Below are 144,179 nucleotides of genomic sequence, written 5' to 3'. Positions count from 1 at the left end.
ATTAACATTCCTCACTATAGTCATAACATTTGGGGGACCCTCCACCCCCATGCTTGACTGATTTCCACTTATCCCCTGATCCTCCTCCAATGTCAGTGTGGAAGCTTCCCTAATGGATATAGGAGGAACCCAATCGTGATGAAGTCAATCATTTGAGTCTAAATCACTCAAAGCTTGAAAACGATTAGATGTAACAACACCGTGAAAAAACTGTCCTTCAGGGCTAAATGCTCTGCCCTTCAAAGGGTCGCTAATGGGTAGATTTGTGTGTTGCCTATAAAAGTATCCCAGTGGTCGGAGGGTAATACCCTGATCGGTGTGAGGAAGCAAGGTAGCTTTTAATAGGGCGTTATTAACTAGAGAAGGATTACTAAAGTTTATTATAACGCAATCCCCCTTTATGTTCTTACGAGAATGCCCTATCCAAGAAACTCTTCTGGTTGTCAGTATCTGATTTGATAATTGCACAGGAAACCCACACTGTTTGTTTAACCACGAAACGGATTTATTCTTAAGAGATTCGTGGGATTCTAGTTTATTTTTCTGGTCACCATCCATCAAGGGTGGGACATTTGTCAACACTGCCACCAAAGGGGCACACTCAGGGGGTAAGTCCGGTTGTGCTCCTCCTGTGTGCGTAAGCCTGGATTCCTTCTTACTCTTTGGGCAACTATCTAAAGATATGGTTTTATTCACATCTATCATAGATACGACATCTGAGGGTTCAACACAATTTGAGGTGTCCTTAATGGGTTTATGTGGCTCAACAGTTCCGCGTGCACCCCCAGCTGCGCTACTAGCTTTCACAGGTGGATTACTGCGAGGGCCTACGAGATTTCGTAGACTTTCAATCTCTGCCGATAGTTCACCAATTTTAGTTACTAAAGGTTCAACTATCTTTAGAATTTTAGCCTCCAAAATGCCTACCAGACAATCCAGTTGATCAGAATCAATCTTTGTTGTTAGATTATTGGACGAGACTTACCTCAGAGAGTCCCCAGTTAGGGACACGAAACCGGTTTTTTTATAGCTACTTCGTGCACCTCCCCGTTTGGGTTGGGTGTGTTTGCGGGGTCTCGGGACTCTCTGTATTATCGGGTCCGGGGATTCCTCTAATGGAGCCTCATTTATATTTTTTGGAGCATCCCCATTAACTTCAGGCAATTCTTTTTCAAAGGAAATAGGAACTAGATCACCCAAGGTTACCAGATCATGGTTTTCATTGCCACAATTCACACCGTGAAATGGCGGGGATAACATACTGGGTGTGCTAATCAATAGAGGGGAGATAGTAGTCGGGGTGGAGCCCTGACCTAGTGATTTGCGTCTTTCACTATTTATTTTAGTAACTACTTTTACTAGATAGTTATCAAGTGTTGTAGCAGTGGAAGATTTGTTTCCCAATGTGGATTTCGACATGTTCATAGGATTCAATAAAAATTAAATTAAACAATAGCAGGCTATAATATCGTCTGCACAAAAGTAAGAGTTAGCCAAGAAGAATCAATTAACAACATCAAGCACTTTCTTATCCTGCACAAAAACGCCTCAGTTCATGGGACTATACAGTTCACCAAGTCCAGCTAATCTCAGATGAGTACCTGAAAGCTTGATAACGTGGCCCGTCCCGGCCTCACTCGGTCCTCTGAGGGCCACAGAGGGCCCGCCCTTTGCCCGGGCTTAGCCCGGCGCCACCCGCGCGCGTCCCGCGACGCGGAGGGAGCCTCTCGATTTTAAGCGCCTCCGGGCGCGCTGGTAGGCGGGAGCAGGAAGTGCCGCTAAGGACTCTGGGGGCTGTAGTCCCCCCCACAGCGGCCAGCAGAGGTGATGGCGGCGGGGGAGACCACAGCGTCACCGACCCAGGAAGGATGCCGAGGAGTTGAGCAGAGCGTCAGGGCGTCTGGTGAGTACCACAGGTTCTGCAAAATGCCCCCGCTCCACCGAGGGAGCCTCTCGATTTTAAGCGCCTCCGGGCGCGCTGGTAGGCGGGAGCAGGAAGTGCCGCTAAGGACTCTGGGGGCTGTAGTCCCCCCCCACAGCGGCCAGCAAAGGTGATGGCGGCGGGGGAGACCACAGCGTCACCGACCCAGGAAGGATGCCAAGGAGTTGAGCAGAGCGTCAGGGCATCTGGTGAGTACCACAGGTTCTGCAAAATGCCCCCGCTCCACCGAGGGAGCCTCTCGATTTTAAGCGCCTCCGGGCGCGCTGGTAGGCGGGAGCAGGAAGTGCCGCTAAGGACTCTGGGGGCGGTAGTCCCCCCCACAGCGGCCAGCAAAGGCGATGGCGGCGGGGGAGACCACAGCGTCACCGACCCAGGAAGGATGCCAAGGAGTTGAGCAGAGCGTCAGGGCGTCCGGTGAGTACCACAGGTTCTGCAAAATGCCCCCCCTCCACCGAGGGAGCCTCTCGATTTTAAGCGCCTCCGGGCGTGCTGGTAGGCGGGAGCAGGAAGTGCCGCTAAGGACTCTGGGGGCTGTAGTCCCCCCCCACAGCGGCCAGCAAAGGCGATGGCGGCGGGGGAGACCACAGCATCACCGACCCAGGAAGGATGCCAAGGAGTTGAGCAGAGCGTCAGGGCATCTGGTGAGTACCACAGGTTCTGCAAAATGCCCCCGCTCCACCGAGGGAGCCTCTCGATTTTAAGCGCCTCCGGGCGCGCTGGTAGGCGGGAGCAGGAAGTGCCGCTAAGGACTCTGGGGGCTGTAGTCCCCCCCCACAGCGGCCAGCAAAGGTGATGGCGGCGGGGGAGACCACAGCGTCACCGACCCAGGAAGGATGCCAAGGAGTTGAGCAGAGCGTCAGGGCGTCTGGTGAGTACCACAGGTTCTGCAAAATGCCCCCGCTCCACCGAGGGAGCCTCTCGATTTTAAGCGCCTCCGGGCGCGCTGGTAGGCGGGAGCAGGAAGTGCCGCTAAGGACTCTGGGGGCTGTAGTCCCCCCCCCCACAGTGGCCAGCAAAGGTAATGGCGGCGGGGGAGACCACAGCATCACCGACCCAGGAAGGATGCCAAGGAGTTGAGCAGAGCGTCAGGGCGTCTGGTGAGTACCACAGGTTCTGCAAAATACCTCACCCATTGCAGGAGTGGAAGGAAAATCTACCCTGTTGTTTTCAAATGTGTTACCATTTGCCTCTCATCTGTGAGATAGTGATTTGTGCTGAATGCTAACCATCACAGTTGGTTATGTTGAATGTGTTAGCGTTGCACACTTCTATCTGAAATACCACACAGTGCTGAATAGTAAGCATGGGAATGCAGGAGAAGCAGCTGCCTGTGTGCTAAGAGTGTGTTTCTGGAGACTGTGTATTGTCAGGTGCAAGAGAGATCTGCATGGACGCTTGCCCAACTGCATGAAGACTGCAGAGATGTATGTAAGATCACCTGTGGTAAGGGTTAATTGGAGTTTTGAACATGTAGGAACTACCTCACCCATTGCAGGAGTGGAAGGAAAATGTACCCTGTTGTTTTCAAATGTGTTACCATTTGCCTCTCATCTGTGAGATAGTGATTTGTGCTGAATGCTAACCATCACAGTTCAAGAAAACAAGCTGCCCCTTTCCTACGAGTGCAAGTCTTACAGAACAAGAGCAACACGAATTAAATCTCTGACAACAATTCCTGTGTGCACACAGACTCATGGTGTGATTCTAGGCAGAAAGCGATATTTGATTGGCAATTGCAAAGCACATTTACTACTGTGGTAGAGCAAGTGATAATTACTGTAACAGCCTGACACATTTTCCTTATAGTTTAGAGAGGAAGAAAAGAGCATGTCCTAACAGCTACTTGAGACCATGAGCATGTGGAACCTGGGTTAGTGAGTAGACTAGAGCAAAGGAAATGAGCCTTGGTGATGTTGAATGTGTTAGCGTTACACACTGCTATCTGAAATACCACACAGTGCTGAATAGTAAGCATGGGAGTGCAGGAGAAACAGCTGCCTGTGTGCTAAGAGTGTGTTTCTGGAGACTGTGTATTGTCAGGTGCAAGAGAGATCTGCATGGACGCTTGCACAACTGCATGAAGACTGCAGAGATGTATGTAAGATCACCTGTGGTAAGGGTTAATTGGAGTTTTGAACATGTGGGAACTACCTCACCCATTGCAGGAGTGGAAGGAAAATCTACCCTGCTGTTTTCAAATGTGTTACCATTTGCCTCTCATCTGTGAGATAGTGATTTGTGCTGAATGCTAACCATCACAGTTCAAGAAAACAAGCTGCCCCTTTCCTACGAGTGCAAGTCTTACAGAAAAAGAGCAACACAAATTAAATCTCTGACAACAATTCCTGTGTGCACACAGACTCATGGTGTGATGATTCTAGGCAGAAAACGATATTTGATTGGCAATTTCAAAGCACATTTACCACTGTGGTAGAGCAAGTGATAATTACTGTAACAGCCTGACACATTTTCCTTATAGTTTAGAGAGGCAGAAAAGAGCACATGTCCTAACAGCTACTTGAGACCATGAGCATGTGGAACCTGGGTGAGTGATTAGCCTAGAGCAAAGGAAATGAGCCTTGGTGATGTTGAATGTGTTAGCGTTACACACTGCTATCTGAAATACCACACAGTGCTGAATAGTAAGCATGGGAATGCAGGAGAAGCAGCTGCCTGTGTGCTAAGAGTGTGTTTCTGGAGACTGTGTATTGTCAGGTGCGAGAGAGATCTGCATGGGCGCTTGCACAACTGCATGAAGACTGCAGAGATGTATGTAAGATCACCTGTGGTAAGGGTTAATTGGAGTTTTGAACATGTAGGAACTACCTCACCCATTGCAGGAGTGGAAGGAAAATGTACCCTGTTGTTTTCACATGTGTTACCATTTGCCTCTCATCTGTGAGATAGTGTTTTGTGCTGAATGCTAACCATCACAGTTCAAGAAAACAAGCTGCCCCTTTCCTACGAGTGCAAGTCTTACAGAACAAGAGCAACACAAATTAAATCTCTGACAACAATTCCTGTGTGCACACAGACTCATGGTGTGATTTTAGGCAGAACACGATATTTGATTGGCAATTGCAAAGCACATTTACTACTGTGGTAGAGCAAGTGATAATTACTGTAACAGTCTGACACATTTTCCTTATAGTTTAGAGAGGCAGAAAAGAGCACATGTCCTAACAGCTACTTGAGACCATGAGCATGTGGAACCTGGGTGAGTGATTAGACTAGAGCAAAGGAAATGAGCCTTGGTGATGTTGAATGTGTTAGCGTTACACACTGCTATCTGAAATACCACACAGTGCTGAATAGTAAGCATGGGAGTGCAGGAGAAACAGCTGCCTGTGTGCTAAGAGTGTGTTTCTGGAGACTGTGTATTGTAAGGTGCAAGAGAGATCTGCATGGACGCTTACACAACTGCATGAAGACTGCAGAGATGTATGTAAGATCACCTGTGGTAAGGGTTAATTGGAGTTTTGAACATGTAGGAACTACCTCACCCATTGCAGGAGTGGAAGGAAAATCTACCCTGTTGTTTTCAAATGTGTTACCATTTGCCTCTCATCTGTGAGATAGTGATTTGTGCTGAATGCTAACCATCACAGTTCAAGAAAACAAGCTGCCCCTTTCCTACGAGTGCAAGTCTTACAGAACAAGAGCAACAAAAATTAAATCTCTGACAACAATTCCTGTGTGCACACAGACTCATGGTGTGATTCTAGCCAGAAAACGATATTTGATTGGCAATTTCAAAGCACATGTACTACTGTGGTAGAGCAAGTGATAATTACTGTAACAGCCTGACACATTTTCCTTATAGTTTAGAGAGGCAGAAAAGAGCACATGTCCTAAGAGCTACTTGAGACCATGAGCATATGGAACCTGGGTGAGTGATTAGACTAGAGCAAAGGAAATGAGCCGTGGTGATGTTGAATATGTTAGCGTTACACACTGCTATCTGAAATACCACACAGTGCTGAATAGTAAGCATGGGAGTGCAGGAGAAACAGCTGCCTGTGTGCTAAGAGTGTGTTTCTGGAGACTGTGTATTGTCAGGTACAAGAGAGAGCTGCATGGACGCTTGCACAACTGCATGAAGACTGCAGAGATGTATGTAAGATCACCTGTGGTAAGGGTTAATTGGAGTTTTGAACATGTAGGAACTACCTCACCCATTGCAGGAGTGGAAGGAAAATCTACCCTGTTGTTTTCAAATGTGTTAGCATTTGCCTCTCATGTGTGAGATAGTGATTTCTGCTGAATGCTAACAATCACAGTTCAAGAAAACAAGCTTCCCCTTTCCTACGAGTGCAAGTCTTACAGAACAAGAGAAACACGAATTAAATCTCTGACAACAATTCCTGTGTGCACACAGACTCATGGTGTGATTCTAGCCAGAAAACGATATTTGATTGGCAATTTCAAAGCACATGTACTACTGTGGTAGAGCAAGTGATAATTACTGTAACAGCCTGACACATTTTCCTTATAGTTTAGAGAGGCAGAAAAGAGCACATGTCCTAAGAGCTACTTGAGACCATGAGCATATGGAACCTGGGTGAGTGATTAGACTAGAGCAAAGGAAATGAGCCGTGGTGATGTTGAATATGTTAGCGTTACACACTGCTATCTGAAATACCACACAGTGCTGAATAGTAAGCATGGGAGTGCAGGAGAAACAGCTGCCTGTGTGCTAAGAGTGTGTTTCTGGAGACTGTGTATTGTCAGGTACAAGAGAGAGCTGCATGGACGCTTGCACAACTGCATGAAGACTGCAGAGATGTATGTAAGATCACCTGTGGTAAGGGTTAATTGGAGTTTTGAACATGTAGGAACTACCTCACCCATTGCAGGAGTGGAAGGAAAATCTACCCTGTTGTTTTCAAATGTGTTAGCATTTGCCTCTCATGTGTGAGATAGTGATTTCTGCTGAATGCTAACAATCACAGTTCAAGAAAACAAGCTTCCCCTTTCCTATGAGTGCAAGTCTTACAGAACAAGAGAAACACGAATTAAATCTCTGACAACAATTCCTGTGTGCACACAGACTCATGATGTGATTCTAGGCACAAAACAGTATTCCTGGGTAATACCAGTACACCTTAACATATGTTGAAGACATACTCCATAATATCTTAAAAGTTCAAGGCAGTTAAATATCTTCCAAAACATAAAATGTAAAACACAACTTTAAAAGAAGAAACAAATTTCTATTATTTATATCAAAATACACCACATACATCCCCTCTGAAATTCATAACTCACCATTAAAAGTAGTTAGTTGAGAAAGAAATGTGCCACTCACACAGCAGATTATCAGAGCCAGAATCTCTGAGCTGTACTCCTCTCACCAGAACCACTAAATGGCAAAATGTCCCTCTCTTTTTTCACACATATACATGTTAACTTCAAATCACATTGCTTCCCACATGTATTTTAAATGGAAACACACATTTCTATTGGTTGCAAATTTCAACCCTTTCCAAATGATTCCTACCCCCAACATGTCTTCTGCCTGCTACCATAGCAACAGATCATGGAACACTGGTGTGAGCAGAGAGGTCAGAAGTTCAGCACACAATGTTTCTAATCCAAAGAGTAAGAGTGCTTGACTTTTCAAACCTAACAGCATATCCAAAGTAATCTTCTGTGGGAGCACATTAGTGTGAACCAATACAAAACATGCTTTTAAAAATGTAAACATACAGCCTAGTTTTTAGTGTTGAATGGTCTGAAACAGCCAATGAGTTCTTTTTATTAAAAAAAAGTATGTAAGCCTCCATTTTACAGCTATCTTTCTTTTCATATTGCCATTCTACTGAAAGACACCTTCTGAGTGCATCCAGATCTCCTTGTTCACAGTGTGGATTGTAGGTCATAGCTATGTCTACTAGAGTGAAAATTATGCAGAAAAAAGAGGCATTGTGAAAGACCTTGCTTGGCCAAATGTAGACATTAAATGGATTGGTCAGAGAGGGTTAAAGTGGCACCAATTAATGCCTTTGGTGAAATCCTTTCTACATCTCCCACAGCCTGACCTTATAATTGTGCACTGTGGTGGAAATGACCTAGGCACTTTAACTGGGGTAGGTCTGGAAATGGTTGTTAAGGACACCTTTGTGCAATTGATGTCACTTTTTCCACAAACTACATTTGTATATTCTAATATATGCCAAAGGCAAAAGTGGAACTGGTCCAACCAATATTGTCCGCAGTTTGAGAAAGCAAAAAAGCACGTCAATAAGTCTGTTTCTGCTTTCCTCCCAGACTATGGTATGGTATGGGTTCTATATACCACAACAACTTGCGTTACAACATGCAAGGCAAGACGGTGTTCATTTCACAGATGAAGGGAACAGAGTCTTCCTCTTGAACTTTAGACTCTGCATCGGTACTTACTTGTAGGTACAAAAAAAACACTCAATGAACACAACGGCTCTTTTTAGAGCCAACCAACATCAAAACACTTAAACTTGATTTTTGAATCCTTTTTTTTTTATGAATTTTTTGCCGCCGTGCACGCACCGTGCGCGCACCGCGCAATATTTATAATTTTTTTTTTTTTATTTGGGACCTTAGGGGTCTTTCATGGTCCCCCTGAGAATGCCTAGGGGGTCAGGGACTCTCTACCCTGCCTCCTTTTCATGTTCTCCACTTGCGTTTTTAGCTCTCTTCTGCCTCTAAAACTCAAAATGGCGGCTGGGGGGTGCGCGCACCTTGTGCGCACCACGTGATTTTTTGAAAAAAAATAAAATGTTTTTTTCACCCTTCGGGGTCCTTCAGGGACCCCCTGACAAAGGCTAGGGGGTCAGGAACTCTCTACCCTGCCCCCTTTTCACGTTCTCCACCGTTCTTTTTCACTGCCACACACAAAATGGCGTCCGACACTTCCTGATTTCAACCGATTCGAATGTTGACTGACATCTAACCACCAATCAGAATTACGCTCGCGCACATTTGGTGCGCGCACCGTGCGCGCACGGTGCGCGCATATAGATATTTATGTACTTTTAACTGCAATTTTCTCAGGAACTACTGAACAGATTGACACCATATATGCAAAAGGCACATGCCTGACCTGAGGACTACCTCTTTGCCAAATTACAAGTAATTCTGTTCAGCCGTTCGGGCTGTACCTTCGACTAAAAGTCCAATGGGAAAATGCATAGGGAAAACGCGTTTTGGGACCCCCTCTTTTTTCTCAGCCCCCGCTTGACGAATCACCCCGAGACTTTCAGGGTAGGAGCTGAGCAGAGCGCCCCATTAGTTTTGAAAATTTCATGAAGATAAGTCAACCGGCGCCAAAGTTATTCAAAATAGAATTTTCTGATTTCCTATGGGAACTCGGTCCTAACTATAACTATCTACTGGCGACCGCCAGTAGATAATATATATATATATATATATATTCACTGAAAAAACCATAGGTTTCAGGCACATTATAGTTAGAAATTAGCATTTAAAAAACCTTAGAAATTCACTGAAAAAACCATAGGTTTCAGGAGCGTTATAGTTAGTTGGACATTTCACTCGTACAAAACCCGTGAAATTCCCCCGTTCTAGTTAGTTCAGCTAACTATAACTCGCGCCTCCGCAATGCACTGCTGATGATGTCACATATTACATCACTCATGACATGTCAGTGACATCACTCATGACATCTCAAATGACATCACTGATGACATCATCCAGTGACTGTGTCTTTCTGTAAAGTTTAAATATGTTTAATATATTATAGGGAAAGGCATATTGAAGAATGCATGGGTGTATAAGTGTCTGAATAGATGATTTAGTAGGTTTGTGAGTGACTCTATAAGTGAGTGATTAAACGTATCTTACTGAATGCATGGGTTAGTGACTAAAGTGTGTGAATGTCTGTATCCGTCTGTCTGCTGGTGTGTAAGCGGCTGCATCGGTTTGTGAATAACTACATGAGTGTATGTATGAGTTATTGATTGGTTGTCTGAGTATGTGTATGGATGCCTGAGTGTTTGTGTGGGTGGGGTGTTTGTGACTCTGTGCATAGATGTGTGAGGGGGTGATTCACTGGGTCATGGTTTCAAGACTGCATCTGTGATGGACTGTATGGGTGGGTGAGTGTGTGTATGGGTGTGTTAGTGAGTGAATGTATATCTCAATGGTACATGTGTGAGTAACTGCATATGTGAAAGGTAGTATATATGTGTGTTAGAGTATTTAAATGGCTATAAGTGAGAGTGTGTGATAGTGAGAGTGACTGTATCGATGAGTGTGTGCTTGTACCAGTGATTGTATAAGAGCGTTAGAATGTGCTAGTATTTGTATGAGTAAGTGAGCTGGTGTGTGTATAACTGTATAGGTGAGTAAATGGGAGTGTGTGTACTGCATTGCATTTGCCATTTTCACGTGCTAAACTGCATGTTGACCTCAATTCCATGTGATGCTCTGATCCTCCATTTTGTTGTACTGCATTTCCATTTTGTGCTGCTTTGACCTGTAGTTACACTTCAGCAGTAACATAAACATGTTTTTCACATAAACCAGTACGAGCTGGTGCAAGACATACCTCGTGAGGTTATTTTGTACCTTGAGCTTGTTTTTGTGCATTCTATGCTTATCTCTAGGACAGAGGGAGGATGCGCTGTGTAAGGCTCTCCAAGGTCGGAGACAGGGAAAGGAATGTCTTTTGCCTCGGCGCACCCAAGCAGAATCTGGCCAGGTCTGTATGGGTGGATCTGACGCAGAGATGCAGCCAGCACCTATGATGGATAGATGGTCGAGAACGCCTGCTAGAGGGTTCTCGAACGTGTTGATTTAACTATAAAAAGCGGTGTCTGTGGGGTGGAGCTCAGGAACTCAGTCTTGGAGTGGACGCACTCGTGGGACGACTTTGGTGCCCGGAGAGATTACTTCCTGTGCCCCAGTCTCTACAGGGTTCCCGACTTGGTGTTTTCGGTGCTTGGCCAGGGATGTTGAAGACTCCGGTGCAGACGCATCTGGTGAGGTGCTTTGTACATTAACTGTTTATATATCTATATTCAAGATCTCATATTTGTATATATATGGTGTTTGTTTCACTTGGTGCCTAAGAACTTACTAGCTTCAGTGACTTATTGCCCTTGTCTACGATACTGATAAAGCTCATTTTACCTCCAGAGGAGTGTTGGAGTTTCTGTGTAAGTAAGTGGTGTGCGTAAGTTTAGATTACGCAAGTGGGCAAAGCAATACATTTTGGCGTAGTCGGGCAGGATACGTAAATAACGCGGGTAGGAACATGTTTAAAATGACGAAAGGTGGTTTTGGTTCCTTGGCACCAAGTGAAATTCCTTTTGCCCCCATGCAAATTCCTGGATGGGAGGCGACGCCATACTCCGCGCTGGCGCGTGAGTATTCTAAACGCACAGGATTAAGTGAGAGCTGGTTTGACTGTTTGGGCGAAGCAACGCCAGAAGATGTTTTAAATTGTTTACAGAAGGTTCCTGTGGAAAAAGGTAAAGAATTATATACAGTGAGCCGCCGAGGTTGGGCTCTGTTGCATGCCTACCGTAAAGTTTTTGAGAAATGCTTATCTCTGCAGCTGGAACAGTTGAGCTTAGAAAAACAACTCCTGTGAGAATAAGCTATTACAAGACAAATTAGAAACATATCAGACTATAGCAGAACGGGCTGCAGTCCGTGTCGCTGAATACAGATACTGGAAAAGGAGGGGTAGAGTGAGTAAGCGGAAAGTCCATTTAGCGATTGCCAAAGCAGGCTTAGATTTTGATCCATCCACCTGGGACTCTAACATCTGGGAATCATCAGAGTTCTCCTCAGAAGGAGAGCAGCCTTTTCAGAGAGAAAGACAGGAGGAGGAGGTAAAGAATAGCAAGAGAGTGGAAGTGCCGCCTATTCTAAGACAGAAACTCCAGACCAGTCCACATAACCCGAATGGGGTTATGATGAATAGTCTGGAGGATTTTACTCAGCAGGAGATCAGTGATGTTTTAGAAAGATTCAGACAGAAGTTTGGCGAGGCACTATTAACTTGGATGGTGTGCCTCTATGATCAAGGCGCTTCTGGAGTAATGTTACACAGTGGAGATGCTGCCAAATTTTGCACTCTTAGTACTGATCCCACTGTGCAGGGACATTTCCGGAATTACAATGGTAATGACCAAATTACCCTGTTGCAGGTAGCAGCTCAGGGATGTAGCTACAGGTATCCCACAGAGTCAGACTGGCCCGGGAATGAAAAACCATGGTTCACCCTGAGAGATGCCATGCAGAGAATTAAGGAGGAGGGAATGAAGCTGGCAATCATTATAGGTGAGGCGCATGATTTGGTGGGTCAGAGAATAACTGTGTCAATACGGAATAAAATCATTCGTTTGGCACCCCACTTATACAAGACGGTGATAATGACTTTGTTGATTAACCAAACTGGTAATACCATAGGAGAAGTAGTTGAGGCGATCCGTGAGTTGGGAGAGCTTGGGTAGTGGAACAAGCCAGACAGGGCTTCGCGCTCAGAGTCCCGCACTGACAACAACCGAGTAACCCGACGTGATATGTTTTTGGCGCTGTTAAAGGATGGGGTGTCAAGGAGTGAGATTGATGGTATTGAGACCAAAAGTATGTGGGAAATGTACCGTAAGCGAGTACTGGATAATAAGGAGGGGAGTAGGCATGTGAATAGAAAAGATAACAGGAAAGTAAGTCGTAGGGAAGCAGAGTCTGAGGAGAAGCACGACAAAGCAAGTCAGGAGAGAGAGAGAGAGGGAATCTCATGTGAAAGTGACAAAAGAGAAAGGTTGGGACCGAGATTGCACAGATTCAGATGGGGACCGGGAAGAGGAGGAGTTGTTACCTAAGGATTACCCGACATTGTATTCAGATCTGCGCCGGGACCTGCGCCGGGCAGATACAGAGCTGGGCAGGAGAAAATTAGATTAGGAAATGGGCCAAGCTCCGGTGCAGGGATGGGCTCGCAAAGATAATACACCGCATGTGAGGGTTGAGATCTATTGGAAAAATAGAAACGTTCAGGAGGTGCGGGCTTTAGTAGACACCGGAGCGGAGGCCACGTTGATACATGGCAATCCACGAAAATTTAAAGGACAGTATTTTACTATCACGGGTTTGGGTGGACAGGAGACACCAGCAGTGCAAACGGTAATTCAGATGAAAATAGGCAGACTTCCCAAGAGAGCATACACTGTCTTGATTGTGCCCATTCCCGAGTACATCATTGGTATTGACATTCTGAAAGGTATGACCCTATATTTAGATGACGGATGCTATCAGTTTGGGTCAAAGCAGTACCTCTCGGTGGCTGCTGTGAGGGTGGGGCGCTTGAAGATTCCCCCAGTGAAGGTGCCCCAAGCAACAAAAGTGGTTCACATGAAGCAGTACAAGATCCCAGGGGGACAAGATGAGATTACCGCAACCATACGGGACTTGGTGGAGGCGGGGGTGGTGAGACCAGTTACCACGGCGTGGAATAACCCTGTGTGGCCCGTGCGCAAACCGGATGGAAGCTGGCGCATGACTGTTGATTACCGCGAGCTGAATAAGCATACGCCCCCGTTGACGGCCGCGGTCCCAGACACCATTACTATGATTGAGAAAATTCAGAAACACAATGGGACATGGTATGCGGCACTTGATATTGCCAATGCTTTTTTCATGATTCTGAAGAACCGAGACCTTATGGGCCTGGCGGCGCAGGGTACGCCTTAATCTCCTGAGTTCACCTGCTTTGTCGAACAGAGACACGGGACACTCCGTTAGGCGTAGAAGGTTTGGTTTATTAGCTGCAGCTAAGTACAGTTGTCCCAGAAGTACACTCGGTATGTTCTTAGGAGACTGCCACTTTACTTCGTGGCGCACAATCTTTTATAACACACATATTCACAAAGAACACTCCCAATGCATACAGGGTTAACCAATGAGAAGAATGTGAAAACAAGATAAATAAGCCTCTCTTCCAACTGTGTTTGTCACCCTTCCCCACAAGTTAATCAGTGGTAGTGTTTATAATTCGACTTGCAGGTGGCAGGACACATTTCTATGCCCCGGAGGACAGTTGTGAAATGAGAGAATACGAGTAAAGAATAGCGAAGGCCAGAGGATAAGATAAAGTCAGGAAAGAATGGTGCGAACCAACAGATAGTCGAAACAGGGATCAGTCAAACCAGACGAGGATTAGTGGAGTCGGCCAGACCCTGACACCAGCTTTAAACAGAGGCAGGAGGTTATGTGACACTTTGCAGTAGGAAGAGGGAAAACAACACCTCATTCACCGTGCTGCCTGAGTGAGGGCAACACAAAATGGCGGTGGAACACAAAATGGTAGCTAAATACGAACGGGATCGGAAAACTGAATTACCTCAGACCCTCCTTTTGCCATTACTCAGGCAAGACGCACAGACTCATTTAATCTGAGTCGACGTCAATGGCCATGAGGTCATCAAGCTGTTGCTGCAACATCATTTTAATGCTCTCCGTCTTCCGTGACACAGGCCTTGGGACACACATAGTGGCACAAAGACCACAGATGGCGGGGCCACACTGCATACAGAGACAACAGGAAAAAATGATGGCCAAATCCACTCCAAGGAATGTTAATACCTTCCATCCCCATTTGGACAGTAATCCCCAAAACCATTCCAATAAAGACCAATCTCCTTCGTCCTGATGAATCGACTCGGAGATCACATGTAATTTGGAGATGGCTTGGTATACCGTAGGGGCATCGTCAGGTATATAAATGCAACAGCTAGATCCGATCAATTTACAAACTCCACCACGATCCGCAAGAATAACATCCAGAGCAATGTCATGAGACGATCCGCCTGAAGTTCAGCTGTGAGATTACTCAAGGCTCCCGCAGTGACACTATGGTAGTCTCAACAACACAAACCAATTGTCTCATGTTTCTACTGTTGGCCATTGGGCCCCAAAAAGGGAGATATCCTTTAAGGAAATCACCTCCCTCTTGTCCTGCCGTGTCTTTAGAATCAATAATCCCTCTGCCATATCTGTTTCTGTGATGTCCCGAAGGAGCAGTGTATGTAGGAGGGAGAAGAAAGGCTATATAGCACATTCCTGAAAAATCTGTCGGTAGCCACGTGTAGGCTCTATCGTGGCAGACAAAATACGTGCCCTGGGATGGCACTAACGGTGGTGAATTCTGAGATGTGTAAATGTATGTATGGGAACAAAAACTCTTTCCTTGTCCAGTGTCAGTAGTCAGGCCATTCATTTGTAAACAAAAGTTACCTCGATGAGGCACAGTCCAAATTGGTGGAGATTTTCCCTGTTTAACTCTATCTGTAAGGCTAGTAACGTAACGAGTCACGTTCCAACCATCGTATGCCCGTTTCTCATCAACAGGAACCCTACTATTCTCCACAATTCTAGCCATAGCCACTATTCCTTTTATCAGAGAACTATGACTAAAATCTTGCCCACTACCATATGAGCCAACTGGACGTCTAAATCGGTTCTGATAAGCATTGGAAAACATCACAAAATAGGCCCAAGCAGAACCTTCATAAGAAAATGGAAGGGCTAAATATGGCATCGCTTTGTCTGTGGTATGAGGCATAAGTCCACACACCCAACAGTCGGTTGTGTTGACTACCAATTGGTGTTGATGCAACAACTGGACAAATGAATTGTTAAAATATTCTGTTCTCCTGATTAGTTCATGTTGGGGAAGCGTATGTAATTGATGTGGGGAGATAGTAGAATGAAGAGGCAAGGAAATAGAAGTAGGGACAGATTTGTGCTGCATAGCATGAACAATCCAACCTACACAAGCCAATAAGGTACTAAAAAAACATAAGAACACACAATGTTATGCCACATTGACTGTACACTAATTTACAATATTTCTTTCTCATCTCTTCCTTCTTATTATTCTTTCCCACTTTGACATCCATCCTCTAAAATTGTTGCTCACGGCAATCTTCCTTACTCACTTGGCTGTGATTATTAGCAGTCCTATGACACTGCAAGTCCTGGGGGCCTAGCCACTATACAGGTCACGAACCAAGACTTCTACCGTGACCCTGCAACCTGGACAGATGATACATGTCACGAAAGAGATGAAAATCTCAGGTGTCCTTGACCAGTCTAGGCCTTAAATTATATCGCGTTCTGTTCAGTACAGTTTGGTCCTGAAATAGTGTCTGTGGATCTGTAGTGTTCAATCGGAGATGTGGCGGTACGGCTTCTTGTAAAATGTCGTCATCTTCTTTCTCTGACCGAGTTCCATCTAGGTCTGCACTACTGAAAGGTACAAACCGGGGGACCCTTTCGCCTTCAAAATCACCTACACCCTTACGGACCCACTGGTCAAAAGGCAAGGGCAAGGGCACCTTTTTGCAGTGCACGCCATGGATCCAGTTCTTTTTCCCTTCGACTTTCACTGCTGTACGTGTCACCAGAAGAACTTGTCGAGGCGCCTTCCAACGAGGTTCCAAATTCCTTGTCCTCTGAAAATTTTTCACACAGACCCAGTCTCCCGGTTGGATAGAATGACCTGGGTCTGTGGAGGCCTCTGGTAAAGTGTTTTGAACCTGTTGGTGGATAACACGTAATTTAGTGGTGAGGTCATGTAAGTAGTCAATCAGCATTGGATACTGTATGTCAGAATACTTTTTAGGGAGAGGGACTCCCCAAACATTAGCCGGGCGCCCAAAAACAACCTCGTATGGGCTGAGTCCCAAACGAGAATGTACAGCTGTTCTAGTGGATAGGAGAGCCAAAGGTAAAGCATCGGGCCAGGCAAGTCCCGTGCTAGCCTGTACCTTTGCAAGCTTAAGTTTGAGAGTGCCGTTATAGCACTCTACCAAACCTGCTGATTGGGGATGGTTCGCCGCATAGAATTTCTGCCTGATACCAAGACCGGCACACACCTTTTTCATAATTTGGCCCACAAATTCACTTCCATTGTCACTCCAGACAATGCGTGGCAAACCAAACCTAGGGAAGAACTCTTTCAGAAGAACTTTGGCAGTGGACAAAGCAGTGTTGTCTTTCAGGGGGTAGGCCTCTATCCATCTGGAGAAGGCACACACCACCACCAAAACATATTTGAGATTGTTGCATCGTTCCATGTGAATATAATCAATTTGCAACACCTCAAAAGGATATGTTAGGGGAGCAAAATGACCTGCTGGAGTTGGGGTTCCCTTTCCTGGATTATGCATCAAGCAAACGATACAATGCTTCACTAAATTATCTGCACATTTTGGAATCCCTTCGTTCAGCCACACTGGAGCCAGAAGCTTACATATTCCTTTCGCACTGATGTGGGCTGGACCATGTGCCATAGCAACTACAGGCAGTACATAGGCATCTGGTAACAGCCAACACTGATGTTCTGACAATTCTATCCAACATCCCATCGCGTCTAACATTCCTGTACTCTCTTTCCACTTACTCAACTCTTTCTCTGTAGCCTCTCCTTGAATCAGTCTCACACTTTCTATTGTATCCTCACACATTCCTTTTTCCTTGACCCAATTTGCAGGGCCCGCAACATACATGCGACTTATAGCATCTCTGGCTGTTTCTTTCGCTACCTCATCCGCAAAAGCATTCCCACGACCAACATCATCAGTAATCCTCTTATGCACACTACACTTTATGATTGCTATCTGGGTAGGCAAAGCAAGCGACTCAAGAAGATCAGTTACCAACTGACCATGCTGTATTTTAGTACCGTGGGAGGTAACGAATCCTCTTTCCTTCCACAAACAACCAAAACTATGTGCCACACCAAACGCATACTGGCTGTCGGTATATACATTCACTCTCTTCCCCTTAGATAACACACACGCTCTGGTCAAAGCTATCAGTTCAGCCGCCTGAGCTGAATTATGTCTGATGCGTGCTGTCTCCACGATTGTATGCAAGGTGGTAACAGCATAAGCTGAAGTTGTTTCACCATTAGGGAGTTTAAAGCAAGAACCATCCACCCATAGGATCCCATCCGGGTCCATTAGTGGTATATCTTTCAAATCAATCCTACCTTTTGTCTCCTCCGCAGTACGGAGAAAACAATCATGTTGTTCCTGAATACCTTTCTCCTCTGGAAGAGGTAACAAAGTGGCTGGATTTAAAGTGTTACATCGTTTGATGTGCACATGACTAGCCAAGAGCGTCAGCTCATACCCAGACAAGCGAGCACTTGTAAGATGCTGTGTTTTCGTCCTATTTATCAAGGTATCCACTGCATGTGGTACCATAACAATAAGAGTGTTATCTAGCACCACTCCAGCAGACTGACAAATAGAAATTGCTGCTGCTGCTGTAGCTTTAAGACAACTAGGCAATGCCTTGGCTACTGGATCTAATGTAGCCGAAAAGTAGGCACATGGCCGCTGCTTGTCTCCAAATCGTTGTATTAAGACTGACAACGCACAACTCTCTCTTTCATGGACATAGAGCGTGAAGGGCTTACTGTAAATCGGAGTACCCAACACAGGATCAGAGCACAGAGCAGCACGTAAATCAGAAAAACTCTTCTGACATTTGTCAGTCCAAGGAAGGGGTTGGGGTGTGTCTTGCAAAGTGAGTGCCAACAAAGGTTTAGCCAACAAAGAAAATTTGGAATCCACTGTCTACAATAAGAGGTAATGCCTAGAAAGGCACGCACTTCTCTTTGTGTGGGTGGCACAGACATTTGTGCAATTGCTTGAATACGTTCTGGGGTCAGTCGCCTTCCCTCCTTCGACAAGAGATGACCTAAATAGGTAACCTCTTGGCGGGCATATTGTAATTTAGAAGGTGAAACCTTATGGTGAAGGTCAGACAAGTGACGCAATAGTGCAATAGTCACGTTCTTGCAAATATCCTCTGAATCAGCAGTAATCAATAAATCATCCACATACTGAATAAGGGTAGCACCTGGCGGTAAAGGAAAAGCATCAAGCTGGCACTTCAGAGCTTGGCTATATATGGAGGGACTTTCACAATAGCCTTGGGGTGCGCGCTTGAACCGAAAACTTCGGCCTCCTAAAGAGAAGCCAAAAATACCCCTACTCTCTTCAGCAATGGGGATGCTGAAGAAAGCATTTTTCAGATCAATAACAGAAAACCAAGCTGCCGAGGAAGGTATCATAGTTAACAGGGCAGTGAGATCTGGAACAACAGGAAACTGCGGCACAACAATTTTATTAACCTCCCGGAGATCAATAACAAAGCGATAAACAGGAGGCTGAGAAGGATCAGTGCGTTTAAGAACTGGGAGAACAGGACTATTGCATACATTTCCCCTCGTCTCCTCAACCACACCCTTATGAACCAAATCATAAATAATAGCAAAAAGCGCTCTTTCACCATCATTTGGAATTTTGTATTGAGGGATGCGTGGCAATTTAGCATTGGGCTTGAGGGTAACGACATAGGGTGGGATCTCAAGACAACCAACATCATTTGGACCCGTAGCCCAAAGTGTTGCAGGGAGAGAGAGCAATTCAGGTGGAAATTGATCTTTAGACAAATACATTGGAGAAGTCAGTTTCTGCCCCAAAGCGAGATGTACACCAGAAGGAGAACAATATATCGTTGCATGCAATCTTTTCAATAAATCCAAACCCAACAGATTTTTGCCGCAACCACTCGTTAAAAGAAGCGGAGCTTCCAAATCACAAGAACCAATTGAAATAGGCAGAGGACAAGAGACCGGGCTATGAACTGGGGCGCCAGAAAATCCTACGGATACGTTTGTTAAGCCAGACAAAGGTGCCCCAGGGAGTTTGGAGTGAATAATAGAACTTCTCATCGCACCAGTATCTAAAAGAAATGGCTCTGAAAAACCCATTGTAGTGACATTAACATAAGGCCCATTCTGATCTACTGGAATCGATACAACTCCCTCACTTTGTCTATGGCTGTCCTAGTTAGCGTGAAGACCGTCATTCTCACCTTCAACATAGTAATCATCATTGTAATACTGTGTAGACTGAGTATTTTGCTGATCAAAGTAGTTCATAGAATGTGGAGGTGGAAGGGAACGCTGTGTCTGGGGCGACATACCTCGACCTCTACCCCTGGGCACTAACTGGGAACCACCACGACCTCGCGGAGTAGATAGTCCTCCATTACGCTGTAATAAAACCGCGCAGCCATTCTTAAAATGACCTTCCTCCCTACAATAGGCGCATTGGTTAGGACCTAACAAAGGCGCGGAATATAGGGCTCAGGGTTTTGAAACACCCTCTGAAACTGGGGAGGCTGTTGAAACTGGCACTGAGCAGAGCGAGGAGGATAAGCTTGTTGCAGAAGAACCTTAGTTTTTAATTCTTTAGTCTTTTTCTCTTGTTTGTCTTTTTCCTCTTTGTCCCTGTTTTCGTAATATTGAGCAGTAGCCAATATCTGAGCAGAAGAAGAAACAGCACATGAACTTTCAGAGTCTTTTAATTTATGTGACAACTCGGGGAGCAATACAAATTTATCTACAAATAATCGCTGTCCACCCTCCGTAGTCATATCCTGACCACTATGATCAATAAACGTCTCCTCAAAACGAGTGAAGAAATTGGAGACACTCTCATCTTTCTTCTGTCTACACGCAGCTAATTTATCCCAATTAACTCGTAAGGCGGGCATCATTGTTTTCATTAAAGTAATAATCCTACCAGGGAGTTCTGTGATCAAAACTTCAGGCTTAGCACCACCCACTTGTGCTTTATCCGAGGCAGTTATAGCAGCCCATGTACCACCCAATTCTTGAATGTGATCCTCTCTACGAATCCGAGCCCATAACGCTTGTGGGACAATATTTCCCATCAGCATGTCAATATCGGCTAAATTCATAATACAGGCATCAACAGTCTGGGACAATTCTTTATAGAAACCAGCAGGGTTTTTACGGGGATCCGGTAAAGATTGTTTGAGGGCCAAAACATCAGATCTCTTCCATGGCACATGTACCCATATACGCTGGAAGTGAGCGGGAATAGCTGGATTATTACCTGCTTGCGCAACCTCTTCCCTCCATTTCGGAGGAACCTCTCTCATTGGGTAATGTTTCAATGTCTGCCGAACAGCAGGATCAGAATCAAGAAAAGTTTGTGAAGAAAATAAGGACCTAAAAGTAACAAGTGTCCTTACGGCGTCCTCAACCTTAGAACCCACAATGAGTCCTTTATCGAAATTAGCCTGAACATCCAACAGACCCTGGGGAAGTAAACCCAAATCCATATCCTCCCATCCTTTAGCAAGAGTGTCACACATAACATTAAGTACATATCTCTGCGTGGGCGCATCCCACTGATGAAAGGTGATCATGATATCTTTCACACTATACTGGGGACCCTTCTCGATCCATTTGCGAGCGAGAGAGTCCAACACCACCCGTTCGTCGGAACCTGGAAGTTGACTACGAGACTGTCTTCGAGAAAAAGCCGGAGACATGTTCAGAGTCCCAAAGAAAGGGGACAAAAAACCAGAGACAGTATCTGTTATTCGTTTGCGCACAGTAGGAGAATTAGACATAAGGACAGGGGACAAGGTATTAGGCGATACAGGAGAGGAACTGGCAGTTATAAGGGGAGCCGAAGGCAAAGAAGATTGATGTTCAGGAGATGGAGACAAAGGAATCAGTGGCACGAGAGGTGGGAGTGGCAATACCGGAAGGGGCAAATGTGGAAGAACCGGAACAGGTGGGGGGACAACAGGCAACTGAACAGGTTGTAACAACGGAGGTGCATTAGCACCTTGTACATAGGCTGGAGGCAATCTCAATAGGTGAGACATCAAAGGGTCTTCCTCCAGATCCTTGCTTTTATCAGAAGGGGAATTAGGCAACACCGGATAGCATCTACCTATTGCCATACGATGCTGTCTCTCGGAAATTTCCATTGCATTATCAATCTCATTATCTTTAAACTGCTGGGCAGCCTGTATAATCGTCATATTTTGTGCTTTCTTATCTCGTTTTGCCTGCTTAATTTCTTTCTGTTTGAATCCTTACGCCAGAGGCGGAAAGAGTCAAACATTGCCGGCCGGGCTTGTCTTTTGAACAATATCGCTTCCAAATTGTCTAATATGTCAGGCTCAAAACTACCATTTTGTGGCCACTGTAGAATGCCATCGTTCTTCGTTTATTGGATCCATGCCTTATTAAAGGCAATGGGGCCGACACCATGTTTTGAATAAAGCTCATAGGTGGGAGTTCCAACCGGAGGAATCAGACAAGAGTCCTCCAGCCGGGAATCCCTATTACAACCAAGGCAACAGAACTTCCTAAACTTACTCAGACCAGGCATTGTTATTTCACTGGACTGCTCACAAACATCAAGGGGTTAAATCAAATAATACAGCACAAACGTACTCACCCCTCGGCTTCGGCTTTTGCAATAGCCGAATCAAAGACCCAAATCAAAACAAAATAGTGGGAGCTACCTACCAATACTTAACTAAGTGTCTTCTTACGCCAACAGAGGCCCGTCTATTGTCTCGCGATACCAAACATCATCAAAGGGACCAAAGCAGGGCGGCAGTCAGGGCAGCAGTCGTCAGCAGCCGTCAAGGGGAAACCGCGCTGCAAAAGACCTTCGGACCACTTCGACATACAGGGGTCGCTTGACGTGGATCGCGATTCCTCCAGAATATTCTTGCGGGGCTCCTCACGATCCTCGGGCAGAACTGCTACCTCTGAAGCCGGCCCACGTTCGGGCGCCAAATTGAAGAACCGAGACCTTATGGGCCTGGCGGCGCAGGGTACGCCTTAATCTGCTGAGTTCACCTGCTTTGTCGAACAGAGACACGGGACACTCCGTTAGGCGTAGAAGGTTTGGTTTATTAGCTGCAGCTAAGTACAGTTGTCCCAGAAGTACACTCGGTATGTTCTTAGGAGACTGCCACTTTACTTCATGGCGCACAAACGTTTATAACTCACATATTCACAAAGAACACTCCCAATGCATACAGGGTTAACCAATGAGAAGAATGTGAAAACAAGATAAATAAGCCTCTCATCCAACTGTGTTTGTCACCCTTCCCCACAAGTTAATCAGTGGTAGTGTTTATAATTCGACTTGCAGGTGGCAGGACACATTTGTATGCCCCGGAGGACAGTTGTGAAATGAGATAATACGAGTAAAGAATAGCGAAGACCAGAGGATAAGATAAAGTCAGGAAAGAATGGTGCGAACCAACAGATAGTCGAAACAGGGATCAGTCAAACCAGACGAGGATTAGTGGAGTCGGCCAGACCCTGACACCAGCTTTAAACAGAGGCAGGAGGTTATGTGACACTTTGCAGTAGGAAGAGGGAAAACAACACCTCGTTCACCGTGCTGCCTGAGTGAGGGCAACACAAAATGGCGGCGGAACACAAAATGGTGGCTAAATACGAACGGGATCGGAAAACTGAATTACCTCAGACCCTCCTTTTGCCATTACTCAGGCAAGACGCACAGACTCATTTTAATCTGAGTCGACGTCAATGGCCATGAGGTCATCAAGCTGTTGCTGCAACATCATTTTAATGCTCTCCGTCTTCCGTGACACAGGCCTTGGGACACACATAGTGGCACAAAGACCACAGATGGCGGGGCCACACTGCATACAGAGACAACAGGAAAAAATTATGGCCAAAACCACTCCAAGGAATGTTAATACCTTCCATCCCCATTTGGACAGTAATCCCCAAAACCATTCCAATAAAGACCAATCTCCTTCGTCCTGATGAATCGACTCGGAGATCACATGTAATTTGGAGATGGCTTGGTATACCGTAGGGGCATCGTCAGGTATATAAATGCAACAGCTAGATCCGATCAATTTACAAACTCCACCACGATCCGCAAGAATAACATCCAGAGCAATCCGGTTCTGCAATGTCATGAGACGATCCGCCTGAAGTTCAGCTGTGAGATTACTCAAGGCTCCCGCAGTGACACTATGGTAGTCTCAACAACACAAACCAATTGTCTCATGTTTCTACTGTTGGCCATTGGGCCCCAAAAAGGGAGATATCCTTTAAGGAAATCACCTCCCTCTTGTCCTGCTGTGTCTTTAGAATCAATAATCCCTCTGCCATATCTGTTTCTGTGATGTCCCGAAGGAGCAGTGTATGTAGGAGGGAGAAGAAAGGCTATATAGCACATTCCTGAAAAATCTGTCGGTAGCCATGTGTAGGCTCTATCGTGGCAGACAAAATACATGCCCTGGGATGGCACTAACGGTGGTGAATTCTGAGATGTGTAAATGTATGTATGGGAACAAAAACTCTTTCCTTGTCCAGTGTCAGTAGTCTGGCCATTCATTTGTAAACAAAAGTTACCTCGATGAGGCACAGTCCAAATTGGTGGAGATTTTCCCTGTTTAACTCTATCTGTAAGGCTAGTAACGTAACGAGTCACGTTCCAACCATCGTATGCCCGTTTCTCATCAACAGGAACCCTACTATTCTCCACAATTCTAGCCATAGCCACTATTCCTTTTATCAGAGAACTATGACTAAAATCTTGCCCACTACCATATGAACCAACTGGACGTCTAAATCGGTTCTGATAAGCATTTGAAAACATCACAAAATAGGCCCAAGCAGAACCTTCATAAGAAAATGGAAGGGCTAAATATGGCATCGCTTTGTCTGTGGTATGAGGCATAAGTCCACACACCCAACAGTCGGTTGTGTTGACTACCAATTGGTGTTGATGCAACAACTGGACAAATGAATTGTTAAAATATTCTGTTCTCCTGATTAGTTCATGTTGGGGAAGCGTATGTAATTGATGTCGGGAGATAGTAGAATGAAGAGGCAAGGAAATAGAAGAAGGGACAGATTTGTGCTGCATAGCATGAACAATCCAACCTACACAAGCCAATAAGGTACTAAAAAAACATAAGAACACACAATGTTATGCCACATTGACTGTACACTAATTTACAATATTTCTTTCTCATCTCTTCCTTCTTATTATTCTTTCCCACTTTGACATCCATCCTCTAAAATTGTTGCTCACGGCAATCTTCCTTACTCACTTGGCTGTGATTATTAGCCGTCCTATGACACTGCAAGTCCTGGGGGCCTAGCCACTATACAGGTCACGAACCAAGACTCCTACCGTGACCCTGCAACCTGGACAGATGATATATGTCACGAAAGAGATGAAAATCTCAGGTGTCCTTGACCAGTCTAGGCCTTAAATTATATCGAGTTCTGTTCAGTACAGTTTGGTCCTGAAATAGTGTCTGTGGATCTGTAGTGTTCAATCGGAGATGTGGCGGTACGGCTTCTTGTAAAATGTCGTCATCTTCTTTCTCTGACCGAGTTCCATCTAGGTCTGCACTACTGAAAGGTACAAACCGGGGGACCCTTTCGCCTTCAAAATCACCTACACCCTTACGGACCCACTGGTCAAAAGGCAAGGGCAAGGGCACCTTTTTGCAGTGCACGCCATGGATCCAGTTCTTTTTCCCTTCGACTTTCACTGCTGTACGTGTCACCAGAAGAACTTGTCGAGGCGCCTTCCAACAAGGTTCCAAATTCCTTGTCCTCTGAAAATTTTTCACACAGACCCAGTCTCCCGGTTGGATAGAATGATCTGGGTCTGTGGAGGCCTCTGGTAAAGTGTTTTGAACCTGTTGGTGGATAACACGTAATTTAGTGGTGAGGTCATGTAAGTAGTCAATCAGCATTGGATACTGTATGTCAGAATACTTTTTAGGGCGAGGGACTCCCCAAACATTAGCCGGGCGCCCAAAAACAACCTCGTATGGGCTGAGTCCCAAACGAGAATGTACAGCTGTTCTAGTGGATAGGAGAGCCAAAGGTAAAGCATCAGGCCAGGCAAGTCCCGTGCTAGCCTGTACCTTTGCAAGCTTAAGTTTGAGAGTGCCGTTATAGCACTCTACCAAACCTGCTGATTGGGATGGTTCGCCGCATGGAATTTCTGCCTGATACCAAGACCGGCACACACCTTTTTCATAATTTGGCCCACAAATTCACTTCCATTGTCACTCCAGACAATGCGTGGCAAACCAAACCTAGGGAAGAACTCTTTCAGAAGAACTTTGGCAGTGGACAAAGCAGTGTTGTCTTTCAGGGGGTAGGCCTCTATCCATCTGGAGAAGGCACACACCACCACCAAAACATATTTGAGATTGTTGCATCGTTCCATGTGAATATAATCAATTTGCAACACCTCAAAAGGATATGTTGGGAGAGCAAAATGACCTGCTGGAGTTGGGGTTCCCTTTCCTGGATTATGCATCAAGCAAAGGATACAATGCTTCACTAAATTATCTGCACATTTTGGAATCCCTTCGTTCAGCCACACTGGAGCCAGAAGCTTACATATTCCTTTCGCACTGATGTGGGCTGGACCATGTGCCATAGCAACTACAGGCAGTACATAGGCATCTGGTAACAGCCAACGCTGATGTTCTGACAATTCTATCCAACATCCCATCGCGTCTAACATTCCTGTACTCTCTTTCCACTTACTCAACTCTTTCTCTGTAGCCTCTCCTTGAATCAGTCTCACACTTTCTATTGTATCCTCACACATTCCTTTTTCCTTGACCCAATTTGCAGGGCCCGCAACATACATGCGACTTATAGCATCTCTGGCTGTTTCTTTCGCTACCTCATCCGCAAAAGCATTCCCGCGACCAACATCATCAGTAATCCTCTTATGCACACTACACTTTATGATTGCTATCTGGGTAGGCAAAGCAAGTGACTCAAGAAGATCAGTTACCAACTGACCATGCTGTATTTTAGTACCGTGGGAGGTAACAAATCCTCTTTCCTTCCACAAACGACCAAAACTATGTGCCACACCAAACGCATACTGGCTGTCGGTATATACATTCACTCTCTTCCCCTTAGATAACACACACGCTCTGGTCAAAGCTATCAGTTCAGCCGCCTGAGCTGAATTATGTCTGATGCGTGCTGTCTCCACGATTGTATGCAAGGTGGTAACAGCGTAAGCTGAAGTTGTTTCACCATTAGGGAGTTTAAAACAAGAACCATCCACCCATAGGATCCCATCCGGGTCCATTAGTGGTATATCTTTCAAATCAATCCTACCTTTTGTCTCCTCCTCAGTACGGAGAAAACAATCATGTTGTTCCTGAATACCTTTCTCCTCTGGAAGAGGTAACAATGTGGCTGGATTTAAAGTGTTACATCATTTGATGTGCACATGACTAGCCAAGAGCGTCAGCTCATACCCAGACAAGCGAGCACTTGTAAGATGCTGTGTTTTCGTCCTATTTAGCAAGGTATCCACTGCATGTGGTACCATAACAATAAGAGTGTTATCTAGCACCACTCCAGCAGACTGAAGAATAGAAATTGCTGCTGCTGCTGTAGCTTTAAGACAACTAGGCAATGCCTTGGCTACTGGATCTAATGTAGCCGAAAAGTAGGCACATGGCCGCTGCTTGTCTCCAAATCGTTGTATTAAGACTGACAACGCACAACTCTCTCTTTCATGGACATAGAGCGTGAAGGGCTTACTGTAAATCGGAGTAACCAACACAGGAGCAGAGCACAGAGCAGCACGTAAATCAGAAAAACTCTTCTGACATTTGTCAGTCCAAGGAAGGGGTTGGAGTGTGTCTTGCAAAGTGAGTGCCAACAAAGGTTTAGCCAACAAAGAAAATTTGGAATCCACTGTCTACAATAAGAGGTAACGCCTAGAAAGGCACGCACTTCTCTTTGTGTGGGTGGCACAGACATTTGTGCAATTGCTTGAATACGTTCTGGGGTCAGTCGCCTTCCCTCCTTCGACAAGAGATGACCTAAATAGGTAACCTCTTGGCGGGCATATTGTAATTTAGAAGGTGAAACCTTATGGTGAAGGTCAGACAAGTGACGCAATAGTGCAATAGTCACGTTCTTGCAAATATCCTCTGAATCAGCAGCAATCAATAAATCATCCACATACTGAATAAGGGTAGCACCTGGCGGTAAAGGAAAAGCATCAAGCTGGCACTTCAGAGCTTGGCTATAGATGGAGGGACTTTCACAATAGCCTTGGGGTGCGCGCTTGAACCGAAAACTTCGGCCTCCTAAAGAGAAGCCAAAAATACCCCTACTCTCTTCAGCAATGGGGATGCTGAAGAAAGCATTTTTCAGATCAATAACAGAAAACCAAGCTGCCGAGGCAGGTATCATAGTTAACAGGGCAGTGATATCTGGAACAACAGGAAACTGCGGCACAACAATTTTATTAACCTCCCGGAGATCAATAACAAAGCGATAAACAGGAGGCTGAGAAGGATCAGTGCGTTTAAGAACTGGGAGAACAGGACTATTGCATACATTTCCCCTCGTCTCCTCAACCACACCCTTCTGAACCAAATCATAAATAATAGCAAAAAGCGCTCTTTCACCATCATTGGGAATTTTGTATTGAGGGATGCGTGGCAATTTAGCATTGGGCTTGAGGGTAACGACATAGGGTGGGATCTCAAGACAACCAACATCATTTGGACCCGTAGCCCAAAGTGTTGCAGGGAGAGAGAGCAATTCAGGTGGAAATTGATCTTTAGACAAATACATTGGAGAAGTCAGTTTCTGCCCCAAAGCGAGATGTACACCAGAAGGAGAACAATATATCGTTGCATGCAATCTTTTCAATAAATCCAAACCCAACAGATTTTTGCCGCAACCACTCGTTAAAAGAAGCGGAGCTTCCAAATCACAAGAACCAATTGAAATAGGCAGAGGACAAGAGACCGGGCTATGAACTGGGGCACCAGAAAATCCTACGGATACGTTTGTTAAGCCAGACAAAGGTGCCCCAGGGAGTTTGGAGTGAATAATAGAACTTCTCATCGCACCGGTATCTAAAAGAAATGGCTCTGAAAAACCCATTGTAGAGACATTAACATAAGGCCCATTCTGATCTACTGGAATCGATACAACTCCCTCACTTTGTCTATGGCTGTCCTAGTTAGCGTGAAGACCGTCATTCTCACCTTCAACATAGTAATCATCATTGTAATACTGTGTAGACTGAGTATTTTGCTGATCAAAGTAGTTCATAGAATGTGGAGGTGGAAGGGAACGCTGTGTCTGGGGCGACATACCTCGACCTCTACCCCTGGGCGCTAACTGGGAACCACCACGACCTCGTGGAGTAGATAGTCCTCCATTACGCTGTAATAAAACCGCGCAGCCATTCTTAAAATGACCTTCCTCCCTACAATAGGCGCATTGGTTAGGACCTAACAAAGGCGCGGAATATAGGGCTCAGGGTTTTGAAACACCCTCTGAAACTGGGGAGGCTGTTCAAACTGGCGCTGAGCAGAGCGAGGAGGATAAGCTTGTTGCAGAAGAACCTTAGTTTTTAATTCTTTAGTCTTTTTCTCTTGTTTGTCTTTTTCCTCTTTGTCCCTGTTTTCGTAATATTGAGCAGTAGCCAATATCTGAGCAGAAGAAGAAACAGCACATGAACTTTCAGAGTCTTTTAATTTATGTGACAACTCGGGGAGCAATACGAATTTATCTACAAATAATCGCTGTCCACCCTCCGTAGTCATATCCTGACCACTATGATCAATAAACGTCTCCTCAAAACGAGTGAAGAAATTGGAGACACTCTCATCTTTCTTCTGTCTACACGCAGCTAATTTATCCCAATTAACTCGTAAGGCGGGCATCATTGTTTTCATTAAAGTAATAATCCTACCAGGGAGTTCTGTGATCAAAACTTCAGGCTTAGCACCACCCACTTGTGCTTTATCCGAGGCAGTTATAGCAGCCCATGTACCACCCAATTCTTGAATGTGATCCTCTCTACGAATCCGAGCCCATAACGCTTGTGGGACCACATTTCCCATCAGCATGTCAATATCGGCTAAATTCATAATACAGGCATCAACAGTCTGGGACAATTCTTTATAGTAACCAGCAGGGTTTTTACGGGGATCCGGTAAAGATTGTTTGAGGGCCAAAACATCAGATCTCTTCCAGGGCACATGTACCCATATACGCTGGAAGTGAGCGGGAATAGCTGGATTATTACCTGCTTGCGCAACCTCTTCCCTCCATTTCGGAGGAACCTCTCTCATTGGGTAATGTTTCAATGTCTGCCGAACAGCAGGATCAGAATCAAGAAAAGTTTGTGAAGAAAATAAGGACCTAAAAGTAACAAGTGTCCTTACGGCGTCCTCAACCTTAGAACCCACAATGAGTCCTTTATCGAAATTAGCCTGAACATCCAACAGACCCTGGGGAAGTAAACCCAAATCCATATCCTCCCATCCTTTAGCAAGAGTGTCACACATAACATTAAGTACATATCTCTGCGTGGGCGCATCCCACTGATGAAAGGTGATCATGATATCTTTCACACTATACTGGGGACCCTTCTCGATCCATTTGCGAGCGAGAGAGTCCAACACCACCCGTTCGTCGGAACCTGGAAGTTGACTACGAGACTGTCTTCGAGAAAAAGCCGGAGACATGTTCAGAGTCCCAAAGAAAGGGGACAAAAAACCAGAGACAGTATCTGTTATTAGTTTGCGCACAGTAGGAGAATTAGACATAAGGACAGGGGACAAGGTATTAGGTGTTATAGGAGAGGAACTGGCAGTTATAAGGGGAGCCGAAGGCAAAGAAGATTGATGTTCAGGAGATGGAGACAAAGGAATCAGTGGCACGAGAGGTGGGAGTGGCAATACCGGAAGGGGCAAATGTGGAAGAACCGGAACAGGTGGGGGGACAACAGGCAACTGAACAGGTTGTAACAACGGAGGTGCATTAGCACCTTGTACATAGGCTGGAGGCAATCTCAATAGGTGAGACATCAAAGGGTCTTCCTCCAGATCCTTACTTTTATCAGAAGGGGAATTAGGCAACACCGGATAGCATTTATCTATTGCCATACGATGCTGTCTCTCGGAAATTTCCATTGCATTATCAATCTCATTATCTTTAAACTGCTGGGCAGCCTGTATAATCGTCATCTTTTGTGCTTTCTTATCTCGTTTTGCCTGCTTAATTTCTTTCTGTTTGAATCCTTACGCCAGAGGCGGAAAGAGTCAAACATTGCCGGCCGGGCTTGTCTTTTGAACAATACCGCTTCCAAATTGTCTAATATGTCAGGCTCAAAACTACCATTTTGTGGCCACTGTAGAACGCCATCGTTCTTCGTGTATCGGATCCATGCCTTATTAAAGGCAATGGGGCAGACACCATGTTTTGAATAAAGCTCATAGGTGGGAGTTCCAACCGGAGGAATCGGACAAGAGTCCTCCAGCCGAGAATCCCTATTACAACCAAGGCAACAGAACTTCCTAAACTTACTCAGACCAGGCATCGTTATTTCACTGGACTGCTCACAAACATCAAGGGGTTAAATCAAATAATACAGCACAAACGTACTCACCCCTCGGCTTCGGCTTTTGCAATAGCCAAATCAAAACAAAATAGTGGGAGCTACCCACCAATACTTAACTAAGTGTCTTCTTACGCCAACAGAGGCCCGTCTAATGTCTCGCGATACCAAACATCATCAAAGGGACCAAAGCAGAGCGGCAGTCAGGGCAGCAGTCGTCAGCAGCCGTCAAGGGGAAACCGCGCTGCAAAAGACCTTCGGACCACTTCGACATACAGGGGTCGCTTGACGTGGATCGCGATTCCTCCAGAATTTTCTTGCGGGGCTCCTCACGATCCTCGGGCAGAACTGCTACCTCTGAAGCCGGCCCACGTTCGGGCGCCAAATTGAAGAACCGAGACCTTATGGGCCTGGCGGCTCAGGGTACGCCTTAATCTCCTGAGTTCACCTGCTTTGTCGAACAGAGACATGGGACACTCCGTTAGGAGTAGAAGGTTTGGTTTATTAGCTGCAGCTAAGTACAGTTGTCCCAGAAGTACACTCAGTATGTTCTTAGGAGACTGCCACTTTACTTCGTGGCGCACAATCTTTTATAACTCACATATTCACAAAGAACACTCCCAATGCATACAGGGTTAACCAATGAGAAGAATGTGAAAACAAGATAAATAAGCCTCTCTTCCAACTGTGTTTGTCACCCTTCCCCACAAGTTAATCAGTGGTAGTGTTTATAATTCGACTTGCAGGTGGCAGGACACATTTGTATGCCCCGGAGGACAGTTGTGAAATGAGAGAATACGAGTAAAGAATAGCGAAGACCAGAGGATAAGATAAAGTCAGGAAAGAATGGTGCGAACCAACAGATAGTCGAAACAGGGATCAGTCAAACCAGACGAGGATTAGTGGAGTCGGCCAGACCCTGACACCAGCTTTAAACAGAGGCAGGAGGTTATGTGACACTTTGCAGTAGGAAGAGGGAAAACAACACCTCGTTCACTATGCTGCCTGAGTGAGGGCAACACAAAATGGCGGCGGAACACAAAATGGCGGCTAAATACGAACGGGATCGGAAAACTGAATTACCTCAATTCCAATTGCACCCGAGTCCCAGGAACAATTCTCCTTCTTGTGGAATGGTAGGCAGTTCACATTCCAATCTTTGCCACAGGGGTATTTACATAGGCCTACAATCTGTCACCGGTTGGTGGCAGAGCATTTAGATGAGGTGTCAGTTATTCCTGGGGTACAACTTTGTCATTACATTGATGATGTGTTGATTCAAGGAGAGACACAAGAACAGGTGCAGGCTCAGCTAGACAGAATCGTAGAGCATTTGCAAAGCAAAGGGTGGGTGATTAACCCAGAGAAGGTGCAGGGACCCTCCCAGAGTGTAAAGTTTTTAGGTATTCAGTGGCATCAGGGGCATAGAGAGGTGCTGCCACAAGTAAGGCAAAAGATCAAGGAGTTTGCAGTGCCGCGAAACAGGAAGGAGGCGCAGCGTTTCATTGGATTGTTTGGTTTTTGGAGACAACACATTCCCCATTTGAGTCAGATCTTGGCCCCTCTGTACAAGGTTACACGGAAGAAGCATGAATTTGAGTGGGGGAAGGCCCAGCAACAGGCATTTGAGTCAACGAAGGAGGACATACAGCGTGCCCTGGATCTATGGCCCATACGAGAGGGAAGCATTGATTTGAATGTAACGGTCCAGGATCAGTATGCGACCTGGAGCTTGTGGCAAAAACAGGGGAGACAGAAAGTGCCCCTAGGGTTTTGGACAAAGAAATTACCTGATGCTGGAGAACGGTACGCTCCTTTTGAAAAGCAGAAAATGTGTTTTTGAGACCTGAAATTCCTATCATGCAATGGGTGATGAGCTCATCCAAGACCCACAGGATTGGGCATGCACAGGAGGCTAGCGTCATAAAGTGGAAGTGGTACATACAAGACAGAGCACAAGTGGGTCCTAAAGGTACCGCAGTGCTGCATGAGCAAGTGGCGCAGACTCCAGTAGCAGATGCAGAAATGTTGCAAGATGTACCCAGAGTACGAGAGTCCCCAGTGAAATGGGGCGGGCCATTCTCAGAGTTGTCCGCGGAGGACAAAAAGCATGTGTGGTTTACAGATGGCTCAGCCAGATATGTAGGGACCGAGAGACATTGGAATGCGGTGTCATACAATCCTGTGACCAAAAAGTTGCTGTCGACTACTGGAGAGGGAAGAAGTAGTTCGCAGAATTGTGCGCGGTTTACCAGTCTTTAAAGCAAGAGCTCCCTGGTACATGTCACATTTATACTGATTCATGGTCTACAGCCAATGGGTTAGCCACTTGGCTTCCCACATGGCATGCTCACAATTGGATGATTCACAATAGGGAGGTTTGGGGAAAGGAGTTGTGGCAGGAGATTTGGAAATTGTTGTCCCAGAGTACAGTCACAGTTTATCATGTTGATGCTCATTGCCCGACTGACTCACTAGAATGTTGGTGCAATTCCTTTGCAGACCAAGAAGCGAAAATTCGTGAAGCTGAGGTGGCGACACAGGATTCTGACTTGGTGGGCATGGTTAAATGGGTGCATCAGAAAAGCGGACATTTGGGCGAGCGAGCCACTAGCAGGTGGGCAGAAAGTAGAGGGATGTATATTCCCCTAGATTTGATTAAAACTGCGATCATTCACTGTCCCGTTTGTCAGCATACCCAACACAGACCAGTTCCACAGGTAGTGAGAGGCCAGCTAGGCAGAGGGAAGTTGCCAGGCCAAATATGGCAAATTAATTTCATCGGGCCAATGCCAATGAGTCGAGGAAGTCAGTATGCATGCACGGTGGTGGATACCTATTCTGGCTATCTCATCGCCTTTCCATGCAAGAGAGCAACCCAGTCTAACACTCTGAAAACTTTGAATTTGTTGATTTTGTATTACGGAATTCCTTTGCAGGTCCAAAGTGACAATGGGTCACACTTTAAAGGAAAGATGGTACAAGATTTTTGTGTGCAGCATAACATTGAGTGGATCTATCACATACCCTACTACCCACAGGCAGCAGGTTTGATTGAGAGAATGAATGGTTTGTTGAAAGAGCAGTTGAAAAAGTTGTCTGATGGGTCATTGAAGGGGTGGAGGGATCACTTGGCTGATGCATTGCAAATTTTGAACAACCGACCCCTTGCCAATGCAGAGACTCCTTTGATGCGCATGTTGACCCCGGCTTTGCAGATCAAGCCACATGTGGCCACAAACACGATTCTGTATTGGGAGACAGCTCCCGGAGCTTTAGCTCCATATCGTGCCACACCAGAGGCTGCTGGTCTTGATTTGCATGCCCTGAAACTCTATCGACTGCAACCACGAGACATTATCTTGATTGAGACAGGAATTGGAGTTCAAATTCCCCCAGAGCATTTCGGACTGATCGCTCCTCGATCTGGGCTTGCCCTTAAAGGCATCCAGGTTTTGGGAGGGGTGGTCGATGTCGATTACCAGGGGGAGATCAAAGTTATTCCATTGAACAGTGGAGACAATGATCTGATTGTGCAACCCGGTGACCGAGTTGCCCAAATGGTCATCATGCCGGTTTATGGAGGAAATGTCATGAAGGGGACGGCCCCAGCTCTTCTAACTGTGCGAGGAAAGGGCCGGTTCGGATCTACTGATAAGAACCCAGGGGCAAAAGTATGGGTAGAGTCCCCAAACAAAACTCCTGAACCTGCAGAATTAATCACAAAGGGAAAGGATAATATCCTTGTCATCATGAGACCCGGACAGGAAAAGTGGGAAAATTTACCTGCTGAAAAATGTTATTTACGAGTGTGATTATTCCAGTTTCTTTTCAATTTCTAGATCACAGCATGGCTTGACGCTGCGATGCTTGCGCTGTGTGGTCTGTGTTTGGGCGTGTCCGGAGGGGTCCGGGAGGGCCCGGGGATGCCGAAGGGGATCAACCGCCCGAGTCGGATGACAGCATTGTTGCAGCAACCGGATAACATCTGGACCTACTTGGCCGGGAATGTGCTGAATACTTCCCACTTCTGTATGAGAAATCTTCAGAGTACAGCTGATATGATATCCACTTGTCTTGTTGCCGTACCTACCCCTGCACATGTGCTTCTGCACATCTTCAACCAAACTAACTTTGATGGGGTAGTGGAGGAAACTGATGTCCAAACACATCTGAGTCTTTATGAGTACTGTTGTTTTTGCCCAGAGGTTACAGATAAACTCTGGAGGAACATGATGAGTATTGTTACCTACAATATCACTACTGGAGACGTTTGCTATCAACTAACTTGTGACCCTGCCAAAATTGGCAAGTGTGGCCAATTGAAACTAGAGAAAAGCACACAATTGACCACTGATCAATAAACATTATGTCACTCACGACATGACAGTTCTTGCAGTAATGTTACCAATTATATGGTCTGTAATCATACAGTATTAACCGCTAGCCATGTTAACCATGTGAAATTATCTTAGGGATGGCTGTTTTCGTGCGGCAATATTTCATACACTTACATACCAGCTAATATAACTGGAGGACCTTGTGCCTTATCACGTTTAAGTCTTATGCTATTTCCCATGCATTCTATCACACACATTCGCTCTTCTAGAGCCGCTGTTCATTTACCTGAGGATTGTGACTCCAATATTGATTTGCTTTCTAGAGCAGAGTATACTAGTTTGGCTATTTCCATTGTAGGAGTGCCAGGACTGTCCGTTTATAATGCAAGAACTATTGCTAAGCTTGCCTGTTTACTTGTGAAGAATCTCAATCATACTTCTGCGGCTTTAGCTGATTTGTTATTAGATGTTCAAGGAACGAAAAAAGCTGTTTTGCAGAATAGGGCAGCTGTGGACTATTTGTTGTTAAAACCCAACCACGGTTGCGAGGACTTTGATGGACTCTGTTGTTTCAATTTATCTGATCATTCTACATCTATCCATGCGCATATTAATGCTTTAAAAGATTTAGTGAAAGGGGTTACCCAAAACGTTGATCAAGGATGGCGGGATTGGTTGTTTGGGTGGCTACCTAATTTTGGACAGCTTCGTTATATCTTGGGTGTTATTGTAGTGATTATTTGCATTTCTATCTCACTATGTTGTTGTATTCAATGCATTCCTAATCTTCTCTCCCTTCTTCGTCCCAGATCCATGGTATTTAGGCCAATGGGGTATGATGGGTGAATTGAGTGTCAAGGGGTGGAATGTACTGCATTTGCCATTTTCACGTGCTAAACTGCATGTTGACCTCGATTCCATGTGATGCTCTGATCCTCCATTTTGTTGTACTGCATTTCCATTTTGTGCTGCTTTGACCTGTAGTTACACTTCAGCAGTAACATAAACATGTTATTCACGTAAACCAGTACGAGCTGGTGCAAGACATACCTCGTGAGGTTATTTTGTACCTTGAGCTTGTTTTTGTGCATTCTATGCTTATCTCTAGGACAGAGGGAGGATGCGCTGACCCCCCTGTGACCCACAGGCGGTCGCTCCTATCCCCTGCTGCTGCCTACGCCTGCTGCTGCCTACGCCTGCCGCTGCCTACGCCTGCCGCTGCCTTTCACCCACTGCAACCCCCGTTGGCGCCACTTACCTCCTTCCGCCGCTCTCAGGTACCGGCCTCCGCTCGCTGCCTGCTTGTTTTTCTTCTTTTTCGCCGTTTCCGCCGCCACTGCCCCGGTCACTCTTTCCCCTCCTCCCGCTTCCCTGTTCCGGTCCCCGCAGTCCCGCCTCCCCTCACTGCCCATTGGCTACCCAGCCTCCCGCCTCCCTGCTGACCCTCCCTCCGGGCTCCTACTTAGGGATCCTCACCGCGCTGGTCAGTGTGACCCCCCTGTGACCCACAGGCGGTCGCTCCTATCCCCTGCTGCTGCCTACGCCTGCTGCTGCCTACGCCTGCCGCTGCCTACGCCTGCCGCTGCCTTTCACCCACTGCAACCCCCGTTGGCGCCACTTACCTCCTTCCGCCGCTCTCAGGTACCGGCCTCCGCTCGCTGCCTGCTTGTTTTTCTTCTTTTTCGCCGTTTCCGCCGCCACTGCCCCGGTCACTCTTTCCCCTCCTCCCGCTTCCCTGTTCCGGTCCCCGCAGTCCCGCCTCCCCTCACTGCCCATTGGCTACCCAGCCTCCCGCCTCCCTGCTGACCCTCCCTCCGGGCTCCTACTTATGACGCCCCTTCCGCGACCGCGCAGCGGACGCGCGCAGCGGGAGCGCCGATTGAGCGCCGAAGGTGCGCCAAAGGTAAGCCCGTCTGCGCCCGTCCGCGCCTGGACCGCGCCCAGCGCCAGACTCCCTGGTCCCCGCGCCCGCCAGCCCCCCCGCAGGATCTACGACTTCGCTACGCTCATCGCACTCAAAACCGCCCGAGCCCCCGGATGCTACCGAGCGTCCCCGCGACGCACCCATGGACCCTTCACCTGCCGATCCTGCAACTTCTCTTGCCTCCAAACAAGCACCACGCCCACCAAGACGGACAACAGCAACCACCTCAAGTGCATCCTGCTCAACACCCGCTCCGTCCACAGACACGCCGTGGAACTCTGGAACCTCCTCGACACCGCATCTCCGGACGTCGCCTTCCTCACGGAAACCTGGATGAACGACTCTTCAGCCCCCGACATCGCCATAGCCATCCCGGACGGCTACAAGATCATCAGGAAGGATCGCGTCAACCAGACCGGAGGAGGCATCGCCATCGTACACAAGAGCACCATTCGCATCTCGACTGACTCCATCGACGTATTCAACGCCGCCGAATACCTGCACTTCCAGATCCACACCGACCCCAAGACTACCCTCAGAGGCACCCTCATCTACAGACCCCCGGGACCACGCGCACAGTTCTGCGAAGACATCGCCGACTTCATCAGCCCTCACGCCCTCCCCTCCGCCGACTACATCCTCCTCGGGGACCTCAACTTCCACCTGGAGAACAACAATGACCACAACACCACCGCCCTGCTGGATAACCTCGCCAACCTCGGACTTCAGCAACTGGTCAACACCCCCACCCACTTCGCCGGCCACACGCTCGACCCACTCTTCTCGTCCAGCAAGCACGTCACCTTTAGCCACTCCACCGGACTTCACTGGACCGACCACAGCTGCGTCCATTTCAGCTTCAGAAAGAACACGGTCCACAATCACCCGAAGCAGGCTCCCCACAGAAACTGGAGCAAGATCACCGCCGACCAGCTCGCCACCTCCCTCAGCCAGAGCCCACCTGCCAGGACCACGGACCCTAACACAGCTGCCCTCGACCTCACGCAGTGGCTGACCTCCTGTGCCGACGACCTCGCCCCACTGAAGAACCCCCCCTCCAGACCCAGAAGCAAGAAGGCCCCCTGGTTCACCGACGAACTCAAGGACTCCAAGAAGGCCTGCCGCACCCTCGAGAAGGCCTGGCTCCTCAACAAGACCGCCGACAACAGAACAGCACTCAAACTCGCCACTCGCAGACATCACCAGCTCATCCGCACCACCAAGAAGAAATCTCTGCGGGAACGACTGGACAAGAACGCCCATGACAGCAAGGAGCTCTTCAACATCGTCAAGGAGTTCTCCAACCCCAGCACCGGCAACAACGACATCACTCCCTCACAGGACCTCTGCGACTCCCTCGCCTCGTACTTCCACCGCAAGATCGCCGACATCCACAACAGCTTCGACATTTCACCCCCGCACCCATCGGTTGTACCTTCGCGCCCCGCCGCCACCCTCCAGACATGGACCGAGGTGACCCCCGAAGACACGTCACGCATGATGAACACCATCCACTCCGGATCTCCGACCGACCCGTGCCCCCATCATGTCTTCAACAAGGCAGCCTCTACCATCGCACCCCACCTCCGAGACATCATCAACACCTCCTTCAACACAGCAACCTTCCCGGAGAGCTGGAAGCACGCCGAACTCAGCGCTCTGCTGAAGAAACCAACAGCGGACCCGACCGACCTCAAGAACTACCGCCCCATCTCGCTCCTTCCTTTCCCGGCCAAAGTCATCGAGAAGGTCGTCAACAAGCAACTGGCAGCCTTCCTCGAGACGAACGGATCCCTCGACCCATCACAGTCCGGATTCAGAGCCAACCACAGCACCGAGACAGCCCTCATCGCAGCCACCGACGACATCCGAGCCCTGCTCGACAACGGCGAAACAGCGGCACTCATCCTCCTAGACCTCTCCGCAGCATTTGACACTGTCTGCCACCGCACACTAGTCCAACGCCTCAACGACACCGGCATCCAAGGGAAGGCTCTGGAATGGATCATCTCATACCTCTCCGGCAGAACACAGAGAGTACGCCTCCCTCCGTTCCGCTCCGAGGCCACCGAAGTCATCTGCGGCGTCCCGCAAGGATCGTCGCTCAGCCCTACTCTCTTCAACATCTACATGAAACCCCTCGCTGCCATCGCACGCCAACACAACCTCAACATCATTTCCTACGCCGATGACACCCAGCTGATTCTCTCCCTCTCCAGAGACCCCGACACCGCCAAAGCCAGCCTGCACGAAGGGATGACAGACGTCGCTGAATGGATGAACATCAGCCGCCTGAAACTGAACACGGACAAGACAGAAGTCCTCATTCTGGGACCATCACCCTCCGCATGGGACGACTCCTGGTGGCCCCCGGCACTAGGCACCGCACCTGAACCGACGGACCACGCACGCAACTTGGGCGTCATACTGGATTCCTCCCTATCGATGACCAGACAAGTCAACGCCGTCTCCTCAGCTTGCTTCCACAACCTCCGCTTGCTCCGAAAGATCTTCCGATGGATCCCGACCGAGACCAGGAAGACGGTCACCCACGCTCTCGTCACCAGCAGACTAGACTACGGAAACACCCTCTACGCCGGTACTACAGCCAAGCTTCAGAAAAGACTTCAGCGTATCCAGAACGCCTCCGCCCGACTCATCCTGGACGTCCCCCGACGCAGCCACATCTCGTGCCACCTGAGAGACCTGCACTGGCTCCCTGTCAACAAGAGGATCACGTTCAGACTCCTCACCCACGCACACAAGTCCCTCCACGACCTAGGTCCAGGGTACCTCAACAGCCGCCTCACCTTCTACACGCCCACCCGCCGGCTACGTTCCGCTAACCTCGCCCTCGCCCCTCGCATCCAGAGAGCCACCGCTGGAGGAAGGTCATTCTCCTACCTGGCAGCTAAGACTTGGAACTCCCTACCCGTCCACCTGCGGATGACCCAGGACCACCTGGCCTTCAGGAAACAGCTCAAGACCTGGCTGTTCGAGCAGTAGCAGACCCCCTTCCCCAAGCGCCTTGAGACCCTTACGGGTGAGTAGTGCGCGATATAAGTTCCATGATTGATTGATTGATTGATTGATTGCAAGGCTCTCCAAGGTTGGAGACAGGGAAAGGAATGTCTTTTGCCTCGGCGCACCAAAGCAGAATCTGGCCAGGTCTGTATGGGTGGATCTGAAGCAGAGATGCGGCCAGCACCTATGATGGATAGATGGGCGAGAACGCCTGCTAGAGGGTTCTCGAACGTGTTGATTTAACTATAAAAAGCAGTGTCTGTGGGGTGGAGCTCAGGAACTCAGTCTTGGAGTGGACGCACTCGCGGGACGACTTTGGTGCCCGGAGAGAATACTTCCTGTGCCCCAGTCTCTACAGGGTTCCCGACTTGGTGTTTTCGGTGCTTGGCCAGGGATGTTGAAGACTCCGGTGCAGACGCATCTGGTGAGGTGCTTTGTACATTAACTGTTTATATATCTATATTCAAGATCTCATATTTGTATATATATATAGTGTGGGGTATTCATTGTTCCACTTGGTGCCTAAGAACTTACTAGCTTCAGTAACTTATTGCCCTTCTCTACGATACTAATAAAGCTCATTTTACCTCCAGAGGAGTGTTGGAGTTTCTGTGTAAGTAAGTGGTGTGCGTAAGTTTAGATTACGCAAGTGGGCAAGGCAATACAGTGTGATGAATTATTTTCATGAGTGATTAGGTGTGTGAGTACCTCTGTCGATGAGTGGCGGTATGTGAGTGACTATAAAGGTGTATGAGTGCATATGATAGTCCTGTACTGAGTGACCGTAAGTATGAGTGACTGTACGGGTGAGTGAGTGGATGTGTGTGTAGACCTAAGAATCAGTGAGCGGGTATGTAGTTATTAATGTTGGAGTGTCTATGGTTTTGAGAAAGGCAGTCTGTAATTTAGAGTGGGTGTATCAAAAGTTATATTAGGGTGTGATAAGATGCATGAAATTATCACATGGATGATGTCATCAGTGATGTCACTGACCATGTTATGAGTGATGTAATATGTGACATCATCAGCAGTGCATTGCGGGGGCGCGAGTTCTAGTTAGCTGAACTAACTATAAAGGGAATTTCACGGGTTTTGTATGAGTGAAATGTCCAACTAACTATAACACCCCTGAAACCTATGTTTTTTTCAGTGAATTTCAAAGGTTCTTTAAATGCTAGTTTCTAACTATAACGTGCCTGAAACCTATGGTTTTTTTCAGTGAATTTCTAAGGTTTTTTAAATGCTAGTTTCTGACAATGCCTACAGAAGTGTGACATGTGAAGAAAGAAGAAAAAACGCACAGAAAGAAGCAAAAGAAAAGTAGAAAAAAACAACAGAAGTCCACAAAGACAAAGAAAAATGCAGGAAGAAGCAAGACATGTGCAGAAATAACCAACAGAGGAGCAGAAAGAGGCCTTGTTGCAAAATCATCCTGTGCCCACAACTTTTTCAGACGGGTACTGGTAGTAACTGACTCTGACTAACCAGGCCTAGAGCCAGTGCTATGCTATAAGACACTTAGAATACAGTGCAAACACCTACATACACTAGTCGACACTATGCTTTGGGGTACCCCTGTGATTAGCATGACCTACTCTGTAAGTCCCTAGTACATAATAGTGCAGGGGGATTAAAACTACCTCTTAAAACGCGCCATGGGGCGCGTTTGCACAGTGGTGAATGGAGGGGTGGTATGAGGTGACATGTGCAAACACGCCCTGTTGCCGTTTTAAGTTGGGAGATTAAGTCCCCTTGAATCCTGAGGGTCCCTGGGCTCCAACTAGCCCACCACATACCTCCAGTAAGCACCACAAAGCTGCGTTGCAGAGAGGTAGTCCAAGGCCATGCCCCATTTTACACCTCTCTGCAATGCAACTCTATGGCACTTACTGGACATACCTGGTGGGTTAGTTGGTCCCCAGGGACCCTCAGGATTCAAGGGGACTTAATTCCCCAACTTAAAACGTTCCACGGGGTGCGTTTTCACACTTGTGACATCAGGCCACGCCCCCTCCCTGCACCCCTGCGCAAACGCACCCCCTGGTGCATTGTAAATTGGGGGATTAAGTCCCCTTGAGTCCTGAGGGTCCCTGGGGGCCAACTAGCCCACCACTTACCTCCAGCAAGCGCCACAGAGCTACGTTGCAGAGTGGTGTAAAAAGGGGCATGGCCTGGGCCACCTCTCTGCAACGCATTTGCATACTGGAGGTACCTGGTAAGCTAGTTGGCCCCCATGGACCCTCAGTATTCAAGGGGAATTAATTCCCCAACTTACAACTCACTAGGGGGCGCATTTGCACAGTGGTGAAGGAAGGGGGTGAGGCCTGAGGTGACGTGTGCAAACACGCCCTGTGGGCGTTTTAAGTTGGGAAATTAATTCCTCTTCAATCCTGAGGGTCCCTGGGGGCCAACTAGCCCACCAGGTACCTCCAGTAAGCACCAGGGAGCTGCGTTGCAGAGAGGTGCTCAGAGGCCACGCCCCTTTTTACACCTCTTTGCAACGCAGCCTTAGAGGCCCCCCTACACATTTAAAAATTTGCCCCGGGGAGTGGCGGTCCCTGGAGCTGGGGGAGGCTGCGTGCCCCCCATCACCTCTTTGATCAAGCCCCGGGGAGATGGCGGTCCAAGGGGCAGTGGGGGGGATTGGGGCCCCCACACACAAATTTTTTAACTGCTCCCGGGACCTCGCCCACCCGGGAGCTTAATTAAACGAAGCGCGGGAGCGCGCGCTTCATTTTTTTTCCCGGTTTTCCGGACGAAATTCGCGCTGGGTGCCCGAATCTCGACGATTTAAAAAAAAAAAAAAAAAATGCTGTTTTTGCCTCTGGGGGTCCTTGTGGGAACCCCTGAGCAGGCCTAGGGGGTCAAGGTATTTCTACCCTGCCCCCTTTTCTTGTTTTTCGCATTTCTTTTTCTGTTTTCTTGTGCCTCGGTTGTACCGAGGCACAAGATGGCTGCCAACACTTCCTGGTTTGGAGTGTTGACAGCCAATTACAATGTAGCTCGAGATCAGCCATAGATATCACTATCTTTATTTCCTAATTTCTCAAAAACTACTGAACGGATTAACACCATTTTGAACAAGCATTAAAAATGCAATAGGTCTCGCCTTTCATTAAGTTAAAGCCATTTGCTTTGCTATACAATACCATTAGCAAAGCAAATGGCTATAACTTATTCAAAGGCGAGACCTATTGCATTTTCAATGCTTATTTGTATATTTAATAGAATGTATAATACGTTCTTCACAGAATCCGCTCCCCTCCAACCTCATCCTCCTCCCACCCCTCGGTTGCTGTGACAACAGCAGCACTGCGCCATTCCCGGCAGTGGTGGCTTCGGGAGCTTCAGACGCAGCTCTGAAAGCAGCGGATCAACTGTAGCCACGGAAAGGGACCACAGAGCAGCCTCCTCTGCCTTCCGGGGTAGAGCATGGGCAGTGGATCTACCTGCAGGGCTCCGAAGAGAGGAGCGTTCATCGGCCTCAGCGTGAAGAGTACCCCTGAGCCCAGGAGCAGACCGCAGGCACTGCACACCGGATCGGCTACAGGTCCACACTGGGGCAGCAGGCGAATCCCCATTCTGCTTCCGTAATAGAGCAGGATCGGAGAGCCACCGACAGTGACAACACTGGAAGCAGGGAGCAGAGGCTCCCGCAGGAGGGCAGCGGATCATTTCAGAGCCTGAGGGGAGTGGACAATCTTCGGCCGGATGGGTTTACACACCCTGCCCTGCAGCGTGAGAACCTGCGCCCCGGCTGCAGTCAGGCAGCCCAGCACAGGCAGCTGAAGCCGGAACTTGAAAGGCATCGCCGGTGAGTACCGGTGGAGGCTGCGCGGCCCCTATCACCGAGGTGTGGGTGGTGAAGGGTGGGGCTTCATAGGAGGACTATCAACAGGACATGTCCATAGCCTTGGCCACTCGCGGCTCAGGCAGCACCATGCGAGACGTGCTGCGCATAGGCCTCGGCTGTGTGCCGCGAGGGGGGGTGGTGGAGGTGGGTCCAGTGACAATGCAAAATGGCGCTCACATGCAAATATTTTTGAGCCTCCCGCCTCTAAAATGCCACATGCCTTACAGATGCACAGAACTGTGAAGAACGGTCCCTGCGTTACGGCTCTAGGCACATACGGGTTCCAAGCTATGGGTATAGGGCTTTGCATTGAAGCGCCATGGAGGGCATGTCTTGAGCCCTTGTGGCTCTGGTGTCAGTGGGCACGCTCTATCACCACAGCAGCATGCAGAGCAAGTGATCAACGTTGCCCCCCAAAAAGCTCTATCTGGAACAAACGGGCTGTAAGCCTCGGATCAACAGCCCTGGGCACCCCTCAACCTGACCCCGCTCCTTCATCCGGGTCTCTGGCCTTCGCCTCACCAGGCATCAACCACTACTGCCGGCTGCGCCTCTGTAAACAACAGAAACAAGCACGCTCCGTTTTCACTTTGCGTTCGTCGCGAAAGCTTTCTTGTCCTTATGGGGCCATGTGTTTGAAACACATGGCCCCATAAAGATAATAAACCTTTTGCGACGAACACAAAGCAGGCGAGGCCGTCCAAATGGGACGGACGACAAAGCAGAGCGAATACGTCACAAGGAGCTCTTTTCCAATGGCTGACCACCGTTTAGCATAAACGGTGACGCCAGCCAATGGAAAAGAGGGGTGGGGCTTAATGCCCCTTACAGAAAATACCCCATATCATTAAATCTCGCCAGCGAGACTGCGCATGCGCGCAGCCTACACCAGGCGAGACCTAAAAAGGACGCTTTCTGAGCCAAGCAGTACCTTTTTGCCAAATTTGGTGTAATTCCGTTCAGCAGTTTTTGCTATAACTGTGTCTAAACTTTCCTATGGGAAATTGATTTTTTGACCTCTATTTTTTGATTTTCTCAGGAACTACTGAACGGATTTACACCATTTAAGAAAACGTCTCTTTCTGAGCCAAGGGCTACCTTTTTGCAAAATTTGGTGTAATTACGTTCAGCAGTTCGGGTTGTAGCCTGTTCCAAAATTTCCTATGGGAAATAACATGGAGAAAGCATGTTTTGGGACCCCCCTTTTTTCTCGGCCCCCGTTTGATGAATCACCCCCAAACTTTCAGGATAGGAGCTGACCGGAGTCCCCCACCAGTTTTTAAATGTTCGCGAAGATTCTTCATCCGGCGCCAAAGTTATTGGGAAAAGAATGTTACGAATTTCCTATGGATAGTAGGTCCTAACAATAACTACCTACTGGCAACCGCCAGTAGGTAATATATATAAATATAAATATATAAATATATATATATATATATATATATATATATATATATATATATATATATATATATATATATATATATATATGTATATAGTCACTGAAAAAACCATAGGTTTCAGGGGCGTTAAAGTTAGCTGGACTTTTCACTCGTACAAAACCATTGAAATTCCCCCGTTATAGTTAGTTGAGCTAACTATAACTCGCGCGCCCGCAATGCACTGCTGATGACGTCACATATTACATCACTCATGACATGGTCAGTGACATCACTCATGACATCTCAAATGACATCACTAATGACATCACTGATTACATCATCCAGTGAACGTGTGTTTTTCTGAAAATTACATATGTTTTATATATATATATCTCAAGGTCGATGGAAGAATAAATGGGTATATAAGTGTCTAAATGGATGATTTGTTTTTGAAAAATTGATTGTATAACTGACTGATTAAGTGTATCTTAGTGAATACATGGCTTAGTGAGTAATGTTTAAATATGTAAATATATGTATCAGTCTCTCACTTTGTGTATAAGTGGCTGCATGGGTTGGTGAGTAGCTACATGAGTGTCTATATAGGTTATTAGTTGGTTTTTTGAGTATCAGTATGAGTGTCTGTATGGTTCGGTGGGGAGTATTACATAGTGCATAGGTGCATGAATGAGTGACTCACTGTTTATATGTGTTGAAGACAGCATGTGTGCATGACTGTATGGGTGGATGAGTGTGTGCATGGGTGTGTTAGTGAGTGAATGACTGTCTCAATAGTGTCTTTATGAGTAACTACATATGTTTAAACTAGTATATGTGACTATTGTTGTATATAAGTGAGTATATGTGAGAGTGAGAGATTGGAAGAGTTCCTGTATGAATAAGTATGTGTTTCTATAAGTGATTGTTTAAAAGACAAAGTATGTGTAAGTTTCTGTAGAAGTAAGTGTGGTGGTGTGTGTATAACTGTATATTCAAGTCAATGGATGTTTGATTCTTTATTAGCATGAGTGACTATGTGTGTGAGTAACTCTATGGATGAGTGGCGTTGTGTAACAGGATGTATAGGTGTATCAGTACATATGATGAGTGAGTACATGAATGAGTGACTGTATAGGACTGTTGGTGAATGAGTGGATGTGTATGTGGATCTTAGAATTACTGAATAGGTTGTTGTAACTGGTATTGGTATGTCCATTGTTTTGAAAATTTTAGTTTCTATTTTTGAATGTGTGTATCAAAGGTTATATTAGGGGGAGAGGAGGTCTGCCACTCTATCACAAGGATGATGTCATGAGTGATGTCATTTGAGATGTCATCAGTGATGTCATGAGTGATGTCACTGACCATGTCATGAGTGATGTAATATGTGACATCATCAGCAGTGCATTGCGGGCGCGCGAGTTATAGTTAGCTGAACTAACTATAACGGGGGAATTTCAATGGTTTTGTACGAGTGAAAAGTCCAGCTAACTATAACGCCCCTGAAACCTATGTTTTTTTCAGTGAATTTTTAAGGTTTTTTAAATGCTAATTCCGAACTATAACGTGCCTGAAACCAATGGTTTTTTCAGTGAATTTCAAAGGTTTTTTAAATGCTAATTTCTAACTATGCCTACAGAGATAGGACATGTGAAGAAAGAAGAAAAAACGCACAGAAAGAAAAAAAAGAAATGCAGAAAGAAGCAACAGAAGTCCTCAAAGACGAAGAAAAGTGCAGGAAGAAGGATAACGTGCAGAAAGAACAAACAGAAGAGCAGAAAGAAGCCTTGTTGAAAAATCATCCTGTACCCTCAACTTTTTCTGACGGATGCTGGTGGTAACTGAGTCTGACTAACCAGTCCTAGAGCCAGTGCTATGTTAAAAGACACTCAGAATACAGTGAAAACACCTACATACACTAGGGAACACTATGCGTTGGGGTCCCCCTGTGATTAGCATGACCTCCTCTGTAAGCCCCTAGTATATAATATGGCAGGGGATTAAAACTACCTCTTAAAACGCGCCACAGCGCGTGTTTGCACACGTCACCTCAGGCCCCGTCCCCTCCCTTCCCCACTGTGTAAACACGCCCTGTGGCCGTTTTAAGTTGGGAGATTAAGTCCCCTTGAATCCTGAGGGTCCCTAGTGTCCAACTAGACCACTAGGTACCTCCAGTAAGCGCCACAGAGCTGCGTTGCAGAGAGATGCACAAAGGGGCACGGCCTAGATCACCTCTTTGCAATGCAGCGCAGTGGCGCTTACTGGAAGCACCTGGTGGGCTAGTTGGCCCCCAGGGTCCCTCAGGATTGAAGGGGAATTATTTCCCCAACATAAAACGCGCCACAGGGCGTGTTTGCACACGTTAACTCAGGCCCCGTCCCCTCCCTTCACCACTGTGTAAACACGCCCTGTGGCCGTTTTTAGTTGGGAGATTAAGTTCATTTGAATCCTGAGGGTCCCTAGGGTCCAACTAGCCCACTAGGTACCTCAAGTAAGAGCCAGAGAGCTGTGTTGTAGAGAGGTGTAAAAAGTGGCACGGCCTGGACCACCTCTCTGCAACGCAGAGCAGTGGCGCTTACTGGAAGCACCTGGTAGGCTAGTTGGCCCCCAGGGTCCCTCAGGATTGAAAGGGAATTATTTCCCCAACTTAAAACGCGCCACAGGGCGTGTTTGCACACGTCACCTCAGGTCCCGTCCCCTCCCTTCACCACTGTGTAAACGCGCCCTGTGGCCATTCTAAGTTGAGAGATTAAGTCCCCTTGAATCCTAAGGGTCCCTAGGGTCAAACTAGCCCACTAGGTACCTCCAGTAAGCGCCACAGAGCTGCGTTGCATAGAGGTGTAAACAGGGGCGTGGCCTCAGAACACCTGTCTGTAACGCAGCTCCCTGGCGCATACTGGAGATACCTGTTGGGCTAGTTGGCCCTCAGGGACCCTCAGTATTGAAGGGGAATTAATTCCCCAACCTACAACTGGCCAGGGGGTGCGTTTGCAGAGTGCTGCAAGGAGGGGGCATGGCCTCCGGCGCGATGCCGGTCTTTTATTTATTTTATTTTTTTAAGAAGGAGGGCTGTGTGGCCCCCCTTCTTTTTCTAATTTATTGGCCCTGGGGACCCCATCCCGCAGGGCCTGCACCCTAATTTTTTTTGTTGAAAAAAATTAATTTGGAAGGGGGCCGCGTGGCCCCCCTCCCAAGGCCTTAATCGGCCCCGGGGACTCCAACCCCCGGGTCATGGCCTTTTTTTTTTTATTCTTTAGTAGGGATGCTACGTTGCCCCCCTCTTCAGGCCACTTATGGCCCCAGGGACCCCATCCCCCAGGGCCGACCTTTGTTTTTTAATACTTTAAAAAAATATATATTTATAGAAACACCTAGGACATGCTGGACAAACCGTATGTACCTATCACCATGACGATTTGCGTGATATTCATTAAAAGGCAACTATGCATACAATGAATCCACGTGGAATGTATTTACACCGCTAGTGAAGCTCTGACGTGTCTGACACCCTACAGTGCCTAATCCCGGCGGCCCCGCAGGTGGGTACTATCCAAGTAGATTTCCTTGTCGTTTATTTATACAGACATGGGTAGCTATTGACAGGCACATTTAATACACACGCACACCAAGCCATTCAAAGGGGATTGGACAAAAATTCGACCAAACTATGCAAGAAACCCCCCTCACAGTTAATAAAACACACATCCACAGCCGGATGTGTAATACGTTTTATTTTACTCTCTGGAAAGGAGACAAACCTCACTTGAGAGTCACAGCGTGCTCCTGGCTGAGCCCAATGCTGTGTTACACCCACCAGTGCCCGCCGAGTGCCACACACCTCTGTGTTGTATTCCACCAGCTAGTGCGTATGCTATGACACTCTGTAGCCCATGTGCACTGTAACACCACCCAGTGAATATGTCATGCCACACTTACCTTCGCACGGGTTATATTGCCCCATCTAACGTGCCTTCCTCGATGCCTATGTTATAACGCACAGCGCTATGCAATACATATTACAATCTGGGATCCATATCTTTGTCACAGTGCATATGAAACGTTACACTCCCCAGCACATATTTTATATTACAACTTTAGAGACTAGTTAGGTTACACAACACTTCCCTGTGCATATTACACTCCAAGGCGCATATCGCATAGCACGGGCTAGTGCGTGTGCTATCTCGCGCTCTCCAATGCAGGAGGTATCTGAAATGGCCGAAAATTGTCTGTGATGCTCAAAAACTGAATGCTATAAAAAATGTCCTGCTGGCTAAAACCAAGGAACTGCACACAGTATGTAGCGTCGTGGGTGGTCCCCCTAATATTGGGAATATCTATCTGGAGACAGTTGAGTCAATGGGTTCTTTTTTTGTGGCATCACCAACCTCTAGTAACTTCAATGAGTCCCTTAAAGTCTCATGTTTATGGTATAACTCGGCGTGATAGCTGCTGTTAAAAAACGAGATTGCCACTTGGTCCAGAGCGCTAGGAAGGACTATAAAAAGACAGTTTTAAGAGCTAAGCGGGCCTGGGAAGAATCCTTTTGGTTAGATTTAAAGGCTGCTAGTCTGCCAAAGATGGGAATGCCTTTTGGAAATTGTTCAGGAAGACCAAAGGCCAGGACTCCGATATAATTTCCAATCATATTACGAACCAGGAGTGGTACGACCATTTTAAAAAACTTTATTCTGGGGATGTCGCTCATAGCTCAGGAGTCTTCTCTGGTTCTTTTATCTCATCCTCTCTTATGGAGGCATTTGATCCTTTTGTGGAATCTGAAGTTTTGCCTGCTATTAATAAATTAGCTTTAGCCAAGGCTTCCGGACCAGATGGCCTTCCTGGTGATCTGTTTCGAGCTGATCCCCAAGAGTGGGCCAGGTATTTTACCATCTTGCTTAACGCCCTTCTTAAAGGATCCCCCGACCCAGAATCATGGAAGGGGGCGGAGGTGATCCCAATATTTAAGAAGGGAATTAGGGGAGACCCTGCCAACTACCGTTCCATCAGTCTTATTGATGTTGGCCAGAAGATAGTTGGCAGGGTCTTGTTAGAGAGAATCCTGTCATGGGCCAGCGATAATAATATTCTATCAGACTACCAAGCGGGTTTTAGAGCAAATACGGGTACTACTGACCAGGTTTTTAGGCTTCTTCTTCTATATTGGAAGGTGGTCTTGCTTGGCAAGGGCAGTCTTTATTTGGCATTCATAGATTTAAAGACCGCCTTTGACCTAGTCCCCCGCGATCGCCTGTGGCAGGTCTTGAATGAAATGGGTCTTCCGCTGCCTATCCTAGATCTTTTGATCCGTCTTCATGTGGGCAATTATGCCCGGGTGAGGTGGGGTTCTCAAGAACAGAAAACGGATAAAATCCCCGTCAATAGGGGAGTCCGCCAGGGCTGTGTTATGGCCCCCACCCTATTCTCTTTGTATGTGAATGGGGTGATAAGCTTCCTGCGGGAAACTCCAGCTGAGGCCCCGACCCTGGCGGGTGATAAAGTTCCTGCATTACTTTTTGCCGACGACACCCTGTTAATTTCTAAAATACCGGCAGGGTTGCAAAAACTTTTGGATAGGTTTAAGTTGTTCTGTAGTTTGAGAGGCTTGACCATTAATACTTCGAAAACGAAACTTCTCTTGTTTAACCCCCGTAGATCCCTTAAAATAACTTCTACGCTGGATGGTGTTCCGCTAGAGCTTGTCAATACTTTTGATTATCTAGGAATTAGAATTTCAGATAGACTAAGTTGGAGACCCCACATTGACAAAATGCTTCTTAATCATAAGCGGGTCACGGGAGCAATTGGGAAGGAACATCGCTCTTCGCAGAGCAGGCCCATTGCTCCTGCCCTTGTGATTTATGCTGCCAAAGCTGTTAGTGCGGCACTTTAGGGTGCTGAACTTTGGGGCTTCGACAATGTCAATGAAATTTCTAGATCTGAAAATAAATTCCTCAGGGACTTGGTCTCGCTCCCAAGGGGTACTCCCCTTAAGCCCCTAATGAGCGATATGGGCAGGCGCTCATTTAGGGATCTTGCTAGACTACGTCCCTTGCTCTTTTGGGCCCGTTTATGCCGTACCCCTGAGCTATCTAAATATGTTGATGGCCTAAAAGAAGTGATAAGCTCATATAGGATTGGGTGGTTGTCCAATACTAAAAAAGCTTTCTGCTCAATGGGTCTAAGAGAAGTTTGGGAGCTTGAAAAACATTTGAGCAAGGTCGATCTTAAGAAGGCCTATTGGACTTGGATTGACAACCTGGAGTATAGTACTCCCAATTTAGGTAGCTTGACTGGGGACTTCTATTTACATAAACAGGTGGTTAGGCTGGAGCACTATTTTGATTTCATCCAGAAACCTAGAGATAGGACACTCTATACCCAGTTTAGGTTTGGTACACTCCCTACTCGCGAGTTTTCCAGCAAATGGAAACCCCCCCATCAAACTATTGCAAACTGCCCATGTTGCAATGGGGAGGTTGAAACTATAGCGCACCTTTTGTTCGAGTGCCCTGCCTACAAAAACCCTCGTGCAAGATGGCTCAGTCCCGTCTGTAGGCAGCTAGGCACTACGAACTATCGTGTTGCACTTAGAATTTTACAGTCAGATACCAGTCAACTGCTGGCATGTGGCGTAGCCAAATTTCTTGGCTGGTCATGGATTATTAGATTTAGGTCTCTACGCTTGCTGATATAATATTTCTTCTTTTTAAAATTTATTTATTCATGACTGTTTTTTAGACTGTCGTTTGTCTTTTTGGGGGGTAGTAATGTTTGGTGTAGCAATGTATCCCTCGTTTTATGATTGCTCCCTTTGTAATTATATTCCTTTTATCTTCTTTCCTTTTTAATTCCAGTTACTTTATTTTTTATAACAAATTTGTATGCTTTTACGATATGTTTTTTATCGAAATAAAGCTTTGAGGATGGCATATTATATTTCACGCCCCGGTTCATCTTATATCACACTTTTTGGTGCATAGTTTACACCATATACTGTATCTAGTTTTCATTTTCAATCGTGCTCTCAGGACTATGTTCTATATAACACTGCGTCCACCTACCCTTTTCACGGGCATTACATTTTGCGATGGGGGTGGAGGGTCAGGGGGTGTTTCTGCCAAGTGAGCCCAGAGTCACAGTCACAAACGTCCTCTTCTTCCTGAATGAAAGTGAGATTATGCTGCATACTTGTTCATAGTTCGCACAGACACACATTTTAAAAACAATAAAGTTCCTAATACCCACCTTCTCTGAACAGTTAGCTTGCTGCCCCATCCACCTCCTCCCTATCCTCTGTTATCTGAATCCATGGACTAGCCTCCTCCCTCCTGCCATGCATGGTCTGATGTGCTGCCACTGCCCTCCATTTAGCATGATGTACCAGTCCACTCCTCCTGCCCTCCATTGCCCTATTCTATGGCCCATCATTGACCTCCTGCTTAGCCTCTGTGCTTAGCTTGCTGCCCCTATTCTCCTTCCCCCTGCTCTCCGATGTCTTTGTGCAAGCCCCTGCTCCATCCTTTTTGCCCACCATGTTCCATGGACCTGCCACTCCTATCTACTCTGAGTGTTCTGCTGAGCTGCCACTCCCCTCCAACCTGCCTAGCATTGTCAGATGACTGTAACCTGTCCTGCCACCTCCACCCTGCCTGTCCACATGCCATGCTCCTATCCCCTTCCTCCTGTCCTCCATGGTCCATTTTACTGCCACACCCTTCTGCCCTCCCTGGTCTGTTGTGCTGCAACTGCTCCTCCTACCTGCCCCGCGTGGTCTGTTGTGAGGCCCCTTCCCCTGAACTCTCTTGTCTCTGCCTAGGTCCTGACCCTCCCTTCTATCCTCCATGGTACTTTGTGCATGCCCCTGCACCCTCCTTCTTGCCCATCTTAGCCATTGTGCTGCCACTAACCCTCCCGCTTGCCATGCATGGTCTTCTGTGCTGCCATGGCCCCTCCCACCTTCCCTGTGTTGTCAGCTAACTGCCCCTGACGCCCTCCCACCTTCCCTCCATGGTCTGTGTGTATGCCATCATAGTCTCACTGTTGCTCTCCATGGTGTGTCTTGTTTCTAGTGCCCATCCTGCCTGACCTCCATGGTCATCTTGCTGCTCCTGCCCTGCCCCCTTGCCCCAGGCCCTCTGTTTCCAAGTGCAGACCCCTATTCCCTCCCTCCTGGCTTGTCTGTTCCATTGTAATGCCCCTGATCCATCCCTCCTGCCATTTATGGTCTGTTATGCTGCAGCTTTCTCTCCTGTTTGTCCATTATGGTCAGCTAGCTACCATTGCCTCTTTCCCTTCTGTTCTCTGTTGTCCATGTGCATGGTCCTGTCCCCTCCCTATTGCTTTCTATGGATTGTTGTGCTGCACTCCCGTCCCGCATGCCCTGTGTGGTGTATTGTGCTGCTGCAAACCCTGATGCCTGCCCTGTAGGGTCAGTTTGGTGCACCTCTCCATGTCCCTCCTGTCCTCTGTTATCCGAGTCCATGACCTTACCCCAATTCCTCCTGCCTACCATGATCCAATGTACCATACTTGCAAACATTTTGAACTTGGTAAAATGGAGATTTTGAAAAAAAAAACGGGGTATTGATTTTCCCCTTTGAGTTACATTGAAAAAGAGGAGATTGTAGACAGGAGACAGATCAAATAAAGCCCATTTGAGCTTAATAACATTGGACGTTTCCTGGCTGAAACGGGTCTGTTGGCATGTATGGTTGTACTACCACTGCCTCTTCCTTTTGCCCACAATGGTCTATTATATTGCCACAGCCACTCTTGCCAGTCCTGTATTGTTGGTTTGTTGCCCCTGCCCCCCTTTCCACTGCCCTCCATAGTCTGCTGTGCTGCCACTGCCCTTCCTGCCTGCCCAGTGTGGTCAAATTGTTGCCTCTGCACTCTCCTACCTGCCTTCAATTTTCAGAGTCCGTGCCCCTGGCCTCTGCCTCTCAACAGTATCCCAATGAACAACTAGATTGCTAACATTCTATATTTATTACAAAAGTGTGGAACGCCTGACGTCATCTTGATGTAATCAAAACTGTAATACCTAGAGCATTTCCTTTAGAAATTACATATATGAGAGGGTCTTATTTGCATCAAAATTATGGTTAGTGCTCTAAAAAACTAAAATGAGGACATATTTTCTGAGTTTTCAAATAGCGACAAAGAACTTTTAAATTATTTGTAATCTTTATGTTTTTTTATCCAGTTAACCACTTGATTAAATATTGCACTTAGGGGAGAGGATGTGGTGTTACTTCCAGAGCTGCAAACTTTGCAACTGGGGAACCAGGTTGGAGTTTCTGCTTCAGCTCAACATTCTGTGATTCTGGTCAAATCACTTAATCACCCCATGTCAACAACCAAAATGAATTTGATCTTGTGTGATGTAACCAATGCTCATGTAAAGCACTCCAATATCTGACAAGTCTGCACTATATAAAACTGCAAATACACAACAAATAAGTGTTTTGCACACTTCTGTCATTGGGCTACATGTGGGCTACATCTGGGTGATATTTGTGCTGCATTTGGGCTCTTTTGTCTCTGGTGGCCATCTTGGGAGATTTATTTGTTAGGAAGTTTCCTAATTTCCTCATTTACTGCAGTCTCCTCAGTAGGAAATGCTTTCAGTTTTTTACTCTGATTCCATCATGAAGGTATTCAGATATGTCATACATTTGCCATAAATTCTGAATGTTAGCACTGTAGTTGCTCATTAGATCACTGTAGTAAAGCTACTGTTTACCATGGAAGTCTGCTGCTGGTATTAAAAGTGCATGTTTCAGTCTGCATATCAGAATTTTTTAATGAAATAGAAGAGGATTTGAGAAGTCACACAAAATGTGCCCTAATTTTTCTTTCTTCAGCAATAATCATAATTTCTATGGCAAAATGAACCCCCTTATTTTGTTCCTTTGTAATTTAAATGTTTTAAGTGTTACCACTTTATTCCAATCAAGATGGCTTCAGGTGTGCCATACTTTTGTCATAAGTAAGACTGTTAGCGCTCTAGTTGTTCGTTAGAACACTCTGGGACATTCTGTCATTGGGCTATACTTGGGCTACATCTGTGTGATATTTGGGCTACATTTGGGCTCTTTTGTTTCTGGTGGCCATCTTGGGAGATTTATTTGTTATGAAGTTTCCTAATTTCCTCATTTACTGCAGTCTCCTCAGTAGGAAATACTTTCAGTTTTTTACTTTGGTTCCATCAAGAAGGCATTCAGATGTGTCACACATTTGCTATAAATTCTGAATGTTAGCACTCTAGTTGCTCATTAGATCACTGTACTAAAGCTACTGCTCACCAGGGAAGTCTGCTGCTGGTATTCAAAGTGCATGTTTCAGTCTGCATGTCAGAATTTTTTTATGAAATAGACGAGGATTTGAGAAGTAAAAATGTGCCCTAATTTTTCTTTCTGCAGCACTAATCATAATTTCTATGGCAAAATGAACCCCCTCATTGTGTTCCTTTGTAAATTAAATGTTTTAAGTGTTACCACTTTATTCCAATCAAGATGGCTTCAGGTGTGCCATACTTTTGTCATAAATAAGACTGTTAGCGCTCTAGTTGTTCGTTAGAACACTCTGGGACATTCTGTCATTGGGCTATACTTGGGCTACATCTGTGTGATATTTGGGCTACATTTGGGCTCTTTTGTCTCTGGTGGCCATCTTGGGAGATTTATTTGTTATGAAGTTTCCTAATTTCCTAATTTACTGCAGTCTCCTCAGTAGGAAATACTTTCAGTTTTTTACTTTGGTTCCATCAAGAAGACATTCAGATGTGTCACACATTTGCCATAAATTCTGAATGTTAGCACTCTAGTTGCTTATTAGATCACTGTAGTAAAGCTACTGCTCACCAGGGAAGTCTGCTGATGGTATTCAAAGTGCATGTTTCAGTCTGCATGTCAGAATGTTTTTTATGAAATAGAAGAGGATTTGAGAAGTCAAAATGTGCCCTAATTTTTCTTTCTGCAGCACTAATCATAATTTCTATTGCGAAATTAACCCCCTCATTTTTTTCCTTTGCAAATTAAATGTTTTAAGTGTTACCACTTTATTCCAATCAAGATGGCTTCAGGTGTGCCATACTTTTGCCATAAGTAAGACTGTTAGCGCTCTAGTTGTTCGTTAGAACACTCTGGGACATTCTGTCAATGGGCTATACTTGGGCTATATCTGTGTGATATTTGTGGTACATTTGGGCTCTTTTGTCTCTGGTGGCCATTTTGGGAGACTTATTTGTTATGAAGTTTCCTAATTTTCTCATTCACTACAGTCTCCTCAGTAAGAAATACTTTCAGTTTTTTACTTTGTTTCCATCAAGAAGGCATTCAGATGTGTCACACATTTGCCATAAATTCAGAATGTTAGCACTCTAGTTGCTTATTAGATCACTGTAGTAAAGCTACGGCTCACCAGGGAAATCTGCTGCTGGTATTGAAAGTGCATGTTTCAGTCTGCATGTCAGAATTTTTTTATGAAATAGAAGAGGATTTGAAAAGGCACTCAAAATGTGCCCTAATTTTTCTTTCTGCAGCACTAATCATACTTTCTATGGCAAAATGAACCCCCTCATTTGGTTCCTTTTTAAATTAAATGTTTTAAAAGTTACCACTTTATTTCAATCAAGATGGCTTCAGGTGTGGAATACGTTTGTCATAAGTAGGACTGTTAGCGCTCTAGTTGTTCTTTAGAACACTCTGGGAAGCTGCAGTAGAACACAAAGGAATCAACTGACAGTCTCTGCCCTTGTTGGATGTACATGTTTTACTGAGAATGTCAGACTTCATTCTCACATGTCTGAGAAAGATAATGTGAATTTACAGAAAATATGCTCTCAGTTTAGCTTATAGATCACCTTCCAAACCTCTGTGGGAAAAGCATGAAAAAATAGTTTTCTCTCAAACGTGATTCATGATATCACAGCAGAAGGCTTTTTCACATGGTAAAATCACCTTAGAACATACCACAATTCCTAAAATGAGTATGGTACCATCAACAAATGATTTATAATGTAACTAAAGTCTTAAAACCTTCTATTAACTGCAATGCTTTTTTTTTTTTTTTTCTTTTTTTTCCAAAAACCTTTATTCTTTTAAATCAGTGACACAGCTATTCAGCCGACAACCCGGAGGCACGGCAGCTTTAGAAACACAACACATGTGAGCGTCCACATTTCACTGACAGGAGAATCAAAGGTTCTGTTTTAAATAAACACAAACCCAAACCTAAACACAAGCAAGGCGATAAGTACTGAAAGCACAAAAAGGGTTCCCATCAGGGGGAGCGAGCCCCATTTCGTCCATCAGACACAGGTCTATAGGAAGGGAAAGGAGGGGAAGTCAGAGACTCAAGAAGACAAACACATACCAGCAAGGAGTACAAAGCCGGAAAGAAAGGTAAGGGGAGAGCTGCTCCTCAGGCGGGTCCGGGTCTGGGGGCAGGCATATGCCCCCTCTGTACTGGTTCCATCGCGCCCATACAGAGTGCCATTTCCGAGGGCGCCCTCGAGCACAATACACTGTCTTCTCCCTGAACATGCTCCAGTCCATGTTTTCCATCCACGCTGTCAATGTAGGAGGCCTAGTAGAGCCCCACAGGCGAGCGATGTCGCGCTTAGCTACCATGTTCCCTAGGGTCACCCACTGAGTCTGTGCCGCGTCGTGGTCAGTAGGACCCCAAACATTCAGGAGACAACACCGCGCCTCCGGCTGCATGACGATGCCTGTCACCTCCCCCATCACATCGTGGATTCGCTTCCAAAACTCCATAATCGCACCGCATTCCCAAATAATATGTAGGAAGGTGCCCACCATACCACAGCCTCTCTTACATAAGCCCTCCTCAGAGAAACCCATATGAACCAGCCTGGGCCCCGTCACGTAGACCCTATGGAGTATTTTAAGCTGCACCAGCCGCAGGCGCGCGGGGATCGCGACCTCTTTGGGAGAAGAAACTGCATACTGCCAATCCTCATCATCTAGTTCGAGGCCATCCCTGGTCCATTGATCGCGCAACCCTAGAAGAAGATCTGCCCGAACATTAATTAGTTTCTTATAAATGAGCGAGATTGTACTCTCTGGCATATGGCCATCCAGGATCCGTCCTCTAACGGAGAGGACTCAGGCACCTTCTCCCCCTCTACAAGGACTGACCGCAAGGCGTGGCACACTTGAGCGTATCGGAAGAACTCCGTGCTCCCTAGCTCATATTCCTTCTGCAGCTCCTCGAATGACTTTACCCTACCCTTAACCAAAAGGTCTCCAACCCTGGATATACCGATCAGGTCCCATTTCTCAAACCCTTTTGTATGCCAGAGCTTTCCCAGAATATCGGAGTCAAACAGAGGGGTGGCAAGGGTAAGCTTACACTTCCAGCCCAGTGAATCCGTCGCCACCTTCCATACATGCACGGCCACCCTGGTGGGCCCCGTAAGGGTTAAGTCCGACGACTTCGAGTACAACGCTCTGTGGTAATTACCCCCACGCAGCAACCATCGGTCCATGGCGTAGCCGGGGCTCAGCGCCGGACCATATACACCATGGTTAATCGCGTTCAACTGAGTGGCCCAATAATAACGTTGAATGTCTGGAAGCGCGATACCCCCGTCATACCACGGAAGCGTCAACTTAGCAATCGCTATGCGCGGGCGCCCTTCCCACAATAGCGCGCGCTGGTGGCTTTCGACCTCACGGAAATAACTGGCCGGGACCAAGTCAAGGGTATTCTGCAGGGCATAGAGGAAACGGGGAAGAGACATCATTTTAAACAGGGCGGCACGGCCAAGGAGGGAAAGCGGGAACCGCCGCCAGCCCGCCACGTCCCGTCGCAGGCGTGCCAAGGGAGGGAGCAAGTTCTTCTCGTATCTTAAAATGGGGTCGGTGGAAATATAGATCCCCAAATACAAAAAGCCCTGCCGGGCTATCTGGATCGAGCAGTTGCGCGGGACAGGCGGGACATCCCCACACAGGACATACAAGTATGACTTCCCCCAATTAATGACAAGACCAGAGTTCCTACCGAAAGAAGTCAAGACGTCGCAAACCACTATCAGAGATTTCTTAGGCGAGGTGAGGTATAGCAGAATATCGTCGGCGTAAAGTGAAATACGGTCTTCGTGGTCAGGCGACCAACGAATCCCACGTATATCCGGGTGCCATCGTATCCACCCCGCCAGCGGCTCAAGAGCAAGGGCGAACAACAACGGCGACAGGGGACAGCCCTGCCGGGTGCCTCTCCCGAGCTCGAACGGTGTCGACGCCCGCCCGTTCACCATGACGCTAGCAAGAGGCCCCTCATAGAGCAACCTCACCCAGCCTACAAATCCAGGCCCAAAGCCGAACTTGGCTAGCACAGCCCACAGGTATGCCCACTCCACCGTGTCGAAGGCCATCGTGGCATCGAGGGACGCCACAATAGCCGGCTCTCGCATCGTGCCCATCCTAGCGATCACTCCATGAAGGCGTCTAAGATTCAGTGCAGTGGTACGGTGCGGGATGAAGCCCGACTGATCCGGGTGGATCAAGTCGCCAAGCACCCGGACCAGGCGGTTAGCAAGGATCTTAGCAAGGATTGTGGCTCCTATCGGCCGATAGGAGCCACACTTGTCCCGGGGCTTACCGTCTTTATGTATTACCACAATCGTCGCCAGCCGTTGATCGAGAGGAAGAAACCCACGAACATGGCGCGCAGGTGAGGAGCCAACTTATCCGGACGAAGCTTATACAGCTCAATCGGCAAACCATTTGGGCCCGAGGCCTTACCGGAGCCCAACGCACGGATAGCACACGCCACTTCGTCTACAGTTATATCTCCATCGAGGTCATCCCTATCAATGGCAGAAAGGCAGGGCAGAGCGATATCACGCAGAAGTCTGTAAATGTCCATCTTGCTGTGATTTCATTGGGTCACTGTTAAAAACTAGTTATGTACACGTAGACAAATACATTGATTATTAACCTCATGCATCTGATAAAGGGATATTTCATCATGTTCATTGAGTCTATGTTTCGCAGTCCTAATTCATTCTATATATATATTATATTGCCTTACATCGCGCCAGTCTTTATTCAATTTATCCCCCTCTAAAAAGTCTGGGGTGATTACAGTTAACCCAGTCCACGCTATTTTGTTTTCATTGTTTTGGGTTTCTGTGTCATGTGCAACCAAGAGTGGCCCTGTTTTGCATCCGCAGATTTCTTTATGTGGACGGCTGGCTGATCAAGAGCGCAAGCGAACAACAGTGCTTCGCACATACCCAGACCACCATAGACCTCTTGGGCGGGAGGGTTCACCTTCAACAAAGTAAAGTCCCACTTTCCGCCCCTTTAGGTACAGCCTTTTCTTAGGAGCAGTTCTCAACTCAGTCACTGGGAAATCTTACCCCAACCAAGGCCGGATCAAAGCTTTCTGATTGTTACTGCCTCTTTCAGGCAGCACACCACTTAACGATCAGGAAGGTCCTGTGGCTCCTTGGCATGATGGCCTCCTGTATTGCCATAGCTTCCCATGCCCGATTACACATGTTTTCGCTACAAGACTGCTTAGCAGCACAATGGTCACAATCAGAGGGTCACTAGGAAGATCTAGTGATGAGTTGGGCCATCACCCATCGCTCTCTGCAGTGGTGGAACAGCAGCAATCTATTGCAGGGCCAGCCTTTTCTCGACCCAGTTCCACAAGTGACCATCTTGACGGATTGTAGAGGGCACATTTACAGGACTTGACCGTTCAGGGAATGTGGACACCCCACCAGATGGGTTTCCACATCAACTACCTGGAGCTACTGACCGTCTGGTTGGATTTAGAAGCCTTCTTTAACCACATACAACACAAGGTAGTATTCATCAGGACAAACAACATGACAGCAATGTATTACGTTGAGAAACAAGGCGGCACACACTCACAACAGCTGTCAGCATTAGCACAGATTATTTGGCGGTCACTGCTTCATATCTAAAGCCATCTACTGGAGGAGTACCTACCAGGAGTAGACAGCGACTTTGCTGACCTGCTCAGCAGGATGCGGCCGCAAGTCTTTGAGTGGTAACTCCACACACAAGTCTTGCTCCCATACTACAGTTGTTGGGGGTTTCCTGGGGTAGATCTCTTCACCACCATCCAAAACGCCAAATGACCAAGCTACACCTTCAAGTTTCCACACCCACAGCCCATCTGCGGTGCACTGTGGATGAACTGTTCAGAAATATTTGCCTATGCTTTTCCTCCTTTCGCACTACTTCCTTACGTGGTCCAGAAGATTCGGCAAACATCCCTCACTCTCATCCTTATAGCTGCCATGTGGGCCATGCAACCCTGGTTCACCAACCTTCCTGACCTGTCCCCTGTGCCCCACGATAAGCTGCCTGACTAGCCAGAACTTCTCACACCAGAACCTTGGCACAGTAAGCTATCTAAACCACAAGTAGCTCATTTTTGAGATTTGACTCCTAAAGTTTTAGAATTTGGATACCTCGATCTGCCTCCCAAGTCTATATCCATCCTTAAGCAGGCCCGCAGACCCATCATGCGGGTCTGCTATGCAGAAAATATTTGTCCATTACTGCCTTCCTAAACGCATTGACCCATTGAAAGCAGCAGTCCAAGACCTAGTTTGCTACCGTCTTCATTTGCAGACATTAGGTCTCACCTATACATCTAGCTGTCTCTACTTAGCTGCGGCTTTTCTTCAGAATAGGGAGTATTCTTCCCTGTTCAGGGTCCCAGTCATCAAAGCTTTTATGGAGGGACTTAATGGATTATTCCACCTAGGGTACCCACAGCCTCTGTCTGGAACCTCAATGTCAGCCTCACTCGACTCTTGGGCCCTCCTTTCGCCCCCTTTATTCATGCTCTCTACAGTTTCTGGCTGGGAAGGTGACCTTCCTAGTTGCTATTACATCTCTCAGGTGAGAAAGTGTTCTTCAAGCTTTAAAACTCAAAGAACCCTTCTTTCAGGTTCACATTGACAGTCGTCCTTAAAATGAATCTTAACATTTCTGCAGAGGATGGTATCTACCTTCCACTTTAACCAAACTATTAAACTCCCGGTGTTCTTTCCACACCCAGACTCTGTGGCAGAGAGGGTTTTTCACACACTTGTTGTTGAAAGAGCTCTCATGTACTATGTTGATCGAACAAAGCACTTTCCCAAGACACAACAACTCTTTGTCATATTCACAAAATCACACAAAAACCGTACTCTCTCCAAAGCAGGCATAGCGAGTTGGCTATCTAAATTCATTCAGACTAGCTATGCTAAGGCCAAACGGTAACTGCCTACACCAGCCAGGGCCCATTCTACATGCAAAAAGGGGGCCTCCATGGATTTCCTTCATAACATTCCAGTAGCTGATATATGTAAACGTGCTGCTTGGTCAACCCCACAGACAGTCACTAAGCATTACTGTGTGGATGTTTTAGCACACAAACAACTAATGTTGTCCAAGGGGTATTATGTACATTTTCCCAGTCCTCTGCATTATCCTCCGGCTAGCCACCTACAGCTGCACATGCCATAAACTGAAAATGTTGCTTACCTTGTAGATATCTGTTTGTGGTATGTAGGTAGTCCTGGAGATTCCTATTCACCCACCCTCCTTCTCGGAAGCCTCAGGTTGCTGCAGATGCCTTTTTTTCTTGTTCTTTCTATTGTCATCCTTAGCTTTTCTAGTCTTCATTTTCATCCGTAAAAAACAATCTAACAATGGAGCTGATGCCCATGCTCATTACCAGTCATAGGAGGAGTTACTATACCACGAGACTCTGAAGACTTCTTTGAAGAAAAACTTGTTGCGCACGTCTAAGCCCAACACTAGATGGCAGAAGAATGGCAAGCATGTGAATCTACAGTACTACATGCCACAAACAGATGCTCACAAGGTAAGTACCATTTTCCTTAGTAAACAGTACGCAATAGTACACACTACCAATAATGGAAACAATTTAGTGCCTCTGTGGATGTTATTTGGCTGGAGTCCCCGCACAACCACCCCCCAACCCCCTATCTTTTTCTATGTTAATACCCATAGTTCTGTGAATGCAGCTTAAGTGCCGATTGACTTATCCTCGAATGGTATGTGTGCTCAGTCTTGGTCAGTCTCTGACCACTTTTGAGTAGAATCAGTTCCTAACGGTTGCTTGCCCGGGCTCTTACCAGTTGAATAGTGGCACACTGGCCATCAATTCCTCGTTTTCCCCATCTCAGCGCACCTGGGTGCTGGCACCGCATATGGCAGTGAGCTCACTCAGAGTCCTTTGGCAGGCAGGAGCAGAAGTTGGAAGTCTTGGTGCGGCATGATCCTGAACAGACTGACAATGTGCCCTTGATCTCGAGGTCTTCATGACCGGGTTGGCAGGACCTCATCAGATGCATGAGTAGTTGCAGTGATGCACGGGCAGAGATCAGCTTTGGCAGATGTGATCATGTATAGGCCAGTTACAACACACAGTCACTAGGCCTCAGCGATATCAGTCTTTGTTCGTTGCACCTTCTTCCTTCCTGGACAGTCTTTACTACTGCGTGGTTGGCAGGCTCCTTCTCTTTCTAGGAGGCAGGCAGGGCGGCTATGTGCATGGGTATACAGCTCCTCCAGGAAGAAATCTAGTCCTTGGGTGATGTCCCCACACCTCTGGGAGACTGACTCTCAGGTAGGCTCAAATCCTGGTTTTACAGCAGTCCTGTGGGTACTATGTGGAGCACTCCCTAACCTGACCCGGGAGGGCTTGGAACAGCAAGTGACATAATAAGACCACCATTTATACCCAACTGTCATACAGGAGATTTGTGTCCACTGTCTGCAACTGGAGAACCTCTTTAGGGTGCTTTACCTTTCAAATGGCATTTCCAGGCTGTTCTCCGAACACAGCATTTATGTACAGTGAAGCTTCTCACAGCAAGGTAGTCTCAAGCTTGAAGATTTTATGAAGAAGTGAGGCTGCATCCTGCTGATATTGATGGGGCACGGGGGGAGATTCATAAGTGTGAGCAATACGCTTCCACTGTCTCAGTACACAGCGCTCCGTTCCTTGTTCCGTGCCAGGCATATCCAGAATGAATCCCACTGCCCACCATCACATCAATGCACATACCCACACCAGACATCGCACACGTCAAAATGCATTACACCCACTCTGGATGTTAGTGCAATGGACTAGGTAAGCTTGTAGAAGTAGGACTTTGCTCCAGATAGAAAAGTCTGATCCCACTAGGGATTCTCAGAACACTATATTGTGAAGCTACCACTGTATGTCCAGACCCATGTTCGGGACACTAGTCCACTGATAGTAGATGAGGGCGCATCGCCTGGTCTCAGGACAAGTCCGGGATCTACTCGTTGGAGCCAAGCCATTGCCAAAAGTCAGCATGCCAGTTACATGCATTGAGACACTCAAGGCAGGCGAACACACTTACTCACCATGCAGGGGACTTTACCCATCCTCCCGTCTCCAGTGCTGGTGCAGATCTGGTCAAACTGGTGTAGCTCATGTGGCCCAGGCACCAGGGGGTCTCTCAACCAGAGTTACCAGTTCTGAACTAGTTCAGACTGCTCCATGCATCTTCATTAAGGATTGATGTTTCCTTGGATACAGACCTTAGGCCTTTTTGCTTCAGAAGGTCACCTGATGGGATCTGGACACCAGTACTAAAGGTCATGTAGATGCTAATCAATCACTCAGCATTTGTAAAGCTCAACACTGTCACCCCTAGGAGTAACTGGTTGCCGGGGTACAGTGTCTCCGTCGAAAAGGCAGGTCTTGAGTTTCTTTCTGAAGTCTGACAAGGAGGGTGCTATTTGGAGGTAGAGGGGCAGGTTGTTCTAGGGTTTAGCTGCAACGTAGGAGAAGGAGCAGCCTCGGCTGTGGAGGATGGGCAATCCAGACCAATACTCTGGAAGAAATAAGTTACTTACCTGTAACTGCGGTTATCCAGTATTAGTAGCTTTCATAGATTCACATGCTTGAATCATTCCCTGTCTTCGAGATGGGAGTCCCACGGTAAAATAATCAAGCAGTGCTTTAAAAGCTTCATAGGCTATAATGGTCTTAAGCCAAACAAATAGTAACCTACCATTGTCCTTTTTAAAAAAACAAAGGACCAAATGTTGGAACCTAGCCAATCAGCTGCCAGCACTCTCTAGCACACTCTCAGCAGAGGCAAGTTCTCTCAGATTTTCTAAGCACAAGTGGGAAGTAAGAATCCCCAAAATTAAAGAGAACTACCTCTATGGGGAGGAGAGTGGGTTGCATGTATATCTATGAAAGATGGCAATACGGATAACCGCAGTTACAGGTAAGTAACTTATTTCTTATCCAGTATTGGGGTATCTTTCATAGATTCACATGCATGAATCAGAATAGCAGTACCTAAAATGTTACTGTCATTAGAGGAAGGAGGGAGACATGTAAATCATAACTCCCCCTCCCCCAAGTTACTGAAATATAACAGTGACATTTGTAACTGTGTATATACTCTTTCAAATTCTGGACAGCTGTCAAAAAGATGCCTAGAACAAAACATGCAGCCTTAACATACTAATACTCAAGATGTATCTAATGAAGTGCTGTAGTAGAATAAAATACTTGAACAATTAAGATACTGTTTAACTTCCAGAGTTATACAAAAAATCTACATTGACAACAGAAAGAAAGTAAAGTTGTACATTTTAAGTCAAATATAGAATTCCTCTTTTATCAAACAAAGAGCCGACCTTAATTGAAAAGATGATGCAGTACCACTTGGCCCACAGCTGCATCCTCCCATTGTCTAGATTGGAGACAGTAATGCCGCATAAAAGTGTTGACACTTTTCCAAGTCGCAGCAAAGCAAATTCTTTCCAATGTTACTCCAGCGAACAGAGCTGCAGACGTAGAAACTGCTCTGGTGGAGTGTGCTTTAGTTCTTGTTGCTAAAGGCTTGTTAGCCTTGACTTGGCAGAATTGGAATACAGGAGAGATCCACCTGGCAACTGTGGCCTGAGTTACTGCTGTTCCTTCTCTGCCTTGTCTGTAACCCACCAGCAGCTGATCTGTCTTTCTTATGTCTTTTGTTTTATGCAGGTAGAACACCTCCTAGCATCCAACGTGTGCAAAGCCCGTTCTGCTGGACTAGATGGTTTTGGAAAAAAGGATTGAAGTATCACTGGTTCGTTGAGGTGAAACTGTGTTGGGACTTTTGGGATAAAAGTTGGATTTGTTTGGAGAGCTACATAGTTATCAGTGAAATGCAGAAAAGGTCCCTTGATTGATTGATTGAAAAACTTTATTCGGTAAGAAAATTACATACCATAAAAGTGTTTGCACATAAAAATACATTGATAATAATACACATATCATTTTTACAGAATTAATTTGTTTGGCCGAGCAAATGGAAATAAATTCTATAGGAGTTTGGACAGTTAAAAAGGGTTTTGTAACGTTGGTTAAAAATCGTAAAAAAGGATTAAGAAAAGTTAGGGCGATGCAAGACGGAAGAAAAACAAACCCCCCGCTGACAATTTTAGGATGCATGGGGGGGCTAATCCCAGTTCATCGTAGGGTATGTTTATGTAGTTCGTAGAAAACGTCTGTAAGTATGGTATTTATAAGGGAATCTCCATTTAGAGGTTGGTTCTGTGTCGTACACAGAATTTTAAAAACATTGCCATATTTTTGGCCAGTGGTTCTGTTTCTAGCAGTTGAAGAGCCATAAAAGCTGGGCGACAGTGAGTTAACCCCAAATGTTTCAGGAAGGGGATCAAGTATAGCTTTCTTGGCTCGGCATAAAATTTGCAGAACATTATTGTATGAATAGTTGTTTGGGGAGAGAGGTCGTCACAGGGGCACAGCATCAATTGGGTACTCCAGTCCTTTGGCCCGAGGAAGGTGATTAAACGATGAAATATGTTCAGTCGCATTCTAGTGAGTAAAAATTTCTCATAGTTACTTAGGTTGGAATTCAAGTATGGCTCGATTTGGTCTGTTGTCTGTATTAGGAAAGACAGTTGTGCAGAGTTTTTGTTTAGTTCGAGAGCCAGGCGTAGATCAATTAAATGGGTTAAACAAATATCTCGCATTCTTTTTCTGGGAATTAGGGAGGTATTTTGAGGGTTTGAAAAGAAATGCTCCAGTCCTAAGTCCGTTAGAAACTTTTTGACATAAGCGAGCCAGGTGATTGATGATCCGTGCTCCAGTTTCTTGCAATCATTAATGAGTTCCTGGGTAAATTTTAGTTCTGGAGTGGTCCAGATACGGTGCCATAAGAGAATAGGCTGCATGCGTATCACATCCGTGATATATGGAAGCCCCAGTTCGCTGTGAATATTAAAAGTTGACGTGGACGATGGGACTCCCAGCAGGAATTTCAGAAAGGAATTCTCAGTCTTTTGAAGTGAAGTGACGCGTGCATTTCCCCAGATCCCAGCCCCGTAGATAGCTGTGCTAAGGCATTTTGAGTTGTAGATATCTAGCATTTCCCTTGATGCTCTTTTTCCCAACCTCCGGGCAAACACTTTCAGGGCCGTTGTTGCTTTTAAAAACTGCAAGTTTCTGTTTTCTATTGCACTTTTCCAAGTAGTTTTATTGTCTATCACTACTCCTAGGTAGGGATAGGTGGTGGTGTCCTCTATTTTGGTGTCATATAGATAGATATTTTTCTTTTTTCGCGGGTGTTTCCCTGATGCCATCACAAAGGTTTTTTTGGTGTTAATGTTTAGGTCCAGTTGTTTCATGAAGTCTGTGTATCTCACCAAGGCCCGTTGTAGCTCAAGGGGGGTGCGGGCGAGTATAACTGCGTCGTCCGCATATAAGAGTGCGGGGATTGGGCGTTGTATGATGTGTGGCTGGTCCTGGCTGCCTTTTAGGAGAGCTACTTCTAGACCATTCGTGTAAATGTTAAAAAGAAAAGGAGCCAGGACACAGCCTTGCCTTACTCCCCGCTCAATAGCAAAAGGTGATGTTAGCTGCCCCCCGATGCCATATCTTACTCTAGTGGTGGTGTTCGAGTAGATTTCCCTTATGTAGTTGACCAGGTTGGTGTCGATGCCCAGTTGGGTCATTACGGACCAGAGCTTGGTGTGATCTACGCAGTCGAAAGCTGCGGATAAGTCAACGTATGCCATGTAAAGACTGCCACCCTTTGCATGGACATACTTCCCTCTCAGAAGTGTGAGGTTAAGGACCTGCTCTATGGTGCCTCTGCCTTCCCTGAACCCAAACTGGAGGTCGGATAGAATATTGTTTGACTCAGCCCAGTTTTGTAGGCGTGCTAAGAGGATTCTACCTACTACTTTGCCGAAAGAGTCCAAAAGGGAAATAGGTCTGTAGCACGTAGGGTTGTTCCTATTTCCCTTTTTAAATATGGGCACTAGAATCGAATCGGACCAGGAGGTTGGTAGTCCTACATAACCCAGGGCCTCTAGGACATTTAATAACAGGGGGGCCCAAAGGTCGGTGTTTGATTTGTATAGGTCCATGGGGACCGCGTCGGGACCCGGGGCCTTTCCTGACCTGCTAGCATTCAAGGCCTGCTCTACCTCTACGAGCTCAAAGTTCATAATTAGCGGGGGTAATTATGGGAGTAGGTACATAGTGAGTGTGTGTTGGGTTTCCAGCCGGCTTTGAGAACATTTTTGAGAAGTGGGTGACCCACTCTTGTTCTGTGATGGTGGTCTCAAGTGTGCCACTTTCTTTCGGTCCTGACAAGAAAGAGGAGTTTACAATCTCCCAGAAGGTTACCGAATCTTTATTTTGGCAGCTGCTGTGTAAAGCAATCCAGTGTTCTTCTTTGAGCTCTCTTTTCCTGGATGCTACTGCCTTGTTGTAGTTTTGCCTAGCTATTGAGATTTCGGGAATGTTTCTTGGGGATTTTTTAAGAGCAGTCTTGAGGGTTTTGTGGGCTCTAGATCATGCTGAGTTAAACCACCTGAACTTCGGTTTGTCCTTGTTTATTTTCTGTACCCAGGATTGGACTGTTAGGGCGTTCTTAACCTGTAGTGTTATTAGTTCGTAGTTGGCCACGATTTCTTCAGGATTCGATGTCTCTGTTAGGCAGGCTTCGAAGGCTGGGCGGGCAGCGTTAATTATAGTTTCAAGGAAATCAGTGGGATTGATTTTAGACCATTTCAGTGCGTAACCATTTGGACGAGGCATGGAGATGAGACCTGCGTGAAGTAATGTTTCGGCGGTTTTTTTTGGAGCAGTGGTTTGAATAGTGACTGTCAGTGGAAAATGATCGCTGAATGCGTTGTCATGAGTATGGACGTCGGTAATCAAATTGGGGAAGATATTCCCCACTAAAATGAAATCAATACAAGAGGATAAACCTCTACCAGTGAAAGTTGGGACAAAAGGGGTAGTGGGAGTGGTAAATTCATTTGCAAAGGCCAATTGTAAATGGATCATGTTCTCGTTAAGAACGGCCCCATTTTGAGAGTGTAAAAAACTGGTGAATGTTGTTTTGTGTTTGATCTAGGTAACCGCAGTTGCCGTTTGATGCACTCTTGCATAATGCTAAATTAAAATCTCCCCCCCAAATTATTATTGGGTCCTTACCTTTACTGGAGGTTAGTTGTTTCTGTAAGGAAACACGAATTTCTTTTATAACCCCTTCAAATCTATCTTCCGGGAGGTTATTATACAAATTAACGATAAAAATAGGAGGCATTCTACTTATGGTCGTACATATAATCTGGTATTGTGGTTCAGCTTTGAGAATATGTGCCTCCATGGTTGGTATTAGATTTGAGACATATATTGTTAGTCCGCCCTTTGCTCTGCCGGATGTTGAAGGGAGTGCTGGGCTGAAAAAGGTCTTAAAGCCATTTATATGTAGGGGGGTTGTTAACCATGTCTCCTGGAGAGCAATGATTTCGAATTCTTTAATGAATTTTATCCATTCTTCATTTTGGGTCTTTAAACGAAGGCCTGATATGTTCCAAAAGGTTATTTTTAAGAGTGAGTTTATTTTCTTACAGTTAGAGTTAATTCTGCAGATGTTTTGCTTTGGTGCGATAGGAACCACACTAGTGCTGGTGTCACCCTCCCTGTATGATCTGGCTATCGAGGGGGAAATAGTTTCGGGGATGCTGATATGTTCAGCGTTGGGTACTGTCCCTTGTTGATTTGTAGATGTTAGGTGAGTTGAGGAAGGTAGGATCTGTTTTTTCCTTAAGTATGGCTCAAATTGGGCAGTTGGTGAAATTGGAAAAGGGGTAGTAGTCAAAGATTCAGGGTTAACCATTGGGGTTAGCTGTCAGTCCAGCTCTTCTAGTGTACTGAGATGTTCGAATCTATTTTGGGTAAGGATGCACCCATTCCCATTGTTGGTGTTTGTTTGATCGTTGTGGTAGAAGTAGTCCAGTGACACCATGTTAATGTGGTTGGAATCGCGTGTTATTGTCCTATTGATTCTAAGTAAAGAACGGACTAAACCTGGTGATCTAAAATTTACGACTATGCAGTCTCCAAAACATTTTTTAGTAGAGTCGCCAATCCATCCCACTCTCCTCACCATCAATATCTGGTTTGTGTGTCTTGGGTGGAAGTAGGTGTTTTTTGTGAGCCAGTAGGTGACCTTATTCCTTAACGAGAGCCATGTTTCAATGGAATCTTTTTGTAAAAAAGGGACATTTGTCAGGACCAGAACGTATGGCCGGGCAGCTGGTGGTAAGTTTAAGTAGTCTTTGTTAGGGATGGTGGTACAATCTGCCCTGTTATTGTGGCTTGGAGCTGCGTTAGAACTCGGGGATGGATCTGGTTCAGCATTTGGTTTTAGATTTCCCTTTGTTACTTGAATCGTCTTTAGTCTGGTTGCAGGATGAAGAATGGGGGTATTTACACTGGGGTTATTAAGATGGTTAATTAAGAGTGATGGGTTCCGGTTAGATTGTGGATTTGGGTAACTAGTTGCTAGCGAAGTATTGGTCGGGTTTAATTTGGTTATGCCTTCGAGAACAGTTTTAGTGAGTTGGACAAATTTATCCTCAAATACCGAGGAAAGTAGAGAGATCATTTCCCCAAGTTTGATTTCAATGTCCTGACTAACAGCTAACTGTAATGTCTTTACATTGCTTTCCACTGCTAACTTAATTGTCTCACCAAAAGTAAGTAATTGGTCGTGGGGAGATGAATTGGTTTCCTCTGTTTGTATGCCTATATCGCAGGTGGGTGGAGTTGGTGAGGACTTTTCCCCTTTGCAAGGCTGGCCTTTTTTATATGACCCCTTCCCAGTACTTGTGTTAGTTTTGCCTTTCCCTCGTGTTAAGGGGCCCTTAGGTTGTAGTGCGTCGTCATTCGGCCGAAGTCTAGGGCGGTCAGGTAAAATAGAGAGGTGATTGGGAGAGGGTTCAATGGTGATTGTCGAGGTAGGTGATTTGGGCAGTGGGGATGAGTTTGAAGCCTCAGCGATTCTGTTGCATCTTTCCGGGGGTTCTAGAGAGAGCCTTCTTTCTGTTGATTGTATTTCCTGCATTATCAGGGATTCTGCCCTCAACAGGTAAGCGTCCAATGTGCCCACTGTACTTTTACGTGTTTCCATTTTTTAAAGGGCGGAGTGATTACAATCAGGTGGGAAGTTATGAATAACGCTGTTCAGATAACACTGTAGCGAAGATGCTATTTGAAAATTTTGACAGTACCTTGAGGAGCGGTGGGGGGACAGTTATCTTCAGACCGTTGATGTGCCGTTGCAATGATGTCCCGACGGGCACAGCGAAAGGGGGTAGCCCAGCCCTGCCTCCTCCTGCCCCTGACGGCCACAGACGGCCCGCCCTCTGCCCGGGCTCAGCCCGGCGCCGCCCGCGCGCGTCCGCGATGCGGAGGGGGCTGTCCTCTTTTGAACGCCTCCAGGCGCGGGAACCAGGCAGTGGGCGGCGTCGCTGTGCAGGCTGGGTAGTGTAGTCTGCCCCACTCCGCGGCCGTGCGGTGTCAGAAGCGCGGCGGCGGGGGCGACTACAGCAACTGGGCTCCTGGACTGCTCCGGGTCAGTGTCAGCAGGATGGCGGATGAACTATGGCTGTGCAGCCTCCTCCGGCGCTGCCTCCCGGTAGAAAAATGCTCCTCCTTGATTGTAAAAGCTTGCATCTCGCTTACCCTCCTTGCAGAAGTGAGAGCCAGTAGGAGGGCCACCTTCCAGGTGAGAAACTTTAGCTGTGCTTTGTGAATTGGTTCAAACGGCTGCCTCTTTAACTGTGGAAGAACTAAGTTGAGCTTCCATTCAGGAGGAGGCTTGCGCACCAGGGTAAATGCATGGAAGTGGCACCTCAGGAATTGTTTTTTAAGACTAGAGACACAGAGAGAAGGAACTTGAGGAGACTTCCTGTAACGGGAAATTGAAGCCAGATGAACATTTACTGAAGAGAAAGTGAGACTTCGCCAAAGAGAGAAGATATCTGTTTGGGAGGCGCTTCAAGCGGGTGAAGGTTATTACGTTGGCACCACAAACAGAAACACTTCCACTTTAGGCGGTACGTCTTGTTAGTGCTATCCGCTCTGGATTTGGCAATAACTTGCCTGCACTCCTGCCAGATATCCAAGTCCCTGAATTCTTGGAACTCAGAAGCCATGCATGCAAATGAAGAGATTGCGGTTCTGGATGATTTACTTGGCCTTTTTTTCTCGTCAGTAGAGATGGGAATGGCTGCAGGCATATGGGCCTCACCTCCGACAGCAAGTGTAGCTCTGAGAACCAGTACTGCCTGGGCCATCATGCTGCTATCGGGATCAGATGACAGCCTTCTGTCTTCATCTTGGTCAATACACTGGGAATTATATCCAAAACGTTTGTCTGCACCTCAGGCCTAAAGGTGGTCGCATTCAGCCATCCTTGTCGTCTGAGCACAGCAGCTACCGCCAGTTGTCTAAAACCAAAATTGACTACATCAAGGGCACAGTCAATGGTTTCTGAAGCTGCACGTTCCTGCCATGTCTGACCACATTTGGCAGTTTGTAGCGGCCTATAATGGTTAACGCATTCCCTGCTCGAATTGTCACTGCTGCCATAGAAGAGAAACGTCCATCCTACGCCCTTCCTTATCAGGAGGAGTGGTAATCGGGGTAGCGGGGTTTTTGGAACGCCTTTATGCCACCCGAGAAATGACAGAGTCCGGCTCGGGGTGTCCAATGAGGCAAGGTGGAGAGTCCGCTGGCGCACTATACTTCTTCCCAATACGGGGTAGCACCGGTGGTACAGATGGTGGTCATTATTTTGATGCCTTCCTTCCATATGTAATCTATAATTGGTATGGAGCGTACCAATTTCCTCGTGTCTTCCTTGACGTCCTATAAAAAGCCTTCGGTCTGTTTGACCGTAATAGGCAGATGAAACCTATTGGCTGCACTCTGCATTGAATTATGAAACCCTCCAATATCCTCCAGATGAGAATCTGATGGGAGATGCGGAGGACGAGAGGGAGTTGGAATAAAATATTCGTCCCAAGGATCAGGAGCAGAGGTTGGATCCGGAAGTTCACCTTTATCTCTATCTTCATCCGAAGTGGAGGCATCCAGTGCTTCAGGGTTGGTTGGCCTGTAGTTAGGAACAGTCTCAGGTGTGCTTGGCGGTTGAGCGGCTGGCATAGCTGGAGGATCTATTTGAGGAACCAGTCTGGCTGATCCTGTTGTGGCAGACACCGCTGCTGGTAGTCCGCCAACATAGCCTGTATATCCTGTATCAGTGATGGTGGCAGATGGGCCATGCCCCTGGGGCGCGGCTCTGGCTGTAAACCATAGGAATGGTAACGGTGACGCAGAGCCATATACCCCTACTGGTAGTATTGCGACTCGTCATGGTAGTCCTCATCCTCCTCATCATCCTGACGCTTTACGTGACGCTCAGACGGGCTATAAGCCACACCATAAAGAACATCATCATCATCATCTTCGTCATCCTCTACATAGCCCTCCAGCAGATGCGATGGGATTAAGGGAGTAAGGGCGAAACCTTACTAAATTCTTGCCGGAGGAAAGTCTTGGTTACTCTAGTAACTTGAGTAATCTTCATCGACGGTGGCGTCAACGGTGCAGACACAACAGGAAAAGAAAATTCCATCGTCATAGGTGTAGTCAACGGTACCATCATCGATGGTGTTGTCATCAACAGAAGAGCAGTCATCGACTGGGCTCTTCGCTGATGGTAACTTAGTCGACGAGGGAGCGTCAACAGTCCTCAACGACAATGGCCTCGCCGTCGATGTGGAGATTCTAATAGACGGTATTGGAGCCTGGATTGTAGTCTGTAAGGAGACGCGGGATTCCAACATGGTGGGCAGCTTGGGCCGCATCCCACCTGCACAGCATGTTCCAGCTCTCGCTGAGCCAGACTTGAAAGGGCCGCTCCTCCCCTGTAGGACCCTTACAGCAGACGTCAGGACCAGGAAGTGGAGAAGGATGACGGGAGCGAGACGGCAAGCAACGGCACATCGGTGGAGGCGGACAGCGGAACACCAGAGGGTAAGACGCGAAATCCAAGGACGACAGAGCGGAGGAGAACAGAGACGGACAACTGTGTCTATCCGGACACAGCCTTGAGACGTCAGCGGAGGAGACGAGCACCCCTACAGCCCACGCCACGACCGAGGAGACGGGTCGTGGTTCAAGGCAAGTACCGAAAACCTCCTGGGGCTTCTGGCTGAGCTGGTGGGGCACCGGGCAGTAGCGGCACTCGTAGAGGTGTATTGGTGGAGGATTGCACACACAGAAACACATGTGGTAGCAAAGGGTGAAAATAAAGACAAAACCCTCACGACCAGTGTGATAGCCACTGCCTCCCACACTGCACAGACACCCCTCTTTGCCTGGTGAAGGTGGCACTCTTTTAAGAAAGCGTGATAGAGCGACCCGTTTTCTAAAACCCTGTTTCTTTGGTTCTTTATCCTTTTATTTATTTTTTCAACCCGAGACCCCTGGGACATCCTGGAAGAAGGGGCACTTCCTGAAGAAAAGGGAGACCGGTCACCTACAGCCAAGTCCATGGAGAGACTTAATGGACCTGATTGCCTTTATTCTTTATTTCTTTCCCTTGTATTATATCCAATAAACCACCTAACCCAACCCACTTCAGTGTGTCCTGTTGGTCCCTCCACTACTACAGTGGTGTCAGAAGTGGGATCAAGGCCTATTGTGTTGCACCATGACACAACCTCTGCCCATAGAGGGAATCATTTCCCAGTTAGCGGAGGGACAGAGACACCTACAGTTAATTATGGAACAACAAGTGCGGACTACCCAAAGAGATAGAGAAGCCCTACAAGAGGCTATAAAAGGACAAGCCAAGCTCATTTCCATTAACCAACAGATGCAGGATACCGCCATCTTGAGACTAACCGACGCCATAGTTAGCTCAAAGGTCAGGTCCAATGTCCCAGGAACCGTCCTTCAAAAATATCAGGAAGGCGACGATCTCGACTACTTTTTTATTAACTTTGAGCGGGTGGCCACTACAGCTGCCTGGCCCAAGGAGAGATGGGGGTAATATATAGCCCCGTTATTGTCAGGGGAACTACAGGCCGCTTATCAGGCCGCAAATCCAGGTGGGACCACTGCCTACGAGGATATAAAAAAAAGCGATATTAGAGAAGTTAAGGTGTGACCCAGAATACAATCGGGCTAAATTTAGGAAGGAGAGGTGGGTTAGGAGATAATCCCAGGGCTCTCTATTATAGGATCCGAGACCTAGGGAGTAGATGGTAACAGAGAAGATCTACTTAGAGCAGTTTCTTGAGGCCTTACCAGTGAGCACGCGCTCTTGGGTCAAACAACATCTCAATCTAACACCCACAACAGCGGTTGAGCTTGCTTGTGCTTTCCATTGTTCCCCCAACTTTAGGGCCACTCCTACACGCCCTGCTCTAAATCCCCCAAGAGGACCTATTCGTGCAGAGAAACCACAGACAACCTCCAATCCTTTCCCGTCTAGGCCCCCGCCTGTACCCAATAACCAAGGCCCACAATGGTATCATTGTTTCGAGTGGGGACATATAGCCAGACACTGCCCACTCAAAACACCAGCAGCCGATTCCATAGAGGTGGGGTATACTAGCAGACACACATACACCACAGGACTATCCACAGGTCAATATAGAAGACAGGTGTATGTCAATGGAAAGAGACAACCGGCTCTGCTAGACACAGGATGTCGATTCTCTGTTATAAACCGGTCTCTGATCACTGTCTCTCAAATAAAGGAGGGCGAGCATGTATGTGTAACTTGTGTACATGGGGAGTCAAAAGTCTACCCGGTAGCTGAGATCCTCCTAGATGTAGACAATGACCCCCACCTAAGGAAGGTAGGAGTGGTACCGTCCTTGCCAGAAGCACTGATCCTTGGCACCGATCATCCTCACTTTGAACGAAATTTAGAGGGCACCAAAGGTACCACTATAGCTTGGTTGCAAGAGGCCCCCTTCAACAGAAGTGAGTTAGACAAAACGGAAAGAGACAGTAAACAGAAAAAAACACAGACGGGAGAAAAGACAAGAGAAAAAGGCCTTCACCCACTTGCAGTCAACTCATCCTGCTTTTGTGCTTTGTACCCCTGAAGGAGGCCAGAGACCTGCTCAGAAAAGCTTTCAGGCCGCTCAAAGAGAGGATAATACCCTCCGGTACCCCTGGGAGGCGGTACAGGACCAAGAACCCGATCGGTTAGGCCCCTATTTTCTTGTTAAGAGGGGTTTGTTGTACCGTGCAACAAAGGGAGGAATAGGTCAGAGCATGCAGTTATTGGTACCCATGGATTCAACCCAGATCTGTGACTGGCTGTGAGTGTCTGAAAAGTTTCAGCGCTCCGTACATCATCACCTTGTGTCTGCTTTCCAAGCAAATTATCAAGTCATTGATACTTTGCTTAGTGAATTATAAAATAGAGTACACTATCTACCAGTTACTGGAGATCTCCAGCAGTGTGGCGAATCCCCCATCCCCGAACCCCCCCCCCCCCCCCCCAACGAAGGATTGACACTAGTATCAACTGACCTCTTGAGAAGGCCCCGAGTTAGATGGAAATGGACACTTTTCACAGATGACAAATCCATCTATGGTGGGCCTCTCCCACACCCAGATTTTCCGTAGAAACAAAATATGATATTGACTAATAACTTTAAAACATTTTTAAAGATGGATTAAACATAGTTTTATATCCTTTAATAATCCAAACTAGGATCTTTGTGAGTGTGAGATGCCCATACACTGATGAGTTGTTTTCCTATTAATTGTAATCTTTTGAAGAGCTGGCGTGCTTTAATGTAGTTTGGTTTTATGGGGCAAGGTTAACTGATCACAATCCAAAAAATCACTATGAAATGATGTTGAAATATTTTGATCAAAACTATCTCTATTTTCTTGGTAATTCTTTCTTGTCTTCCATTAATACATTTTTGATAAATGGGATAGATCAATTTGTGTTGCAGTCAGCGACTAGTTTTTTTGGAGAAAGGGAAAAATATCAGGTCAAGCATTTATATTAGCACATTCAGAGAATGTAGGGTCTCACGGTGCTCTATACCATGAGTCGAGTCATTAAATCTGCTCTTCTCTCCACAACTGCAGCACTCGCTAATTTAGATTGAATTTGAACTTCAGTTACTTCACACCCTTTAATCAGGCTAAATCCCATCGAATACATATCTAAGAAACTTTATCAATGCAGTAATACTTCTGAAAGCTGTTGATAGTTTACATCAGTTAAATGGGTGACGTTTTGACTTTCTTTTTCCCAACTACTGAAGTTTAAAATACAGAACATTAAGGGTTTTCCATTCAGAGGGATGTCTAGCATTAGAGTTATTACTTGTTGCATTTTTTTGCCTCAAGGACACTATTTACACATCCTACATTGTTCTTGTACTTTGGAACTTAGTAGATTTTCATAAATTTGAGGGACGAGATAGACCTGATATTACAAGCCAAGTCTTGCATCTTACCACTAGTAGGTACAGATTCGCCAAAGGTCACAGCTCGAGAAGTAGCAGATGAACATAAGGATTTTGAAAACGTTTTACTTGTTATTACAGTTGTTACTGTTCCCTGCTCTCTCTATCAGATGGTGAGGCTGAATCTAGACAAGATCCTATTCTTGCAATACCTCTCACCAAGCCTGGAAACGAACCGTGGGACTCGAAAAATGTAGGTGCTACTAATCTCATTAGCATGCACTAGTATTGCATCCCCAATAAGGTTAGACCCCCAGGGGCGGCCTTAGGCACGTGCAAGCTGTGCACCTGCACAGGGCCACCAAACCCCAGGGGCCACCACGAGGAATCGGATACAATACATATTCGTGGCAGCCCCTGGCAGGGATTTGGCGCATGAACGACTGAGGCGTGCTAAATCTAATGTGATGCACGCTGAATGGTTGTTCTTATACTCTTTTCCTTTCTAACCCAGTCTCGTCTTTGTGTGGGGTCGGCCTTGTTTCGGGCTCTTCTGGTAGGTCTTGTGCTTGTTTAGAACTTTTTTTCCAGGAGAATCGAGCTTGTTTTAATAGTCCAGATCTGGCACCTCCGGAGGCTCGCATGCGCCTGCATGCGCAGTGCCCGCGAGTCCTGCAGCGAAGGGGTTACAGAAGCACCATGCATCACTGGCGGCAGGAGGGGTGGCAGCACCCGTGCCCGGCGTGCAATGAGCAGCACTGAGACCGGCCGAGGCCATGCACCGGCACGCCTAGAGACCCTGGGCAAGAAAGGCCGCCTTGCAGAGGATAGCATGCCAGTGTGCAACCTTTGGTGCCAGCTGCGAGGTGAGCAGCCCGAGGGTCAGGGCATGGGGAGGGGGAGTGAGGAGGTCAGCGTGTGCCACTGCAGAGTGAACCCGAGGGAAGGTGAGCCATTGGACGAGGGTGTGGGGAGCCCTGGGGAGGAGGGCAGATCAGGCATAGGAATGTATCCCAGCCCGTGGGGGTGAGGAGCTGGGGGCGTGGGGAAGGTTGGGTGAGGATGTTATTGTAGATGGTGTGTGCTTTGGGTCTGGGTGGAGGTAAGCCATGTGAGGTGGCTAGCTGGAGGTATTCTGGTGGTCATGGGAAGGGAGGGCATGATGAATCGTGAGAGAGAGCCTCTCTCTCACGATTCATCTCTGAGAGGGCGCGTGTCGGAGAGGTGGTCACTGTGCGCCAGGGGTAGGGAGTGGTACAGATCGGCGCTGTATGTTGAGGGAAATGTGAGTCAGGAGTGCAGGGGCGGTGTTTACTTGTGGCTGAGGGGAGGCATGGTGACTTTTGGAGGTGTAACTTGGGAGGCACGGTCGTATTGGGGGGAAGAGGAGAGCAGGGTACGAGGTGTTAGACGTAATGTTAAGGATTCATTAAAATGATTACAATTACTTATCAACAATCATGAAAACAGAGTATGAAGCTGATACTTGTGATCTAATGAGTGGATCTGCCTGCACAAATCTTTTAAAACATCGAGTGTTCGAATGTACTTGGCATTTGGATATGTCTGTTTATATGGTGTTGAGGCAGACATGAAATGCAAGCACCTATGGATGGACGCCTGGAATAGGATGGCAGTGCCTACCCATGTTAACTCAATCTAATGACCTTTTGCAGAGACCTTGGTAGGAGACTGGCTGCTTGATCATTTCTTTAATTACATTCCAGTGCTTGTCATGTGACTAGCAGAGAAAACTAGTTTAACTAGTCCTCAGTTTGCAATTGGTGAAGCAGCCTTCTCTGTCCATACTAGGGGCATAGTTACCATTGGTTCAGCAAGTACAGTGGTACTGAGACCCAAAACCCTCAGGGGCCCATTGAACCCTGATAATTGCTATATTCTACTTCCTGAGCAGCAGCCAAAGGGGCCATTTTCCTTGCTTAGGCCACGGCCCATGGGGTCGTTGGTACGCTGTGCTAGTGATTCGTACATCTGCTTGAAAGTTGTCTCCTGACTGGATGTTCCTTGCACATTAATTTTGCTTCAGTGAACCTCTAGTGCCTTTTCATAGCCTTAGGACTCACTGTAATTAATCCTTGTTTAATAGGTGCTCTGTAAAGCGAGCAGAACTGGTTGCTGGAATATGGCACTATACAAGAAACCTTAATTAAATATATTGTATTTTGTCTTTTGACAATGTGGTAAAGTGGACGAGTCTTTGGTTACCTGTAGGCTGTCTTCAGGATCAGTTAGTGACGTACTGAGACAGGTCTCTGTGTGCCATGATTTCAAGATAGCTTACTCTCTTCCTGCTAAGGTCACTTCCCAAATAGATCATGAACTATTCTCCAGGCTCTACTGTTCTCAGTGGACTGAGAAAACAGACCTTGTATGCCAAGTCACATGATCTACCCTATAGTTTTATAACACTCTTCAAATAAACCTTCCATATGTGGCTAGTCCTCATAATGTGTCATACATGTAGTGGGAAAGGTAATTACTATCAATCAGTCAGGGTTTGTAAAGCTCAGCTGCTTCACACATAAGGGTCTCGAGGCGGTGTGGGATTCATGCTGCTGGATCATGCTGCTTGTTGGTTGAACAGCGAGGTCTTGTGGTCCTTCCTGAACTGCTGGAGCGATGGTGAGGCTCTGAGGTGCAGGGGGAGGGTTTTCAGGTCTTCACTGCCAGGTGGGAGAAGTAGCGGCCTCCACTGTTTTATCAGCGGCTGCATTGGGTGGCTGCTAGGGAGATGGTTCTGGAACATATTTTCCTGGTAGGTTGGTGGAAATTCACCCGTTCATTAAGGTATGCTGGTCCTTCATTGTGTAGTCCAGGGAAGACATGGCTTGGCAGTTCGGGCTGGACTGTTCCCATGAGGCACAGGGTCAAGGCTGATTTGCATATGGCCATGTCTGAACTGGGGTGGTGTGGTGAGCAAAAAAACGATGGATTTAGGCCCAGATGTCTGTACTGGTGTGAATGTATGACATTGTTCTGCATTCTGTCCATCAACTGTTGTTTTTGCAAGAAAATAAAAATGACACATCAAAATCTTTCAGCAGCCGCCACTGCTGATTGTCTTCTTTTTTCCCTACCCACGGCTAGCCTCGCCCGCTGCATTGCAAGCAAAATGAAGAGAATTCGAGTACACAAATCTGGTTATTCGAAACGAAAGAGAAAGGTGGCTCAGCAGGCTTTCGTAGTGTCACAGGATGGAGCAATCCTGAACTTTATCACCCAAGGGAAACCTAAAGATGGAGAATCCTCTGGCCAGAGTACTGCTGATGCACTAGGTAAAACAGGCGCTGACGACCATAAAGAAGAACAAAAAAATGATGATATCCATGAGCAGAATGATACTCATGAGCAGACCAATGAAAATGAACAAGGTGACTCTGAAATTGATACAAACATGCAGCAATTACCAACTCAGGATGAGGATTATTACAAAAGACCCTCAGACAGAGAAACTGAAACATCATTCATCGGTCCATCAACATCTGGCATTCTGAAGGAGGTTCAGAGTTTACAGACGGATGATGCTGGTATTGAAAAGGAAGCCAAAGAGCAAGACCATGTTACAGACCCGTGTTCTGAATATGATTTATGTGATTGGAGGAATCCTACTTTGTGGCCGAACTCTCTTACGGATGCGCAACGTGTTTTTCTTGTTGAAAGGGGTCCCTCCAGAGACCCAGATTCTAAAACAAAGTATCCAAGTGATGAGCACTCAAAAAGTAAACGTCGTTTTTCTGTTACCATGTTACTGGTCATTGTAGGAACCTGGGGTCACCAGGCCCTATGGGTGGTAACGTGGCGCGAGCCGGTCGGGCAACCAGAGGGCTATGTGTTAAGCAACCATACACCACACACTCCTCATGGACTAGGGACACACACAATAAGTGACGCCACACCGTTTAAATTATGCAAATACTTCAAGTTTATCCAAGTATAGCTGGTCAGTTGCAGTTCAGGAAGTAACAAGGCGATACATGCATCATAATACCATCCATCAGTAAATACGGCAATCTTGGCGATATTTATGCTGTGCCTAACCTCATTCAGATACCCACGGCAGTTGGCTAAGTGCGGGTGATTATAGCGCTGTGCGCACTAAGTGAGGCCTTTCCCTGAACAAGCCGTCTAACAGAGCACGATACTCGTAATGGGTGACATCGGGTACATTAACATGGAGCCTGTAGAACTGAGCGCTCCTCGTAATCGATGGCCCCTAATCCTGTGAAGCAAAGCATATAACCAAGCGCTACGCGCAATCATTTACCTGTGAATACATTTGAGCAGGGCATATACCACCACGCGCTACTCGCGATCATTAGCATATAAATACTTTCGAGCAGAGCATATAACATACCACGCTACTCGTGATCCTTAGCATGTAAGTACTTTCAAGCAGAGCATATAACATAACACGCTACTCGTGATCATCGGCAGGTAAATACTTTCGAGCAGAGCATATAACATAACACGCTACTCGTGATCATCGGCATGTAAATACTTTCGAGCAGAGCATATAACATAACACGCTACTCGTGATCATCGCCATGTAAATACTTTCGAGCAGAGCATATAACATAACACGCTACTCGTGATCATCGGCAGGTAAATACTTTCGAGCAGAGCATATAACATAACACGCTACTCGTGATCATCGGCAGGTAAATACTTTCGAGCAGAGCATATAACATAACACGCTACTCGCAGTCCCGGTCTCTCCGGTTGGGGAAGCGGAGTCGGTGGTGTGAAGCGCCACACGAGGGTAATGTCAGTCCGTACTTGGGACGGCTTCCAGCGGGGAGGGTTACCGGACTTGAGGAGCGGGTCCTTATGCTCCGGTGCAGTTCACAGAGCACCGCGCTCAGTATCGTGGAAGGGGGGCACGGACAGGATCCCTCGGCGGGGTCTCTCCGTCGCGCAGGCAGGGTAGGGGACTCCCACGGAGGGGACAACCCGGGCCAAGTGCGGTGTGGTTCCCAGACCAGCAGGGGGCGCACCAGGGGGGATCTCGGCCTCCGGGCTTACCTCCGTCTCGGCGTCAGCAGGCGTCCGTCCTCACGACGATGGGGGAACTCGGCCCCGACCTTGCGCACCTCCTCACACGGCTGCGACGGCAGCGACGGAGCCCCGGGCTTCTCCTGGGCCTCGCGACACAGCAGGGCACTTCTCCAGGCCTCCAGGCCGCGGCGGTGAGTGCGCTGGCTTCGTCGTCGCAGGGGGGGGCTCAAGTTAAGGATGGGGATATGGTGCTCAGCGGAGCACGCTGCCGGGGGTCCCAGACCAGGGCAGGGAGCGCGGGGGTCACAGCGCTAGTACCTGGTTGATCCCCGGTGGCTTGGCAATCGGCTTAGCATTTAGTTTGATGGGTCAGCTTGGACACGCAGTCTCAGCTCTGGCATTCAAGGCTTACAGCTCGCTCTTGTCATGCAGTCTCAGTTCTTACAGTTAGGTTTCAGTTCCCAGTGGACAGATGAAGTCTTGTGGCGCAGATGTATCTGGCGCCCTTAAGGGGTTCTGTTACAGGGGGTAGGAATGGAGAGGGCGACTAGATCCTTCCTAGTCAGGCTGGCAGAGTGTCTGGGCCCTCCTACTACTGGGCAAGATCAGTGGGATTCACAGGGCACCTCACTCACTTAAGAGGCAGTACCTAAATCCTGTCACTCTCAGAGGCATAAGTCCCTGGCTAGGCCCTACCGCCTACACTCCTGGTGGATTCTTCCAGCTCTGCTTCACCCCAATGGCCAACTCACCACAAAAGTTTCCCTCCCACTCTTAAGTAGCCCTAGGTCAGGTGACCTCTACCAAGGCGGCAAAAGTAAAACCCCACCTCCCTTCTAGAAGGTTCCAGCATCTTCCAGGAGCTTCCCCACTCTACCTATGGGACAAAAAGGCGGGCTGGTGTCGCAACATTGTTGTGGGTCCCAGCCAGCTCCTGGCAGCTAGGGTGCTACTATGAAAAACGACCACCCTGCAGTAGCAGGGGTCGGTGGCAGCCATCTTGGGAGAAGGGAGCACCTGCACCTTAACACTGATTGGCAATGAAAAGGCGCCCGGAGACCTAGTCCAACATAAAAATGAGGGTGGAAAAAATGAGGCACGATACAAAAATAGAAGGGGAGACCACCCTAGGGCTGACAGGTCCAACAGTCATCTAACGCCTTTTCTGGACGTTTTATTAAAACACCTTCCTGAGCTCCGCCCCGCCCGGACCCCCTCTTCCGGGGCCCCCTACCTGCGCTCCCTGCACAGGGCCACCATGAGCCTAGAGCCGCCCCTGAGACCCCATTGAGGAAACATTTGAGTATTCTCTTGATTTTAAATCTAGAGATCTCTTCATTCTTTCTAAAAAAATATCTGCTTGGCTTGTTTGGTATTATCTAGAACTAACGCTTTTAACTTGCCTTGAAATGTAGTTTGCCTCATAAAGACCGTAAATTCAACATAGACCGTTCCCTTTGCTGAGTTAAAGTAAGAGCCAAAGTGTAGCAACTTCAAAGATGCAGAATCCTGCATCCCAGGGTAGTTAAAAGATTTGAAAAGTTACAACTTTCATCTTCAATCAAAGGCTGGGTAGCATGAACTTCAACCTTTGGAGAATAAAAGGCAAGGTACCCTATCCCCCTGTTACCTACATTGATCACAAACCCTGAATCCTTATCTTTACATGTATACTCGGCGTACTTGAAAATTACATCACTTGTCTGATTACAGCCAATCTCAGATGGTTCAACATAATCAGTAGGTTAAAGTATAAGTGATTTTGAGTCAACACTATTTAGAGCCCTAAACAAAGGTTCAGTCAGACCCGCTGGGGACTCTGATAAGCCCAACTGGGATGGCATGTCCAACGTTGCTGTGTAGGAGATACACTACATTTATTTCATTATCTTCCAGTTCCATGCTGTCACTAGAATTCACGATAGGGCTTTCTGGAACTTTAAATTGTTTAGTAACAATGTTCCGTAGGGAGATCGCTAATGGCTGACTGTTACCTTTCTCCTGAGAGTCGAACAGCTGTTCTAAAGCTTGAGATAAAAATCCATCTGCTCCAGTTACTGCAACCTCCGCACCAACCTCAAGGCCCATCACGGATCCTTAGTCGCACATTCTTTTTCCATAGGTCTGAGATGTTTGGGGCCCTAATAACCCCACTCCCCTCCCCCTAGGTCTGTTTTTGGTAGGCATCTCCTTGAACTCTTTGGTCATCTGACTTGAGGAAATACAGCCTGTGGTAAACAAAGAAGGAGAACGCAGTCCACAACTATATCAGAAGATTGAGATAAGGCTGTTCTGGCTATGGGCTGCTGGAGGCTGTGGGCTGTAGGAGGCAAACTGTGCATACTTCTGAAGTTGTAGATTTTATTATTCAGTTATGAATTATAAACATCTAGTTACTAATGAAATTTACAAAGTCCAATGCAGCAACGCTACTTTCTCTTCCACCGTCCATCTTCCTAAAAGTAAGCCTCTCAGTCTGCTTTCTACTTGAGCCAGAAATTAGAAATGTGACACCGTTTCTCCTTGGTCGCTCCTAATGGCCATAAAATGTCCACTGGCCCCACACATTGTGCGTCTCTCAATGACTATCCTTCTTCCTTCTCTTTACCTGCTGTCTGCACCATCTTGCCCTGTTAGAAACTGTCAGGCACTGTCATGCCTCCCAGATAGAGGATAAAATTATCTCTGGATTGGGGCTGGCAGTATAGGACACAGTCCACACAAACGCTGTCCGGTCCTGCTGCAAACCCTGATGCCTCTACCACCATTAGAGCACCCCCCTCTCTGACCCACCGCACCATTCACATTGAATAATATTGAACCTATGTAAGATATAGACTAGTGGTTATCGGTTAGGAAAGGTTAATATATATATTCTAATTCTTAATGTTTGAGGCATGTGTGCTGTAGATACACGTGCTTTTGCATACTCCTGCCATCTAGTGTTGGGTGTGCAAGTTGTTTTTCTGCGAAGAAGTCTTTCCCAGTCACGAGGTAAAGTGACTCCTCCTTTTGGGGATAGTGCGCATGGGCTTCAACTCCATTGTTCGATTGTTTTCATTCCGCCATCGGGTTCTGACGTGTATTACTGCGCTCTGGTTCGAAACCGTCCTTCAGGTTCCCCTCGGTGCGCAAATCACTGTACCCTCTACGGTATTGTTATTGTACGCGTTTCCCTCTCTCCGATCGATTCGATCGGGTAACTTTCCATCTTCGGTCGAAAACATTGTGGGCGGCCTGCGGGCCTATCCACGTCGGTCTAGCCTTGTGCCGATGGAACGGACTCCGTGTCAGTTCTGTCCTCGGTGCCACTCGAGGTACCCTTGCACTGACCTACACCAAGTCTGCAACTTGTGCCTCTCACCGGAGCACAAGGAAAAAGATTGTGAGGCTTGTCAGTCGTTCCAGTCGAAAAAGACTCTTCGAGATCGTCGGGCTCAACGACGAGAAATGGAGCACCAAAGCCCTCAACATACTCTGGATATCTTTGGAGAAGAATTCAAACAGGCAGAAGCAAATTGAAATCTGAGTACTTTCCAGCGGGACAGGGTGTCATGAGTACTAAAGCCTCCTTACCACATAAACTCTCTTCCACTAAACATAATGCTTTGGCTCCAACTCTCCCTTCGGGCCTTGGTCAAACAAAGACGATGTTTCCGACGCCCCGGCCTCGGGCCCGGCACAAAACAAGTCAAGCCTTATCTCTCAGGATTGAGTCGAGACAGATAGTCTTCGGATCTGAAACATTCCACTCCGAAAGACAAATCTGGTTTGGAGCCATAATATTCCGCTTCAGTTCGGGGTCGAAACCTTCCGCTTCAAAGGATAAAAGTGACTAGTCAGGTTCAGCACCGAAACCTTCGGCGCCGAAATCAACAGAAGATCTCCCAGATCCCCGGAACCAATCTTAGATGTCATGAAGGACAGATTGGACCTGACTAGAAAAAGCTATACATCAACCCAGATACGCTAGGCTCAGGCAAACACCCCTCACACTGATTCTGGTGGTTCCCACTTGGGCCTGTCAACCGTGGTTCACCACACTTTTGGAACTGTCAGTGGTTCCACATCAAAGGCTGCATCTCAATTCCAGCCTTCTCACTTAAAACCATGGAGAAGTCAGACACCCAAACCCCAAGGAGTTCAATCTAGCGATTTGGCCCCTGAAGTCATAGAGTTTGGTTATCTAAACTTGCCACCAGAGTGTATGACTATTCTTAAGTAAGCAAGAAAGCCTACTACCAGAGCATGTTATGCATTAAAATGGAAAAGATTTGTTATATATTGTACCAAAAACAATATTGATCCACTAGATGCCTCTATTCAAAATATCATTTGTTACCTTTTGCATATACAGCGTGCTGGTCTAGCTTACACTTCCATTTGATTGCATCCTGTGGCAGTAGCCGCATACTTGCAAAACCGGCAACATCTATCTTTGTTCAAAGTTCCAGTAATTAAAGCTTTTATGGAGGGCCTTAAAAGAGTAATACCACCCAAGGTACCGCCTGCACCAGTTTGGAATCTAAACATTGTGCTTACACAGCTCATGGGTCCACCTTTTGAGCCATTACACAACTGTCCCTTACATTTTTTTTCATGGAAAGTTGCCTTCCTCATTGCGATCACTTCATTGAGGAGAGTTGGTGAGCTACAAGCATTAACCTTAGAAGAACCATTCTTTCAACTTCCTAAAGATAGAGTAGTTCTTCGCACCAACCCAAAATTCCTTCCCAAATTGGTTTCTGCTTTTCATATCAATCAGTCAGTTGAGTTACCTGTGTTCTTTCCTCAGCCTGATTCGGAAGCAGAAAGAGCTCTTCATACTCTTGATGTAAGAAGAGCGTTATTGTATTATATTGAAAGGACAAAGGATTTTCGTAAGATAAAACAACTGTTTGTTGCATTTGCTACGCCTCACAAAGGCAATCCTATCCCTAAATCTGGTATTGCAAGATGGATTGTTAAATGCATTCAAACCTGCTACGCTAAAGCTAAAAGAACTTTATCTATACCTCGTAGAGCACATTCCACTCGTAAAATAGGAGAGTCTATGGCCTTGTTAGGTAACTTCTCGATAGCTAACATTTATAAAGCAGCAACATGGTCCACGCCACACACATTTACCAAACAATGCTGTGTGGATGTGTTAACACGTCAACAAGCCAATGAAGGGCAAGCAGTGCTAAAGACACTTTTTCAAACTGCTGCAAAATCTACCGGTTAGCCACCTTTTTGGGAGAATACTGCTATATAGTCCATGCAAAGCATGTGTATCTGCAGCACACATGCTTCGAACAGCTTATGCTGATTACCCATTAAGCATCTGTTCTTGGCATGTAGAGCTGTAGATTCACATGTGCCCTCCCACCTCCCCGGGTACCTGTAGTTGTTGTAGTTTTCATTATTTACATTACATACGCATGGACTTCTCTGTACTACACTCACTTACTCCATTCTCACCCTCTTGCAGGAAAATAATCTAACAATGGAGTCGATGCACATGAGCACTATCACCGAAAGGAGGAGTCACTTTACCTCGTGACTGGGAAAGACTTCTTTGAAGAAAAACAACTCACAAACATCCGGACCCAACACTAGATGGCAGGAGTATGCAATGCAAAGCGTCGAAGAGGTATGGCGCAGCGGCCAGGGTGCCTGACTCCGGACTACAGGGTTCATGGTTCGATCCCCGGCGCCGGCGGCAGGTTAGCTCAGCACCATGTGACTCTGGGCAATAGCTCGCTTAATCTTCCCGAGGGCCCCCAGTGCCGGGACACCACTTCGGAGGTAGCTGGGCGCTTTAAAAATACTGGTATTTCATTTCATTTCATGTGAATCTACAGCTCTACATGGGAAGAACAGATGCTTACTGGATAAGTAGCATAAGCCTATAAGCAAATCCATCGTTATTTTGCTCACCATGCCACCCCAGTTTAGACCCAGCCATATGCAAATCAGTCTAGACCCTGTGCCTCATGGAAAAAGTCCAGACCGATGGATTTAACCCAGATCTCTTGACTGGGGGTGAATGTATGATTTATTCTGCATTCTGTCCATCATTTGTTTGCGTAGCACTTTTCACCCTATGTGGGATGGGTATGCCCAGACGTGGTTCTCTTGCTCACTGTGCCACTGGATTCAAGCTAGCCTGGCTGATGAATGGTAATACCCAGGGAGGACCTGGCTTGGCAGTTTGGTCTGGACTGTTCCCATGAGGCACAGGGTCAAGACTGATTTGCATATGGCTGGATCTGAATTGGGGTGGCATGGTGAGCAAAAGAACAATGGATTTAACCCAGATCTCTTGACTGGGGGTGAATGTATGATTTATTCAGCATTCCGTCCATCATTTGTTTGCGTAGCACACATCATCACGCAAGCGCACACCAGCAATACCGCTAGCAGCTGCTGCATTAGCATGCCTTTTTTCTGCACAGCATCAGCAAAAAGAATTGGCAAAGGCAATAGGTTAGCAAAGTGAGACCTATTGATTTATTCCAATGCGTGTTTCCATTTATTAACATGTTATGGCTCTAAGAAACATTCCAGCCTTTTTGCAGTGCATGCTAAGGCGAATATCTGCAGGTAATGTGCACTGGGCCCTGGATACATTTTAGCAAAATTTATGATTGTGTTTTTTAAACCAATAAGTAGGGTTCTTAAACATACAGCTACCCCATCACACTGAGGGACCTGTTTAATCACAATCTAGTGGAGCTTCCAAGCCATTGGCTGAGGCATATTTAAAAGTGCTTTTGACATGCCCACCATGTGTTAGGATGTTCTTCTTAATTGTATTTTTTGTTGTATTTTTGTATTTGTTTTGGGTGCGGAGTTGTGGAGACAAAAGCGGTTGCACTGTAGTTATTTTTGGGGGTGGGCTAATTTCAGAGGGACAGCCCTAGAGAGCACTTGAACATTGTGCTTTTATAAGTACTTTTATATAAGTGCTAGTTCTTTGAGCAGCAAACTCTTACACCAAGAGGAAATTGTGTGTTGTAGAAATGTGGGGAGAAAGAGTTACTGTCCAAACAATATATAACGGCGACAGCAGCTAGTGATGTGCCACTAGGCACTTCCCGTATGCCGGGGCTAGTTTTTTTTGTTTTTATCCATATCACCATGTTTAAGGTTTGCCCCATTGCAAGACTGAGGTGGTCACTGCAAAGCCTGGCATGTATGCACAGTCATCTAGGCAGCTCATTTTAACAGGAAAGTTCAGCTAAGAATCCAGGCAGACCGTTTCCAAATATGTTTCTGGTTCAACAGGTTTGAAGCAAGCTTTTTTGTGTATTCAAACAATACCTACGATGGAGAGCTAGTATGTATAAGTATGATAAGTATGTGTGTTTTCAGTCTCCATCATCATAACTTTCTTGACAATTCTAAACAATGGAATAGCAAGCGTATGCCCCTATTAGGGGAATAAGCAGTGTAGAAGGTTAGAATACAGTCATGCAAACAAGTGGTGCAGGGAGACCTGACTACTACTAATATGATAGTTTTAGTACTAAATCCATTTTTATTGGCAGAGCACGAAGAAAGGTAAAACAGAACACTAGCGCCTACAACTCAACGGGACGGCTAAAGGCTGAGCATATTATGGCAACAAGACAAAGAACAAGAGCAGACCAACTAGTCGATAACACAGCATGTTGCCTACAACCCAAAGAGGGCCGGCCGCGTGGTGAAAAGGAGAGGAGGAGAGGGCGGCGACATCCGTGTACGGGTATCCATATGGTCCAGAGTGCTGTCAGTCGTGCAAGTAGTGATAGCTGGTGGCCTGAGACAGGACACAGCTGCATAGCGGTGCTGCTTTCCACAAAAGGCAATAAAAACAAAACAAGAAACCCATCAACTCCCTTCCCACCCCACCCTCCCCAGTGAGCAGGAAACAAAGGAAAAAGAGAGGGTTCAGCCTGTAGACGTCATGGGGAGCGTAACCATCGTTAGTCTGAGAGGTCCATGAGTCCCACGAGGAGCCACCATGTTAGGTGGGGGGCAAGTCCCCAGGGATTAATTTCAGGAGCCGGAGATAGCTGGGGCAAGTCAGTTCCCTAAATTCAGCGGAAAGGATAGTTATGAATGGGGCCCAAATCTTGGCATAATCTGCGTAGTTCCCTAGGGTAGCCATCGAGAGTCTTTCCATACCCAAAAGACACCAGAGTTGGTGCAACCATTGCGTGAGGTCCGGGATTCTATCTGTTTTCCACCCAGCCAGAATCACTCGGTATGCGGTGTTCAGCGCAAGCGCCATCTGTCTCCCTCTAATAGAGCGCAGGGGGAAGGTCAGTGCGTTGGGGAGGCCTAGTAGGGTGTAAGCCTGGAGCCTGGGAATAGTAGTGCGGAAGGCCTTATCGATGTCATCTAGTATCCTCTCCCAGTATTGCGTAAGCTTTGGGCAGTGCCATAACAGGTGGAGGAGGGTACCAGGTCTACAGCACCCCCGCCTGCAAAGGCCGTCACAATTAGAGTGCCATTTAGCGAGTCGGGTGTAGTACCAATAGGACGTAATCTTAAAGGCAGTTTCCGCATGACCCATGGAGTGTGTTGTGATCTATAGAAAATATCTTCCCATTCCTTATCAGATAGTGTACGCCCCAGTTCTGCCTCCCAGCGTCTCTGTCCTGCCAAGCGAGTGATTCGGATACCTGACATGAGAAAGGAGTATATTTCAGATATAAGCCCACGATCGTCCTTTTTGCGGGTGAGCCACTTCTCGAACGGTCGCATCGGACAGTGTGCCAAGGGGCGCGTCTTGGCTTCCGAGATCCAGGGCATCATCTGGGAGTGGAGGAAGATATCAGAGCCACGTAAACCATAGCTCTCCTGCAGGTCCTTAAAAGGAATGAGGCCCTGAATGTCGAACAGATGCCCAAGGCGTTTGCAGCCGCCCTCTAACCAGCGCGTTGTTACCTTTTGGTCCATGCCAGGTGGAAAGGCAGGGTTGGAAAAGATTGGGGTCATTGGCGAGGGGAACGTAGTTAGGTCAGCCCGGAGAGAGACCCTATCCCAAACCAACAGTGTGGGGCGGTGACTGGTGAGGAATAAAGCCCCTAGGCGCGAGCGGGGCATGGCAGCCAGGCGTCTCGCCAGATGTGGTGGCCTGCCACCGTCTGGTCCATGAAGACCCAATATTTCTCAGTCATCGGGCGGTTCCACTCCACCAGGTACCGTAGTAGAGAAGCCTGATGGTAGCGGATGATGTTAGGGAAGGCGAGACCGCCCTCTTTCTTAGGACGTTGTAGCAAGGTCCTCTGCAAGCGCTGAGAGATCGGACCCCATATGAAATGTTCGATCGCGGTCTGAATTTGGCGGAGTGACTGCGGTGGAGGCTCCAAAGGGAGGGTTTGAAACAAATACAGGGCCAGCGGAAGTACATTCATTTTGACAGCAGACAGCCTACTGAACCATGACAAAGGCAGGCGCCACCAGCGGGCCAGGTCTGCTCGGATGCGAGTTAGAAGGGCTGTGTAGTTCACCTCTGCCGTTTTTGCGAGACTCTTGTGGAAGACCAGTCCGAGATATGCGATGCCATCCGTCACCCAGTCAAAGGCAAAGTTGGCCCGTAGGGCATCAACCGTTGGCTGGGCAGTGATGAGGTTGAGTACCTGAGATTTCCGCATATTAATTTTGAAGCCAGAAACCTGGTTGAAGGTCTGTAGTTCCTCCACAATCGCCGGCAGGGAGGTCTCGGGATACGCCGGGGAGAAGATGACCTCATTGGCGTATAGGCTGATATGGTGGTGGTCTTAAACCGAACAGGAGGCCTCGCGCCTTAGGGTTGTCCCGGAGTCATTGGGCGAAGTGCTCCATATAAAGAGCGAAGAGTAGAGGAGAGAGGGTGTGCCTTGCCGCGTTCCCCTTCCCACCGCAAAGCTATCGGAAAGCAAAGCGTTGACCCGCACCGCTGCTGTCGGAGTGCTGTAGATGCTCGCTATCCACCGGCGGAACCTGGGACCCAAGCCGAACCACTCCAGAGTGGCAAATAATTAACGCCAGTGCACATGGTCAAAAGCCTTTTCCGGGTCGACCGCTAGTAGTAAGGCTTCTTCTTTGGACCGTTGTACTTTGTCGATCAGGTGGCAGAGTCGCTTGGTGTTGTCCCCACATTGCCTACCGGGGATGAAGCCTGATGGGTCCGGGTCGACCAGACCTGGCATGTGAGTGTTCAACCGGGAGGCCAGAATGCCAGAGAACAGTTTCGCATCAATATTCATCAGCGAGATCGGGCGGTAGGAGCTGCAGAGCTCCGGGTCTTTCCCCGGTTTAAAGATGACCGAGATAGAGGCCTGCAACATTGAGGGTGGGAGGAACCCCGTATCTGCGAAGGAGTTGAATAAGCGGGTAAGCAGCTGGGCAAGTTCGGCACAGAAAGTTTTATTAAAAAAGAGCACTAAAGCCATCGGGGCCCGGTGCCTTCATGATCTTTAGTCGATCAATAGCGGAGATCACCTCCTCAATACGAATGGGGGCCTCCAGGGCCTCCGCCTCATTCGTGGGAAGAGGAGTGATGGCCGCTCCTTGCAGGATCGGACAGCAGAGAGTGATCAGCAGTATATAGATTTTTATAAAAAGAGCGGAAGGCCGACAGTATCCCGTTGTTATCTATGAACTCCGAACCGCCCTCTCCCCGTATCACTATTATGGTTTGTGCCGCTTGCTGACTACGCAGGCATTGCGCCAGCATTCGTTCCCCCCTATTGGAGCCCACATACTATTTGTGTTTGAGTCAAGTGACGGCGTGCTTCGCTCTGTCAAGGTCTAACCGCCTAAGCTGAAGGCGCTCTTTTTCCAACTGCCGCCAAATTCTGGGAGTGCCAGTGCGTTTGTGAATAGCTTCCAGTTCCCTGACTTTAGCTTCAAGGTCTGCACATTTTTTTCATAAGCAGTCTTGGCGATTAGCGCCCCTCTCGCAACAAGTTTAGGCGCTTCACATACCGAGGAGAGTGTCGAAAGTCCTACGCTGTTAATTGCTAAATAGTCAGTCAGGCAACGCCTAATGTCGTCCACCATCGCCGGAGATCGGAGCAGCGAGTCTCGCAGGCGCCAGTGGGAGGTTGGTGGGGATCTTACAGAGGGAAGGCGCATGGTCAAGGTGATGTGTGCATGGTCAGACAGGGAGCGAGCTTCAATGGTGGAATCTGTAATGCAGGACCAAGCAGCTGGGGTAACAAGGAAGTGGTCAAGGCGGGCATAGGTCTTGTGCGCCGCCGAGTAGTATGAAAAGTCTCGCTCGTCTGGGTGGAGGCATCGCCAAGCGTCTCGGATCTCAGCGTCACGCAGCCAGTCACCACCTCCCGTCCACAGGGCCCCACTCCACTGGTTTATGAGCCTGAACAGTCCATCTCCGTGTCCATCACCAAGTCGAGATCGCCCCCCACTACCACTATTGGGTTGGGCGTATGTAGGACGTCAGCGAAGGGATCTATTAGGAATTTCTCCAGTCGCTCATTCGGGGAGTAAATAGAGGCTACTGTGAAGTGAAAATGCCCTATACTAAGGCGCAGCGCAAGGAGGTGTCCTTTGATCTCTGCGACAGGACCCCACCCCACTGTGCCCCTAAAGTGCTTGGAAATTAGGACCGCAACCCCACCCCACTTACTATTCTGGGCACCGGACAGTCAACCTCCGCCACCAAGCACTCGGCACCTGGCCGGCGATCAGTTTGCACACTCCTCTGCCGGCCTCAGCTTCGCGGCGGGGTGGAAGCCGGTGACCCACACACTCTGGATGAGAAAATCAGTCCGTAGGTGCTGCACAGCCAGCCGGAGCCATCTGGTCCCGGAAGAATGTCATCAGGCACCGGGAATAGGCGATAGTGCAACGCTTTATTGTGGCGGGCCAGAGGGGCACTACTTCGCGTCCTACCTTGCCGCCATCTTGGCCACGCCCCAATATGATACTTTTAAAGTAGTAATCATGCAAGAATGTTTTGCAGTGGTGTGGCCTGCCTTATTGGGACTTCTATGTGAATGTTGGAAATTTGACATTTCCTAAGTGTGCAGTCATATTTCTAGTGGAATAGACTTGGCTTCCCTGAAGGGTTTTGTTTGCCTTTGTCTAGCTCGCAACAATGCAGGGTACTGTCCTAGCACCCAGATTTTGGTATCTTCAATTTTATTCATTTAGGGTTTCTTCAGGAATGCTTGGCCATCTGATCAACTCTTGAGAACGTTTCACCAAAGCACAAGTCTTTTTTTGTGCTGCATAGATTGTTAATTCAGTTACTAGTGCAACATTTTGTTACTCTAACTTACATGCACTATTTGGCTTCTTCTGGCCTCCAACACTTTCCAGTTGGGGGTTCATTTGGCTACAATTTCCAGATACACGAAGCACCTGAACAAGACACCCTGTGAATATCGGCCATCTCCAGACTGGTTTTAAGAGACTCTCTCAGCCCATTCAGGATTTGGTTATTGTAATACATCACATGAAAGGCTGCTTCTATGGTTACTGTCAATTCGGCAAGTGAAATGCAAGCCTTATCCTTACATGAGCCTTTCATGAGGTGACAGTGAGATAGTGGGCAGTAGGTTGACCTTGTACACTCGAGGCTTCACCAAAACTGGCATCCAAGTATTCTACAGGTGCACTATGTTTGTTGCGAAGTTCTCCAGCATGACTACGTTCCCGGGTGTTAAACCTTCACTCACCTGAAAAGCAGGCTGTTCAACTTGAGAGATGTGTAGCTTGTTCTCGACTTCCCCCAAGAACTTCCCCTGGGCTCAACTGATTGTTTAAGACAGTTTACCCAAAAGAAACTCTTAAGGGAAGGGGGAAGAGGGACAAAATAATAAACAGAGAAAACACTGCCACTCTCTACTAGCTTCTATTTGTTAATCTGCTTTATCTGCTTTCTTCGGAAAGATCTCTAATAATAATAAATAAACAACAAAGACAAACATTAGCGTAGAAATATAGAAAGAGCGACAGTTAGTATATACACTGGGTTGGATCATAGACTGTATACCTTGGTTACACTCTGGTTTTGCAGCAACCTGATTATTGGTTATAATGGTAAAGTAATTCTGTAAGAGGAAAAGAACAGCTGTTTACTTGTCTGCTGTTACAAATGTATGGGCACACTGTTGATTTGCAAAACTGTTTTTTCTTTTTCAAACTGATTGTCACTTACAATGATATGTCTTTTCCTTTTTTCCTTAGTGCCTTAACTGCAGAGATTGCGACGCAAAATAAAAGGAGATTTTCCAGAAATCAGATAAGTACAAAGTTTTATGTTCATAAACTCCTGGTTTGGTGATTTAACACATTGTCCTGCAAATCTGGCCAAACGTCTGTTTAAATGCGCTGATAACGTGATTAAATACAAGATTGTATCAGGGACTTACTGTTTTTCTCTTCTTGAAGTCTGCCGATTACTCACTGTTATTTAAATGACTTTCATTTTCCTTTTTTTGTTGCAGTATGCAGCGAGGGAAGGTCTTTCTCGCTGCTCCGGAAGATGCTTTGTTTTCGTTTCCAGGACTACGGGGAAGACTGTGTAGACCGGACCGGATGCGCTGAATCACTCGGGAGCTGCTGGATCAAGAAGACGTCGGGTTCCTGCTTTCAGGTAGGTGTAGGATGAAACGAGCGCAAGCGCTTAGTAGAGGGAGCCTGGGGTTTAAATAGAAAATGTCTCAAGGGTGGGGTCGACACAGGGGAAAGGCAGGAGTTACACGTGCCAGAAAGCCTGCTCATCAACGTGAGCTGCAACTGCTGGTTTTTCAGAAACGTGGTTCTCACGTGCACCGGAACGAACAGAGCGAGCACATTCTATAAGCATAATAATGAGTCTAGGAATGGCAAATCAGTACAAGACCATGATTGCTAATACAAACAAGCATTGGTTAACAACTTGAGGAAAAGAATGTTATACAAAAGCATATTTTCATGTTTTTACACTATACTTTCAAACAAACATTGGCTAACGCTTTTGTGAACAGAATATATACAAAAGCATGGTTAAACAATAATCTTATATTAAAGGTCTTCTAAATGAGTCTGTGCACGATTCTGAACATGATTGTTACTACAAACTGTAACAGTCGCTCCCCTCAAAGGCCGCCCCACTGGCCGAGGCTTGAGAGGGAATCGTAGGTAAAATTGTCTCAACAGTCTTGGAGCATGAACAAATGACGCGGGTTCCCATGAGTTCTCAGTTGCGTCAAAACCTTTCCATGCTATCAAATAAAACAGTTTACCTCGTATTCTTTTTGCATCCAGAATCTTTTGCACTTCATACTCCAAATGTCCATCAACAAGAAGGGGCGGGGGAGGAGGTTCTGGCCTAGTGTGTGGATCATAGGGTTTCAATAAAGATACATGAAAGGCAGGATGCACAGGATATTCTGGGGGCAAGTCCAACTTTACAGTTACAGGGTTAATGACCTTATTTACAATAAAGGGTCCTATGAACGTTGGTAACAATTTTCTGGTTCCTATTAACTTCAAATTTTTTGTTGAAAGCCATACTTTATCTCCTACATGATATTGTGGAGCATCCAGTCTACGTTTATCTACTTGTCTTTTCATGGAGTCTTTGTACATATTTAAATGTTTCTTCGCCTTTTCTTGTATATTCAATAGTGTAGAAAGTCTCTCCGTAACTCCTGGAGTTGAAGAGGGGAGTACTGACATGGGTAATGCTTGTGGATGATAGCCTTGTAAAAAATAAAAAGGAGTACACTTCGTTGCAGAATGCACATTATTATTATAAATAAATTCTGCAATTGGTAATACCTTATCCCAATCAGTGGTAAATTCTGCCATTAAACAACGTAAAGTTTGTAATAAAGTTTGATTAACCCTTTCAGTCTGACCATCGGTTTCTGGATGAAAGGCCGTAGAAAGAGCTATTTCCATCTTTAGACTTTTTCCTAAATTGGTCCAAAATTTAGAGGTAAATTGACTCCCCCTGTCCGAAAGGATCTTAGCGGGAAACCATGTAACCTCACAATTTCTTTAATAAAGATATCTGTCAGTTCTGCAGCAGTAGGAAGTTTCACCAAAGGAATGAAGTGTGCCATTTTTGACAAATAATCTACCACTACTAAAATAGTTGTGTAAGCGTTTGCCTTAGGTAGATTGACTATGAAATCCAAACTAATGGTGTGCCAAGGACTTGGAGGAGTGGGCAAAGGTTGTAATAAGCCCATAGGAGCCTTATGTACAGATTTATTTCTTGCACAAATTGGACAGGACTTGACATATTCCTTAATGTCAGAAATCATTGAAGGCCACCAGAAATGCTTTTTACAATTTTCCAATGTTTTTTGTGAACCTGGATGACCTGCTAAAATTGAATCATGATGCCATGTCAAGAGTTTTTCTTGTAAACACTTAGTTGGAACATATAACAAAGAATCATGATATAATAGACCATCTTGTACAGTATTGTGGGGATTTTTTAACCACTCTTGTGTCTTTACTTTCAAATGTTCTTCCCTGACTTGACTTAAAAAGCCTTGTTGTAGGATTGGCGCAGCTATTTTCTGCGGAGGAATTATGGGCGGACCTGTTTCTTTCCTTAAATCTGTAGTGTGCCCATATCTAGACAAAACATCCGACTGAATTTGCTGAGCTCCAGGTCGATAAGTTATAACAAAATCAAAGCCACTAAAAAAATTTAGCCAGCGCATCTGTCTAGGTGTTAGAGCTCTTACAGAACTAAAAAACTGCAAATTTTTGTGATCACTAAATATAGTGACTGGAAATTTTGTGCCCATTAAATGATGTCTCCATTCAGTAAAAGCCAATTTTATGGCCAAGAGTTCCCTCTCTGCCACTGTATAATTTTGTTCTGCTGGTAACAGTTTATTAGAATAAAAGGCTACGGGATGTAACTGTCCATCCTGAATATCTCTTTGAGAGAGCACAGCTCCCACCGCCACTTGAGAAGCGTCTGCCTCTACAAAGAAAGGAATATCTGGGTCTGGGTGTTTTAACAAAGGTGCTGAGGTAAACTTTTCTTTAAGTGACTCAAAGGCCTGAGCTGTCTGTCCTGACCATATAAACTTCTGTCCCTTATGTAGCAATTTGGTGAGCGGTACAACTGTTTCAGCAAAATGAGGAATAAAACGGCTATAAAAATTGGCAAAACCCAAAACATTTTGTACTTCTTTAACTGTGGAGGGTTCTGGCCAATTTTTAATGGCTTGTACCTTTTTAACATCCATCATTATTCCTGTTGGAGCTAAACAATACCCCAGGAAATCTACAGTGTTAGTGTTGAAGATACATTTTTCAAGCTTAGCGAACAGATGGTTGATCAACAATTTCTGTAGCACTGCTCTTACTTGCTGTACATGTTCTTCCTTGGTTTTAGAGTAAATCAGTATATCATCAATATATACAATTACACATACATCCAGAAACTCATGCAACACTTCATTGATAAAAAATTGAAATGCTGCAGGTGCATTACATAAACCAAATGGCATTACTGTATATTCAAACAACCCAAACTTGGTTTTAAAAGCTGTTTTCCATTCATCATTCTCTTTAACTCTAACAAGATGATATGCACCTCGTAAATCAAGCTTTGTATAAATGGTGGAATGCCTTAATTGATCTAGAAGAACAGGTATCAGAGGCAATGGGTATTTATTTTTAATTGTGGCCTTATTTAAACTGCGGTAGTCTATGCAAGCACGAAGACTGCCATCTGGTTTAGGAATGAAAAATAGAGGCGAGGATACTGGAGAGGTAGAATGCCTTATAAATCCTGATGCCAGTAAATCATCAAGGTATGTTCTTAAGTACTTTGTTTCTTCTTCTGTGAGGGCATAAACTCTAGAGTTAGGCAAAGTAGCTCCAGGTATTAAATCAATGCGACAATCATATGACCTGTGTGGTGGCAAAGAGCCAGCCTTTACAGGGTCAAACACATCTTTGAATTCTCGATACTCAAGAGGTAAACTAGTCACTTGTGTGTGTGTAGTGGCACAGTGTAAAATTGTCATAGATTCACTGAGAGCTTCTTGGTAACAAGATTCTCGACAGAATGTGGAATCTAAAGTTACTGTTCTTTGGGTCCAATTAATTCTAGGATTATGTTATGTTAACCATGGTACTCCTAAAATTAAACCAAATGTAGGTGTATCAATTAAATCAAAACCGATCTTTTCAGTATGACCATTCTGGCATACCATCACCAATGGAGTAGTTTTCTTGGTAATCATACCTGAGGACAAAGCTGTCCCATCAACAGCGTAAACCGCCTCAGGTTGGGTCTTCCACTCAGTGGGAATCTGTAACTGCTCTGCCATTTTAATGTCCATAAAATTCCCTGTAGCTCCGCAATCTAACAAGACTGGAACGGAGTGTTGCACATGGACGCTGATAATAAGAACTACCTGTATTACAAAATGTCTAGGTATTCTTGGTACCATATTAGTGGAAACATTGGAGGTCAATGAACATTCCTCACTCGCACAAGAGACCCCCTTTCTTGACGAGTTTCCTAGTTTTCCTGTTCTGTAGGATGTGAGGTTACTGAATTAACTTTCTTTGCCCCTTTAGGTTTAATAGGACACTCCTTGGCATAATGCCCTGATTTAGCACAATATAAGCAGAGGTTTAATTTTCTTCTTCTATCCTTTTCCTCTGTGGATAAAGGACCTTTAATTGTCCCTATCTGCATAGGTTCAGACTCTGATGATTTAGTATCAAGGTCCTTCTTATCACTTTTGGACACAGAAAACCTTGGTTCGAATCGTGTTTTATCACCTTTTCGTTCTCCTAATCGATGGTCTAATTTTACTACTAGGTCCACAAAGTCAGAGTATACCTCTGGAAGATCCACAATATGAGCCAGGGCATCTTTCAAGTCATCACGCAACCCCCTATAAAACAAGGAGGTACGTTTCTCCTCTGGCCACTGCGTTTCTGTCAGAAGTCTATTAAACATGGTTACATAGGTCAATAAATCCTGTTTGCCTTGTTTTAGATTTAGTAACTCATTGTCACTAGCTTGCAAATAAGTGTGTTTAGCAAACAATTTAGTCATGGTATTTTTAAACAAAGGCCAGTTGTGTAAAATGGGGTCATCTCGATCAATATAGGGTATGGACCAATTTGCGGCTGTGCCTCCCAAATAAGAAAGCACAAAAGCTACTTTAGTGGCATCATTAGGAAACAATTGTGGTTGGCATATAAAATGTAATTGGCATTGACTGAGAAATATATTATACTTATTAGAATCACCCAAAAACCTTTCAGGGGCTGCCAAAGGAACCACATTAGGAACTGCTACTGTTACTTGCATTGGTGCTGAATTAGAGTCTGAACTCATGGCTATTTTTGAGGCTTTAGACCTACCGAAACCAGAAGAATCTGCATGTGATGACAAAAGAGGTTCTCCCCATAAAGAATCTCTTGGTTTGTAGCAAAGGCCCTCCTGTCGCAACACAGTGTTCTCATGTTTTAACGAATCAATTTCTAATTGCATCTTTTGCAACATTTCTGAAATGGATTGGTTTCTTGAAACATCTTCTGCAAGTGCGTGAGCCATGGCTTGACCATCGATTCTTTCCGAATCCGAATCCATATCTCTCAAGGAGAACTTAATTGTTGTGAAGGCTTGCGCTTCTGTTAAACCTTCACTCACCTGAAAAGCAGGCTGTTCAACTTGAGAGATGTGTAGCTTGTTCTCGACTTCCCCCAAGAACTTCCCCTGGGCTCAACTGATTGTTTAAGACAGTTTACCCAAAAGAAACTCTTAAGGGAAGGGGGAAGAGGGACAAAATAATAAACAGAGAAAACACTGCCACTCTCTGCTAGCTTCTATCTGTTAATCTGCTTTATCTGCTTTCTTCGGAAAGATCTCTAATAATAATAAATAAACAACAAAGACAAACATTAGCGTAGAAATATAGAAAGAGCGACAGTTAGTATATACACTGGGTTGGATCATAGACTGTATACCTTGGTTACACTCTGGTTTTGCAGCAACCTGATTATTGGTTATAATGGTAAAGTAATTCTGTAAGAGGAAAAGAACAGCTGTTTACTTGTCTGCTGTTACAAATGTATGGGCACACTGTTGATTTGCAAAACTGTTTTTTCTTTTTCAAACTGATTGTCACTTACAATGATATGTCTTTTCCTTTTTTCCTTAGTGCCTTAACTGCAGAGATGGTGACGCAAAATAAAAGGAGATTTTCCAGAAATCAGATAAGTACAAAGTTTTATGTTCATAAACTCCTGGTTTGGTGATTTAACACATTGTCCTGCAAATCTGGCCAAACGTCTGTTTAAATGCGCTGATAACGTGATTAAATACAAGATTGTATCAGGGACTTACTGTTTTTCTCTTCTTGAAGTCTGCCGATTACTCACTGTTATTTAAATGACTTTCATTTTCCTTTTTTTGTTGCAGTATGCAGCGAGGGAAGGTCTTTCTCGCTGCTCCGGAAGATGCTTTGTTTTCGTTTCCAGGACTACGGGGAAGACTGTGTAGACCGGACCGGATGCGCTGAATCACTCGGGAGCTGCTGGATCAAGAAGACGTCGGGTTCCTGCTTTCAGGTAGGTGTAGGATGAAACGAGCGCAAGCGCTTAGTAGAGGGAGCCTGGGGTTTAAATAGAAAATGTCTCAAGGGTGGGGTCGACACAGGGGAAAGGCAGGAGTTACACGTGCCAGAAAGCCTGCTCATCAACGTGAGCTGCAACTGCTGGATTTTCAGAAACGTGGTTCTCACGTGCACCGGAACGAACAGAGCGAGCACATTCTATAAGCATAATAATGAGTCTAGGAATGGCAAATCAGTACAAGACCATGATTGCTAATACAAACAAGCATTGGTTAACAACTTGAGGAAAAGAATGTTATACAAAAGCATATTTTCATGTTTTTACACTATACTTTCAAACAAACATTGGCTAACGCTTTTGTGAACAGAATATATACAAAAGCATGGTTAAACAATAATCTTATATTAAAGGTCTTCTAAATGAGTCTGTGCACGATTCTGAACATGATTGTTACTACAAACTGTAACACCGGGTTTCTTGTACAGGTTCTTTTTCTCTGATAGAGCCTCTCTGGCTTGGGGGAGTGTGTAAAATCCGAGAAATTGTATACAATTCAAAATGTAAATTGCAGGGAAATAGCCATTACACTAAACGTCGAGGCCCCCATTTTCATATGATTATTTTGGAGCGCTCTCCCTAATGTGTCATGGCAAGAGGAAGTTATCTTCATAGTGAATTTTGTACGTATAGCCATTCACTTTAATATAAACACCCATCCTCCGAGCCTTCATTGGTCTTGTTTGTTTGTTTGCCCTACGTACTAGTGCTCCAGCGCTGAATACCACAAATCCCCTCGCTACAAACCAGACCACAGATCTCCTTCTACAACCACATATCATTCACTCGTTCACTGGTGGGGCCCATGACACCAATCATTCATTCTACTTTCAGATCAATGGTCCTCGAGAGAGGGGAGTCCTTTCTTTATTCCATGCGCTGGAAATGGGAGGAAGATTGCACCAATCACCTGATGAGTAACAACATGGTTACCTATACCTCCCTACCTCACCAGGATCTCAATACATTAGAACCTAACAGTTCCTCCCATACTATTTGCCATGGATCAGCCAGTTGCTGAGAATAGCAACACTTTTTTCTTCTAAACAATATACATTGAAATACTTCAAATAATAACCCGACACAGTTCTTAAATGAATTAAAAGTTTCATCTAATCAAAGCATAAGGAAATCATATAGCATTCAATATTTTGGTTCGCATATTTACCTAATCTGGCTAAATGGCGTCCTCTATGTCAAATTCAGATCTTTCGCCTCTAAGCCCATAAATCAAAGAATCAGTTCGTAAGTTAATTGGGCATCTGGTCAGTCCATCAGAGTCTCTGGCAAGCAGCTGCCCAGCAGTGTCACCGTCCTCTCCGTCAGCATAACGTCGGGCAATCTGGTAAAGTGAAGGTGTGCTCGCAATAGAAGCTAAAAATCCTACTCTCTCTAGTCTACATTTATAGTGAAATTTTGACAACAAATGTTTAAATACGTGTTTTAGAACAAATTTGATTGGTTAAACCAGGATCATTCTTCCTGATTCCCATGCATTAGATGTTGCATTAGATGCAGCTCTCAATTTATTAATAAAGTAGCAACAGTTTCTAGTCCATTCAGGGCATGTTGATTCCCATGCGGGGTTGTGTCCTTAGTGTCATCAATTATAACAGTTCATAGTTTAAGAAAGTCCTTTGTTTGAGGCTTGGCACTCCTCCCAGGATGTCCTTCACGGGTAGAGTCTGCCTGGGGTCAGGACGAGGTTATTGTTGCTCATCTTTTAGCGCAGGCGCACTTCACTCAGTGACTTCTGTGTCATGTCGGGGCGTCAGAATAGGGATGGCAGCCATTTTGTGGCCACTCCAGAAAGGTCAACTTAAGCAAAGAAACATAAAAAGTAATTAATACATGGAAATGACTATCAAAATGTTATTCCCTCACTAACCCCTCTATGTGTGTGTATTTATCTAGCAAAAGCAACACGCATTGCAGTTTATATTCACAATATAAAGCATGATTCACAAATCACATCACAAAAGCAACATTTAACATGCAAATTCTGAATATCTGACATTAGTATGCATACGAAATTAGTTTACGTATCAATCAAGCCATGCAAATGCGATTCCCACATGTATTTTCTAATTAGTAATGTTGATTAATTAAACACAGCAAACAATTATTACTATTAATGTTAATCAATTATTCATGTTAATTCCAAATGATGAAATGGAGGAGGTATACAATTCTTAGGGAAAACCTCGCTCCAGCAATCCCCCCTTTGGTGATTTTATCACCACAAAACACCCAAATTTAGTACCCTTTTACAGAAACTTGAAATGACTTCTTACTCATAGCTCAAAATTCAGTTTCTTCATATTCATCTCTTTTTACTTTCTTATACATTTTGTCTTTCCACTCATCTAAGGCTATCTCTTCAAAATCCTTTTCTGGATCTTTTCCTTTTCTCTTAAGTTTATCTCTTTTTATTTTATTATTTGTTTTCTTTTTCCTGCAACACATACACCCTAATCTTATCACTAATACTGCAACTATCACACATGTTAATGGAAACAGAATTTTACCTATAACAGTACTACCTATTTTAGCTAAGAAATTTTTAATAGCCGCTATTTTCTTTCCCATTCTTGTCCATACATCTTCAACCTCCAGTGGTACCGGTTCATCGTGCAATTCAGTAATATTTTTAATGTAAACTTTAAGATCTTTACTTTCATCCGGAATGTAAGTGCAAAAATGTTGAACTTTCAGCATTCCACAGACTCCACCCTCTTTTGCCAAAAGAATGTCAAGGGCAAGTCGATTTTGCATCACCATAGCACGCATGACAACCATTTCAGTATTAACCAATAAAAATCCATGAGCAGTGCTTGTTGGCAAGCGATCCACTACTGTAGATAATCTTCTAATTTTATTTGCATTCAGAGTTATTCCCACCGCCGGTATCAATGCACAAAAGATGTCACCCACAATCTCTGCCCAAGATTCTCTCTTTCTACGCACTAAATGACTATTTAAACTATTTACACCTTCTTCTCTGTCCAAGTGAAAGATTTTTGGAAATACCAGGCCTACATAACATGTGCCATACCAATGGTCTGGCAAACGATAATATGCCCTGTTCCCACAGATAAAATATATTCCAGGAAATACTGGATCTCTTCCACCTTTGAATCCCCATCCACCCATGATTCGGTATGTATCATGGCACTCACTATTACCTACAAACAGGTTATCGTATGCAGTTTGATTCCTTCTTATACAAAGTTTTCCTTTCTGAGGCCTGTCTAAAGCTATTGTTGGTGTTGACTCTCCTTTTGTCAGGTGTTTCTCCATTTCTATGTCCCAAGCTGTTTTCTCAACCTTTCCTTCTGATGCCTTTTTGTGCATTTTATGCCTTCTTTCCTCAACCATATTAAAAAATGTCTTTTCTTCTTTCTGCAAACTGCATGTCAAATTATATTTAAACACAGCTTCTAATGTTAGTTCACTAGTCTCTAGGAAAAATTCACCTAAAACCTTTGCAGGTCTTACCTTATTTAACTTATTATTAGCAGGCACTAATGCAAAAATGTTATCTACATCTGAAAAATAATACTCTAATTTCCCTATCTCATAAAACAAACTAGCTATTACACTACATGTTATTCCATAAGTAGCTGGAAGGTGATGATAAGTCACTCCCTCTACCACAGAAGCAGGTAACTGCATGCAGACGTAGCAGTCCCTTACATCCATAGTCTTTACATATTCATACAATAATTTTGAAAATACATTATTAGAGAAATCGTTAATAGACCTATCTTTATGCAAATTAATATTTGTTTCTACAGTCGGTATTACGTTTGAGATTTTACCTATGTTAGTTTTGTTTTGACCATTTCCTTCTATTGTATCTATTGTGACTTTAAATGATATTACAAGAGCAAGGATGCTCCATAAAAGCATTAATAATCCTGTACAACAGCAACATGTTTTACACCATCTCTTCATGAATGTACATCTACTTTTACTACCATCTGTGTTAGCCATTTTTCTAAAAATAGACTGTGTCTTTTGACTTAGCCTCTTCCACTTTGTGACCAGTTTCTACCCCAAAGCTTCTAAGCTTCTACTTGGTTCTACTAGTTTTCTACTTTTTCTCTTTTAGTATTGTTCTCCACATCAACAGCTTCTTTGATTATTCAGTTTGGCATCTCATCGTCCTTTGCCTCCTTCACCCAATCAGGATACAGAATTTACTGAATCTCCGCTTCTTCTTCTCCAATGTCGGAGAAGAGAACTCTCAGGATTTCTGATTCTTCTTCTTTAACCACTTTCAGTAAAGCCTCCTCTGGATTTCCTTGACTATCTGCCTCTTGGGATTCTTCAGGCAGGGCCACATACGTCCATTCCAGCGACTTATACTTCTGGTTAGGTTTTCTTGTTCTTCCAGATTCATTTGTTACAACTGTTTCTTTTTCCTTTGATTTTTCCTGACTCGTGACTTCATTCACCTGTTCAGCTCTTGGTGATTTCACTCGAGACAGTCGATATCTTAGTCTTTTTACTTTGTTCGGCCACACTTCTGGTTTTACAGTTCTTCTCAATTTACTTTCTTTGACATTCTTTTCATTCTTTTCTTCTCTCCAAGCTCTCTTTCTCAGAACTCGACCTTCAGGTATTTCGTTTCCACTCTCTTCTGATTCTGTCCCAACTTGCTTTTCCTTTTCACCAGTTTTGTTATCCACCACTTGTTCTGGTTTCCCTACTTCTTTCCCTCCTCGGATCTCCTGCACGCAATCTTCCTGCTGACTACTTGTCCCTTCACCTAACTGGATGTTGCAGTTCCCTACACCTCCTCGGGGGTCTTCCGCAATCTGTCCCTCTCTCTCTGTAACTGTCCCTTCTTCATTCAAATCTATTAGTTCAGGTGGAATTTCTCTCAAATTTTCATCTGGGATTTGTTCTTTTTGTCTTTCTTTTACTGCTTCTTCTTTGTCTTTTCCTTCCTTCTTTTTAGGTTCTCTACTGGGACCATTCTTTCTCTGCTCGTCTTCAGAATCTGAGCTGTCAGAAATCTGCAATCTTCTTCTCAGAGAGACACTTCTGGGGACCAGAATCTGCTTTGGTTCGTTTTCCCCCCTTTCAGGATCTTCACGTGTTTTTGGTTCTTCGTGATCTGATTCAGTACTTGACTCTGATTCGTCATAGTACTCTTTCTCCTTGCAATCCACCGGATTTGGTATTCTCAAGGTATGGCTGGCATGGATCCAGTTTTTCAGTCCAGCACACTTCACAGCTGTCGTCGTGGTCAGAATGACTTGTCTTGGTTTTCCCCACCTGGGAACCAAACAGTTTCTTCTTCTGTGGACCTTTATCCTCACCCAATCTCCTGGGCTTAGATCATGGGCTTGCTTCTTTTCAAGGGTGGTGGCATCCGCTCCAACCTGATGAAACACAGAATGAACTGTGTCAGCCAGGCCTTTACAGTACTCCAACACCATGTCATCAGAAATCTTCATCAGTTTGTTGACTGGTATGTAAGCATGCCTCATCGCACGTCCCATGATAATTTCATGAGCCCTGTAGTTCTATCTGGGGTTGCACGTATGGTCATCAAAACTAGAGGCAAGACATAAGGCCATTTCATTCCTGTGGCTAAACACATTTTCCCAATTCTGTTCTTGATTGTACCATTCATTTGCTCAATCACACCAGAAGCCTCTGGTCGGTAGGCACAGTGCAGTTTCTGTTGTACATTTAATGCTTCACTGACCAATTTCACAATTTCATTATAGAAATACCCTCCTCTGTCTGATTCAAGGGTCACTAAGAACCCGAACCTGGGGATGAATTCCCTCAAAAGTAGCTTTGCTACTGTCAATCCATCATTTCTCCTCGTCGGGCATGCTTCTACCCACCTGGAGAATAGGCAGACTATGACCAGAACATACCTCAATCTGTTACATGTTGGCATCTCAATGAAATCTATCTGCATTCTGGTAAAAGGCCCTCCTTCTCGGCCTATAGTTCCCAGGCTCACCACTGTCTTTCTCCCAGGATTGTACTGCTGACAAATTAAACATCTCTGACATAGGCTATCTGATATGATTCTGAATTTTGGGTTGTACCAGGTCTGCTTAAATGACCTGATCATAGCATCTCTCCCTATGTGTCCCTGGCCATGATACATCCGTGCCATGGTAGACAACATGCTATCAGGCATGAATGGTCTTCCATCTCGATAGACCCACATATGATCCTTTTCCCTTGGTGCACATCCTGCTTTCACCCACTGCCTTGTTTCCTCATCTCCTGCTTCCTCCTGCAATTGTCTCACTTCTTCCCATGTCCCTACAACGTTAGTAAACATTGCCCGATTGACTGAATAATGATTTCTGGCACAGTACTGTGCCATGTCATTGGCATAACGATTGCCAACAGTAACATAATCCTCCCCTTGGTTATGGGCAGCACATTTCACCACAGCCAATTTTTTAGGCAGCTGTATCGCCTCAATCAATTTTCCAACCACTTCAGCATTCTTTATAGGAGTTCCACTTGAGGTCAGGAAACCTCTTTGCAGCCACAACTGGCCAAAATCGTGGACAACTCCGAAGCCATACTGGCTGTCAGTTATCACAGTCACTCTCACACCTTTCCCAATTTTGCATGCTCGAGTCAGAGCCACTAACTCTGCTACTTGGGCAGATTTCACTCCTTTCAAATAGGATGCTTCCATTACTGTGGAAACCGTACACACTGCATATGCTGCACTCAGCACTCCTTCTTCTGTTCTCAAACATGACCCATCAACAAACATTACATAATCATTTTCTGCCAAAGGTACATCTTTTATGTCTGGTCGTGGTTTCGTACAATACTCAAGCACATCCAAACAATCATGACCTGCTTCATCTCTTCCTTCCACATTCTCACCATCAGGTAACAACGTTGCTGGATTCACATTCACACATCTTGCAAGGCTCACATTCGTTGCACCTAATATGACTTTCTCATACTTAGTCAGCCGACTATGTGTCATATACTGAGTACAACTCCTTGTTAAAAGAATCGCCACATCATGAGGTACAAACACTTTCAAAGGATATCCCATCACGATTCCTTCACTCTGCTGTAAACTTCGACACGTTGCAGCTACTGCTTTCAGACAACCAGGTAAGCCTACAGCTACTGGATCAAGCATTGATGAATAATATGCAATTGGTCACCTCAATCTTCCATGCTTCTGGATTAACACAGAGAGTGCACATCCATTTCTTTCACTGCAATATAACTCAAATTCTTTTTCATAATCAGGCATACCCAATGCTGGGGCTTCACACAATCCATCTTTCAATCGTTTGAATGCTGCCAATTCTTCCTTGTTCAACTCAAGGGGATCCTTGTTAGCCGTACCAGAGGTTTTGCAATCAGCGAAAAGTTGCTGATCCACTGGCGGCAGTACCCTACCATTCCCAGAAACATTCTCACTTCTCTTTGAGTCATGGGGGCTCTCATTCCTTTTATGATTCTGATTCTGTCTATTGTTATTTTCCTCAATCCTTTTTCAATGTTATGTCCCTAATACTGTACTTCTTTCTTACAATATTGCAGTTTGGCTGGGGACACTTTTAATCCTCCATCTGCCAGGTGATTTAGTAAAGCTATAGTGTCTATTTCACAGGCTTCACTAGTACTGAACTCTCGGGCATTTGCAGACTCTCCAATGATTTTTTCAACAATTGATTAAATATTGAGGGGCTTTCTGTATACCCCTGTGGGATTCGGCACCATGCCAAAATACGGTCTCCAAACCGAAATGCAAAAATTTGCTGACTGTCGTGATGCAATGGAATGGAAAAGAACGCATGGCACAAATCAATTACTGTGTACCATTCTGCATCATGGGGAATCTGATACAAAATCACTGATGGATTTGGCACAATGGGACAGCATGGTACAACTATTTTGTTTACCTTTCTCAGGTCTTGCACTATTCCGAATTTCCCATTTGGCTTTTTCAGGCCCATTATGGGTGAATTACATGGACTGCTCAATATTTCTCTCAGAATTCCTTGCTTGATCATTTTCTCAATTATTGGAGTTACTCCTTCAATTATTTCAGGTGTCAATCTATACTGAGGAATGTTTGGATAACTAACTCCATCTTTGACAGTAATTTTTACTGGGTCTACATTTCTCATTAGCCCTACATCTTCTCCGGTAAAATCCCAAACCTCTGCTTTTACAGACAGTTTCAATTCTCTGGGCAATTCATCTGGATTAAATATTGCATATGTTCCAATAGTTTCACATTCTCTGTTAGCTATGGCCATTTTGTACAATACATCCTCATCTGGTGTTTCAAAAGCTATTCCATCTGGAGTACAAAATATAGTGCAGTTCATCTTGCACAGCAAGTCCCTACCTAGCAAATTCACAGGACTGGTGTCACACACCACAAATCGGTGCATGTCAGAAAATTTCCCTATACTAACCTTTACGGGTTCTGTAAGGTACGTTTTTAACTGTTGGTTAGATACACCAGCTACTTGGATTGTTTCATCCGAAAGAGGAAGATTCTTAACATCAGCTGATCTAACGGTAGATCGAGTAGCACCAGTGTCCACTAGGAAAATAATGTTATCATCATTAATCTTCCCATCTACAAATGGTCCTGTCTGGTCTACTTCTAGAGTTGCGCCAAGTACGCACTCTTCTTCCTCCCTTCGGCACCGTCAATAATCCATTTCTGATTCACTCTCATCATGTTGCAGCCAATACTGCGAAATAGTGCGAGCGTGTGATGGTTTATTTACCTGTTCTTCATTGTAGAATCCCGATTCTTTACTATACTTCTGTGAGTTTCTGTTCTGTGGAAAAGGTGGTTTTGGCACCTGATTCTGGGAAGTAACCACCTGCTGCTGTTGCTGCAGTTGACCACCCACCTCTTTCCGCACCTGTGGATTCAATGATCGATTTTCAATATTAGTATTTGGAGGGTTCTTACACTCGGATTTCCAATGCCCTAACTCACCGCAATTGTGGCATGGGAATTTCTTTTTGGCTTCTTCTATATTACCTTTCCCTTTCCCTGTACCAAATCTTGGTCTTACTCCTGGATTGTTCACTTGTTCCACCAACTGAGCTTCCTGTCGTTCGGCTACCTTTACCTGTGCCACCATTGTTTTTTCTTTCAGCTTTCGCTGTTTTGCCTCAATCTCATCACTGAAATATTTTGCATGTCTCAAAACTTCATCTATTTTCTTATTTTGCCAATCAACTGTATATTGCTTTATCATATCACCAATTTCTGGGCGTAAACCATATACAAACCTGTATAGGAAATAACCAAAATCTTTATCACTCAGGTTCTCGTCTCCACTGAACTGTTTAAAAGCCTGAATTAGTCTCTCATAATATGCATGTACTGACTCCTTGCTTTCTTGTTGGGTTCTGTCAATTTTTACCCAATCAGTCTCTTTAGGGCGTACCTTATTTTTCAGAAATGCCATAACCTGCTCGTATTTCTTCATTACCTCTGGGTCGGGAGCTCCTGTCTTAGGGTCCCTGGGATACTCTTGAGTGGGCCAATTTATCATCAGCTTACACTCTGTCCACAAATCTGCTGGTACTATTATATCGAATAGACTATTCAAATCTATCCATAATACCTTTGCCAATTTTACAAATCTGTCTACCTGCCGGTACCACTTGATTAGTTTTTCGCGTAGTCGTGGGAAATCATTTGTGAAAGACAAAATGTCCTGCCTTGTCCATGGAACATGTACATACCCTCCCCCTGGAATCTCTCTCATGGGGTATTCTGTCGTTACCTTCTCTTTCTCTCTAACAGGAAATGCTGAAACTGTCTTTTCTGTGATATTATCACGTCTTCTACACCACTTACTTCTCCATCTGTCAACATCTCCCCATTTTCTCAACAAACCAATTATGTCCTTAATTTGACCTATCCTTCCTGTGGTATTCATGTTCTCTATATCCTTCTCAGTGAAATCGACTCAATAGGATTTTTGCTTTTACTCTGTCAAAATCTATTCCCATTTCATTAGCAATTTCCTCTAATCTTTCATGCAGGTTTTTCGCTCTCCAGGTTGCACTCTTGCAGAGAAACAACAATTCCTCATCCTGGTAATTTTTCAATTTTTCAGTAGGGATAGTTCCTACTATTAATTCTTCCAATACCATTCGTAATTTTGCCACATCTATTGACTGGGATTCTTGATCCTTTTTCTGTAACTCTCTGATCCATTCGTTTAACTCATCTACGGAAGGTCCCACTGGATAGTTTACAATATTTTGTCCTGGGGCCTTTTGTGGTTCTAATAATGTTTCCATTGTCATTCTGCTCTTTTCAGCATAAATCTGATTTATAAATGGAATATTTGAAACATTTGGTTCAAACATATTCATTGTCGGTCCCCACGGATTGTCAATTTGACTCCGTTCAGTATTTTCAATTGTATTTTGGCTTCTGTATGGCACTGTCAAACAATGTTCAGTATCTTTTTGTTTCTCAAATATGGGCATTACTGGACCTATCGTTACTGGAACGGTTACAGCTTCTAGATTCTTGGTCAATTCTCTTATTTTCTCAGTTAATTCTAGGGTAGTTTTGGCCAGTTCTACTGAATTCTCATCATTTACCCTACTTCATGTCTGTTTTTCTATCTCTCTTGCAGAGTTACTTTTCCCTAGTTCTGGTGACATGGTCTCTGTTTTAATTATTCGTAATGTTTCTCTCATTGGGGCACTTGGTGTCAATGCCTCTGATTCTGGTCGATACGGTGGTGGGTTTTTGTAAAACACTTCATCCAGAACATCATCTTCTGATTCATTCACTTCATACCCACTCGAATCCGTATTCCGCCTTTTCTCAGTGCATTTTCTCCCTTCATTCTCTCCTATCATTCTCACGGGATACATACCATCAGTCATACTTGCATTCCGCCACCTTTTCATCCTGTCTTCATGTGTCTCATGTCCGTATGATCTACCAAACATGTATCGATAACCCCTACCACTTCTCTATTTTTCTCGTTCATGCATTTCGTCTTCCCATTCCGTCAATGCCTCAAACTGCGTCGGTCTAGGTCTTGGTTCTAAGTTCATCATTTTGTCTCGGAGGTTTCTCAAGACAGCCAAATTAAAGGAACCATGTTCTGGAAACGCCAGGATTCCATCGTCCTTGGTGTATTTTACCCAATTATCTAACCAAATACAAGTATGATACCCATATTTCGCAATCATTGTAGATGCTGGGGTTTTCAGTGGAGGAAGTAACTGTCCTTCCCTAGTCTCAACTACTTTATCTTTCTTGAACCACCTTTTAATTTTCCCAAACCACGATTTCTTCTTTTCTGGTGGTTGGTAATACATTTTCTTGTTTTCCATGTACCGTTTATTCTTCTTACAATGGTACCGCTATTCTATCCACTCACAGCGCGACTCTCACTAACACACCAATCAGGAGTGTCTACATCACTATCACAATCCTCCAGTCTCAGTGCGACTCACACTAACGCACCAATCAGGGAGCATTTTACGTCACTCTGTATTCTTCCCCTCCTAGCGCGGCTTTACACTAACGCACCAATCCGGAGCGTTTTACGCCTGTAACCTACTGTCCAATCCCAGCGCGGTCGTTCTGACGTCAGCAGCCGCTGCGGCAGTTCCGCTCTGCTCTTGTCTACCCCTCCTTTACAAGACCGCTCCGTGAACTCTTACTGTAACTTTTACGATTTGATTAGTAACAACACTAAAACATCTCCATTGTCTGCTTCGCTAACCAAAGAACAGCAAAAGACCTTCCTCACAAGAATTCCGTCTGTCCCGAGAGCAGCGCTTACCTCTGCCCTACTACGGAATCGTTACTTCCGTTGATAAAGTAGCACATCCCTCTACTTCACCCTTCTAGCAAGCATTAGCTAATTGTTTCTCTGGTATTTTAGAAATAACCTAGAGTTTTGCAATTAACCCAAATGCCTTTTCATTCACACTCGTTCATACATGAAAATGTAGTACATACGCACAGAATCCTGTCTTTCACGAGAACAGCGAACAGTCTGTCCTACTACAGAAATATGACACTCGTTAACAAAGCAGCGCTTCCCTCTACTTTGTCCTTCTAACAAGCTCAGAGAACACCTGCTACCTTTTCAGTGATAAGCGTTATCGGTATGCCAATTGGTTTCCTGGTACTTAAAGACTAAAATTTCACAGGTAACCTTCGCTATCATACACACTTCTCTTACACAGAAAATGTCTCTATTGGCAACACACGACGATTTCACCGAATTGAACCCAGACAATGCGCCGTGCAACTTCACTTGTCACACGTTTCCCCTGTGTACCTACAGGGCTACAACAATCCCGTCTTTCCCGAGAGCAGCATCTGCCTCTGCTCTACTACGGAACTGTTAAAACTTCCGACTTCCTACATCCCAGAAGCCGTGCAAACAACATATAACTCGATGCGACTCAACATACAGTGTTAGTACATAAATCAATACCAATCAATAAGCTATTTACAAGCAATCGTCGCTAAACCCAAAACAATAGCTACCCATCATTCTGCTACCAAGAAAACTGCTCCAGCACTGAATACCACAAATCCCCTCGCTACAAACCAGACCACAGATCTCCTTCTACAACCACAGATCATTCACTCGTTCACTGGTGGGGCCCATGACACCAATCATTCATTCTACTTTCAGATCAATGGTCCTCGAGAGAGGGGAGTCCTTTCTTTATTCCATGCGCTGGAAATGGGAGGAAGATTGCACCAATCAACTGATGAGTAACAACAAGTTTACCTATACCTCCCTACCTCACCAGGATCTCAATACATTATAACCTAACAGTTCCTCCCATACTATTGGCCATGGATCAGCCAGTTGCTGGGAATAGCAACACTTATTTCTTCTAAACAATATACATTGAAATACTTCAAATAATAACCCGACACAGTTCTTAAATGAATTACAAGTTTTATCTAATCAAAGCATAAGGAAATCATATAGCATTCAATATTTTGGTTCGCATATTTACCTAATCTGGCTAAATGGCGTCCTCTATGTCAAATTCAGATCTTTCGTCTCTAAGCCCATAAATCAAAGAATCAGTTTGTAAGTTAATTGGGCATCTGGTCAGTCCATCAGAGTCTCTGGCAAGCAGCTGTCCAGCAGTGTCACCGTCCTCTCCGTCTGCATAACGTCGGGCAATCTGGTAAAGTGAAGGTGTGCTCGCAATACAAGCTAAAAATCCTACTCTCTCTAGTCTACATTTATAGTGAAATTTTGACAACAAATGTTTCAATACATGTTTTAGAACAAATTTGATTGGTTAAACCCCACATGATCCTTTTCCCTTGGTGCACATCCTGCTTTTACCCACTGCCTTGTTTCTTCATCTCCTGCTTCCTCCTGCAATTGTCTCACTTCTTCCCATGTCCCTACAATGTTAGTAAACATTGCCCGATTGACTGAATAATGATTTCTGGCACAGTACTGTGCCATGTCATTGGCATAACGATTGCCAACAGTAACATAATCCTCCCCTTGGTTATGGGCAGCACATTTCACCACAGCCAATTGTTTAGGCAGCTGTATCGCCTCAATCAATTTTCCAACCACTTCAGCATTCTTTATAGGAGTTCCACTTGAGGTCAGGAAACCTCTTTGCAGCCACAACTGGCCAAAATCGTGGACAACTCCGAAGCCATACTGGCTGTCAGTTATCACAGTCACTCTCACACCTTTCCCAATTTTGCATGCTCGAGTCAGAGCCACTAACTCTGCTACTTGGGCAGATTTCACTCCTTTCAAATAGGATGCTTCCATTACTGTGGAAACCGTACACACTGCATATGCTGCACTCAACACTCCTTCTTCTGTTCTCAAACATGACCCATCAACAAACATTACATAATAATTTTCTGCCAAAGGTACATCTTTTATGTCTGGTCGTGGTTTCGTACAATACTCAAGCACATCCAAACAATCATGACCTGCTTCATCTCTTCCTTCCACATTCTCACCATCAGGTAACAACGTTGCTGGATTCACATTCACACATCTTGCAAGGCTCACATTCGTTGCACCTAATATGACTTTCTCATACTTAGTCAGCCGACTATGTGTCATATACTGAGTACAACTCCTTGTTAAAAGAATCGCCACATCATGAGGTACAAACACTTTCAAAGGATATCCCATCACGATTCCTTCACTCTGCTCTAAACTTCGACACGTTGCAGCTACTGCTTTCAGACAACCAGGTAAGCCTACAGCTACTGGATCAAGCATTGATGAATAATATGCAATTGGTCACCTCAATCTTCCATGCTTCTGGATTAACACAGAGAGTGCACATCCATTTCTTTCACTGCAATATAACTCAAATTCTTTTTCATAATCAGGTTTTTCATAACCAATGCTGGGGCTTCACACAATCCATCTTTCAATCGTTTGAATGCTGCCAATTCTTCCTTGTTCAACTCAAGGGGATCCTTGTTAGCCGTACCAGAGGTTTTGCAATCAGCGAAAAGTTGCTGATCCACTGGCGGCAGTACCCTACCATTCCCAGAAACATTCTCACTTCTCTTTGAGTCATGGGGGCTCTCATTCCTTTTATGATTCTGATTCTGTCTATTGTTATTTTCCTCAATCCTTTTTCAATGTTATGTCCCTAATACTGTACTGCTTTCTTACAATATTGCAGTTTGGCTGGGGACACTTTTAATCCTCCATCTGCCAGGTGATTTAGTAAAGCTATAGTGTCTATTTCACAGGCTTCACTAGTACTGAACTCTCGGGCATTTGCAGACTCTCCAATGATTTTTTCAACAATTGATTAAATATTGAGGGGCTTTCTGTATACCCCTGTGGGATTCGGCACCATGCCAAAATACGGTCTCCAAACCGAAATGCAAAAATTTGCTGACTGTCGTGATGCAATGGAATGGAAAAGAACGCATGGCACAAATCAATTACTGTGTACCATTCTGCATCATGGGGAATCTGATACAAAATCACTGATGGATTTGGCACAATGGGACAGCATGGTACAACTACTTTGTTTACCTTTCTCAGGTCTTGCACTATTCTGAATTTCCCATTTGGCTTTTTCAGGCCCATTATGGGTGAATTACATGGACTGCTCAATATTTCTCTCAGAATTCCTTGCTTGATCATTTTCTCAATTATTGGAGTTACTCCTTCAATTATTTCAGGTGTCAATCTATACTGAGGAATGTTTGGATAACTAACTCCATCTTTGACAGTAATTTTTACTGGGTCCACATTTCCCATTAGCCCTACATCTTCTCCGGTAAAATCCCAAACCTCTGCTTTTACAGACAGTTTCAATTCTCTGGGCAATTCATCTGGATTAAATATTGCATATGTTCCAATAGTTTCACATTCTCTGTTAGCTATGGCCATTTTGTACAATACATCCTCATCTGGTGTTTCAAAAGCTATTCCATCTGGAGTACAAAATATAGTGCAGTTCATCTTGCACAGCAAGCCCCTACCTAGCAAATTCACAGGACTGGTGTCACACACCACAAATCGGTGCATGTCAGAAAATTTCCCTATACTAACCTTTACGGGTTCTGTAAGGTACGTTTTTAACTGTTGGTTAGATACACCAGCTACTTGGATTGTTTCATCCGAAAGAGGAAGATTCTTAACATCAGCTGATCTAACGGTAGATCGAGTAGCACCAGTGTCCACTAGGAAAATAATGTTATCATCATTAATCTTCCCATCTACAAATGGTCCTGTCTGGTCTACTTCTAGAGTTGCGCCAAGTACGCACTCTTCTTCCTCCCTTCGGCACCGTCAATAATCCATTTCTGATTCACTCTCATCATGTTGCAGCCAATACTGCGAAATAGTGCGAGCGCGTGATGGTTTATTTACCTGTTCTTCATTGTAGAATCCCGATTCTTTACTATACTTCTGTGAGTTTCTGTTCTGTGGACAAGGTGGTTTTGGCACCTGATTCTGGGAAGTAACCACCTGCTGCTGTTGCTGCAGTTGACCACCCACCTCTTTCCGCACCTGTGGATTCAATGATCGATTTTCAATATTAGTATTTGGAGGGTTCTTACACTCGGATTTCCAATGCCCTAACTCACCGCAATTGTGGCATGGGAATTTCTTTTTGGCTTCTTCTATATTACCTTTCCCTTTCCCTGTACCAAATCTTGGTCTTACTCCTGGATTGTTCACTTGTTCCACCAACTGAGCTTCCTGTCGTTCGGCTACCTTTACCTGTGCCACCATTGTTTTTTCTTTCAGCTTTCGCTGTTTTGCCTCAATCTCATCACTGAAATATTTTGCATGTCTCAAAACTTCATCTATTTTCTTATTTTGCCAATCAACTGTATATTGCTTTATCATATCACCAATTTCTGGGCGTAAACCATATACAAACCTGTATAGGAAATAACCAAAATCTTTATCACTCAGGTTCTCGTCTCCACTGAACTGTTTAAAAGCCTGAATTAGTCTCTCATAATATGCATGTACTGACTCCTTGCTTTCTTGTTGGGTTCTGTCAATTTTTACCCAATCAGTCTCTTTAGGGCGTACCTTATTTTTCAGAAATGCCATAACCTGCTCGTATTTCTTCATTACCTCTGGGTCGGGAGCTCCTGTCTTAGGGTCCCTGGGATACTCTTGAGTGGGCCAATTTATCATCAGCTTACACTCTGTCCACAAATCTGCTGGTACTATTATATCGAATAGACTATTCAAATCTATCCATAATACCTTTGCCAATTTTACAAATCTGTCTACCTGCCGGTACCACTCGATTAGTTTTTCGCGTAGTCGTGGGAAATCATTTGTGAAAGACAAAATGTCCTGCCTTGTCCATGGAACATGTACATACCCTCCCCCTGGAATCTCTCTCATGGGGTATTCTGTCGTTACCTTCTCTTTCTCTCTAACAGGAAATGCTGAAACTGTCTTTTCTGTGATATTATCACGTCTTCTACACCACTTACTTCTCCATCTGTCAACATCTCCCCATTTTCTCAACAAACCAATTATGTCCTTAATTTGACCTATCCTTCCTGTGGTATTCATGTTCTCTATATCCTTCTCAGTGAAATCGACTCAATAGGATTTTTGCTTTTACTCTGTCAAAATCTATTCCCATTTCATTAGCAATTTCCTCTAATCTTTCATGCAGGTTTTTCGCTCTCCAGGTTGCACTCTTGCAGAGAAACAACAATTCCTCATCCTGGTAATTTTTCAATTTTTCAGTAGGGATAGTTCCTACTATTAATTCTTCCAATACCATTCGTAATTTTGCCACATCTATTGACTGGGATTCTTGATCCTTTTTCTGTAACTCTCTGATCCATTCGTTTAACTCATCTACGGAAGGTCCCACTGGATTGTTTACAATATTTTGTCCTGGGGCCTTTTGTGGTTCTAATAATGTTTCCATTGTCATTCTGCTCTTTTCAGCATAAATCTGATTTATAAATGGAATATTTGAAACATTTGGTTCAAACATATTCATTGTCGGTCCCCACGGATTGTCAATTTGACTCCGTTCAGTATTTTCAATTGTATTTTGGCTTCTGTATGGCACTGTCAAACAATGTTCAGTATCTTTTTGTTTCTCAAATATGGGCATTACTGGACCTATCGTTACTGGAACGGTTACAGCTTCTAGATTCTTGGTCAATTCTCTTATTTTCTCAGTTAATTCTAGGGTAGTTTTGGCCAGTTCTACTGAATTCTCATCATTTACCCTACTTCATGTCTGTTTTTCTATCTCTCTTGCAGAGTTACTTTTCCCTAGTTCTGGTGACATGGTCTCTGTTTTAATTATTCGTAATGTTTCTCTCATTGGGGCACTTGGTGTCAATGCCTCTGATTCTGGTCGATACGGTGGTGGGTTTTTGTAAAACACTTCATCCAGAACATCATCTTCTGATTCATTCACTTCATACCCACTCGAATCCGTATTCCGCCTTTTCTCAGTGCATTTTCTCCCTTCATTCTCTCCTATCATTCTCACGGGATACATACCATCAGTCATACTTGCATTCCGCCACCTTTTCATCCTGTCTTCATGTGTCTCATGTCCGTATGATCTACCAAACATGTATCGATAACCCCTACCACTTCTCTATTTTTCTCGTTCATGCATTTCGTCTTCCCATTCCGTCAATGCCTCAAACTGCGTCGGTCTAGGTCTTGGTTCTAAGTTCATCATTTTGTCTCGGAGGTTTCTCAAGACAGCCAAATTAAAGGAACCATGTTCTGGAAACGCCAGGATTCCATCGTCCTTGGTGTATTTTACCCAATTATCTAACCAAATACAAGTATGATACCCATATTTCGCAATCATTGTAGATGCTGGGGTTTTCAGTGGAGGAAGTAACTGTCCTTCCCTAGTCTCAACTACTTTATCTTTCTTGAACCACCTTTTAATTTTCCCAAACCACGATTTCTTCTTTTCTGGTGGTTGGTAATACATTTTCTTGTTTTCCATGTACCGTTTATTCTTCTTACAATGGTACCGCTATTCTATCCACTCACAGCGCGACTCTCACTAACACACCAATCAGGAGTGTCTACATCACTATCACAATCCTCCAGTCTCAGTGCGACTCACACTAACGCACCAATCAGGGAGCATTTTACGTCACTCTGTATTCTTCCCCTCCTAGCGCGGCTTTACACTAACGCACCAATCCGGAGCGTTTTACGCCTGTAACCTACTGTCCAATCCCAGCGCGGTCGTTCTGACGTCAGCAGCTGCTGCGGCAGTTCCGCTCTGCTCTTGTCTACCCCTCCTTTACAAGACCGCTCCGTGAACTCTTACTGTAACTTTTACGATTTGATTAGTAACAACACTAAAACATCTCCATTGTCTGCTTCGCTAACCAAAGAACAGCAAAAGACCTTCCTCACAAGAATTCCGTCTGTCCCGAGAGCAGCGCTTACCTCTGCCCTACTACGGAATCGTTACTTCCGTTGATAAAGTAGCACATCCCTCTACTTCACCCTTCTAGCAAGCATTAGCTAATTGTTTCTCTGGTATTTTAGAAATAACCTAGAGTTTTGCAATTAACCCAAATGCCTTTTCATTCACACTCGTTCATACATGAAAATGTAGTACATACGCACAGAATCCTGTCTTTCACGAGAACAGCGAACAGTCTGTCCTACTACAGAAATATGACACTCGTTAACAAAGCAGCGCTTCCCTCTACTTTGTCCTTCTAACAAGCTCAGAGAACACCTGCTACCTTTTCAGTGATAAGCGTTATCGGTATGCCAATTGGTTTCCTGGTACTTAAAGACTAAAATTTCACAGGTAACCTTCGCTATCATACACACTTCTCTTACACAGAAAATGTCTCTATTGGCAACACACGACGATTTCACCGAATTGAACCCAGACAATGCGCCGTGCAACTTCACTTGTCACACGTTTCCCCTGTGTACCTACAGGGCTACAACAATCCCGTCTTTCCCGAGAGCAGCATCTGCCTCTGCTCTACTACGGAACTGTTAAAACTTCCGACTTCCTACATCCCAGAAGCCGTGCAAACAACATATAACTCGATGCGACTCAACATACAGTGTTAGTACATAAATCAATACCAATCAATAAGCTATTTACAAGCAATCGTCGCTAAACCCAAAACAATAGCTACCCATCATTCTGCTACCAAGAAAACTGCTCCAGCACTGAATACCACAAATCCCCTCGCTACAAACCAGACCACAGATCTCCTTCTACAACCACAGATCATTCACTCGTTCACTGGTGGGGCCCATGACACCAATCATTCATTCTACTTTCAGATCAATGGTCCTCGAGAGAGGGGAGTCCTTTCTTTATTCCATGCGCTGGAAATGGGAGGAAGATTGCACCAATCAACTGATGAGTAACAACAAGTTTACCTATACCTCCCTACCTCACCAGGATCTCAATACATTATAACCTAACAGTTCCTCCCATACTATTGGCCATGGATCAGCCAGTTGCTGGGAATAGCAACACTTATTTCTTCTAAACAATATACATTGAAATACTTCAAATAATAACCCGACACAGTTCTTAAATGAATTACAAGTTTTATCTAATCAAAGCATAAGGAAATCATATAGCATTCAATATTTTGGTTCGCATATTTACCTAATCTGGCTAAATGGCGTCCTCTATGTCAAATTCAGATCTTTCGTCTCTAAGCCCATAAATCAAAGAATCAGTTTGTAAGTTAATTGGGCATCTGGTCAGTCCATCAGAGTCTCTGGCAAGCAGCTGTCCAGCAGTGTCACCGTCCTCTCCGTCTGCATAACGTCGGGCAATCTGGTAAAGTGAAGGTGTGCTCGCAATACAAGCTAAAAATCCTACTCTCTCTAGTCTACATTTATAGTGAAATTTTGACAACAAATGTTTCAATACATGTTTTAGAACAAATTTGATTGGTTAAACCCCACATGATCCTTTTCCCTTGGTGCACATCCTGCTTTTACCCACTGCCTTGTTTCTTCATCTCCTGCTTCCTCCTGCAATTGTCTCACTTCTTCCCATGTCCCTACAATGTTAGTAAACATTGCCCGATTGACTGAATAATGATTTCTGGCACAGTACTGTGCCATGTCATTGGCATAACGATTGCCAACAGTAACATAATCCTCCCCTTGGTTATGGGCAGCACATTTCACCACAGCCAATTGTTTAGGCAGCTGTATCGCCTCAATCAATTTTCCAACCACTTCAGCATTCTTTATAGGAGTTCCACTTGAGGTCAGGAAACCTCTTTGCAGCCACAACTGGCCAAAATCGTGGACAACTCCGAAGCCATACTGGCTGTCAGTTATCACAGTCACTCTCACACCTTTCCCAATTTTGCATGCTCGAGTCAGAGCCACTAACTCTGCTACTTGGGCAGATTTCACTCCTTTCAAATAGGATGCTTCCATTACTGTGGAAACCGTACACACTGCATATGCTGCACTCAACACTCCTTCTTCTGTTCTCAAACATGACCCATCAACAAACATTACATAATAATTTTCTGCCAAAGGTACATCTTTTATGTCTGGTCGTGGTTTCGTACAATACTCAAGCACATCCAAACAATCATGACCTGCTTCATCTCTTCCTTCCACATTCTCACCATCAGGTAACAACGTTGCTGGATTCACATTCACACATCTTGCAAGGCTCACATTCGTTGCACCTAATATGACTTTCTCATACTTAGTCAGCCGACTATGTGTCATATACTGAGTACAACTCCTTGTTAAAAGAATCGCCACATCATGAGGTACAAACACTTTCAAAGGATATCCCATCACGATTCCTTCACTCTGCTCTAAACTTCGACACGTTGCAGCTACTGCTTTCAGACAACCAGGTAAGCCTACAGCTACTGGATCAAGCATTGATGAATAATATGCAATTGGTCACCTCAATCTTCCATGCTTCTGGATTAACACAGAGAGTGCACATCCATTTCTTTCACTGCAATATAACTCAAATTCTTTTTCATAATCAGGTTTTTCATAACCAATGCTGGGGCTTCACACAATCCATCTTTCAATCGTTTGAATGCTGCCAATTCTTCCTTGTTCAACTCAAGGGGATCCTTGTTAGCCGTACCAGAGGTTTTGCAATCAGCGAAAAGTTGCTGATCCACTGGCGGCAGTACCCTACCATTCCCAGAAACATTCTCACTTCTCTTTGAGTCATGGGGGCTCTCATTCCTTTTATGATTCTGATTCTGTCTATTGTTATTTTCCTCAATCCTTTTTCAATGTTATGTCCCTAATACTGTACTGCTTTCTTACAATATTGCAGTTTGGCTGGGGACACTTTTAATCCTCCATCTGCCAGGTGATTTAGTAAAGCTATAGTGTCTATTTCACAGGCTTCACTAGTACTGAACTCTCGGGCATTTGCAGACTCTCCAATGATTTTTTCAACAATTGATTAAATATTGAGGGGCTTTCTGTATACCCCTGTGGGATTCGGCACCATGCCAAAATACGGTCTCCAAACCGAAATGCAAAAATTTGCTGACTGTCGTGATGCAATGGAATGGAAAAGAACGCATGGCACAAATCAATTACTGTGTACCATTCTGCATCATGGGGAATCTGATACAAAATCACTGATGGATTTGGCACAATGGGACAGCATGGTACAACTACTTTGTTTACCTTTCTCAGGTCTTGCACTATTCTGAATTTCCCATTTGGCTTTTTCAGGCCCATTATGGGTGAATTACATGGACTGCTCAATATTTCTCTCAGAATTCCTTGCTTGATCATTTTCTCAATTATTGGAGTTACTCCTTCAATTATTTCAGGTGTCAATCTATACTGAGGAATGTTTGGATAACTAACTCCATCTTTGACAGTAATTTTTACTGGGTCCACATTTCCCATTAGCCCTACATCTTCTCCGGTAAAATCCCAAACCTCTGCTTTTACAGACAGTTTCAATTCTCTGGGCAATTCATCTGGATTAAATATTGCATATGTTCCAATAGTTTCACATTCTCTGTTAGCTATGGCCATTTTGTACAATACATCCTCATCTGGTGTTTCAAAAGCTATTCCATCTGGAGTACAAAATATAGTGCAGTTCATCTTGCACAGCAAGCCCCTACCTAGCAAATTCACAGGACTGGTGTCACACACCACAAATCGGTGCATGTCAGAAAATTTCCCTATACTAACCTTTACGGGTTCTGTAAGGTACGTTTTTAACTGTTGGTTAGATACACCAGCTACTTGGATTGTTTCATCCGAAAGAGGAAGATTCTTAACATCAGCTGATCTAACGGTAGATCGAGTAGCACCAGTGTCCACTAGGAAAATAATGTTATCATCATTAATCTTCCCATCTACAAATGGTCCTGTCTGGTCTACTTCTAGAGTTGCGCCAAGTACGCACTCTTCTTCCTCCCTTCGGCACCGTCAATAATCCATTTCTGATTCACTCTCATCATGTTGCAGCCAATACTGCGAAATAGTGCGAGCGCGTGATGGTTTATTTACCTGTTCTTCATTGTAGAATCCCGATTCTTTACTATACTTCTGTGAGTTTCTGTTCTGTGGAAAAGGTGGTTTTGGCACCTGATTCTGGGAAGTAACCACCTGCTGCTGTTGCTGCAGTTGACCACCCACCTCTTTCCGCACCTGTGGATTCAATGATCGATTTTCAATATTAGTATTTGGAGGGTTCTTACACTCGGATTTCCAATGCCCTAACTCACCGCAATTGTGGCATGGGAATTTCTTTTTGGCTTCTTCTATATTACCTTTCCCTTTCCCTGTACCAAATCATGGTCTTACTCCTGGATTGTTCACTTGTTCTACCAACTGAGCTTCCTGTCGTTCGGCTACCTTTACCTGTGCCCACATTGCCTTTTCTTTCAGCTTTCGCTGTTTTGCCTCAATCTCATCACTGAAATATTATGCATGTCTCAAAACTTCATCTATTTTCTTATTTTGCCAATCAACTGTATGTTGCTTTATCATATCACCAATTTCTGGGCGTAAACCATATACAAACCTGTATAGGAAATAACCAAAATCTTTATCACTCAGGTTCTCGTCTCCATTGAACTGTTTAAAAGCCTGAATTAGTCTCTCATAATATGCATGTACTGACTCCTTGCTTTCTTGTTGGGTTCTGTCAATTTTTACCCAATCAGTCTCTTTAGGGCGTACCTTATTTTTCAGAAATGCCATAACCTGCTCGTATTTCTTCATTACCTCTGGGTCTGGAGCTCCTGTCTTAGGGTTCCTGGGATACTCTTGAGTGGGCCAATTTATCATCAGCTTACACTCTGTCCACAAATCTGCTGGTACTATTATATCGAATAGACTATTCAAATCTATCCATAATACCTTTGCCAATTTTACAAATCTGTCTACCTGCCGGTACCACTCGATTAGTTTTTCGCGTAGTCGTGGGAAATCATTTGTGAAAGACAAAATGTCCTGCCTTGTCCATGGAACATGTACATACCCTCCCCCTGGAATCTCTCTCATGGGGTATTCTGTCGTTACCTTCTCTTTCTCTCTAACAGGAAATGCTGACACTGTCTTTTCTGTGATATTATCACGTCTTCTACACCACTTACTTCTCCATCTGTCAACATCTCCCCATTTTCTCAACAAACCAATTATGTCCTTAATTTGACCTATCCTTCCTGTGGTATTCATGTTCTCTATATCCTTCTCAGTGAAATCGACTCAATAGGATTTTTGCTTTTACTCTGTCAAAATCTATTCCCATTTCATTCGCAATTTCCTCTAATCTTTCATGCAGGTTTTTCGCTCTCCAGGTTGCACTCTTGCAGAGAAACAACAATTCCTCATCCTGGTAATTTTTCAATTTTTCAGTAGGGATAGTTCCTACTATTAATTCTTCCAATACCATTCGTAATTTTGCCACATCTATTGACTGGGATTCTTGATCCTTTTTCTGTAACTCTCTGATCCATTCGTTTAACTCATCTACGGAAGGTCCCACTGGATTGTTTACAATATTTTGTCCTGGGGCCTTTTGTGGTTCTAATAATGTTTCCATTGTCATTCTGCTCTTTTCAGCATAAATCTGATTTATAAATGGATTATTTGGTGAGTAGACAAAATATCGGAAATGTAATATCGATATACAGAAATATCGAAGTCAAAATATCGATGGAACAATATATCTCTGTCAACAATATCGATGTAAAAAATGTCGAGATTGTGATGTGTAGTAAAATATCGAGGTATAGTATATCGAAAGACATAATATCGTGTAGTAAAAATATCGAAAAAGTATAGTATTAAGTCACTTTGTGATTTGTAAAAAATTATTGTTTAGAAGTGTCAGCAAATGTTTATTTAAGTGTATTAAAAATAACAATTTTCTTTCTATTAATATAATTTTTTAAATTTTGATATATAATTTTAGGAGCGGGATGTTGGGTTTATAGGGGATAAGGGTGGGGAGTGTTTTAAAAAAATATATTTGAAATAAAATATTTTAATAAATTTTTGTAGAATTTAAATTTAAATTTTGAACAAAATTCAATTATTTAAAATTTAATTGTGAAAAAAAAATTTTTTAGTGGGATGTTGTGTATATAGGGGTTAAGGGTGGGGAGTATTTTGGAAATAAATATTATATTTAATATTTTAGGATATAATTATTTAACTATTATTAATATAATTTTTTAAATTTGGATATATAATTTTAGGAGCGGGATGTTGGGTTTATAGGGGATAAGGGTGGGGAGTGTTTTAAAAATATATATTAGAAATAAAATATTTTAATAAATATTTGTATAATTTGAATTTAAATTTTGAACAAAATAGTAATATTTAAATTTTAATAATGAAAAAAAATATTGTTAGTGGGATGTTGTGTATATAGGGGTTAAGGGTGGGGAGTGTTTTGGAAATAAATATTAAATTTAATATTTTAGGATATAAATTTAGAAATATTATATTTAAAAAAAAAAAAAAAAATTCAAATGTGTTTTTAAATTTTAAATGTGAAAATTGTAATAATAAAATAAATGTAATCAGTGGGATTTTGGGGTTATAGGGGATAAGGGTGGGGAGTGTATTAGATATATATTTAATATTTAATATTTAATTAAAAAAAAAAATTTCAAATTTGGTATGAAAATTTAAAATTAAAAATTTTAGTAATAAAATTTAATAATTTATGATATAAATTTTGAAATATTATATTTAGAAATAAAAACATTTCAAATTAGTTTTAAAATTTTACATGTGAAAATTGTAATAAGAAAATAAATGTAATACGTGGGATTTTGGGGTTAAAGGGGATAAGGCTGGGGAGTGTTTTAGATATATATTTATTATTTAATATTGAATTCAAAAAAATTTACATTTAAAATTTTGTATTAAAATTTACAATTAAACATTTTACTAATAAAATACATTTAATAAGTGGGATTTTGGGGTTATAGGGGATAAGGGTGGGGAGTGTTTTTGAGAAATATTTAATATTTTATAAAAAAAAAATAGAAATTTAATTTTTGAGTTTAAAAATTAAAATTAAATAAATTACTAATACAATAAATTTCATAAGTGGGAATTGGGGGTTATAGGGGATAAGGGTGGGGAGTGCATTCAAAATATATGTAATATTTTATTTTTGAAAAATATAATGCAAAGTTCTAATTTCTTAATAAAAGTAAATTTTAATATTTTTAATAATAAAAAAAATTTCATAAGTGGTATTTTGGGGTTATAGGGGATAAGGGTGGGGAGTGTTTTATAAATATATCAAAATTTTATTATTCATAAAAAATTATTTCCATTTAGAAATGTTATTTTAATTAACATTTAACAATTTTAAGAAGATAATTCATTTAATAAGAGTGATGTAGGATTTATAGGGGATAAGGGTGGGTAGTGTTTACAAATTAGTAATTGTTTGAAAAAATCTAACATATATAGTAATCCTAATTCAATATAGATTGGAGTGGGAATAGTAAATTATTTATGGTCACTGTCCAGCACCTACTGTAATTTTTTATAGACTGGAGTGGGAATAGTAAATTATTTATGGTCACTGTCCAGCACCTACTCAAATGTATTATAGACTGGAGTGGGAATAGTAAATTATTTATGGTCAGTGTCCAGCACCTACTCTAATTTATTATAGACTGGAGTGGGAATAGTAAATTAGTTATGGTCAGTGTCCAGCACATACTCTAATTTATTGTAGACTGGAGTGGGAATAGTAAATTTTTTATGGTTAGTGTCCAGCACCTACTCTAATTTATTATAGACTGGAGTGGGAATAGTAAATTAATTATGGTCAGTGTCCAGCACATACTCTAATTTATTATAGACTGGAGTGGGAATAGTAAATTAGTTATGGTCAGTGTACAGCACCTACTCTAATTTATTATAGACTGGAGTGGGAATAGTAAATTAGTTATGGTTAGTGTCCAGCACCTACTCTAATTTATTATAGACTGGAGTGGGAATAGTAAATTATTTATGGTCACTGTCCAGCACCTACTGTAATTTTTTATAGACTGGAGTGGGAATAGTAAATTATTTATGGTCACTGTCCAGCACCTACTCTAATTTATTATAGACTGGAGTGGGAATAGTAAATTATTTATGGTCACTGTCCAGCACCTACTGTAATTTTTTATAGACTGGAGTGGGAATAGTAAATTATTTATGGTCACTGTCCAGCACCTACTCTAATTTATTATAGACTGGAGTGGGAATAGTAAATTATTTATGGTCACTGTCCAGCACCTACTGTAATTTTTTATAGACTGGAGTGGGAATAGTAAATTATTTATGGTCACTGTCCAGCACCTACTCTAATTTATTATAGACTGGAGTGGGAATAGTAAATTAGTTATGGTCAGTGTCCAGCACCTACTCTAATTTATTATAGACTGGAGTGGGAATAGTAAATTATTTATGGTCACTGTCCAGCACCTACTCTAATTTTTTATAGACTGGAGTGGGAATAGTAAATTATTTATGGTCAGTGTCCAGCACATACTCTAATTTATTATAGACTGGAGTGGGAATAGTAAATTTTTTATGGTTAGTGTCCAGCACCTACTCTATTTTATTATAGACTGGAGTGGGAATAGTAAATTATTGATGGTCACTGTCCAGCACCTACTCTAATTTTTTATAGACTGGAGTGGGAATAGTAAATTATTTATGGTCAGTGTCCAGCACCTACTCTAATTTATTATAGACTGGAGTGGGAATAGTAAATTATTTATGGTTAGTGTCCAGCACCTACTCTAATTTATTATAGACTGGAGTGGGAATAGTAAATTATTTATGGTCACTGTCCAGCACCTACTCTAATTTTTTATATACTGGAGTGGGAATAGTAAATTATTTATGGTTAGTGTCCAGCACCTACTCTAATTTATTATAGACTGGAGTGGGAATAGTAAATTATTTATGGTCAGTGTCAAGCATCTACTTTTATTTATTATAGAGTGGAGTGGGAATAGTAAATTGTTTATGGTCAGTGTCCAGCAACTACTCTAATCTGTCTGGTATTTAATTTAATTAAATTACATTGATATAGTAGTTATAAAAATATATTTAAGTGAATATTATTTGTATTGTATGTTTATATATTGGATTTGTAGTAATTAATTCTATATTTATAGTTTAGGATAATATATACATGTAACCTTTTAATTTGATATGTTTGGAATATTTAATATTATTATTAGGAAAAATATATGAATATTTTGTATTGGAATAATGGGTAATGGCATTCTGTAATTTTATAATATTGATTGATTTGTAATTTTTTATAAAATAATTATTCTATATGTTAAATATTCATAATAGAAGATTAATATTAATAATCAGAGAAACACAATTCATAAGACAAGAACATGGTTTTTATTGTAGTTTTTTAAATTTGTTATTGTTTATTCATTTGAGTAAGATCATTCAGAAATAGTATTATTTACATTGTAATTACATTCAAACATATTGAATATAGGTCAGAACAAATTTTATGTACATTAAGTATATTTTCAAACATTTTTAAGTAAATTATAAAGATTATTAATAATGTTGTACAATGTAGTGTTTTAAATTAAAATTAACATAGCAATAGGTTTTGTAAATCTTTATACAAAACTTTTAACAAATATTTTCATATATAAACATTTTAATATTTGTAGTACAAACATGTTATACCTTTTTTATTAATATTAATATGTAAAATATTAATATTAATTATTTTTACAATGTTTTCGAAACAAACATCTTTTTAACATAAATAAAATTTTAGCATTTATGCAAAAAAAATTTAACAATTTTTCATACATTGTTCTGTAGTATTATCTTTTTAGAAATTATAATAATAAATATTTTAAATTTTAAAATATTTATTAATATAATTTTACAAATTAGGAACATTTGTTGACAATTTGTAGGTAAATTAAAAAAATAGGTATATTTTTACTAAATAATATAAAATATTTGTGTGTGAATTTACTGTTTTACCTGATTTATTTAGGGCTTTTTAGTATAGTTAAATGTTTTATTATGTTTTGGACACTCTATTTTGTAACCGGGTAATGTTGTTTTGGGTCATTTGGTTTGAAGGGAAGCTCGCGGTTGGGAGTTACTTCGCGTCGTGAAAGGTAAGGTTTGTTTTATGTGTTTTAGATGGTTTTAAATTTACTTTTGAGCCTAGTTAGATAATGTTTAGTGTAGCTGTACATATATTAGTTATATTTGGAAATGTTATGTGTTAGAGTTGCGTGTTGTGTTTTTACGTGTTTTTAACGATGTGTAGGCATGTTTCGAAAGTTAGGTTTAAGGTGTTTAATGTATATTTAGAAGTGTTTTAAATCTAGTATTATTGTTAGTACGTGTTTATGTGTTGTTTTATGTGGGTGGGAATGTCAGTTGCTTTGTTTTTACTATTTCTTTTCTAGGTTATTCGTTTCGGATGGACTCTTTTTTTTTTTTAAAGAAGTGTGTGTTCGTTTTATTGAACAATATGGTTTTTACACTACTTTAAATGTTTCGGTTTTCATGGATCGTTTTTTAATATTTTTAGCTATTTTCGGGTTTTTCATGGATTTTCGAAGGATATTTGGTGAATGGCTTATGGATTTAATCGCCAGTTGTATTTTTGCATTTTTTTTTGGGAACCATTTTTTTAATGTTTGGATTGTGTAAGCAGGAAATGGATTTTTCAGACTTTGGAATAAACGTGGTAAGTTAATTTATTATTATTTCTTGTGGGTGGGTATTGTTTAATATTATTGTTCATTTTTATTTTATTACAAATATTATTAATGTGTGTTAATATATTTTTGACAATATGTATAAATATGTTACACACAGTAATTATTTTTGTAATAAGATACATATATTTTATGTGTTTGATATTATTGAAAATGGGTAATTAGTCATTTATTTGTATTTGTACTTTAAAGAAGTGTTTTAGCTATGATGTTTAGGTATTCTAGGCCTTTGGTAGTAGGGTACAATTTTACTTGTTGCTCTAGATATTTATACATTTGTTTAGTTTGTTTTGAGGTTTTTGGAGTTAGCTGAGTTATGGATTGTTCCATTCGGAACTCTTGATAACTCTGTTCTTTTTGTAGGCATGATATAAATCTTTCTAGTGTTGGTTTTGTTCTGCCTGTTGATTGTAGGAAGGCGTTATGCCATCCTTCAACTGCGTTATTAGTTTTGGATTCTCCATTTAAGGTGCTTCTGTATACGTTCCACCAGGGAATTAAGAATTTAGGGTTTCTTCTGTGGCCAGATCTATGTAGTCTGCCGACCCATGTATCTTCGAAATAGTCCAATAGTGAACTTAGTTTTTCTTCATTTTGTTTGTAGAAGGCGCTGTCTATTAAAATGTTGTAATGTTCTGTTACGTCTGTGTCAGGTACATAAGCTAGTGCTATGAGTTTTTTTATTTGATATGCAAAAGATGAATTAGTTGCATATTCAATGCTTAGGGCTGATTTTTGCATGTGTCTCCATAGGCATTGATTAAAATGATAGTAACAGCCTTGTATGGAGGTATGGGGGTGTGTTTTTAATATAGAATTAATCATTGCATGTTCAAAATCTAGGATTATTTTTTGTGGGGAAAAGTCATTTGTTTTTTGTTTTATTATATTTAATAGTTCAGTGTATGTGGAGTTATGTTTGTTTGGTAATAATGTGTAAATTAATGGTATATTGCAATTGTGATATATGACATGTATTGTATATAGTTGGAAAAATGGTTTGGGACATATGGTAAAAGTCCCATCCATCATCCAGTTATGTGATTCTTGTAGTTTACAGAGATTTTTAGCTGTTCCAAATATTATTATTCTTTTGTCATTGTTTTTATTATCAAAAATGACAAATGGTTCTTTGTTGAAAGTTATACTTTGTTCTGGACTTAGAATAACTTCACTGTATGTGTGAGGAATTGGGGTTGAAGTAGTAGTGGTTTTTTTAGTACGTGCAATAGTTCTTTTGAGTGAAGTTACAGATGGCATTTGTGTAGTAGCAGTTTTAGGAATTTTGGGAAGCTGCTCTTTTAAAATTACACTGGTAGGTTTTTGAGAACTTGTGCTAGCTTCCTTTATAGTTTCTAAAGCAGATCTGACTTCGATTTCAGTAATGTTTGGTGGGTGGTTATGTTCTCTAGTGTATAGTACTGTTGTTTGTCGTGTTGTAGCACGCCCATAGCACTTATTAGAGTAGTATTTAGTGCATTTCCAGTTAACTTTTAAACCATACACTTTTTCCTGTGTGTAAGTGTACCCCATATAGCATAGTAACATTTTTCCCTTCTGGCTTGTTATGAATTCAGCTCCTTCAGTCATTTTGATGTAGCTTTATCTATGAAAAATATATATTATAGTTATTATATATGATGTTATATTAATTTTCAGTAGAAAAAAACAAGATTTAGTTACTATATACTTACAACGTTGGTTTTGATGTGTTTGAGTAGAATGCTCCTGATTCTTTATTTGTGGGATTTTCCTCTAGTATTTTCTTTGTCTGGAAAAGAAAAGGAAATGTGTTGTAATAATTGTTTCTATATTTTTATAGGGAATGGTTAGGGGATTTGCAATTGGGATTTAATTAGGGTGGTATTTTAATCTATTAGTTGATTTTTGGTTGTGAAATACTTACTTTTTAGTTGTATCTTTTTTGGTGCTGTTCTGTATTTTCTTAGTTTCTTTTGGAGTTTCCTGTAGTGAAAACATGAAATAGAAAGAAGACATTAATTTATTTATAGTGTATGTATATTGTAATTACAATTTATTCTATTTGAGTCTTCATGAGAATAATATAGTTAACTTACTTTTGATAGTTTTAAACATTTCCTGTATGTTGATTTTCTTATATCTGTAGTTGCAATCCAGTCGATTTTCCTCTTCATTCAATTTCGTTTTTTTGGTTTTGGACTGTGAATGAAGTTGAACTTCTTTTTATAGTGCTTTGGATGTTGTAATATGTGTTTTATTGGTCAGTTTGAATTCGGAGTGTTTTTATTGGTTAGTTCGAATTTTTTTTTTTTTTTTCTGGTAGTTAGTTTCCTAATAAGGAAAACGCTAATTAGTGGTTTTGTGGTGTATTATTCTATATGTATTTTTCTAAACATTATATTATGTATTGGATGCATGAATTGATAAAGTATAATTTAATAATATAGTTGTTTAATGTAGGAATGTTGTTAATAATGTTTTAGTAAAGAGTTAATTATTTAAATCCATTTTTAAATGTAGTAAATATATAATTGTTTAATAATAATTTTGTGTAGAGATAAAAGACATTATTTGGTGTTTATGTAGTTTGATTTTAGGTTTTCATTAAATGTTATATAGTCGATATTAGTAAAATGGAGATATTTTAGTGGTCGATATTTTAGTTTACGATATTTTGTTATGAAGTATATGTATATTATTGAGCATCGATATTTTAGGATTTCGATATTTGTGTTGCCGATATTTTGTGTACCTATATTTATGTAGTTCGAAATTGTGTGTTCGATATTTTTGTAATGTTTTAAATAAGTATATGATGTCGATAATAATGTGATCGATTATTTTGTATCGATATATTTGTAGGTCGATTTTTTGTCTTTCGATATTGTGTCAGTGATTCGGATTATTTGAAACATTTGGTTCAAACATATTCATTGTCGGTCCCCACGGATTGTCAATTTGACTCCGTTCAGTATTTTCAATTGTATTTTGGCTTCTGTATGGCACTGTCAAACAATGTTCAGTATCTTTTTGTTTCTCAAATATGGGCATTACTGGACCTATCGTTACTGGAACGGTTACAGCTTCTAGATTCTTGGTCAATTCTCTTATTTTCTCAGTTAATTCTAGGGTAGTTTTGGCCAGTTCTACTGAATTCTCATCATTTACCCTACTTCATGTCTGTTTTTCTATCTCTCTTGCAGAGTTACTTTTCCCTAGTTCTGGTGACATGGTCTCTGTTTCAATTATTCGTAATGTTTCTCTCATTGGGGCACTTAGTGTCAATGCCTCTGATTCTGGTCGATACGGTGGTGGGTTTTTGTAAAACACTTCATCCAGAACATGATCTTCTGATTCATTCACTTCATACACACTCGAATCCGTATTCCGCCTTTTCTCAGTGCATTTTCTCCCTTCATTCTCTCCTATCATTCTCACGGGATACATACCATCAGTCATACTTGCATTCCGCCACCTTTTCATCCTGTCTTCATGTGTCTCATGTCCGTATGATCTACCAAACATGTATCGATAACCCCTACCACTTCTCTGTTTTTCTCGTTCATGCATTTCGTCTTCCCATTCCGTCAATGCCTCAAACTGCATCGGTCTAGGTCTTGGTTCTAAGTTCATCATTTTGTCTCGGAGGTTTCTCAAGACAGCCAAATTAAAGGAACCATGTTCTGGAAACGCCAGGATTCCATCGTCCTTGGTGTATTTTACCCAATTATCTAACCAAATACAAGTATGATACCCATATTTCGCAATCATTGTAGATGCTGGCGTTTTCAGTGGAGGAAGTAACTGTCCTTCCCTAGTCTCAACTACTTTATCTTTCTTGAACCACCTTTTAATTTTCCCAAACCACGATTTCTTCTTTTCTGGTGGTTGGTAATACATTTTCTTGTTTTCCATGTACCGTTTATTCTTCTTACAATGGTACCGCTATTCTATCCACTCACAGCGCAACTCTCACTAACACACCAATCAGGAGTGTCTACATCACTATCACAATCCTCCAGTCTCAGCGCGACTCACACTAACGCACCAATCAGGGAGCATTTTACGTCACTCTGTATTCTTCCACTCCTAGCGCGGCTTTACACTAACGCACCAATCCGGAGCGTTTTACGCCTGTAACCTACTGTCCAATCCCAGCGCGGTCGTTCTGACGTCAGTAGCCGCTGCGGCAGTTCCGCTCTGCTCTTGTCTACCCCTCCTTTACAAGACCGCTCCGTGAACTCTTACTGTAACTTTTACGATTCGATTAGTAACAACACTAAAACATCTCCATTGTCTGCTTCGCTAACCAAAGAACAGCAAAAGACCTTCCTCACAAGAATTCCGTCTGTCCCGAGAGCAGCGCTTACCTCTGCCCTACTACGGAATCGTTACTTCCGTTGATAAAGTAGCACATCCCTCTACTTCACCCTTCTAGCAAGCATTAGCTAATTGTTTCTCTGGTATTTTAGAAATAACCTAGAGTTTTGCAATTAACCCAAATGCCTTTTCATTCACACTCGTTCATACATGAAAATGTAGTACATACGCACAGAATCCTGTCTTTCACGAGAACAGCGAACAGTCTGTCCTACTACAGAATTATGACATTCGTTAACAAAGCAGCGCTTCCCTCTACTTTGTCCTTCTAACAAGCTCAGAGAACACCTGCTACCTTTTCAGTGATAAGCGTTATCGGTATGCCAATTGGTTTCCTGGTACTTAAAGACTAAAATTTCACAGGTAACCTTCGCTATCATACACACTTCTCTGACACAGAAAATGTCTCTATTGGCAACACACGACGATTTCACCGAATTGAACCCAGACAATGCGCCGTGCAACTTCACTTGTCACACGTTTCCACTGTGTACCTACAGGGCTACAACAATCCCGTCTTTACCGAGAGCAGCATCTGCCTCTGCTCTACTACGGAACTGTTAAAACTTCCGACTTCCTACATCCCAGAAGCCGTGCAAACAACATATAACTCAACGCGACTCAACATAGAGCGTTAGTACATAAATCAATACCAATCAATAAGCTATTTACAAGCAATCGTCGCTAAACCCAAAACAATAGCTAACCATCATTCTGCTACCAAGAAAACTGCTCCAGCGCTGAATACCACAAATCCCCTCGCTACAAACCAGACCACAGATCTCCTTCTACAACCACATATCATTCACTCGTTCACTGGTGGGGCCCATGACACCAATCATTCATTCTACTTTCAGATCAATGGTCCTCGAGAGAGGGGAGTCCTTTCTTTATTCCATGCGCTGGAAATGGGAGGAAGATTGCACCAATCAACTGATGAGTAACAACAAGTTTACCTATACCTCCCTACCTCACCAGGATCTCAATACATTATAACCTAACAGTTCCTCCCATACTATTGGCCATGGATCAGCCAGTTGCTGGGAATAGCAACACTTAATTCTTCTAAACAATATACATTGAAATACTTCAAATAATAACCCGACACAGTTCTTAAATGAATTAAAAGTTTTATCTAATCAAAGCATAAGGAAATCATATAGCATTCAATATTTTGGTTCGCATATTTACCTAATCTGGCTAAATGGCGTCCTCTATGTCAAATTCAGATCTTTCGTCTCTAAGCCCATAAATCAAAGAATCAGTTCGTAAGTTAATTGGGTATCTGGTCAGTCCATCAGAGTCTCTGGCAAGCAGCTGTCCAGCAGTGTCACCGTCCTCTCCGTCTGCATAACGTCGGGCAATCTGGTAAAGTGAAGGTGTGTTCGCAATAGAAGCTAAAAATCCTACTCTCTCTAGTCTACATTTATAGTGAAATTTTGACAACAAATGTTTCAATACATGTTTTAGAACAAATTTGATTGGTTAAACCAGGATCATTCTTCCTGATTCCCATGCATTAGATGTTGCATTAGATGCAGCTCTCATTTTTTTAATAAAGTAGCAAAAGTTTCTAGTCCATTCAGGGCATGTTGATTCCCATGCGGGGTTGTGTCCTTAGTGTCAACAATTATAACAGTTCATAGTTTAAGAAAGTCCTTTGTTTGAGGCTTGGCACTCCTCCCAGGATGTCCTTCACGAGTACAGTCTGCCTGGGGTCAGGACGAGGTTATTGTTGCTCATCTTTTAGCGCAGGCGCACTTCACTCAGTGACTTCTGTGTCTTGTCTGTGCGTCAAAATAGGGATGGCAGCCATTTTGTGGCCACTCCAGAAAGGTCAACTTAAGCAAAGAAACATAAAACGTAATTAATACATGGAAATGACTATCAAAATGTTATTCCCTCACTAACCCCTCTATGTGTGTGTATTTATCTAGCAAAAGCAACACGCATTGCAGTTTATACTCACAATTTAAAGCATGATTCACAAATCACATCACAAAAGCAACACTTAACATGCAAATTCTAAATATCTGACATTAGTATGCATACGAAATTAGTTTATGTATCAATCAAGCCATGCAAATGCGATTCCCACGTGTATTTTCTAATTAGTAATGTTGATTAATTAAACACAGCAAACAATTATTACTAGTAATGTTAATCAATTATTCATGTTAATTCAAAACGATGAAATGGAGGAGGTATACAATTCTTAGGGAAAACCTCGCTCCAGCACTAGCTCATGTAGAAACCTGAGATAAACATACTTTTGAGTAAGTAATGTGTTCCAGCATTATTGCATAATGGTACGCACATCTTTATTTTTAAAAAGCTCAATAAGTAGTTTCAGGGCGCCCATTAGTTGGTCACAAAATGTGGTGACCTGGTAATAGCCAAGATGCAAGTACTCGGAAATGCAGAAGTCACCATACGGAGCACGCATGTCGTACGCATGCGCACGTGGGGCACGTACGCATGCGCACACGGAGCACGTACGCATGCGGTCAAAAACCCTTAAAAAAAAAAAACATTTTTTAAAGTGTTTATAAGTTTATAGAAGATATTACCTATGCTGTTCAACTTTATCCAAATAAAAAAAAAAAGAGCTGAGCCATTCCATATTACAGGATACAGTCAATCTATAACTATATACATAGGTAGCTTATTGTAAAATACATATTTAAAAAATATAATAATACATTCATAAATTAGCATTTAAAAAACCTTGCAAATTCACTTAAAAACCATAGGTTTCACACATGTTATAGTTAGGAATTAGCATTTAAAAAACCTTGAAAAATTCACTGAAAAAACCATAGGTTTCACATACGTTATAGTTAGGAATTAGCATTTAAAAAACGATGCAAATTCACTGAAAAAACCATAGGTTTCACACATGTTATAGTCAGCTGAACATTTCACTCGTAAAAAACTATTGAAATTCCCCCGTTATATTTAGTTCAGCTAACTATAACTCGCGCGCCCGCAATCCACATGTGTGAAACCTATGGTTTTTTCAGTGAATATATATATAGATATAGATATATATATATATGTCCAGCTAACTATAACATGTGTGAAACCTATGGTTTTTTCAGTGAATTTGCAAGGTTTTTTAAATGCTAATTCCTAACTATAACGTGTGTGAAACCTATGGTTTTTTCAGTGAATATATATATATATATTATCTACTGGCGGTCGCCAGTAGATAGTTATAGTTAGGACCGTGTTTCCATAGGAAATCCGCAACATTCTATTTGGAATAACTTTGGCGCCGGTTGACGAATCCTCGCGAAATTTTCAAAATAGGTGGGGCGCTCCGCTCCGCTCCTACCCTGAAAGTCTCGGGGGGATTCGTCTAGCGGGGGCTGAGAAAAAAGGGGGGTGCCAAAACGCGTTTTCCCCATGCATTTTCCCATAGGACCTTTAGTCCGAGCTACAGCCCGAACGGCTGAACAGAATTCCTTGAAATTTGGCAGAGAGGTAGTCCTCAGGTCAGAGATGTGCCTTTTGCAGGTCTGGTGTAAATCTGTTCAGTAGGTCCTGAGAAAATAGCATTTAAATCAATATATATGTCTGTAAGCGCGCTCTGTGCGCTTACGGTAAGCTTACCGTACGCGTACGGTGCCGTGCGCGAGCTCAATTCTGATTGGTGGTTACATGACTGTAAACATTCGAATCGGTCGAAATCAGAAAGTATCGGCCGCCATTTTCTGTCTCTCGGACTGAAAAACAAAGGTGGATAACGTGAAAAGGGGGCAACGAAGAGAGTTGCAGACCCCCTAGCGTTTGTCAGGGGGTCCACGAAGGACCAAAAAGTACGAAAAATACATTTAATAATTTTTTTAAAAAATCGCGGAGTGCGCGTACGGCGAAAAATCAGAAACAAAAATAAAAAATAAATACATAACTTAGCATTTAAAAAACCGTACAAATTCACTGAAAAAACCATAGGTTTCACACACGTTATAGTTAGGAATTAGCATTTAAAAAACCTTGCAAATTCACTGAAAAAAGCATAGGTTTCACATATGTTATAGTTAGCTGGACATTTCACTCGTACAAAACCATTGAAATTCCCCCGTTATATGTCCAGCTAACTATAACATGTGTGAAACCTATGGTTTTTTCAGTGAATTTGCAAGGTTTTTTAAATGCTAATTCCTAACTATAACGTGTGTGAAACCTATGGTTTTTTCAGTGAATATATATATATATATTATCTACTGGCGGTCGCCAGTAGATAGTTATAGTTAGGACCGTGTTTCCATAGGAAATCCGCAACATTCTATTTGGAATAACTTTGGCGCCGGTTGACGAATCCTCGTGAAATTTTCAAAATAGGTGGGGCGCTCCGCTCCGCTCCTACCCTGAAAGTCTCGGGGGGATTCGTCAAGCGGGGGCTGAGAAAAAAGGGGGTCCCAAAACGCGTTTTCCCCATGCATTTTCCCATAGGACCTTTAGTCCGAGCTAACTCAAATTCTTTTTCATAATCAGGTTTTTCATAACCAATGCTGGGGCTTCACACAATCCATCTTTCAATCGTTTGAATGCTGCCAATTCTTCCTTGTTCAACTCAAGGGGATCCTTGTTAGCCGTACCAGAGGTTTTGCAATCAGCGAAAAGTTGCTGATCCACTGGCGGCAGTACCCTACCATTCCCAGAAACATTCTCACTTCTCTTTGAGTCATGGGGGCTCTCATTCCTTTTATGATTCTGATTCTGTCTATTGTTATTTTCCTCAATCCTTTTTCAATGTTATGTCCCTAATACTGTACTGCTTTCTTACAATATTGCAGTTTGGCTGGGGACACTTTTAATCCTCCATCTGCCAGGTGATTTAGTAAAGCTATAGTGTCTATTTCACAGGCTTCACTAGTACTGAACTCTCGGGCATTTGCAGACTCTCCAATGATTTTTTCAACAATTGATTAAATATTGAGGGGCTTTCTGTATACCCCTGTGGGATTCGGCACCATGCCAAAATACGGTCTCCAAACCGAAATGCAAAAATTTGCTGACTGTCGTGATGCAATGTAATGGAAAAGAACGCATGGCACAAATCAATTACTGTGTACCATTCTGCATCATGGGGAATCTGATACAAAATCACTGATGGATTTGGCACAATGGGACAGCATGGTACAACTACTTTGTTTACCTTTCTCAGGTCTTGCACTATTCTGAATTTCCCATTTGGCTTTTTCAGGCCCATTATGGGTGAATTACATGGACTGCTCAATATTTCTCTCAGAATTCCTTGCTTGATCATTTACTCAATTATTGGAGTTACTCCTTCAATTATTTCAGGTGTCAATCTATACTGAGGAATGTTTGGATAACTAACTCCATCTTTGACAGTAATTTTTACTGGGTCTACATTTCCCATTAGCCCTACATCTTCTCCGGTAAAATCCCAAACCTCTGCTTTTACAGACAGTTTCAATTCTCTGGGCAATTCATCTGGATTAAATATTGCATATGTTCCAATAGTTTCACATTCTCTGTTAGCTATGGCCATTTTGTACAATACATCCTCATCTGGTGTTTCAAAAGCTATTCCATCTGGAGTACAAAATATAGTGCAGTTCATCTTGCACAGCAAGTCCCTACCTAGCAAATTCACAGGACTGGTGTCACACACCACAAATCGGTGCATGTCAGAAAATTTCCCTATACTAACCTTTACGGGTTCTGTAAGGTACGTTTTTAACTGTTGGTTAGATACACCAGCTACTTGGATTGTTTCATCCGAAAGAGGAAGATTCTTAACATCAGCTGATCTAACGGTAGATCGAGTAGCACCAGTGTCCACTAGGAAAATAATGTTATCATCATTAATCTTCCCATCTACAAATGGTCCTGTCTGGTCTACTTCTAGAGTTGCGCCAAGTACGCACTCTTCTTCCTCCCTTCGGCACCGTCAATAATCCATTTCTGATTCACTCTCATCATGTTGCAGCCAATACTGCGAAATAGTGCGAGCGCGTGATGGTTTATTTACCTGTTCTTCATTGTAGAATCCCGATTCTTTACTATACTTCTGTGAGTTTCTGTTCTGTGGAAAAGGTGGTTTTGGCACCTGATTCTGGGAAGTAACCACCTGCTGCTGTTGCTGCAGTTGACCACCCACCTCTTTCCGCACCTGTGGATTCAATGATCGATTTTCAATATTAGTATTTGGAGGGTTCTTACACTCGGATTTCCAATGCCCTAACTCACCGCAATTGTGGCATGGGAATTTCTTTTTGGCTTCTTCTATATTACCTTTCCCTTTCCCTGTACCAAATCATGGTCTTACTCCTGGATTGTTCACTTGTTCTACCAACTGAGCTTCCTGTCGTTCGGCTACCTTTACCTGTGCCCACATTGCCTTTTCTTTCAGCTTTCGCTGTTTTGCCTCAATCTCATCACTGAAATATTATGCATGTCTCAAAACTTCATCTATTTTCTTATTTTGCCAATCAACTGTATGTTGCTTTATCATATCACCAATTTCTGGGCGTAAACCATATACAAACCTGTATAGGAAATAACCAAAATCTTTATCACTCAGGTTCTCGTCTCCATTGAACTGTTTAAAAGCCTGAATTAGTCTCTCATAATATGCATGTACTGACTCCTTGCTTTCTTGTTGGGTTCTGTCAATTTTTACCCAATCAGTCTCTTTAGGGCGTACCTTATTTTTCAGAAATGCCATAACCTGCTCGTATTTCTTCATTACCTCTGGGTCTGGAGCTCCTGTCTTAGGGTTCCTGGGATACTCTTGAGTGGGCCAATTTATCATCAGCTTACACTCTGTCCACAAATCTGCTGGT

The 144,179-nt window shown here is 44.1% G+C and overlaps 1 pseudogene; it reads left to right on the top strand.

The window, feature by feature from the left end:
• Nucleotides 1-35,118: 35,118 nt before the first annotated feature.
• LOC146870137 (uncharacterized) lies at nucleotides 35,119-36,419 on the top strand (annotated as a pseudogene).
• The last annotated feature ends 107,760 nt before the right edge of the window (nucleotides 36,420-144,179 follow it).

This window comes from Triturus cristatus, chromosome 1_1 (genome assembly GCF_964204655.1).
Source record: "Triturus cristatus chromosome 1_1, aTriCri1.1, whole genome shotgun sequence".
NCBI lineage: Eukaryota > Metazoa > Chordata > Amphibia > Caudata > Salamandridae > Triturus > Triturus cristatus.
This window is presented reverse-complemented; position numbering and strand designations above follow the sequence as displayed.